Below are 144,179 nucleotides of genomic sequence, written 5' to 3' on the forward strand. Positions count from 1 at the left end.
AAATCCAACTCCTGATGGCTGCAGGCCAGTCATATTATGCTGGAGAAGCTGAACATGGCTCTGGGAGGAGGGTCTCTGGTCCTTGCTAACAGAAGGTGGCGGTAATGCACTATATTGGTTTACGAGCCGCCATAAAACAGGAGGAAGAAGAAGTAGAAGAAACTGCTCACGTCATCGGGTGACGTATTACGCAAGTGTCCGCAGCGCAAGGCCTGCCAGTGGACGGAAGCGCAGTGTGATCGCAGAGCAGATTGTGTCTTCAAGTGGAAAACAAGAAGACTTCTACGTACCGTTGTGCTTTGTGAGACGCAATCTCTCCCTTATTAAATCTGCCCTTGAATTGTCTTCATATCTTTTAAGAGGGTGAGTAAACATTCCCAGTTTGAGCGCTGATGTTTTAAGGTGGGTTGTTGTGGGGGAGGGTAACGCTGATTTGATGGTGTAATACAGCACTGTAAATAGCGTTGACTAGCTGGTTTACGCTGGTTAACGCTGGTTAAAGTAAACGTATTAGGGCGAAAATGGTTACATTTGTTAAAGCCATGTGCAAAAGTGCAGCCTAGACGTTACGTTTGGTATTAGTATGGCACATGGGGTGATACTGTGATGGTACCTTGTATAGTGATGTTAATATTATGGAACACTGATATATACCACTGGATGATTAACATTCATATACCGTGGTATTAACATGGCACAAATAATATCATGTTATTACCATGAGTTATATCTAAAAATACGGTATTGTCATGGTACTTTTTTTGATAGTGGTTATTTTCTGTGACATGTGTCAGGTTGAGACACTGACATTGGTTATGTCCCAACCTTGACAGTATTTTACAATGTGCCTGTGATGTCCAAAATGCTCACTGAGTTTTGAGATCCAGCCATTTTGTCAATGCATAACTCTCATTATTCTCTGATCTTATCATGGTTTGGTTTAATAAGCAGGTTTTATTTGTTGTATTTGAAGCTACAGTGGAGGTGTGAGGAATCTGATCAGAGAAACTGAGGTCAGTGGATATGGATGGTGGTGTGAGATGTTAAATTCAGATCATAACTTTCAGTGCTTTCAGAGGCATGACAGTGGCTGCTGGCATTTGTTCGGGTGCGGTTCACTCTCCATATTATTTTAGGATATGATTGACATTTTCCATTCATGTTGAAGTACACAAATGCAGTGTTTAATGCAGTGTGTCTGAATTAATTACAAAGGATTGATCCTTTAAAGTAACATTCCGGGTTCAATTCAAGTTAGGCAAAATCAACAGCATTTGTGGCATAATATTGATTTGATTACCACAAAAATTTATTTTGACTTGCCCCTAATTTTCTTTAAAAAAAAAAAAAAAAAAGCTAAAATCTGGGTTCCAGTGAGGCACTTACAATGGAAGTCAATGGGGCCAGTCCGTAAACGTTAAAATACTCACCGTTTCAAAAGGATAGTCACGAGACGTAAACAATATGCATGTTAATATGATTTTAATATGACAAAATCGCTTGTTAATCTTTTCTGTGTAAAGGTATTGCCAGTTTTACAACTTTGTTGTGAAGACGATATAATGTCAACAAAACCTAAAACCCTAAAAGTAGAAATGATGAACTTTACAGCTCAAATAACACGTGAGTTTTTAACAGAAGAATTAATATAAGTGCTTTTATAAAATTATAAGCATCACATTTCTGCCTTTAAACCCTCCAACAATTGGCCCCATTCACTTCCATTGTAAGTGCCTCACTGTAACCTCAATTTTTGCTTTTTTTAAGAAACGGATGATTTGAAAGAATTTTTTGTTTTATTCAACATTATGCCTCAAATGTTGTGGATTGAGCTTAACTTGTATTGAATCTGGAATATTCCTTTAACTATTAATGTACAATTAAAAGGTTTGCTTAGATGGTGTGTTTATGAATTTACAATTTGGTTCAACTCTTGCAACTGTGAAATGAATCTTTAACTTTAAACTGCGTACAAAAGGTTTTACCAGCATACTTGCAGCATGCAGATTTTGTGATGTTTTTCTGTGCAGTTTACACTGATATCTAAATTACACAGACATTATTCAGGTAATTGTGACCAAATCGTGTTTTTATTTTCATTCATTCAAATAAAATGGCTGTTTTTTTTGTTTGTTTTTTTTTTGTGTTTTTTTTCCTGTTCACATCAATAAGGGGCATTGTACCCTATTTCAGACATATGTATAACATTTAGTCCACCAAAACTGCTATGTAGGCCTGTAATATGCTTAATGTCATTGTCTCTATAATGTTTTAATCAGTGCTTTTATTTAAAAGAAAATCTTAGTTCTTACCATGTTCATGAGAATGAGTGGTGACTGTTCATGGTCCTTTGACTTTGAGCTCCAAGTTTTTGACATGACATTTTAGTGAAAAAAGAAAGAAAGAAAGGAACATCTCAAACCAAAATCAAATATAATTGGAGAGAGGGAAGAGGTGTCTTGATGTAGACGTCCTCAGCATAATGTGCTAAATTTGAGTAATGACTGTCAACTGCATTGGATGAAAACAGCCTGTCATTTTTACAGTTCCTTTTTCCTATTACAGCACCTATTTTAATATGTATGTATTTCTGCTTTAATTCACAATAATGCTGATGATACATTGAGTTGAGACTGTGTCAAATTCAAATGTGTCATCCACTTTTCAAAGAGTTTTAGAATTTCCATGGACTTGGCAGGGCTGCCATTAGCACTTGGTGACATAACTTAAAAAAAAAAAAATATCTCTACATTTGAGCATTTTTACAATATTCAGTAAATATCTTGAGTTATATATTTGTACACATTAGACAAGTAGATTCAAAATATTTAAAGCAAGAGTTACAATACAGTAAAAATCTTTAAAAAATAGTCAAGGCATGCTTTCCATATTGTTTTTCACTAAATGAACACAAGTAGGAATCATTATATCCTTTACACCAATTTAATAATATACATTGTAATAAACAGCAATAATTACCAACATATATTTTAAAACTGTAAACATTTATGTCTGTGAAGATTTTTTGATTGACACGAACAACAATTATATTGAAACAGACAGTTTTAGAAATAGAAGGAAGCTTTGAAGCGTCCCACTTTGGTTGCATTATTGTGTTTTATTCCCAGAAGTCACCAAGAAATGTGATTCAAAATGAGATAACTTCAACAAACTATGCTTTTCTTTTGAGAAAAATAACACAATTAACAGTATGCATTCATAATAATAATAATAATGATAATAATAATAATAATAGTAATAAAAAGATCTAAAAATAACAGTAAAAAACATTTGCACTCACCCGGAACTTACATGGAAACCAGTACTGACGACATTTCGGTAATGCATATAGAGTATATTAAGGCTTGAGTATACATAAAGTCTATCACATTTTCAGCATTTCACATATACTTATTCAGAAAAACAAGCAGTGAAAATTTTTATAAAATGTGCTCTGCCTATGTTCAGAGATTTAATGCACATAAACGCATACTGGTCTGATAAGCTTCCGAGTTTCTTGTACCGCTTTGCAGTTTCTTTCCACCATAAAAGCAGATTCTACTCCGTTGGTTTGCATGACTCCAAAAAGAACAGACTACTAATAGAGTAGAATTCAATAAGAATCAAAATACTACAAGTATTGCTAAACTTGGCTTCGCTTGAAAGCGCAGACACCATTATATCTCCTCCTCTCTCATCCAACACCGTGACGACACACATCCACAGCGCCCCCCAGTGGACTCTGTTTTAACTGCAAGATCTGGTGAGAGATTGAGAGGGAAAGTACATTATAATTCAGTCAGATATGCAAAGGAAAGTCAGTTTGTGATATTCAAGTAGTGTTTATAATACTCTTCTAGCTGGTACAGAATGAGTACTCAAGTAATCGATTACTCATGCTCGATTGTTGGTTGATGAGTGTTGCCTGTACAGCTGGTGGCCTGACTGCCCTCTACTGCCATATCAAGGTGGCAAAATCAAGCTTGAATTGCTCTAATGGTAAAAACATTCCTTAATAAGGAATTTACAGATGGAACAGGGCAATGATTAATTGCAGTAAAAAAAAAAAAAAAAAAAAATTATGTATTATTTTTCATATAAGGTATTTAAAAATGAAGTATGTAACTTTTTCAGTGTTAAAATACTTCTATCCCAGCTAAATATGCAGACAAAAATAAGCCATTCATAGGTTAATTTTCTCAAAAACTGTAAACTTTGTGTCTCCTGTGTTTGTTTTGAGAGACCTGTTTAGACCCGCTATTTGTTATTCTGATCAAAGGCAGATGAGGGGTGTATTCAGAGAGCTGTTTTGAATTTTTTTTTGGAGGTGCTAGTGTTGCAGAAATTACATCATCTTTATTCACAGTAAATTAATGCTTTAAATTGACAGCCCTAGTTAGGACAAATAAAAAATGCATTAAAACCATTGTTATATTCATGATGACTTTTAATTTTTTAGTACTAGAAAGTAATTATAAATATATTTTGAAAGTATATGAATAAATTGCCCAGTCTTAGTTTATTTAAAAAGGTAGAGCATGTTAGAGGAATGTTAGTGTAATGAACTTTGATTTTGCAATACTTTTAACCCAGAAATTACCTGGAAGCTTAAGTGTCTTACCTGATCTTGAAGGTCAAGTTGCATTGAAGTGTGTTTTTATGAACAAACACAATGTTTCTCAACTATTTGCTCTGCCTTTTCAATGCCAAACCCAAAACCACTTTCTGTTGTCACTTGTCAGGAAAGGATGTAGGTAAGTCTACTCCCTCACAAATGTCTACTTTTTGTTTCTTTTCAGATTTTTGAAGGTGAAGTTCTTGAATGCCCAAGACAAAGACAACACCGTTTTCACCATGAACAGGAATAAACGTGAGAAAGAATATTACAGCATAGATGTAGGAGATTCAACTTTCACTGTTTTGAAACGGTATCAGAATTTAAGACCCATTGGATCTGGAGCACAAGGCATCGTTTGGTAAATTCGGTTTAAATCTCTACAATATCAACCTGTAAAATCTAAAAGAAACTATCTAAGAAAACAGAAAAGATGATCAATATCAAGACTTGTATATGTAAGAAAATGACAAGCTTGTATTTTGTTTGTTTTTTTAGCTCCGCTTATGACCACGTCCTTGAACGAAATGTTGCAATTAAAAAACTCAGCCGACCCTTTCAGAACCAAACCCATGCCAAACGGGCTTACAGAGAACTGGTTCTTATGAAATGTGTCAACCACAAAAATGTAAGTGTTGTTCAATGTATTTTTTTGTCTGTGTCAAGCCCCTTTCACACATACAGCCTTTTCCAGAAAATGTACTGCGTTTTTCATGTTAGAGGTCTTGTGCTGTGAACACGATCTTTTTGAAAATACTGTTAAATTTTGCTCTGGCAATTTCCCTTAATGAGAAGTTGTATCATAAATTTCCATATTGATGGTATGTGTAAACCGCACATGTAGTATATTTACCAGTAAAGGCAACACAACAATTTTCCTGTAATTTACTTGGTTGCATGTGTGAAAGGGGCTATTGTGTGTGTGTGTGTGTGTGTGTGTGTGTGTGTGTGTGTGTGTGTGTGTATCCGTCTTTTTTTATTTTTTTTTTAATTAACATTATATATCTGGAATTGAAAGAACTTTGACTTTTGGGGTAGATTCCTTCATATCATTTTAGACAAATACAGGAGAACAATATTGCATTATGTTTTCTGTTTTAATTTTACAGATAATTGGCTTACTAAATGTGTTCACACCACAGAAGACACTTGAAGAATTCCAGGATGTGTAAGTTATTTTAGCTGTGATTTAATTAAAATAGGATGGAAGTGAAATGTTCTTTGGCTCATAAAATATATGATGCACATTGCATAAAATAAATTTGGTCTTGGTTGAAGGCAAATGTCATGTGCTGCATTAAATGAATAGTTCATCCAAAAAGGAAAATTCTCTCATTATTTACTCACCCTCATGCCATCCCAGCTCTGTATGTCCATTTAATGCAAGTGAATGGTGAACAGAACTTTGAAGCTCCAAAAGGACAATATTTTCATTTTTGGGTGAACTATTCATTTAAAGGTATAACAAGGAAATGTATGGGTATTTGCACACTGTAGAAGCAAATATGAATAATATTTACAATCTAGATACTATTGAAGTCTGCCTTTGTATAAATTATGCTTCAATATGTGTGCCTTTTTGCTCCTATTTGGCAGAGCTCACATACATACCTCATATTTTTGTTTGTGTGTGTGTGTGTGTGTCCATATACATAAGCCTTTGGGCATTTACACTTAAACCTGAACCTCCTCTCTGCAGTTATCTTGTGATGGAGTTGATGGATGCTAACCTGTGCCAGGTGATTCAAATGGAGCTGGACCATGAGAGACTCTCCTACCTGCTTTATCAGATGCTCTGCGGCATCAAACACCTACATGCTGCCGGAATCATACACAGGGTACGCTTCTTCAAAAATACAGAAGGGCAACAACTCAATGAGTGGTCACTCACACACTACACAAACAGCGCTTCTCATCAGATGTGCAAAGCCAAAATGCAGTTACTACACATATTTGTCAAAATTGAGTTCTTACTGAAATTGTGTCTCCTAGACTTATGAGCTGTCCTGTGACACAGGTAAGGCTCAACTAGGCCCAGTTTTAGGGAAAACAGAGTGACACACATTTGGCTAAATAATCACAACACTTTGAGACCATTTTTCTCACTTTCATTGCTGGCGTAGTTACTACATTTTTGGCTTTCTTGGGTAGCATAGATGGACTAGTAAAGTCAACTTTTTGAGGAAATACTACACTGTCTGCTTTCTGTCTTGGATTAAGTTCCATTTGACATCTGATCATAGAATAATTTTACCTTTCTGCTGACCTCTGACCTCCTCTCTTCACAGGATCTGAAGCCCAGCAACATAGTAGTAAAATCTGACTGTACGCTGAAGATTCTTGACTTCGGTCTGGCCCGGACGGCTGCTACCGGCCTCCTCATGACCCCTTACGTAGTGACACGCTACTATCGTGCACCTGAGGTCATACTCGGCATGGGTTACCAAGCCAACGGTGAGTGCTAACCTGATGCCATGCCAACGTTTGCAGCATGCCCACTGAAAGGGTCCCACATGACCTGATGAGCACCCCCACACAATTCTGCAGAAATGATACGCATTACTTTTTGGGATCGCTCCAGTGTACTTTGGTCACACCAAACGGCTTTTGTGCTTTAACGTTAAAGGGATAGTTCACCCAAACATTCTGTCATCTTTTACTCACCTTGTCATGTTTTTCCAACCCATATGATTTTTTGTCTTCCATGGAACACAAAAAATAATTGTATTGGTCATTTTTTTGCATGTATTCTCACAATGGGGACTGAGGCTTTCAAGCTTCAAAAAAGGATGCAAAAGCACAAAACAAGCATCATAAAAGTGGTCAATTCACACTTTATTTTAAGTCTTTTAAAGTCATGCTATTGGTTGTATGAGGAAAAGATCAAAATGAAATTCTCATCATTTACTCACCCATATGCCATCCCAGATGTGTATGACTTTCTTCTGCAGAATACAAACAAAGAGTTTTAGAAGAATATCTCAGCTCTGTAGGTACGTACAATGCAAATTCTTGGATCCAAAAAGCCTATAAAGGCAGCCTAAAAGTAATCCATAAGAATCCAATGGTTAAATCCATATCTTCAGAAGCGATATGATAAGTGTGGGAGAGAAACAGATAATTAAGTCCCTTTTTACTTTAAATTCTCCTCCCAGCACACTAGGTGGTGATATGCATGAAGAATGTGAATCACCAAAAAGAGTGGAAGAAGAATGTGAACGTGAAAGTGGAGATTTATAGTTAAAAAAGACTTAAATGTTGATCTCAAAGTTGTGGCCACCATTCGCTCTTCTAAAAACCTTTGTGTTCAGCAGAAGAAAGAAAGTCATACACATCTGGGATGGCATGAGGGTGAGTAAATGAGAGATTTTTCATTTTTGGGTGAACTATCCTTGTAACTGCTGTGACTGGATCATTGAGTCAGTGAGTTGAACTCGAGAATCAGATCAGTCCAATTCATAAACAAATCATTAAGACTGGTTCTATGAACTGGATCAACCGATTAATTTAAAAATCTGAATCAAAATCACAATTTGCTCACAAATCAGACATCACTACTTCTCTCATTAATGTGTCAACGTAATACCAATAAGTATTTTCAGTGAATAATTAGTTAAATTGTGTTCCTCACAAAAAGTTATAGTATGGTATCAGAAGGCTTGAAATGTTGCACCTGAGTGAAATGGACTACTTTTCTGATACGTTTTTGGTGCTTTTGCATCTGTTTTGATGCTTGAAAGCCTCAGTCCCTATGCATTGTACATGCATGGAAAAACAACCAGTAAACTTCTTAAAGAGTCATGGATTTGGAACAACATGAAGGTGAGTAAATTATGACAGAATACTCAGTTTTAGATGAGCTATTCTTTTAAAGTGCTTTGAGGGATTCTTTTGTTCAGATAAACTAGTTTTAGTTGCATTTTTTTCTGCATGACCAAGCACACTGGATATGTTTGCCTGTAGCACAGAGCATTTCCCCACTATAGATACAAGCAGCACTAGTCATTCAGCACCAGTCTTACTTGCGTATACCACGTTGGGAAATGAAGTTGATTCGCTGCAGTGAGAAAATATTTAAAGCAAAATTTGCTGACGTTTAGTTCTGAACTGTAGCACTGAGTGAAATTGGCAATGGGTCAAACTCGGCAAAAACTCAACCAATCGCATTGCCCCGTTTGCTTTGCTTATGTCCTCTCTTCTTCCTCTATGCTACGCTCGTGTAGTGGATATTTGGGCTGTTGGCTGCATTATGGCAGAGATGGTGCGGCATAAAATCCTTTTTCCAGGGAGGGACTGTATCCTTGTTCAGCCTCTAATTCTTTTGCATTGATTTTTTTGAGTAGCTGGACCAGGGTGCCTCTTATTTTTTTATTTCAGTGGGTCTCCTTCAATAATAATTGCATTCAAGTGTTCTTCTATGCATAAACATTGTGTTGATTCACAACAGGTGCATAAGCACATTTGTTCTTACCCTTGTTCTCATGTGGATTATTCTAAATGAGGAAATGTGTGCCCACATGGTAATTAGCAAAATTAGCCCAAACCATGTCCATATAAGGTTTTTCCACACAACCTCACCTGCGCAGGTGCAAACTCTCTAAAGATTTTCTCTGAAATGAGAGCACACACAGTAAGATCTTCAAGTATAGCCAAGTGTGCCATTCTAAAAAGCAGTTAAAACACAATAAATACCTTTTATTTTGGTGACTACACATGATTGTGTTTTGATATCTCTACATCAGCTGTGCAAATGTCTATACAGGCAGAACCAATCCCAGACTGAGCTGTAACGCAAAAAAATTGTTACTCTGAAATAACTTTAATTGTATGGTTCTTAAAGAAATTGTCTTAACACATTGCAGGTCGAATTCAGAGAGTTGCGCCACTTCTATGCATTATATTTCAGTGTAAATACCTGAAATAGCTTGATACTTAAATTAGGCTAAGTCATTGTCATTCCTTTGTCATTATCACACAAACACGCCTCCTTTCTTTGTAAATGAGGCTCATTATAAGGGCTGAGCGATATGGCTAAAAAAAATTATACCTCCATATTTTTCAGCCTATTGACTATATTTGTTATATATCTCGATAATTATATATTTGCTCTGAAATGGCTCAATGATTTTAAAATCAGAGGAACCATAATTTTATCCAAATAGCCATTGTTCCGCTATACAAATAAAAATGACTTGACTTGATTGTTGCCAAGCAGACTGAATATTTAAAAGGCATTGAATAAAAATCTATTTAAAAATAATGAAGACATGTTTCCCACAGTTTTTCACTAAATGAACACAAGGGAGAATGAGATTAAATTATTTTCATTGAGATGCACTTTTATATTTATATTTTATATACATTGATACATACAGGTAGTACCTTAATAAAAAGTATTATTTACCTACATATATTTTTCATATATTCAAATTTTTTTTGTGAATGAACAAGATGTGCAAAAACTACTAAACTTATTTTTTGGAACCCAGTTGAATATTGTGTAATACTAAATTATTACTGTGAACCCTGTCGAGTTTATTTTTACAATATAAAACTAAATTATTGTGATTTTGGAGATTTGTATAATATCTTGTAGGGTTAATTTTGCGAATGCTTGAACTTGCAATACTTTTCTTTCACAATGCATGTGAACTGCTCTAAAAGCACAACAGCATGTCACTCGCTTATACTGAAGCACACACTGACCATGTTTATCTGTATTTAATTGCAGCCTTTGGCAGTCAAATAATCTCATATGACCATATCGCCATTTTGATTAATTGTGCAGCCCTGATGGATCGTGAAATTAGTCTATTGATGCTCTTTATAAAATTAAATGGCCAAAAAAAGCACATTAAAATCATAGCGATATTCATGATGATGCTTAATTTTATATCGTCAAGCAAAATCATCGCAATTATATAGTGCATATTCGATATATCGCCCAGCCCTACTCATTTTAGATTGTGCTTTATTCAAAAAACTCTTTGCTATTTGCCAGGCACAGTAAACATTGCGCTTTTACCGCCCGAGGGAAGCAAGCGGTAAACAGAATTTTATTTAAGAGTTTGTTTAGTGTTTACAACCAGTCGTGGCAGTAGTAAATCAGTAACCGGCCACAGAGATCAGAAGTGATCTGTGCAAATTTTGTTTAGCAAGTTTTTTGTGGTCATGTTTGAGCCTAATCTGCATGATTCATTTAGTAAATCGGGTGCTAAACCAGCACAGACAGCACATGTAAATAAACAATGCTGTCAGCGGGTGCAATTCATTCTTGGTAAATTCTTGCTGATTTTTGTGTACATGTGGTTTGAGTTGGTTTTAAATTTTATCCAAAGTTTTGAAAAAATTGTAATAAATGCATGAAAGCGTGGAAATCAAACAGATACTGGTTTTACGCACAAATACGGTCATGCAAAGTTAGTGAATGAGACCCAGTGTCACTGTTCCTCTAAAAGTGAATTTGCCATGTACGTTTTATTGTATGTTTTGGTCCAGTAATGCCAGTGACCAGCAGTACTTGCTTGCGAACCTGCCTGACACCAATGACTGCACACTGACCTGTTTGCATGTTACTTTTTAGCTGTGTTGCATCCACATCAATGCACCCTGTTGTTTATTTGTCCTAATATATATATATATATATATATATATATATATATATATATATATATATATATATATATATACACACACACACACTCACTCACTGAGCACTTTATTAGAAACACTAAGGTTCTAATAAAGTGCTAAACATGGTCTTCTGCTGTTGTAGCCCATCCACCTCAAGGTTTGATGTGTTGTGCATTCTGAGATGCTATTCTGCTCACTACAATTGTACAGAGCTGTTATCTGAGTTACCGTAGCCTTTCTGTCAGCTCGAACCAGTCTGGCCACTCTCCGTTGACCTCTCTCATCAACAAGGCATTTCTGTCCGCAGAACTGCTGCTCACTGGATGTTTTTTGTTTTTGGCACCATTCTGAATAAAATCTAGAGACTGTTGTGTGTGAAAATCTCAGGAGATCAGCAGTTACAGAAATACTCAAACCAGCCCATCTGGCACCAACAATCATGACACGGTCGAAATCACTGAGATCACACTTTCTCCCCATTCTGATGGTTAATGTGAATATTAACTGAAGCTCTTGACTCATATCTGCATGATTTTATGCATTGCACTGCTGCCACATGGTTGGCTGATTAGATGATCGCATAAATAAGTAGGTTTACAGGTGTTCCTAATAAAGTGCTCGGTGAGTCTATATATATATATATATATATATATATATATGTGTGTGTGTGTGTGTGTGTGTGTGTGTGTTTTGTTTTCCTTTTTTATTGGCATTAGGCATACCATTTCATTTGTAGCATTTTAATTTGGTTCTCATTTCATTTTTCAGTTGATGTCTGGTCTATTGGCTGCATCATGGCTGAAATGGTCAGAGGTAGTGTGTTGTTTCCTGGCACAGACCGTATCCTTACCTGGTTGTCTTTACTGTCCCATTGTAAATGTCTGCGTTTGATTGTTTGGTTGTTTTTGTTATTATTATTTTTTTTCCCTCGATCTGTAGTTTACTATTGATGGGCAAGATTTTGAAATTGAATGAAAAATTGGCTTACAACTCACTCTCTTTTTAGTAATTTAAATCAGAAGTAATTTTTTCTTTGTTAATATACTTTCTCAAATCCCAGATTAATATGCAGATAGTTACAACTCTAAGTAAGGCATTTGTGGGTTTATTCCCCACAAAAATGTAAACACTATGTCTATGGCACTCTCAAAACATTGCTCTGTTTGTTTGTGTGTCCTGACAAGCCTGAAACTGCAACATTGACTAATAATGCATAGAATAATTTATTATATATAAATGACTTGGAAAGAAAAACAAATCTGACATCTAAAAAAGTTAAGAGAGACATTTGAGGCACCAGTCAGCAGTTTTCCTTAGCATGTGATCTGAAGATATTGACCAGTGGAATAAGGTAATCGAGCAGCTGGGCACACCATCTCAGGAGTTTATGATGAAACTGAACCAGTCTGTGAGGACTTACGTGGAAAACAGGCCCCGCTATGCTGGCTACAGCTTTGAGAAGCTCTTCCCAGACGTGCTGTTCCCTGCAGACTCTGAACACAACAAACTAAAAGGTGAGAGAGTTGATTTGTTCATTATCTTGTTCAATATTTAGGTAGTGCTCTGTTGCCCTGCAATTTTTTTTTTTTTTGGTTCGATAAATACCTGGTACTTCAACTTTACTATTAGGAGTGAACTGATATGTTAAAGGAATAGAACAGATAATTCTCTCATCATTTACTCACCCTATCTATGGCATCTCAAACTCGCATGACTTTCTTCTGTCGAACACAGAGATTTTTTTAAAGGATATATGATGTGTTTTTGTCCATACAATGCATGGTCCAAATTTTCAAGGTCCAAAAAGGACATAAAGGCAGCATAAAGGTAATCCATACAACTCGAGTAGTTTAATCCATGTCTTCTGAAGTGATACGATCGGTTTTGGGATCTTGGAATTGTCAGAAGCTCGTTCATACTTCCTTGCTCTTGACTGCGCCATGAATGTGCCATTCACGTTGAGCCTAACAACATCACTGCAACAGAATGTTCACCCAAAAATAAAACTTTTGTCATTTACTCACACACATGTTGTTCCAAACCCTATGACTTTCTTTAGACTGTAGGTGGACGATTAGCGCCATTAGGGATGAAACAGGGCTGAAAAGCTTAAATCAAAATTTTCACTTAAATATTACCAAAATTAGAATTATATTCTAATTTTAAATATATTATTTCAGGTAGGGGAAAAAAATCTACAAGACATCTGATTCAGTGTTGTCTCGTACATCCACAAAAGGGGGCAACAAATTAACGTAAACCAATTGGCATCATGTTATAGTGATTGTCTATTGCAGATAACATATCTGGCTAACAAATATGCGTAAAAGGATAGTGAAGAATGATATGAAGTCAAAAGATTCAACCAGTTCATATTCTTAAATATTAAGTAAAAAAAAAAGAAGAGGTCGACTGATGTATCAGAGTTACTGATTAATCGGGCCGATAGTTGTGTTTTTTAATTATCGGCTATCGGAAAAAAAATCAACTCTGATTGTTTCCGATAGTTATTTTTGGTTTCATTTCTCAGTGAAGAAGGTACCAGTGTGGGAGGAATTTATTAAAGTATCACCATTGAAAGTGATACTAAAGTTCAGCACTATTTTACATTGGGCAAAAAGTTTTCATTCATATTATGAATTTTTTTAAATTATTGGCCGATTAATCGACCATCAGACTGTTTTCCCACCTTAGTTATCAAATCGGCAAAACCTACTATCGGTCGACCTCTATAAAAAAGTAAAATGAGAAAAGGAATACTTCAAAAGATGGTTCTATGTTAACTCGGTGATGCACAGTAGCCTCTACCGGTGCCATAGTACTTAAACGAACTCCGGTGGTACCACTTTTTTAAATTTTTTTAAAATTTTTTTTTTTTTTTTTTTTTTTTTTTTTTTTTATATAAATACAGAGACGCTGTTAAGAGAGCAAGGCATAGTCAATACACAACCGCCAAAGACCTCCACCTAAGGGGCCGTTCATTACGAATGCTTACATCGTTTTCTATGCAAGCATGCACTAGACGGACGTCTTTGAAGCATTTTTTTTAGGTGCTGAGTCAATTTAAAAGGAAATTCAACCTTTAAAATGTGTACACACATTCTGGTTTATTCATTGTACTGTATCTGTTTAAGCCCCAGAGTGTAAGTCATCATCAGTGCTTGACAAACATCCCAAATTCGAATTCTTATTTTAGCATTCGAATGTGCATTTTTAATCTTAAATTTGACAATTATTTGAATTGTAATTTGACAGCCTTAAGCACTACAGAAATTCATTGGTCTTATTCGAAAGCTTGTTTGCAATGAACACTCAGAACTGGTGTGAATAGTCCTTTACATATCCTTTGTGTTCCACAAAAAAAAGAGCAAGTCATATGGTTTTTGAACAACATGAGGGTGAATAATGCATGACTGAATTAAAATTTTTGAGAGAACTTATTCCTTTAATTAAAGATAACCTTTTTCACAAATGCCTTGCAGAATTTTGTTCTTGTTTATTTTCCTTATTTAAACACAGATCAAATTTCAGTCCCCCAAACCAATCCAAGATTAGCATGATTGTCCATGTTGAATTTCCACTCAATTCACTTTCTGATTTAAATGCAATTACCTTGCAGCGAGCCAGGCGCGAGACTTGTTATCCAAAATGCTGGTAATAGATGCATCGAAACGAATCTCAGTGGATGAGGCCCTCCAGCACCCCTACATCAACGTGTGGTACGATCCATCAGAAGTTGAAGCGGTAAGTGGTTTGGTGTTAATTATTTCTGCCCCGGCGGTAGGGTGTCGTTGACTTCAGAGCCCAGATGGGAGCTCACTTTGCATGACACTTTGTGAACTCTCTGGAGAGCAGGACTAATGGAGTGCATGACGTCTTGTTTTCTTTCCTTTTATGATGAATCTGATTGACATTTATGTGCTTGGTTTCAGCCTCCACCGGCTATAACGGATAAACAGCTTGATGAGAGAGAACACACAGTTGAAGAGTGGAAAGGTGCAGTTTTTTTTTATTTTTTATAAAATATTGTTTTTATACTGTTGTTTTTCATAATATTTATTTATAATACTGAATGTCATCACAACTGTCTGTACTATAAATAACAATATAGGCCTAATTATTTTAGCTGGAAACGCACCAAAACATTCATTAATTAAATAGCGTAATACCTAAAATATGTGGTAATACCTATTTTTGAAAAATCCAGTCCAAATGCAAGGAAGTATCTTAATAAAAAATTCTGATTGGATGAGCCACATTTGAAGACATTTTTGCAGTCCTCCTTGTTTCTTTGTTACTCTCATGTGCAAATAATGTCAAGCAGTCCTGTTCACTGATCGTCATTCAAATATATCTACCATGCAGTGTCAGAATTTAAGTTTTACATTGAAGGGCAATATTTGCCCCCTGGATTTGATTTTCAGGGCATTTTACCTTTTATGAGGGCATATTTTTTTCTTCTGACCAATTAAATCATAAACTGTGTCTCAGCTGTTTGTAAAATATATGAATTAAATCAAAGTTAGAATAGTTTTTTCCTCTTACCCTAAAAGTTAAACCTTTATCAACTTTCCCATTTCAGCATTATACAGGTGTATTAGTTAACTATGTAAAGTTGAACTATTTTGGCTGACATTTTATGCTTTCGCCTTTGTAAGTTCATCCAAATGCACCTTAAACTAAATAAGATGTTTGAAGTTCTTGCAAGCTGCCCACATGCTATTGTGAGGGTGAATATTGCCTCGTAAAGAGTGGGCGATCTGTGAAAGTGTTTAGTATTCTGTGCTCAAGTGTCATTTCCTGACGTGATATCTCTGTGCTGTCTCATACTCCACTGTACCTGTTCCCTGATCAGAGCTCATATATAAAGAAGTGCTGGACTTGGAGGAGCGGACGAAAAACGGGGTGATCCGAGGACAGCCGGCCTCACTAGGTTAGTTTCCTCCTTGATTTATGAAACCAACAATCCAGAAGGCTTTTCACACAGGTTATTAATATAGCTTTATCTTTTATTTCCATTTTATTTTCAATTTGCCCTTTTAGTTAAGTTTTAATTCGTTTTCAGTCCGCCTCTTAGTTTTTAGTTTTTTCAGCATTTCTAGTTTCAGCTCCCAGATATGACATCCAACCTACGCAATAGATGCCATAGTTTATTTTTGATTAAAAAATAGCTCTTTAACTTAACTTGATTCAATCGTGGACAGTGGTTCAACGTGTTTGAAATGAGTTTTCTTAACTTAAAATTTCTATTAGTCCATTTCCACCGAAATGGCGATGATTCTCGCGCCGAGCCTGCACTTTGCTGGTTCACGGCCAGGGCAGTCTAGAGCCTATGGTAAACCGGCTGCGCTTTTCCACTGACTTGAGATCTGCATGAGAACCGAACTATGACGTAACGGGTCACGTTTGTTTGTAGGCTACCTATCCTGCCTACAAACAAACATGCTCAATATTTATAACATTGCTCAACAAGTTTGTCAGAGACGACATATACGCTCAAAACGACAGGTAGCGTAGTTACTTTATTGTGTATGAACTTTTTTAATCTGGCTTAATTTAAGTACTATAAACTGTAATAGAGGAATCGTGATCAACCTAGGTGTAGAAGCTGGTAATATTTTGGATTTTTGCCATAGCATATAATATTACGTTTATGTCTTGATAGAGAATCTCCATCAGTTTACTTAACAGATAGCAGCGATCTTCATAACAGAGTAGCTGGCCAAAAATTACTTAACAAAATAATGTCAAAAATCAGATGAGAACAGTGTAATGAAATCTAACAGCGTTGGCAAATTAAATAACTTCCCTAGATCAGCTAGAGAAGACACCAGCGATTCAGTGTTTATCTCAAGCGTAACTGACTGAATTTAATGTCCTCGTTAGAGCTGGCTGGTCGGTATCTGAGCACACCGTTGCTCTGTCCACTGACAAAAAAATGTACCTGGTGACGACACATGATCCCGCCCTCCACACCATAACATAATCGGTTCTTGCATGGAGACCAGCAAGCTTTTGGGAGCCCACCCCAAAACTATGTTGGTGAAAAAGGGCTATATTTAATCTCAACACAAAGTGTAGAAAGAACGTAGTTGAATTGGGTGAACCCAACAAAATCAGATGTGTCAATGTAACTCAAATAAATCTTATTTCTTTATTTACTTACTAGTAAAGGTGAATTTTAGCATGCTAAAAACATGCCTGTTAAAAGCACTACAGATTGTAGTTCAGTAACTATGCTGGCACAGCAATTGCTCAACGCAGGGACTAAAAACTGTTTAGAAAATGAAAACCGAAAACGAACGAAATTTTTTGCAGAATATAACTGAAAACTGGAACAAAGTGATTTTCAATTGTTCTGGAGTTGAATTGAAAAACTTTATTTTTAAATGCTGGAAACTGGTTAACTGGTTAATTTTGTTCCGATCATTTTTGCATGAAACTAAAGGCCAAAGGGTTTATCACAGTATATTTTTGGAGTTACACTACTTCATGTTGCCCAAAAAAATGAAAAGTGCTCTGAACCTGATGGAAACTGCTGCATCACACATTTCTTTGCCTAATATCTGTTGTGGATGTTGTATTCTGTGAATGAAGACCTTTTTAACAGCTATGTATAATTACTACATATGCATGCATGGCTAATTCAGATAAAAGGAAAACATTATTAGATGTAAAAAGTAATTTTTCTCAGTTGTTTCCAAGTCATCACTGAATTATTGTTAGATATGATGCATTAATGCAGATTTGATGCTGCCGGGTTTTGACTCAGAAGCAAATCTTTAATTAAAATTTGACTTAACTGTTAATTAACTGCATGCTTGTTACAATATATATTGTGATAAATCGCAAAATAAGTGGCTTATTTTGAGCTTGTTTTTCCAGACCAGATTGCTTGCTTCTCTTGAGAGATCTGGCAACACTGCAATTGATATTTCACCCACCCCTTAGAGCAGAGTACTGCCATTTTAAATAGAATGTTATTAAACGTTCTTTTATTTTGTTCTAACTGGTAAGGAACCTCCTTGGAAAGGAGGCTGCAGAACTTTTGAACTGGAACTAAAAAAATAAAGTTTGTGGTCAGAACGAACCGAAATTAAAAACATTTCATTTTTAATCCCTGGTGCAACGAAGCGAACAATCAAATTCATGTGACATTTTTCTGTCCTCAAAGTTAGCATAAGCTCCACTCTTCACCATAATGGTAACCCCCCAAACTCTAACATAACCGAAACTCTTGCAAATCTCAACATAACAAAATATTAAACACTAACAAGTATCCCGCTTTATATTCATCTTGCACAAAAACACATTCAATAAAACGCAATTTATTTTTATTTATTTATTTATTGGATAATAAATGGCCATTGATGACAGTCAATCCGCGCATCTTATCACGTGGCTTGTTGAGCGCGTTAACACGGAGACATAGCGTGTGTGGTGACTTCACGCTATTCTCCGTGGCATCCACGCACAACTCGCCACGCGCCCGACCGAGAGTGAGAACCACATTGTAGCAACCATGAGGAGATTAACCCAATGTGACTCTACCTTCCCTAGCAACCGGGCCAATTGGTTGTTTAGGAGTTGGTTGTTTAGGTGTGGTAGTCAGCGTATAAAACGTAATTTTAACATTTACTCTCCCTATCGAGTCCCGTGCAAAGCATGTTGGGTAATGGAAATCCCCTGCCCAGTTTCATCAATGCTACATTAACACCACAAAAATAATTAATGTAGTCCCTACTCTAATGGATTAAGTAAACCTCCATTTTACAAATTGAAATGGATAGAACGCAATGAAATCAAGTCATTTTAATTAAGTACATAGAACAAGCAGCAAAAATCCTTTTCTTTTTTTTTTTTTGTTGATTGACCTTTTTAAGAAACAGACAAGCAATCATAAACAAAAGAATTGATTGCCTCTTTGCATATTAATGTGCTTTGTACAGTCACAGAAACTTAAATCTCAAACAAAGACAACAAATTTGTTAACTAAAGTCATGAAGAGACATAATTATGTGTACAATTATTTCCACAGATGGTCAAGCATTTATTAAAATGGATCACATGCTTGTTGCAAGCTGTACTTGTCCAATCAATTTTATTAACTTTGTAAATATGCAAATAAGAATGAGAACCAAGGGTTAACAACAGTACAGTGTGAAATCTTGAAACCTGAATAGCAAGGATTAATTACAAACCCCAGGTAATATGGAACAATATAACCCAGGATAATGTTAACCAAGAGCAAAAATGGCAATTTCAAGTGTGAAAGCCCAAATATGTCCACCTTCACACTGCTTTCAGCAGTACCTGGCTGACTGAAGTCTGATCTGTTTCTCGTAGCACAGGTTCAGCAGTGAGCATTGACTCTCAGGAGCCCTCGACGTCGACCTCCTCCATAAATGAGGTCTTGTCCATGTCCACCGACCCCACCCTGGCCTCGGATACAGACAGCAGTCAGGAGACCTCCACAGGACCACTGGGCTGCTGCAGATGACTATCCTCGTTCCTCCAGTCCCTGCCTGTCTTCACTGGCACAGCGTTCACGCCAGTTTGGAAACATGTCCTCCTTTCTTTTTCAAACTGACAAATTCTTTTGAATTGACAAAAATACGAGGGGAGGTAAGAGTTTTTGAGGGCACCTTAAAAGCTTTTACACCAAACCAGCATTACCCTGATTACTTTAATTTTATTCTTAATTTGACATCAGATTGAAGCTACGTCATTTTGTCATTTGAATTTGGAATGGTTTGAGTTTATTTGTAAAGATAAAGGGTAATTATGTTTTTCAAGATTCAGGTTTTATTTTTTGGGTTTGCAGAGAGCCTATGTTAATCCTTAATTAGTGGAGGTTCAGTAAATGGAACATCCATTTCCTGGCTAAATGTCAGCAATGAGTATTTCCACATTGTTACTACTTTTTCGGAGTCAGTGGTGTATAAAATTAATCAGATCGCAGTTTGTTCAGCTGCAGTTTTAGCGACACTTTGTTTTGGTCTAAGAAGCAAAGATTGTTTTAATATGAACTTTACATAAAAACAATTAGTTCACTTTTAAAAAACAATAGTTTATTTGGTTGTCTTAAAAGAAAAAAATGTGCTTTTAGGGTCTACTCTTTTCTTTTTTTTATTTCTAATTTAAGTACACAAGATGTACTTCACATAGTATTCTCTATGTAAAAAAACACATTTTTTTCTATTATGTAATGTAGTCTGTACATATTTCAACCTATAACAAAGAAAACAGAAACTCAGAGCTTTCTTTTATGCTTTCATTCAGCGTATAGCCCAGTACAGGAATAAAACACAATTTATCTTCTTATAAAGCTCTTGTTTTGAACCATTCAGTATATGATATGAAACTGAAAATGGGTATTTGACTTGTAGCAACATGTGAAGCAACAGGGTCCATGCGTATAAATTTACAGTACTCGTGTTTGATTTGCAACCAGTAGCCCTGTATCTGTTAGCTCATGTTATGAGAAACAAAAACCGCTCCCAATGGTGATTTGATTAATGTGATTTAGTATACAGTGATCATGGTAAATGGATGGAGACATAGTCTGTGGGTTCACAATGGATCCCCAAGGAACCACTTCTTTTTAATAGACTAGTGTTTTATGAACATGGCTGTCTAGATTTCATAAAGTTGGCCCCTTCAATTTCCACTCTAATGTTTGGGGGGGAAATCACATATTTCAAATGTTATGCATTTGGCAAATGTAATGTTTGGAATGTAATTATGTTTACAATAATTAATGTAGTGCAAACGCTTCTACTACTGTACACTGTATGTAAAGAATACAAAAAAACCCTTCTGACCTAACATTTATGCTAAATTTAGAAATGGTTTAATACCTAGAAATGTTTATTTTGCTTGTAAAATGGATAAAGTGCCTGAGTCCAGCATTCATTCCTGAATTCGAAAGATGAAGAAATTTGGGTGAGGTTTTCCAAAGTAATACAGTTCATATCATGTGGAGTGTCTATTTTTCTATTGTAGTGGTATGTTGTAGATTGAAAGGTTAAGGCATGTTGAGAAGATGATATAACTTAATCATGACACATGTGATCTGTTCATTTGTAAAGGGAAGTTTCTTCAAGCAAGGTCTTTCATCAAAGTAATAGAAAATTGGAAATTGGCTATTTTCGGTATGTGTATATGGTTTGCAGCTTTATTTTGTTGACGGAAATATGCAAGATGTTGCGACAAATGCTGTCGGGGGACTACATTTCCCATGAGGCAATGCTATAGAATGTAAATGCATATGTGTGGTGATAGTTGGGGGATGTAGGAAAAGTGAAGGTTAATGTTTGCATAATGATTGGCCTACATATTCTGTATTTTATTTGAGTTGCATCACAGACATTGATTTTTTAACTTGACAAGTTTTTATTCTTTAAATTTTAAGTGCTCTTATTTTTCTTTGCTTTCTTTAGGGAAGTTAACGAATTTTAAGTTTAGGTTTTTTGTTGCATTTGCTTTTATCTCATCTCTCAAAAATGTTATAATTAAGATCAAAGTAGGCTTTGATGAACTACCTCACTCTAAATTTCTACCAATTTGTTTTCTTTTGCAATGTAGCTGCCCATACGATAGATGTTAATACAGATTTCATTATTTATTTATTTTGAAAGTGAACTATTGTCAATAGTAGGCAACAAATAATTTTGTACATTATGTATACTTCACCAAGAAGTAAAAGAACTGAAATGTAAATTGATCTTTTTGTTCATTTAATTTTCTTTGTATTAATTTTTTACAGTTCATGTGCAATACCCACTGCTGTCAAGCTAATTGTAATCGATAGATCTAGACATGTTAGTTTTATGCACCTAGAGGTAGAGGTATGTTTGGTACTGTCAGTTAAAATCCATGTTTTTTGTCTTTTTAAATCTGGATTTAAAAAAAAAAAAATTATGATAGTCATGATGTTACAAACCTGACTTACCAAAAACTAAAAATCAATGGCTGACAAAGGTCTTAGGAAGGTGTTGATAAATGGCCATTGGATTTTGATCAACCTGGTAAGGCCTATTCAAAAGCATCTGTAAAATATATTGAATTGTCAACTTGTTCATATTTGGTGCAGGTATGTAATATTTGCTAGCAATGCCAGCCCTACAGTTAGTTGTAAATTTCTAGCTCTGTGTGCACTGAACAGCATACAGATAATGAGAAGTGCACTACTACACTGAATGCATTGGGATCTTATGATACCAACGTGTATATGTACTGCAAATAAACACTTCAGTTTGAATCAGAACCTTTTCCCCAGCTGTCTCATTGCAAGAAGTTGTGTTAAGATGTAACAACATTAAAGTGCCATAGAATCAAGTCAGCTTAACAAAAGATACTTTCTTTAAAGTTTTACATTTAATTTAGATCTTTGTGTATAATTACATAGCACCACAATGACACTTAGTAACATTTCAGCACAGCACATAAGACTAGTTATTACGTATGACCGCAGTATAATAGTCTAATCATTATGATAGTGTATAACAACTTCACACATTCTAAATGGGCAGTAAATTCTTTATTAAAGCAGTTCTAGAAAGAAACCTAATATCCAAATGGACTGATAATTGAAACTTGTTGAGCAGCAAAAAAGTATTTGCAAGAGGGCACAATGGTGATTTCCAGTTTCTGGGTCTCTTCCTTTTAAGAATGAACCTGGAACCTTTGTATTTGCAGCCTGGAAAGTTAACCATTAGGCTAACACCAACATGCTATTACACAATATGAACTACTAGTATGCATTCAGAAAATAGTTGATCAGAGAATGAGCTGAGCCTACAAAATCTACAACAGTATTTGAGCACTTGCTTGGAAAAACATCCACAGAGTATTTTTAGACTTTCTGTACACTTGAATAGTGTAAAATAAATAAAATTAGACCAATTGACAGAAGTCACATTTCATTTTTTTTCTTTTTATATATATATATATATATATATCAAAGTGGCACTGTCACTTTGACAATCTCAAAATACCACACAATATGCAAGGAAATGTATTCAATGGTAAGATTTGGAGCTATTTTAGTGACTTAAGCAACATTACATTTTCCAAAATGAGATCTCAAAAAAAGGCACTGCCCCACTGTCCTTTTACAGGGATGCAAACTACTCCCCTTTCAGCTAGTCACATTTTCTGAAGCTAATTTGACCAAATTGTTTGTTAAAATTGTCCTTTCATTTACTCACGCTCATGCCATCCCAAACAAACAAAGATTTTTAGAAGAATATCTCAGCTCTGTAGGTCCATCCAATGCAACTGAATGGTGGCCAAAACTTTGAATTTCCAAAAACTATAAAAGTTAGCATGAAAGTAATCCATATGTCTCCAGTGGTTAAAACGATTTCTTCAGAAGCGATATGATAGGTGTGGGTGAGAAACAGATCAATGTTTATGTCCTTTATATCCATAAATCTCAACTTTCACATTTTTCTTCTTCTTTTTTTTTATTTTTTATTTTTATTTTATTTTATTTTATTTTTTTATTTATTTATTTTTTTGCAATTTGCATTCTTTGTGCATATTGCCACCTACTGGTCGAGCTGGTCAAAGGTGGATATTTATAGGGGAAAAAAAGGATTTAAATATGAATCTGTTGTCACTCACACCTATTATATCACTTCTGAAGATATTCATTTAACCACTGGAGTTTTATGGATTACTTTATGCTGCCTTTATGTGATTTTTGAATGTTCAAAGTTCTGGCCACCATTCACTTGCATTGTATGGACCTACAGAACTGAGATATTCTTCAATATTTGTTTGTCTTCTGAGGAAGAAAGAAAGTCATAAACTGAGAAGGCATGAGGGTGATTAAATGATGAGAGAATTTTCATTTTTGGGTGAACTATCCCTTTAATGTGCCAAAGCCAACAGATCTGCTCTACTTGTTCTTCATGGAGCCAGGCTGTGGTTGTAAATGGGCCTTGATCAGGTAAAAAGTACATAATTCCACTTGGAACAAATGTATTTACTGAAATCATACTGAATCCAGAAAATGCTTTAAAACAACAGATGGACAAGGTTTATAAGAAATGCTACATTGCTGGGATGGTGGGGATAGCTTTGTTCAATGTCCTCAAGAAATAAATTGGTAGTTTTTCAAATATCAGTGTGAAAGTGGCAGGCCTTAAAGGATGGGTTCACTAAAAAATTTAAATGTTGTCATCATTTACTCAGCCTCATGTTGTTCCAAACCTGTATGACTTTCTTCCATTGCACGCAAAAGTAGATGTTAGGCAGAAAGTTAGCCTCCGTAATCATTCACTTTCATTTCATTTTTTCCATACAATGCCAGTGAAAAGTGACTGTCAGTTCCTAACATTCTGCATAACTTCTAATTCTAATTTTGTGTCCAATGGAAGAAAGGAGTCATACTAGATTGGAACACGAGGGTGAGTAAATGATGACAGAATTGTTATTTTTGGAGAACTGTTTTTTAACCTTATAGGTATGTTAGGTCCGGGTTGCTAGGCATGTGGAATAACAGCCAAGTGTAGACCTTTTCCATGTAATTTATGGAGATGTCTGATGACCACTGAGACCTTCATAATAATTAACAGCTTGCATGGCTATGTACCATCGTGTCCTTATGACTCATTTTGGGTGTGTTTATTTTTTTTAGTTAAATGTCACTGGTACGGCTTCCAAGAGCCAGGTCCCCAAGTGTGGAGAAGAAATCTTCCATTTCTTTCTCAAGGAGGCGATTACGATTTTCTGCATCCTCACGAGCCCGTTCAGAGTTCCTAAGTTTGATCTCAAGCATTCGTTTTCTTTTTCTCTCCTGTTCCATCTCTTGCTCGAGTCTCTCCATCTGTGCACAAAGGGCTGCACTTGACTCTTCCAACCTGCAGAGGGCAGAAAAATCGATTTCAAATACCTTGAAAATAAACATTCTCTTCAGAAGAGCTGCACAATTAACGTTACACAGCAAAGTTACTTAAAGCTCAAGTATGTTTTTTCTGTGCCACTAGCATCACCAAACGGAATTGAAAAATACACTTTGTTTTTAAAACAGCTTTCTGAATAAGCCCCACGTCTGCCACTGGTCAAACAAAGTGATAGTCACACCCCCAAATCACGCCATTGGTTGAGTAGCGTTGTTAGGGCGGCTTTAAGCGGTCGCTCAAAACAAACAGAGCAATTTTCATAGCACCACAGAAACGCAGTGCTTGCAATTTTTGAGAAAATTAACCTATAAATGACATTTATAGTTGTCTCTGCATATTAAGCTGGAATAGGAGAAAGTATTTTAACGTAGAAAAAGTTACATACTTCAGCTCTAAGGCCAGTTCACACTGCTCCAACAAATGCCAATAGACAAAAACACTTCAAACATTCTAAAGGTGGCTGTTGTATATGTAATGTTGAGAAACATATCTGTCATGTTCACACTGATCCAACAAACACCAACAAACTTGCGTCTTTGCATGTTGTTGTTCGCCTTTGAAGAGGATGGCTGACAAGAAAGAGGCTGTGGATGAAGCCAAATATGCGTGATTTAATATGTATAAATACAGATGCTTAGTTGAATAAATATGTTTAGCATGTATTCAATGTGACATTAGGCTATAACTTGATTCAGAGAGTTCCATCGGAGAACAGCAATCCAGCAGCAAAAATATTTTAAACATGAGATTGTCCATAAAATGTGTGAAAAGTTTATATTTTTAATCAATGCAGATCTGCATTAAGTGTTTGCATTTTCTGTTTAATTTGACGTCATTTGAGAGATAAAGAATCTGTGTTTTTAATGCGGATGAGAGCGCTTCAGCACACATCTATCTCCGTCCGTGTCTTGATAAAGCCTATTTGTATGTATATTCTCTAAAGGGTGTCATCAACACAAACTGCTGAAACAAGCTAACCAACACTAATATATCATTTTGTTTTTATTTAGAAAGTAACAGAATGCTTTAACAGGTTCGCTACAAAAAATTTGATTAATCGGATTGACCGTGTTTCTCCAGAGACTACTTAGCAGAGACGGGTCACTTCTATTATAATGAATCAGATACATTGGAATGGTCAACAGATATAGAAAGGAAGTCCCGTCTTACAAATAAAAGAGCCAATAACTTTTCACCTGTCAATCAACTCGAGATCGTGCATGTGCATTAGCTATACAATCTGGAAAAAACAATTTTTTTGTAATCTGAGGTAAAGAAGCACAATTTACGATACCAGTGTTGTCAGATTTTACTGCTGATTTTAAAATGTTATTTGATCGTAATCTTGACCAACCATTTTGGAAATTTCGGTCTTTCCCCATTTAAGTAGGTAGCTGCACTTTCATGACTGAAAAAAACGCATAGCTTCCCGGAAGCATTCCAAAGATGGTTGCCAGTGGACTGACTTACTAGAAAGACTTTGGTTTCTCCTGCTTTACCAATGCAGTTGCACCTGTGCGCGTTCATTTTCTATGAGTTGACAGTACCTCATTGTCAGGGCAATGGTTCGCGATGAAGTTAGTTTGCGTCAGAGTTTGTTGGAAAATCATACCAGACTGCTCAAACATTCCAAGACCAGACAAAGGCCAATTAAACAAGATCAATCTGTGAAAACAGACGCCAAGGAACGGCAACAAGGTAAGCACACTGATCCAAATAGGTATAGCTGCAGACCGGAGATCTCCAAATGGGGGCGAAATCGCCAAAAGAGGGTGGGGTTATTCCAGAAGGGGGCAAGGTTACTTCAAAAGGGGGTTGCGCAAACTCCAAAAGAGGGAGTCACTTCCACATAAGGTTAGGTTTAGGTCCCTATCCACCTTATTTTTCAGCAAAACTAGGGCGCTGCTATTATCAACCTTGAATGTGGACCACTTCCGGTATCAGCCACTTCCAGCTATTTTAGCGATACAAAAATTCTACATTATGTAAGGAATAATTGACGACGGACCACTGAATTATTGAAAAATAATGCACACTCAATGTGCCGGAGTAAATTATTCCGCTTATACCACAGTTACCACACCTTAAGACATTGTCAGGGTTTTATCTCAAGACATTTTCTGGTTTTCATCCCTAAAACACTCTTGTGAGTGGAACTACTTTCTTCCACCATGGATTCAGCATCTTGCTTTGATGCAGCTCATGCCTTCGCTGCTAGTTCGAAAACGTCACGTTAGAACTAGCAATGGAGGATGCGCTGTTTTTTCGGCATTGTAGTAACAAGGTAGTGTGTGTGTAAGTGAAAGCGAGGGGGAGGGGTAGCGCCGTGATTTCCATTGTAGCTATGTGAGGCTGATTAGGCAAAATACATTGAAACAAAAAGTTTCACATATTAAAAGTTATTTTGGATAATAGAAACTGTTGTATTGACCAAGTCGCGGGGGGTGCGGATCTATTTGTTCGTCATGAAATGAGTCTCAGTGTGTGTGTGTGTGTGTTTGAGTGTGTGTGTGTGAGTGCGGGGGAGACGAGGGAGCTTTTCAACCAAAATTGAAATAAATGTAGGATATTATAGACATTGTTTGATGTTCTTAACTGATTTACTTTAACTAATGTCTTTGTTTATGGTTATTTTGCTGTGGTAGCATATATACGGTGTGTCTGTGTGTGTGAGAGAGAGAGAGAGAGAGAAAGAGATAGCCCAAGGACGCTTTTCAATCGAAATTAAAATAAATTTAGGATATTATAAACATAGTTTGTCATTCTTATCTGATGTACTTAGCCAGTGTCTTTGTTTTAATTGGTTATTTTGTTGTGGTAGCCTGTAGGGCTCTTTAAAATAACTGAAATAATTTGGCAAAGTGATATGGAACCATTATGCAGTCAAGACCTGGAACTACTTCATAGCTGTGCGTTTACTTGAAAAATAATTGCATGCCTTAGAATGTCCATCAACCAATCAGAATCAAGCATTCAACAGCCCTGTGGTATAATTTTCAATAATTCAGGTCCATCGTCAACATATATAGTTTTACTGTATATCGCATTTTGCCATCGCTTTATCACACTGTTGCACAGGCAGAATGAATGAGAGATCAGTCGCTGACAGAACAGTCCTCCGCGCCATCTGACATGCCTCCACAAACTTCACACCGGGTTCACACATCCTCTGTGAGCGAGGCATGAGCAGCGCGTTTTCGTTTCGGTGCCCATATTAACAGATGACACCATTTACACAGCAAGCGTGAGTCCTGAGGTGAAGCGTCCCAGAAGTGTCTCAGACGCAGCAGTGAGTGGATAGTTTCGGCGTTGAGCCTATTTTTGCCGCATGGCTCACGTTGAGCTCAGTGGCTCTGGGTACAGTACAACACTAAAATAATCAGGAGGTTATTGAAAAGATACAAAAGTAAATCAAAATTATTCAGACCGAACCTATAGTACACTACAATTTATATGTCTGCATGCAAGCAAACTCAATAAAATAAATAAAGAATTAATAAACTGCCGGACCTTTTGCCATTCTGTGTATATAAGTGTACAGTTTAGACACAACATTAACCAATCACAACCAATTGTGACTGCCCGCTGTTGTCCTTGAAGCAGCAATAACCTTAGCTTATTATGACCTTATTAAAGAAAACATTTGGCATAGGACCCCATAGATAACTTTATTTCCTGTGCAGAGGCACTGCTGTTTCTCGCGGAAGAGACGCGGCCAATGTGAACGTCCAACGTGTCCACCCCACCCACGCACCGCTCACGCCACGCTCACGCCACGCTCACGGAGGATGTGTGAACCCGGCGTAACACAACAAGCAGAGAGCAGAAAACCGCTGGGCAAATGCTGCTTTAACTTTCTTTGCACCAAAACTGCATCTTGTTTCATCTTAGCAAATTAGCGGTCAATAACAGGGGTACTTTTACACATTCAGCGGAAATGCAGCCGCTGCTTACTTCCGCATTGCAAAATAAGGTGAATATCTTTGCTGGCGGTTTGGTGCTCCCACCGTTTTTTGAAGCTCTGCCTACAGCTACTGTATATCCTTCTCCACTGATCTGACAAAACCCAACAACTGTGGGATGTTGGTGTTTGTTGGCAGTGTGAACTGGCCTTTACATAACCAGCTGAATAGTGCTTAAATATTGCTATTTGTTTTTAAACATAAATAACTTAAAGGAGAAGTGTGTGATATCTGTGGCACAACTGCACCAAACAGAATTACATTCGTGGTTGTGCGTGACATAACAACATTTGCTGAACCAAATGCCACGAGTTTGAGGTGGGGCTCAATGTTTGTCTCAACAATGGCGAATGGAGGGAGTGTTTGAAACTCTTTGTAGTGCCGCTGGTGGTGAAAAAAATGACACATTTCACCTTTAAATTTTAAGTTATTATAATGGTAAAAATGTATATTGTAGAGATTTTAAGAAAACTAAATATAGTTTTAAGGAGTAATCATTATTTACCTAATGTCGCTCCAAACCTGTATGACTTTCTTCAGTGGAACACAAAAAATGAATAAAAAAAAGTCTTAAAAGGGTTTATTTGTCTTATAATGAAAGTAAATTGTGACTCCAGTCTGTCAAGTTAAAAAAAAAAAAAAAACACCATTAAACAACCGTAAAAACAATTGATATGACTCATGCACTATATTCCAAGTCTTCTGAAGCCATACCATCACTTCATGTGATGAACAGAATAACATTTAAGTCATGAATTTTCACTCTCAAATCAAATCATCAATAAATACAAAATACTTTTACTATGGTTTTATGGTGTTTTTTTGTCCATTTTCGAGCTTGACAGACCAGAGTAACTATTCACTTTCGTTATACTGCAAATAAACCCTGTGATGACTTTTTGAAAATTAACCTTTTGTGTTCCACTGAAGAAAGTAAGTAATACAGGGTTGGAACGACATTAGTGTGAGTATTTGACAGAATTTTAATTTATGAATAAACTATTCCTTTAATGAGTTAAACTGTCCTTGTCATTTGAGAAACAGTAGCCTTACTTCTTAATTCTAGATTCATAAGCTTGTTTCTGCTTCCTCAGTTCTTCTTTCAGCTCCACCACTTCACTGGCCAAGGACGAGGGAATTTCATCAGTGTCTTCATCCACAACTGTAATGACTGGTGTCACGTTCCCATAGTCACTGCAGAGCAGACTGCTTGCGCAGTTCTCCACAGAAATGCTACTGTCCTCTTGTTCATTGGGCTTCACTTCCCCCTCAGTCAGTGCTGTTTCCTGAGTATTTGCCTCTGGCTGTGACCTGTCCTCAGTCTTGGAGTCTGTCCCTAATGGGTCACTTCCTGAGTCTGGGACAGAGATATCACAAGATGAGGTGGACCATGGTGTGCTGTCTGCACTCAGCACACTGCCCAGACTTGACGAAGATGTGACATTGTCATATGTAGACAGTCTCTGAGATGACCCCGATTCCCTAGAGCGTTCTCCAGAGGAGGTGCGTCGTTGTCCCCGCAGTGAGGACAGCCCATTCATAAGCCAATTCCCACTGGAGGCAGTGGATATATCTGCTGTGGAGCCACCGACTTTGGCAGACTGTGGGCGAGGAGAGGAGCCTTTGAAAGAGTACTTCCACCCAGGCAGCGTCTTGGCCTGCTTACTAGGGCTGACAGCTGTCTCTCCCTTTCCCTGAGGCACTGACTTAGAGGTGTAAGGTACCTGGGAGGCATCCAGAGATGAGGCATTACTACTGGTAGGGTTGTCATTGGGACAAGCATTCTTCCTTGTGGGTGAGCAAGTATGGAGGTCCTCCTCAGAGATCCAGTCAACCAGGCTGGACTGCTGATGTTGCTGGCCTTGGACCCTTACCTCCATCTCAGTCTGAGATGTTTCTGAGTCTGTTTCAATATACAGGCGATCATGCTTGCTTATAAGCAAAGTCATGAGATGCTGAACAAGGGAAGTCCCTGTAAAATACATACAAATGTTTTATCAGGCTCATCTGGCTCATCTTATTGCTGTCTGTTTAATGCATTTATTTAGTGTGATTAATTAGATAAAAAATGCATTAAACCAATTAACGTAATTAATCATGCTCCTGACCCGTACGTAAAATTCGTAACAAGGAATGGTCCTTCCATCGAAACAATTCAAGCTTGATTTATCACCTTGACGTTTTTGCCAATCTGTGGCAGTATGGGGCAGTCAGCACGACTCCAGCTGTACAGTCAACGTGCCTTGTCAAACCAACGAGAGTAGGCAGCAAAGCCTTCCGATAACACGCTGTTGCACTCAAAGACAGCTGGACCGAGCAGGGTTTTTGAGACAGGTTTTTCAACATTTTTAAATGACGTTTAACTTGAAACAGCATCCTAAAAAACAGCGCTTATGACTACAGAGTTGCTGAAAACTAGTGAGACGTGGCGCAACCAAAGTGATACTCCAAAAGCGTCCATCTGACACATGAGTACATGTGACTGTGGAGGCAAGGGCGAGGTCGAGCGTTCGTCTGGAAAGAGAGTAAATGGTAAGAGTTCTCACCTGAGATAAATTGTTGGTAATTGCTTGTTTCTGTGTTCGCAGTGAGAGACGGGGGACATAAAAGGGGCCAGACCTCAGAGTGTGTGAGAGAGAGAGAGAGAGAGAGAGAGAGAGAGCCAGACACACAGAGCTGTTTGTGTGTTAGCCGCTGTCGGCTTAGTTAAATTGAAGCTTCACCGTTATGCTTGAGGCAAACGTGTTTTATTTTGTGTTTCAATAAAAAGTGACATTCCTGAGCTGGAATCGCCATCTCCCGCTTCCTCATTGCTTTGAACCAGTTACAGTGACCAACAATGATATGTAAATAAAAGAAACAATATTTTGATTTTAAAGCCACTTTTTGTACTGTCTAAATGCTTTACTTGTCCGCTGCCACAACATTATGTATTATGTAATATTACTTTACATAATGTGGAGGCCTTTCTCAAAAAATATTGATAAATGCAATTAATTTGATTTATTAATCGGCACATAATGTAATTAATTTGATTTAAAAAAACAAAATCGATTGATAGCCCTACTTGTTTTACAAAGCAATGGGTTTGAAAGTACATACCTTCCATAATAGCTACTGGGTCCTCCATTTTAGGACGAAGGATATTTGGTCCAAACACAGTGGCCAAGTTCTGCACGCCCATTTTGTTCTCATTTGAGTGAGACTGCACCTCATCCAGAAATCTAAAAGGTGGAGTTCATTTTGAGCACTGAACCATGAAAACAACTGACAAAAAATTGTCCAAAATTATTATGTTGGACTTACTTGCATATATATTTCAGAAGGTTGAAATTAGCAGCTGGAAGGGTCTTCACTAGCTTGCCTAATTCTTGTATTCCCTGAGTAAACATATGAAATCACTCAAGCAACCACAGAGTCTCCTGGTTAAAAATGAAGTGAAAATATTGATGGTTTTCCTTTTTCATATTTCAGAATGAGAATGACTCAAAGTGTCAGCCTTTCAGAACTTGAAGAGCCTGACTATGTGTGTAATGCAATCTGTAAAATTTCCCCTTTTAGGCTTCAGCTTCACACATAGTCTGCATTTAAGATGTCTTAGAGAGATAGTTCACCAAAAAATAAAAAATCATCATTAACTCACCCAAAATGAAGATTTTTAGAAGAATATTTCAGCTCTGTAGGTCCATAAAATGCAAGCGAATGGTGACCAGACCTTTCAAGCTCCAAAAAGCACATACAGGCAGCATAAAAGTAACCCATAAGACTCCAGTGGTTAAATCTATGTGTTCATAAGTGATGGGAAAAGGTGTGGGAGAGAAACGGATCAATATTTAAGTCCCTTTTAACTATACATTTTTTTACATACTTTGTGAAAGTGGAGATTTATAGTAAAAAAAAAAAAAGGATTGAAATATTGATCTGTTTCTCATCCAAAGGATTTGCATCACTTTAGAAATCATATTAAACCACTGAAATTTTATGAATTACTTTTATGCTGCCTATATGTGATTTTTGGAGCTTCAAAATGCTGGTCACCATTCACTTGCATTGTATGGACCAACAGAGCTGAAATATGCTTCTAATAAATCTTCATTGGTGTTCAGCAGAGGAAAGAAAGTCATACACATCTGGGATGGCATGAGGGTGAGTAAATGATGAGAGAATTTTTGGGTGAACTATCCCTTTAATAGCAGCTGTAAAATATGCAGGAGAAATATTGGCTCATTCTGTATATAACCACTTTCAGCTTTCAGTTTTATGAGCAGGGCTGGTACTAGGATGACATGTTTATGAGCAAACAAACACACATTTTGAGAACATTACCGCTACAATATTTTGTCGTAATACCATCAAACAATTCAATAAAATAAAAATAAAAACAATTGTATCAGTAACTAAGATAGGATATATACATGCAGAGACACACTATGTGGTGGGTCCCACTTAGCAGCTGCGTTCTTTTGATTACATTTAATGATACTAAATGGTTTTCCAAAACTACAAATGTTCACAAGTCCAGCTATTCACCCAAAAGTGTCAGCAGCAAGTGCTCCTTTTTTTTTTTAGCATTTTAAAGTAAAACTACATTGAAAACAAATATAATAACATTATAATTTATTTTATTTTTTTTCTAAAATGTTTCTTTCCACACTGCCTGTATGTTCAGCTGTTTTCTTAATAAAAACCAAATAGTACAGTTCAGTCACTAACCTCCTCCTCATCTTTGGCCAGGAGCTGAGCACAAGTGAGGAAGTCATCATACTTGCAGAAGGGGATGACAGGCTCAGGCAGCTCTCTGAGGTACAGCTTCAGCAGGGAAGCCACAGTGTGGACATCAGTGTTACTATAAATGGTTACTATAGGGTTAGTCTATGAACAGTTTTAGAGACAGTTTATTGGTTCCATGCCAGTGCTTTGAATAGTTTGTACCTGTCAAACTGAGGCTTATCTCCGCAGTCAAAGGCTTCCTGAAGGTCCTTCACGAGGTTGGCTTGCCCTGGCATCCGGAACAGGCCTTCTTCATCAAGTCCCTGTTCCCTGATGAAATCCACACACTGCTCAACCAAGAGAGGGGCGAGGCGAGGACCAAACTTCCTTTCAAACTGGATGGTGTCATCTAAATGCTGCCCAAATATGCCTGTAGAGATGAAGCAATTCATTTGTAATAACTGCAGATTCTTATAAGTTAGCACTAAAATTACGTACTATTGGTATTCCAAAAAAAAAAAAAAAAAAAAAAAAAGATTTTTAGCTGAAAATGTAAGCTAAAATTAAACAATGTTACACAAATTTGATTTAAATTCACTAAACAAATTTGAAAATATAAACTGTACATTATCCACTGATGATGTCGGTAGATTCTGAACTGAAACAAGTGTGTGATAATGCCAATAATTACAAAATGGCCAAATGGTCAATCACTAATAGTTTTACCATGGTGCCATTTTATAATTACAGTGTAGAATAAAAAGTACTGTGTTTTATTATTTTTTTATATTTTTTTAATGCAATTCATAAATAATTAATAAATAGTGATAGTAAATATAACCTTCTTGTTATCATTGCATACCGTCCCACTCATACTACACCTGCAAGTGTCTGACTGGCAGCTAATATACTCCAAACTTCAACGGCAGCGGGTCCATTTGAGTTTACGATAAGGATTCAGTGTGCAGGAATCAGTCTCATCCTTATCCTCAGTATCCTGTCTCTCTAATACTGCTTGTTTACCTCTGATAAAAGTGAACTATTACGCACTATACATTTCACTAACAGCAAAAAAAGACCATAAAGAAAAAAAGTTTCCATGTCATTAAAGTCCTTAACTTGTAAAAAGTCTTTATGTTGATGAAGAAAACCAAATTTAAAATCCAGCTCCTTGACGTCAGAGACATTTTCAATGGTCTCGTCAACGATATGACGGTAAGAAAAACAGGCCTATTTCTTTCACGCCGCTTGAAATATATAATATGTCCTCGTTAAGCTGTTGTTCAGCCTGTTACTGGTCTTTCTTCTATTACAAGTACAAATGGAGACACGTTGCCACATTCATTGAAAGATGAGACATGTTTGACAAGACTTGCTTTATATTTCATGAACTTTCTATAATTATTAACATGTTTGCAATTTAATCTCTGCATAGTGTGCCATCCCTAAACCTTTTATGCTCAGTAATATTTTTGTGAGCTAAGAACATGTTTAGGATTGGTGACAGCATGTTGGAAAAGGCATGGAGTGTCCATGGGTAGAGAAAAGTAATCATAAGGCTTTTTAATTTAGCTTTGGTATAGGGAATTTACATTTTTTACAAGTTTAGTTAACCGGGCATACTGTGGCACATTATTGCAGTTTTAATGTGATAACAGTGCTTGATTCCATCTGGTTTTTACCTCCTCCGAACGGAGCCCATATGACCCGTCTGATGGCCTTCACCCAGTCGTCTATGTCACTTTGGGAGTTGGCCATGAGCAGAAAAGACTCATGACTTATTCCAGCTTTGTCTTTCTCACCAGCTTAAAGAGAAAAGGAAAGAGTGAACGGTCAAGTGATGGTATTTCTTGTGCTAAGAAACTACATTTATATACTACTTAACATGGAGTGGCAGAACATTGTTTATTTGACACAGATTCTCAATATCCCTCTCAATTAATCTTTCTTGAGTGTTTTCATAATTCATACAATTAGCTTTCTCAGTGCATCAAGCATATGGAAAAAATGCTGAAAGGTTACTAGCCTATATAAGGTAACCAGCGGCGGCTGGTCAAAGGAGGTAAGGGTGGCTGAGCCTCCTCAAAAATGTATTCAAAATGTACATTGTTTTAATCAGTTTACCTACTAACATACACAACTCAGATGCCTTTAATGGAAAGATACGTTTTTCTATTTATTTATTGTTTCATGCGTGGAAGACAGGTGAGTTTAAATTACTGTATGAATCGGTATGAATGCCAGAGGAGGCTGCTAATGGCATAAAGTCTCCTCTAATTAGTAAACTGACCAATCAAAATGGATATTCAAATGGAGCAACGTCATATGCTTCCATTCAAAAAGCCTCCAAAAAATGCCAAGCGGAAAATGAAAATTTGCCTCCTGTGTTCATAACCAATCATTAGCAGAGTTAACCATTCAAGCCAATCAGCTTTCAGTATCATGTGTATGCTTCATCATGCCTGCTTGTGGATAACGCGAAGAGAAACTCTCAAAATATCAATGGAATAAAAGTTATTGGAAGATCTAAAAAACATGTGAAAGACTGAACGACTTGATCATATATATATTTGATGCAAAAAAGTGATGTACACGAATGACTGCACTGTTGTACACGAATGACTGCACTGCAAAGGACCCCGCTGTCAAGCTCCTGAAGTTTGCAGACAACACCACGGTCATCGGCCTCATCTGCGACAGTGACAAGTCTGCATACAGACCAGACAAGTCAACCCCCCCCCCCCCCCCCCCACCCCCCCACCCACCACCATCCTGAACAGCACTGTTGCAGCAGTGGAGTCATTCAGGTTCCTGGGCTCTGTCATCTCTCAGGACCTGAAGTGGGATACCCACATAAACTCCATTGTGAAGAAGGCTCAGCAGAGGTTGTACTTCCTTCGCCAGCTGAGGAAGTTCAACCTGCCACAGGAGCTGCTGACACAGTTCTACTCAGCCGTCACTGAGTCTGTCCTGTGTACATCTATAACTGTCTGGTTTGGTTCAGCCACCAAATAAGACAGAAGGAAACTACAACGGACAGTCAGCACTGCTGAGAGGATTATTTGTGCCCCCCTGCCCACCCCACTGGGCTCCCAATATCTTTGCTGGCGGTTTGGAGCTCCCACCCCTTTTTGGAGCTCTCCCTGCAGCTATATTCTTCACATGTATATGAACAATGGAGTGCACATGCAGAATTGTGAATTTCTGTGAGGTGCATTAATTACCATTAGATAGTGCTGCTGTAAAGACACTTTCACACATGCACAATTTATGAATCCAGGGTTTTTAGCATCAAACTGTGTTTCACTACTTTTGCCATCCTTCTGCCCTTCATTGTCTGAGCAGTTGAACACCTCACAAATAAACACCTCACAGAAACTTCAAATAACCATGCACAACCTTTTCTAAACAGTTTTTATAACTGGTGGACAGTTTGTAACATGAAAGGGAAACAAATCACAATTACTTCAGTTCTTAGCCTTACAATGATAAAGGAATGACTAAAAGGAATAACACATGAGGAGATAAGTGTTCACAGCAGTCTCGCTTGAACTGACAAAATGAAGTACTGATGCAATTAAGATAAATAAGACAATTAGACACAGTAAGACATCCAAAGCTAACGCTCTCCCACAGAGTGGAAGCTGAGTCTAAAACAAAATGAGCACCCCTTCACACCATGGCATGGCATTCTGTTTAAGGCTGTCAAATTAAAAATCTAAATTCGAATTTGTCAAATTTAAGAAAAGAAAAAGAAAAAAGCACATCGAATGCTAGAACTGTGCATTCGAATTTTGGATGTGTACCAAGCACTGACGATGACTTCAGACCAATCGCATTCTTGCTTGAAAAAAGGCCAGATGCAGCGCAACAAATACAGTTTAACAGAACACTGGAGTCTTAATTGTAGAAATTAGAATTTAGTTTCTCAGCCCTCTTGACAGCCCTAATTTTGTTAGCATTCACGTCTCTCTAGGAAGTGTCAGAATGTGCTGACCTTGTAGGAAGGAAAAAGATAAATAAACCTGAGTAACCGCTATCTGATGAATTATGAGATTTTTATTTTTTTAAAATAACATAGCATGTTTATTTAAGCATGGAATGCAGGCTCAATTGAGCAAAGGCACGTATTTTATACACAAACACATGCACCTATGTATACACATTTTGTATTGTGTATTGATTATGCACCATGTAGCCTAATTATGTACAGGACTGGAAAAGATTATCTTCAGTTGACCTTTGGAGACATATCAGGAGCAGAAGTGATTATGCTCCTAAATAACCTCAACTGACAGACTTCACATAGCAGGCAATCACAACATAAAAAATATAGCTGCAAGCCGCAATTACGGGGCCAGGCACACAAATGGCAAACATTTAGATTGAATATAGAATTCTGGTGATAATTTTAAGCAGAGTGGTGAAAAAAGACATTTGTTTTATTACTTAGTGTTGTACAAATGCTTATAACTTTTGACCAATAGGTGGCGCTGTCACCAAATTGATATGGTATTGAAAGGGCTCGGTCATAAAAAAAAAAAAGTTTCATGTCAACACACCAAAAGGTTCCAGAGATACAGCCTCAGATCCTTATTGGCATTTTGCCATTAAATTCTTTTATGCGTAAAACGATAACGGTTTGGTCTATCAGAAAGATTTTCTTAACTTTTTGTCATGATTTCAAAATTTGACTTACGTTCTTGGAGGAGTTCGAAAAAGTAGGTTACATATTAAATTAAAAATGGTGGACAGAAAGTATGCCCAACCATGGCAAATTTGGTACTGACGTACTTGGCAAGACCATGGAAGCTAACAACACAAGTCTCATGACAATAGGCCAAATTAATCACAAGTTATAAGCATTTATTTGTATCTTTTGACCTAGTGTTTCCCATTAATTACCTAGACTGTGGCGGCCCGCCGTCTAATTTGTCCCGTCACAGTTTCATAATGAACCGAATATATTTTTACACTTCTCATAATAACGTAAAAGATCTCTAACGTTGTGTTTTGAGCCATTGCTTTGGCAAAGCATCTCTCACTCCCAGTCAGTCAGCACCCCTCCCAGCCCCACCAACTCCTGCTGTACGCGCATCTGCTCACACACACACTAGAACCACCTGCAGGGCTCAAGATTAACGCTTGTCCGGAGCGTTATACATTATACAAGCAGCCTGATATGTCAGTAATGGAAAAAATAGCATTATTTGCAATATAGCCTAAGCCTGTGTCACTTATTACAAACTGGGCATGAAATTCGGCGGGGGATTGCGCACAATGTTTCCCGCTTTCTATCGGAATATTAGTAACAGCACGACTGATCAGTGCTACTGCTTCTCTCACAGCATTCCGTAGCTCATTGCATGTGTTGAGTTTAGAGTGGGCACGCAATGAGCAGCGCGCTGTCGCATTTTTGCTGAACTTCAACCTGTTAATTCGACATGCAAATATCTTTACACCTATATAAAAAGAGTGATCTCAATAAACAAGTGACACAATTAAGCTTTCGCTTCTGTTTATGAACAACGAAGAAGACTATAGTGCTACACGTGACACTGGAGTGATCTGATTTTGCCTCAACACATCGTGTGGCTCATATTACAGCACCTATCACACCATATCATGGGAAAGGAAGAAATAGCAAAAAATGCTTTGTGAACCACTGAACCACTGCTGGGTAAAGAGAAATGCTTAAAACATACAACTTCACCCTTAAACACCTGTTACATCTCTCATCTCCATCTCTCTAGAGCTCCATCTGACAATACAGGTATTTTTTCTGCCAACTGAATTATGTAAGTAGGACTATGTACTTTTGGTGTATTATGTCAACTTTAGTCTGAGCAGTGAGCACTGACTTGAACTCTTAAAGGGATAGTTGACCCAAAAATTTAAATATTGTCATAACTTACCTAATATATCACAAACCCATATGACATTCATTCTTTCATCCATGGACCACAAAAGGAGATGTTAGGCAGAATGTTAGTCTCAGTCACCATTCACTTTCATTGTATGGAAAAAGATGAATGAAAGTGAATGGTGACTGGGGCGAATATTCTACCTTTAAATTTCTCACTTCTGTGGGCTTGGAACAACATGAGGTCAAGTAATCATGACAATTTTAATAACCTGTTATTTGATTTGCCAAGAACAAGTTGGTACATGATTATATCACGTCTTGCTGAGAAACAAGTGACTGAATATGAATATTGATGAGAAAACTGCTTCTGAAAACAAATATATTTATAGCACAGTTGAAAAAAATGCCCTTTTTTCTCTCCAGACAAGTTAACATTTTTACTCGGACAAGTGAATTGTCCAATTTACTTGTCCGAAGGACAAGCACATGACGATCCTTAATGTCAAGCCCTGCACCTGGCTGCATCCAAGACACCAAGGTATTTTGAGGACACAACATAATTTGAGGTAAGTAACGTTAACTAATGTTACAGTATCCACTGCAGTTATCCACTAACACAATTTTATCATTATCAATGTATGACAGCAAACAGATAAAGTTACTGTTAAACTGATAAAGTTATCATTTGATAATTAACATTAATCTAACGTTAGCTAAGTTAGGTAATGTTAACGTTAGGTAAGGTTAACGTTAGCTAACGACATTAGCCGTCAGTCTCCTCACTCATGTTGACTGACATACTGTATCTGGCTGCTTGTCTTGATAAACAATGTATAACATATGTAATGTTATATCTAGCTAACTAACGTTAGCTAATTATCTAATGTTAACTTTATTAACAGCAGCTCTAACAACATAATGTCATGGTTACTTGTGTAACCTCTGTTCCCTGATGGAGGGAACGAGACGGTGTGTCGATGTAGTGACACTAGGGGTCACTCTTGGGAGCCCGAGACACCTCTGGTCTTTGGTAAAAGGTCAATGAAAATTGGCGAGTGGCATTTGCATGCCACTCCCCCGGACATACGGATATAAAAGGAGCTGGTATGCAACCACTCATTCAGGTTTTATGCTGAGGAGCCGATATAAGGTCCGGCCATTTCAGCGGGTAGTTCAGCGTTGTGGCAGGAGGGACACAACATCTTGTTCCCTCCATCAGGGAACGGAGGTTACACAAGTAACCATGACGTTCCCTATCTGTCACTCACTCAACTTTGTGTCGATGTAGTGACACTAGGGGTCCCTATAAGAAACGCCACAATTGGCTGAACTGTGTTATGTGAGCTGGCGGTGTGTGGTGGGCAGACTACTGTGTGCCTCATAGCCAGCACACCAGGTCGACACGTAACCTCCCTTAACATAGTTATGAGTGTCGAATGGCCCTTTGGGGACAAGTCAACTACCCAAAAGATAGAGACAGGCTTAACCCAGTCGTGGCCTCTTTTTCCACTCCCTAAAAAAGAAGGGGGATTATCCGACTGGGCTGCCAGGGGGGTGTCTCTCCCAAGGGGAAGACACTGCGGAGACCACAACTCGCCCAAAGAGAGGGGTCACATGGTCTTTCCAACCGTGTGGAGAGTCTTCAAGGTAGATCCTACCCAACGTGGGAGGAGTTACTACAAATATGGAGACTGGGGCAGAGGGGCTCTGCCCTAGGAAGACGCAGTTTGCCAACAGGGAAAAGAACTAGCGGAAGATATATATCGCATGGGGTTAGCCTTACAGGGAACCGCCACATGCAGAGCACCTACCCCAGAACAGAACTCTTAGTTAGCACGTGTACTGGGCCGGCAGTGAGTCTCTCTGAAAATTCGACTGCCACAGAGCTCGGAGGAAGTCAACCAGGGAACAAAGTTTGTGAACAGTACTGGGAATTAATGGCACATGTCTTCAGCTCCAAGGGAGGTGGAAGGCGCTATGTGCAAGCGATACACCCGGCCAGCTATCCCGGGCTTATCCGCTTGTGTTGTGTGCCACTACCTGGGATGAAACCGGTTCTACCTGGAGGTTGTAGAACCTTGCAAAGGTCTGTTAGAGAGGCACCTCTGGCCAGGGCCCAGGAAGCCACTACACCTCTGGTAGAATGGGCTCGTAGCCCTACTGGGGGCAGCATGTCCTGGGCAAGATATGTCATAGTTATGGCATCAGTGAGCCAGTGGGCGATCCTCTGCTTGGAGACAGAGCTTCCTTTCTGCTGTGCACCAAAGCAGACAAAGAGCTGCTCAGAGATTCTAAAGCTCTGCGTGCGATCCAAATAAATGCGTAAAGCGTGCACCGGACACAGCAACGACAGGGCTGGGTCTGCCTCCTCCTGGGGCAGCGCTTGCAGGTTCACCACCTGGTCCCTAAAAGGGGTGGTGGGAACCTTGGGCACATAGCCCGGTCGGGGTCTAAGGATCACGTGAGAGTGTCCCAGACCGAACTCCAGGCACGTTTCGCTGACAGAGAACGCTTGCAGGTCACCTACCCTCTTGATGGAAGTAAGCGCAGTTAGGAGGGCAGTCTTTAAGGAGAATGCCTTAAGCTTGCCTGACTGCAAAGGCTCAAAGGGGGCTCTCTGTAGACCCTGAAGAACTACAGAGAGGTCCCATGAGGGAACGAGGCACAGTCTGGAGGGATTCAGCCTCCTGGTGCCTCTTAGGAACCTGATGATCAGGTCGTGCTTCCCTAAGGACTTACCGTTGACTGCGTCATGGTGTGCTGCTATGGCAGCAACGTACACCTTCAAGGTGGAAGGGGACAGCCTCCCTTCCAGCCTCTCCTGCAGGAAGGAAAGCACTGATCTGACTACGCATCTCTGGGGGTCTTCGCGTCGGGAAGAACACCACTTAGCGAACAGACGCCACTTAAAGGCATACATGCACCTCGTAGAGGGGGCCCTAGCCTGAGTGATCGTGTCTACCACCGCGGGTGGTAGACCGCTTAGGTCTTCCGCGTCCCGTTCAGGGGCCAGACATGGATATTCCAGAGGTCTGGGCGCGGGTGCCAGAGGGTGCCCTGTCCCTGAGAGAGAAGGTCCTTCCTCAGGGGAATTCACCAGGGGGGAGCTGTTGCGAAGAGCGTGAGGTCCGAGAACCACGTCTGGGTGGGCCAGTAGGGTGCTACCAGGATGATCTGCTCCTCATCCTCCCTGACCTTGCACAGGGTCTGTGCAAGCAGGCTCACAGGGGGAAACACATATTTGTGTAGGCCAGGGGGCCAGCTGTGTGCCAGCACGTCTATGCTGAAGGGAGCCTCGGTGAGGGCGTACCAGAGCGGGCAATGGGAGGATTCTTGGGAGGTGAACAGGTCCACCTGTGCCCGTCCGAATCGACTCCAAATCAGCTGGACCACCTGAGGGTGGAGTCTCCACTCTCCCCTGAGGGTAAACTGCCGTGACAGCGCGTCCGCTGTAGTGTTGAGGTTGCCCGGGATGTGGCTCACAGCGACTTGAAGTGCTGCTGACTCCAGAGGAGGACACAGTGGGCGAGTTGTGACATACAACGAGAGCGCAGACCGCCTTGGCTGTTGACATATGCTACCGTTGCCGTGTTGTCTGTCCGAACTAACACGTGCTTGCCCTGGATCAACAGCCGAAACCTCCACAGGGCGAGCAGAATTGTCAACAACTCGAGGCAGTTGATGTGCCAATGCAGTCGCGGGCCCGTCCAGAGGCTGGTGGCTTCATGCCCTTTGCAAACAGCGCCCCAGCCCGTTTTGGAGGCATCTGTTGTGACCACGACTCACCTGGAGACCAGTTCTAAAGGAACACCTGCTCGTAGAAATGAGAGGTCGGTCCAAGGGCTGAAAAGACGGCGACAGACCGGCGTGATGGCCACGCGATGTGTCTCGTGGCGCCATGCCCATCTTGGGACTCGAGTCTGGAGCCGGTGCTGAAGCGGCCTCATATGCATCAACCTGAGCGGGGTGGCCACCGCCGAGGGCGCCATATGCCCCAGGAGCCTCTGAAAAAGTTTCAGTGGAACCACTGTTTTCTGTTTGAACACCTTCAAACAGGTCAGCACCGACTGGGTGCGCTCGTTCGTAAGGTGCGCCGTCAAGGAGACTGAGTCCAACTCCAATCTGAGAAAAGAGATGCTCTGAACCGGGAGGAGCTTGCTCTTTTCCCAGATGACCCGTAGCCCTAGTCGGCTGAGGTGTGAGAGCACCAAGTCCCTGTGTGCGCACAACATGTCTCGAGAGTGAGCTAGGATTAGCCAGTTGTCGAGATAGTTGAGAATGCGAATGCCCACCTCCCTTAACGGGGCAAGGGCAGCCTCTGCAATCTTCATAAAGATGCGAGGAGACAGGGACAGGCCGAAAGGGAGGACTTTGTACTGATACGCCTGACCCTCGAATGTGAACTGCAGGAAGGGTCTGTGTCGAGGAAGGATCGAGACGTGGAAGTACGCATCCTTCAGGTCTACCGCCACGAACAAATCTTGATGCCGGACGCTCGCCAGAATGTGTTTTTGCATCAGCATCTTGAACGGGAGTCTGTGTAAAGACCGGTTCAGTACTCGCAGGTCCAAGATTGGCCGCAACCCACTGCCTTTTTTCGGTACGATGAAGTAGGGGCTGTAAAACCCTTTCTTCATCTCGGCTGGAGGGACAGGTTCTATGGCGTCCTTCCGTAGGAGGGTAGCAATCTCTCCACATGCAGGGTGGCAGCGTTTCCGCCCTTGACCAAGGTGAAGTGAATACCGCTGAACCTGGGTGGGCGCCTGGTGAACTGAATCGTGTAGCTGAGTCGGACGGTCCGGATCAGCCATCGCGACAGATTGGAAAGCGCAAGCCACGTGTCCAAGTTCCGCGTGAGGGGGACCAAGGGGACAATGTTGTCGGACGTACCGGCAGGTGGGGCCTCGCGGCAGGGCGGAGCACGAGGTGCCACACCACGTCGTGGCCGTGCTGAGTCTAGGGACATCGAAGCACTTACCTGGCTCCTTGTGACCACCCCCGGAACAGCCTGGGATGGAGGAGGAAGAGGCCTGTCCTCATAACCCATGGAGACTGCCACATCGGGGCAGCTGTGTGCCACAGCTGGGCGCTCAGGGGCGGAAAGGCCACCGCTGGAATGCCAATCCTGCAAGAAAAAGCCCGTGGACAGTAGTCATGGTGACGACCATACACACCGGGTATGTGACCCAGGGAGGAAGGAAGCCACTCTTTTGCTGAACTGCTGGGTACCGCAGCCACTTGGGCAAGCGGCAAAATCAAACAAAAAGGCAACAAAAGATTTTCCACAAGGCTCTCCACTGGGGGATGGAGTGGTGTTCTTACCAGCTCCACGTGAGTGGGTTCCCTCATCCCTGGGTCGCCCGTCTCAGGCGCCGGCTGATAGATGGGTGGCGTTGGCTTCCTGCGGTGGGCTCCACGCCGGGGCCGGGCCGAAGAGGCGGGCTGCGGCGGAGCAGGTGCAGTCACCGCAGGGGGACACCCTTGGCGACGAGCAGATGGGGTGCGGGATCTTGAGCTGCGCCGGGGCAGGATGTGCCGGATTGCCTCCGTCTGCTGCTTCACCACCGAGAACTGCTGGGCAAAGTCCTCGAGGGTGTTGCCGAATGGGCCCACCTGGGAAATGGGGACAGCAAGGAACCGTGTCTTGTCGGCCTCGCCCATCTTGTGTGGCCATTGTCCACCCGAGAGACTGTGCCGTGACCTTCGTTGCTTGGAGAGCGAGGTCGGTCGCCGAGCGCAGTTCCTGCATCAAATCTGGGGCGGAACTACCCTCGTGCAGTTCTTTCAGCGCCTTGGCTTGGTGGACCTGCAGGAGAGCCATGGCTCTGCAGGGCAGAGGCGGCTTGTCCAGCAGCACTGTAAGCTTTAGCCGTCAGGGACGACGTGAGCCTACAGAGCTTAGGGTGTCCGTGCCAGTTGGCGGCATTCTGCGGGCATAGGTGCACTGTGAGTGCCTTATCCACCGGGGGAATCGCTGTATAGCCCCTGGCCGCCCCGCCATCGAGGGTAGTGAGAGCGGGGGAACTGTGGAATCGGGGCCGGGCAGTAAAAGGTGCCTCCCATGACTTCGTCAGCTCCTCATGCACTTCCGGGAAGAAAGGCACTGGAGCGGGGCATGGCTGCTTTCTCAGGGGAGAGCGGAGGGTTCCACTCTAACCCGATGCTTGCGGCTGCCCGGGAAAGCATGTCCGTCATTTCAGCATCGGCCTGTGACTGGGCAATCGTCCCTGAAGGGGGAAGCCCAGCTGAGGCTTCTGCGTCCGACTGGACAAGCCCGTTCTCCGATTCTGCGCTCGAGAGCTCATCATCTTCGCGGGCTCCGAACAAGAAGCCAGACTCACTGTGAGACGAGCCGGCGAACTCATCCGGAAGCTCGATTGTGGCAGATGAGCGTTCTGGGGAATGGGAGGTCTGCGGGGGGATACCCAGCGGAGACGATCCCATTGGGGTCCCCAAATCACCCCCAGTGCTAGCCGCGCTGGCCTCATACCCGTAGGTAGAAGGACTGAGGCGGGGAGCCGCTGGGGTGGTTTGCTTTCTTATGAAAGCAAGCCGCGACTGCAACGTTGCCATGGTCATGTACTCGCAGTGAGAATATGAACCATTCATAAACGCTGCCTCCGTGTGGGTCGCGCCCAGACACGAAAGACAGCGATCATGACCATCTGAAGTTGAGAGATAACGACCACAACCAGGAATAACACACAATCAGAAAGGCATCTTTAAAAAGACGCGTCTTTAAAAAGATGTTCCGTGTGTGTACTCTTTTAGAGAAATATATACTCTTTTAGAGGGAAAAAGCTCTTTCAGAAAATATACTCTCTAGTTTTTCTGCCGAAGTGCCCAGGGGCGTTCTCTGCATGGCACCAGTGCAGAGGAGGGAGAAGCCGCTGAAATGCGCCGTCAGATCCAGCAGAGGTGAATGAACAGTAGTATTCAGCTCAATAAGCATGACTGTTCGGCTCCGAAGAGAAAATCTGAATGAGTGGTTGCATACCAGCTCCTTTTATACCCGTATGTCCAGGGGAGTGGCCAATTTTCATTGGCCTTTTATCAAAGACCAGAGGTGTCTCGGGCTCCCAAGAGTGACCCTAGTGTCACTACATCGACACAACGTCGAGTGAGTGACAGATAGGGAACTATTTTCAGCATCTGAGGAGAAAGTTCAACAGGTAACCACTTTTGTGTCATTTCTTTGATGGCTCAAATGTATGCTCTAGTCAATTTTGTGTTTTGACCATTTGTGAACTGCGTTAAACTCCGTCTCGTTTATGATTTGTGGGTGTGACTTTTTTGCCGTGTCATCACCATTCATATCTATACAGCCAATGTTTATGATTAAATTACGACTAGAGCATAAAATTGTTTACAAGAGCACAAAGCTCTTCATAGATCTAGCCTCTTAATTTAGCTCTCAAAGCGCACCAGAATGATGCATTAAACTTTAAAATGTACACAATTTTCTTCCGGAAGACCGTGCCCCCGGACCCCCCTAGAGTAGGGTGACCATATTCTGGTTTTCCAAAAAGAGGACACATTTTTTTTCTGGCGAAATTTTGAAATGCCGGCCGAAAAAGAGGACATGTCCGGGAAAAAGAGGATGTATGGTCACCCTACTCTAGAGGGTCCGAGGTCCACCCACCACAGTCTCACAAAATCCTGTGGGAAACACTGTTTGAACACTAGGTGGCACTGTCACCAAACTTTTTGAGTACCACATACCAAATTTCCTAATGATGCCAACATGTTTGTAATGTACAGTCATTAAAGACAAAAATGTAAAATGGCCAATGCCCAATATGGCCGACATAGGAAAATTGGGTATCATATGTCTCAGTATGCCCCAAGGTATCTAAAGAGACCAGTCTCATAAGTTTAGGCAAAACTATACAGAGACTTTTTTGTCTCAGTGTTTACAGTTTTCTTTTGACATAACTGACTGGTCTATTAATACCATGCCAAGGCAGGCATTTTTAAGTGTTTTTGACCATCATGCAGGCATGTATCTGCATTACCGTGAGCGCTCTTATAGCACACAGAAGGAAGCTACCTAACAGACAGTGCATGGAGGGCGAATTTCCAAAATGTAGGATGGCAGGGGGAGAGTCATTTATATTCATGAGGAAAGCAATACCTGATTAGACGATTTGTAATATTCATCAGGAAAGTGCTACCTGATTGATTGGAGAAACTATAACCAAACCCTAACCCTACTCCTACCCTTAAACCTACTGTAACTCTTACCAATTAGTTAGAGCCACAGTTTTCACGGTTTTTATAATACTATTAAATGTCGAGAAGGAATGCACATCAAGCTAGAGCGCATCCATGTACTGGTTGCACTCCCACAAATCTCTCTGCTCCCACACGGATTTCATCCATTCTCGCACAAAACTGAATGCACGCCCTGAAATATACGCTGCCCTATGAAATCTCCCTGTTTTCGCTCATAGAGTGCATGTGCTTGCTCAAAACGTGTCCAGTGCACTCGCAAATCTATTATTAAAGCCGTATAGCTCTGCCACTGTTCATTCATCACAACGTGTCCTTTGTTACGAGTTCAACATGATATCGGGTCGATGTGTCTTTATGTGAGTTTGTGACAAGTGCAGTTTCACATAGAGATGGACACTGGCTGATGTGATGCGAGTTTATCACAAATATAGGCTAAAAAACAGTTAAGTAATTCTATTGTCATAAGGGCAAACATGTATTTTTTATTAAAATAATGCAGAATACAGTTTTATATTATTAATATACATATGTATAGCCGTTAACCAGTGTATGACATATTACCGAATGAGTCTGTCAGACTGAATTTAAGGTTATTGATCATCATTGGTGTATTGCTCCAATGCCTGAAATATAATGTGTTTTCATAATATATCACTAGTGGAAAATACCTTGATAAAACTTCAAATAAGTGGCCAGAATGTACTGCTGTTTTTAGTGGAAGAAATATATATTTTTTTTACATATTATGTATTATTTATTTGGCTATTTTATAGGCCTATATATGACATTATCTTAAGTATATATATATATATATATATATATATATATATATATATATATATATATGTAAAACATGGGGGCATGGTCTTGTACATTTTGTCAGAGGAGGGGGCTTACTGTTTAAGACTTTGAAAACTCATGAATTAGAGCTTTCCTCATAAATATAATGCCATCCTTCGTTTTTTAAATCCAAAAGTGGGGGAGCAGAAATTAGGAAATAAAAAGTCATATTTAAGAGTCTTGTTATTTGTGTAGTTTCTCCCTCTACGCCCTTTCCCTTTTGACCTGTTAACACGATCGACCAGTGGTTTTTTCTTGTGATCGACTGGTCGATTGCTATCGACGTAATGAGCACCCCTGGTCTAGATCGCTTTGAACTCTTTTTAAAACAACAGTTAAAAGGGTATAGATTTATAATTTCAGATATGATATTTACAACATTATGCGGATTTCATATTGGTATCATATTGGATATCGGTCCTAATAAAAATAATATTCAGCATCCATATCGGTGCATCCCTAATGCATTGTTGAACAAACTTTGATCAAATTCTGAATGCATATAACCAAACAACATTCATAACCAAACAGCAAAGAACTGCTAGCCAATTATATATTATTTTATTGATACTACACCAGCAATGTCATATTACTTTTACAGAAAATAATTTTCAATCATCTTCAGCACTTCAATTTTCACATTTAAATGCATGAACAGAGGGTATTACCTTGCGGTAGTGGTCGTTTGTGTCTCCCTGACTTACAGCAGCTCTGCCCCATGATGTATTTGAGGGATTAAGCTGGCAGAGTGCTAACGTTGTGCCATGTTCCTTAATCCAACAGGAAGGCCGTGAACCCAAACACAGCACAGGTAGTTCTCACACCACCCACACTTCATAATGCTATAGAGGTCTTTGTTCCAAACCAGAAACTTGAAAAACAAGTCTTCCCCTTCTTTGAAACATTCTCATTTACATCTCAGACTTTTCCCTGAGACTACAGGAAAAAAAAACAACAACAAAAAAACAAAAAAACAATGTAAAATCATGCCAGTCCATACATCCTGGAAAACTATTGCTTAAAAAGTGCTTTCAATGTCTTGAGTTTACCTCAAGCACCAGCACTTCACTTCTGTTTCTCTCATTCCCTCTGACTTCTCACGGTAGACTGACAGAAGGAGACAGCCTGCTCTGTTAGTCCTTTCCAAACACCTCAGTGCACTTAAACAAACAGCACACCAGATGCATCAGTCTCAGAGGACCTGATACTTGGGGATATCATCACGACCGAATATCTCACCAAGTTTCTGTATGCTGCTTTAATGAAGAACTGTATGAAGGCCATATGAAGAAGGCATGAGTTAGCAGATCCAGAGGCTGCCAACAATGGGGTTACAGTCATGCACCACTCATTTTAAGCCTGTACTGTAACTAACAAACGTAGATGCGTGAAAATCTTCCAAAGCAATGCCAGCCGGCCAGCAAGCTTTTCCTACTGACTTTAAATCTGCACAACTGTGGCTTGTCATTTCTGTGGTAGCACATTTAAAGCAAAACCGAAAGCCTTTTTCAACGCAGTGTGTTAAATATAGTTTGGACTTGAACTCCAAACCATGTTTCTGAATAATTTTCAACCTGGTCTCTTAGAATAACATTACTATATCTACATTTTTGCGCAATTATTTTAACGTGGCTCGTTGTTCATATTGCTACAGTTACCTGGTGAAATTAACACTTAGAGGCGCTAAAACAAAAATGACTTTTATTCACATTCTCAAAAATCACGAGTAAAACGGCAAATTATCAGTGTTCCTCACACAATGCTATGTTATGACATCAATAATCTTACTATAATGTAGGGCTGGGCGATATGGCCAAAAAATTGTTCAATATCTATATTTATCACAATATACTGTACATTTCATCCCATTAATGGGGACAGATAATTGCATTCCACAGAGCTTTGTTAGACCTCAAGAATGAATTAAACATAACTAGTTTGTTTACAAGTAAACTCCAGAGGGTAAGCTAACTTTAAAGTACACTCAGTTTAGGATTTAATCCTACACAAGGTGTGTGATCTCTTTTTGATGAAATTTCGTCAATTTCATCATTTTCCGCTGATGTTTGACTCCACTGAAAGACTTTTTGATGCTCCACACTCCAGCTCAGTAGGTAGCGATAATGCAAAATAAGAAGGATTACCAACCGCAAATAAACATCACAAGAAAAAGATACACTTTCTTGCCTGTGACAGCAATATGGTTCGTGAAAAAAATGATTAAGTTAACTAAATAGTACATACTAAATGTAATAATAGTACATAAATAAACAGCAATGGTGTTTGTGTTTGAGTTGTTGTTGTATTGTATTGTCAGTGCTGTCTTGTTCGGTACACAACAATGTTAAATTTGCTGGATAGCTAGCTGCTAGATAAATATCGATATTGTTTTATCGCTCAGTCCTACTATAATGCATGTCCTGGCGATACATTTGGATGTTTGCATGCTTGTTCAAGAGTGATCAAATTGTGTGGAAACTAAAAGACCGTTGCACTTGTGATGCAAAAGACTGGGGTCCTGAAGACCCAGTGGAATGTCCTGAAGAGCATGTGAGTCAACAAGTGAGCCAAAAGTGTTATAAAAGCACCACAAAACTATGCTGTACTCAAGCAATTGCGTATTTTTATGTTACATTTGCTTTTTATGACACTATCAGTTAGGTTTAGGGAAGGGAGGTAGGTTTTGTTGATTTAAAACTTGACAGAGCATTAACCTATAAAAACCTCATCTGTTTGGGAGAAAATGTAACTCACTTTTAGCACCACTCACCTCGCAACTGCCGATATACACGTGAGGAACCACGTAACATCATTTTGCAAATATATTGCTATCGTCACATAATTTTTATGAGATCAGGCTAATGATTTGAGTCTTTCCTTGAGTCAGTTTTGTTGAGCCTGTGCTGTTTGTCTTTCAATTTCTCCATTGTTTGTGTAGAGCCTATTCATTTTCAGAGTCACAGTCAACAAGAGGCAAGGCATTTCTTGACAACCCCACTCAGACAGTTTAAAGTTGGGCAGCTTAAGGGTGTTCTAGAGAGTTGCTTTGTGTTGTGTATGAACAAAGAGACATGGCCAATGAGATTGTTTGACAGAATGGAGCTGATGCATGCTGGCCGGGCAGAGACTGTGGTTAAGGGGTCTTCTCTGGGGAGAAGATGCTGTGTTGACTGATCTGTCATAAGAAAGTGGTGTTGGGGGCAGGGTAACTGGTGCTAATGTTTCCATGCTGTGTGTGAAAGGGTGTATATAGTGTGTGTGTGTGTGTGTGTGGGGGCGGGTCTGGGTGGTTTACGAGGACATTTTTTTTAGGTTACAAACTGGTAATTACAAGAGTATTATGCTATAAATGTGGTTTATGAGGACATTTCTAGTGTCCCCATAATTCAAATTGATTAAAAAACCATACAAAACAATGTTTTTTTAAATGTAAAAATGCAGAAACTTTGTAGTGAGGGTTAGGTTTAGGGGTAGGGTTAGGGTTAGGGGATAGAACCTATAGTTCGTACAGTATAAAAAATCATTATGTCTATGGAGGGTCCTCATAAGGATAGCCGCACCAACATAATGTAATGCAGCAATGTACTGGCCAATCACCAGTATCAACCAATAAAAGCAATTACCTCAATGTTTAAAAAAGCCAATGGTGATCAGTGCTGATTATTTCCTGTCAATCAAAAGGGGGTGGTGTGTGTGTGAAAGATTATGTCTCTTGTGTGGAATTACATTGTGACAATAACAGTAGAGTTGCAATTTGTAAGCTTTGCAATGCTAGAATTTCACAAGGTGGAACTTCCGTTAAAACTTTTAAACACAACTAATGTGATTACTTGCTTTAAAGCTTGGTTCAGCAAGAAGCATGAATCACAAGCTTATTTGCATGTGAAAATAATGAGTGGCAAATTTGTGGCAAGTTTGCCAGAACTTTAGGTTTTTTGTAAGGGTTATCATTCAGAATTCAGTTAATGTGAGTTAAGAACAGTCAAAAAATTAAGAAATCACCAATTTAATATGAGCCTAACAAGATGCTTTTCAAAATTCAGTTAATGTGAGTTAAGAATGTGCTTTTTGTTTCAATGTTTCAATTATAACTGAGACCAGTTACTCTGAAAAATGGCAAGCATGAAGAGACGGAGAATCAATTTTAAATTTCTTTATATAATTGATTATCAGTGAATTGACAAAAAGGTAGCATAAAAAAGCAGAACCACAACAATACACTGTTTAACCAAGAAGGATTTGATCATTTGTAATCCACACTCAAAAAAAGTAAATAAATAAATACACAATTCAAAGATTACACAATTCAATTTGATGGAAATTTGTCATGAAATTTAAATGTGTAAATGTTATTAATTGGCTTAAATATGCAAAGTGCACAGGATCATTTTTAGTTTATTAGAAATATCAGTCAAAAGTTTCTTTAAATGAATAGTGCACCCAAAAATGAAAATTCTGTCTTTGACTGCTCACCCTCACATCGTTCAAAATCCATATGACATTGTTTCTAACTTTGGAAAACATTGGAGATATTTGCAGAATGTCTAAGCTTCTTTGTCCCTGGTCACCTTTTATTCATTGTCATTCTTTTACAATCAAAAGTTAATGCTGAAAAGGGACAAGGTAGCTTAGACATTCGGCTAAATGACTCTTTTTGTCTTCCACACAAGAAAGAAAGTCATCTGGTTTGGAATGACATCACTTTAAGATTATCAATACTCTCAAACACAGACCATCTGAATGGGTCATTTTGGTTTAGGATGGCACAGTGATGATTTGAAGACCTACTCACCTGGCACAATCTCAAAAAGGTGTCGACCAGGCTCTTCTGGGTTGGCTGTCAACTCATTCACTTGGCTGCCCCTCAGTGGGATGCAGCCCTGCACAGATAAATAGTTGGAAAGTGCAGAATTGCATCACTTAACATTTATTGACCTACAAAATCAATTAAACCTGAATACCGTGTACACTTGTATGTAATTCTGTATTCATCATAAAATTGCTTAGTCTTATTGAAATTTGTAGTCACAAAACACTTTGTGATCTTAAGCCTATTGTATTATCAAATACTTGGCGTGTTAGTTTGCCATATTAATTGCAATTTTGTTTTGAGTGCCCCCTCATAAGATAAACTACCAATTGAATGAAATGTAGAGATTATTTACCAGGACAACAAATTGAATGGAGATTTAGGGTCAGGCTCTTTAAACACTCTGGCATTATTCAAGACATGTTTCATGAATTTGAAAATCCCCCAAATTGTCTACGCAACACACTGTTCCATATAGGTAAGTCTCCAATGTTTCCTTTTATCTCAGTGTGTGATTTGCTATGAGATTTGCCTACAAAGCCATTCTGCTTTGAATCCTATTGATTAAAGGCAGGAAAAGTGGGTGGGAGCGACATTTTCTCAAACATCCTGGCCAGCGCAGCATGGGCACAGATTATAGGAGCTTGGATGCGTATTGACAATCCACTGAGGGACATTGCAGTCTGACTGACGAGCTTACTAAGGCTGGATGGTATTGATTACCTAATATGAGATGGTCTTAAACCTGTTAAAAGCAATGCGTAAACATGGATTGTGGTGGAAATGCGAGACTGTTGAGCAGAAATGGAAGAGCTTGCACTTACTGTCTTATAGCACTTGGCCAATTATCCTCTACCATACAGTGCCATCTCTTACATTCAAGAAGCAGGACTATGTAGCAGCAATAGGATAAGAATCTCATCATAGTACAGTGGTGCAAATTTTAAGTATTTTAACCCCTAATTGCTTATAGGTTTTTTATGGTTTTGGTATGGTGTGAAGAAGTCTTCTTTTGGGCTAGTTCTGGAGAGAAATGCATGTACTGCACGTCTCCGAATGTACCTGTGGTTTGGTCTCCTCCTCGTCCTTGTAGAAGTATAGATGGTCAGCCCGTAGCACAAACCAGCGCAGCTGCCAATTCTTCATGATGCTCCTCTGCTTCTTCAGCCAGCCAGCCTTTACTGCCCCCTCTTGGAGGCCCGGTGAGGTGGGCCGACATGAGCCACGGGATGCCTCACCCATCACCATGCTCTTTGACCTGGCTGTAGGTAAGGAGAATAGACATACATGTAAGTGATCAAAGATATCATGATTATATCAGCCTTCGAAGAAGAATGACAAACCCTTCTAGAAGCAGGGTATTTTTGTGGTTTTTAGTCCACAATGGTTAGCTTTGTGGTAATCTGTATACTAGTGTACCCCTAAAAGTTGAAAAAATTCAAATTTACAGTCTTTCTCTTCTGTAAAATAAGATTAAAAATATTTATGATTTCTCTTGCTTTTTGGGGAGTATAATAATTTTTGTCCAATAAAATGCTCTCTAGAATGAGAATGTCTGACTGACATACTATAGCTTATAACAATAACATGTAGCAAATCATTGTTTATGGCTGTAATGTAAACTAGAGCCTACTCAATGTTTTAAAACAAGCTCTTCTGTATGTCTCACCCAAACTTCTTGTGTCAGTATGAAATAGGTAAACATGGGATAGAAAAAGCTATTTCTATATATATATAAAAAATAAAACTTTTCCATTAGTTCCCACTTTTATCTCCAGGACAAAATGGTTGATATTTCGAACCTTTGAGGTCCTTCTTTGCTCACACATTTTACAGTGGAATAGAATACAAAGGATCATCATGTTTGTTCTGTGCTCTAGGGCTGTCAATAGTGAATTCAAAATTTTCACTGAAAAATTACCATAATGCAAATTATATTTGAATTTTAAAGACATTATTTCAGGTAGGAGGAAAAATCTACAAGAGTTATGATTTTGAAATCGATGTTGTCATAGTACTACTATGGACTCAAGCTTCATAATACCGGCGGTACCACATTGTTTTTCATTAAATACAGTTGTATGTACATACCTAATGCTTACACAGTGAGATGCTCATAAGAGAGCAAGGCATAGTCAGTATATAACCGCCAAAGACCTCCACCTAATAGGCCGTTTGCTCCGAACATGTCCGTATTTTTCTATGTAAGCATGCACTAGACCAGGGGTGTCAAACTCAGTTCCTGGAGGGCCGCATCCCTGCAGAGTTTAGTTCCAGCCCTGCTCCAAAATGCCTCTTTGTAATCTTCAAGCACTCCTGAAGACCTTGATTAGCTGCTTCAGGTGTGTTTAATTAGGGTTGGAGCTAAACTCTGCTGGACTGTGGCCCTCCAGGAACCGAGTTTGACACCCATGCACTAGACAGACTTACTGTGCCCATTATCCTCAGCTAAATTTTTCTGCAATCCTTTTCTTCTGTATCACTTGCTTTTTTGCTATGCCCAGAGATGGGGGGGTGGGGGGTGGGGGGTGTGTGTGGGGGGGGGGAGTTCTCCTAATAGGATCTCCAGAGAGTAATTTAGTCAGAGGTGCACTTGATATAGAAACATCTAGTTTGGGATTTCATATAGTTTAGACAGTGCTAAACACTGCTGCACAGTTATAATACTTATTTCCTATTTTTTTGTTAAATGTAAACATCTACCAAAGTATCTATGCTGTAATGGAAGCGAATATGAAGCCTTGAGGAAAATATGAAGATTTTGACTGTATTTAGCTGTTTTGGTGTACTTGGGTACACAAGCTGTAATGCCTCTCCAGGCTGAAGACTGGACTATGGTCAAATCTCATAATGGATAATTTATAGGAATCAGTCCAGCACACACACAAAGTCATCTTATGCCTCTGGGCTGCATACTGACAATCAATGTCTGTGTGGCTTTCAGAGAGAGAAAAGAAATCAATGTGTTTTTTCTTCTTCTTTTTTTTCCTTTATATTATTTGTCACGCCCAATCCATGGGTGAGCTGTACAACTGACTCATCAATATTTAATTCTTATGTTCATGCTTGTTACACAGCATTTTGAAATACTTGATTCTGTGATCAAATATGTTTGTATATTCACTGTTAACCTTTATAACTGACAGTTTTCCAGGCAACCAATTTCCTACATAAATAGCTGTATCAATGTTCAATGTCCCATTCCATTGTCTCTTTCTTGTCACATAATAAAATAATTTCAACTCCATTCAATATTTTATGTCCATTTATTTATTTGATAAGTAGCCATGTAATTTGCCGAATTATGCAGTCAGACCATCATTATCACATCATTCAAGGCCTCTCCTTATTTCCCTGTCAGGGTATTTTTTTGCATTATTCCTTCCTATTTGCCTCTTCTAACGTTTTATTTTAAATTTTTTTATTTTTTTTTTCAATGCCTTCTCAAGTTTCAAAAAAGGTATTTGCTATGCAATGATACATTTCTCACAATAATACCAAAATAAAAATGCAACCCACGTTTTCCTTTGTGGACTTATGCTTCGCAGTTTCAACTACAATGAAATTATGCTACAGAGTTTAAGTTACAGCCTCTTAAGGAGACAGATGTGTGATGGCTGCCTGGTCTGTCTCAATGGCCTTTACCACAATGTCTCCTCATCAGAGCTGCAGGCTTGATTACATTAAGCATGTCTTGGGGTGTGGTGGATTCAGTAGCCCTGCTCTGCTGATGGAGGGCAGAGGAAGAGAGTGGTAGAGCAAGGGGCATCTGAGCTTCCTCAATATGTTTATGATATACACAGGATTTTCTTATTTAGAATTTCATTGCTAAATGAAGTGGGTTTAACTAGAAAATGTAATCTGTTATCATACCTAATGTTCATATAGTAAGCCAATTTATTTCATCATAATGGAGTGCAACAGTCTGGTTCCAGAAGTAAAAATTGCATTAATTTTTCTGTCCATAGGGGAACTGATTATTAACGATAACTTATAAACCTTAAAAGACAGACCTAACGTGAGCTCTGACATTGTTAATCGATGGTACATGCTTCTGTTGAAGCCATCAGTCCATGTTAATTTAACATAATTTAAAAAGAAATCATGTTTAATAGCAGAATTCCTGGTGAAGAACTACACTACTCATGATCCTAAAGGGGAAAATCCACCAATCAGAGAATAGCGGCAAACAAACTGCTGTAAAAGAGAAATGCAACGACCAACCACTCCTATGATAAAACCAAGTAGGTCTCCCTACACTCTCAAACTACTTATATATTTGCACACATCTGAATATTTAGCAATAAACAAACTATTTTGTTTCTATATATATCATCAATGAATTTTCAGAAGTTGAATATTTCAATTACAATTCGCAATGCTTCATTGAATTGTAGTTAATTCCCTAATTAAAAAGCTTCAAATCAATGTTTCTACTTTTGAGTCTACTTGTTTGTGATCAGGATCATCAGTTGAGATAGTTCTGGGCAGGCCCATATGGGATCTGCACCCTCAAAACTCTGTTAAAGCTATGCAGAATTAGAAAACATGTCATTCACAAATTCTACACATTCTGCATTATTATTAAATGTTTTGGATAGTTTTATTACTGTATGCTTTCAGCTAACAAGAGCAGTGTAGTATTATGCTCTGTTTAACCCCAATTTTGCAGAATTCCACAGATTTCCCCCTTAAATCGGTGCAGAAAATGCAAAATTAGTCTGCATATTCTGTCTGGACCTGGTTATAGGCAGCTGAGAGCATCTAAGTCATGCTAAAGTCATTGCAGTTTTATTCCACCACAGGTGAACACCACATAAATGAGCAGTTTTGCTTTCGCTTGGATAAGCAATTCATTCGATTTTTGTGAATGTTTCATCATTGTCAAACCAGATGCAGAATTGGAAACTTTCAGCTGTGATATGATTAACAGAAACCCAAACATTCATGTTGTCTTTGTATTTTAAAATGTTCACCTAAAGCTGTAAATTTGTGAAAGGTTTTTTGAAAGGTTTGAGCAATTATTAAAACCAGAGTCAAAGTCAAATTGAACCGAGTGCAGAGACCCAGTTTGCAAATCTTTCTACACAATGATTCATACTTTCCCACTTTGTCATGGGCGTTTCTAGTGTGTGGTCACCAAAACTGCCGGTTTTGATCCGAAGGGATCAACTCTGAAAATAGTTGGCTCTTAAGCTGCAATTAAAATATGATGGAAAGAGTGTTATCATGTTTTGCAAAATGATCATAAATGTCGGTGTCCATCCTCAGTTACTAGTTTTACTTTTGTGGCATTTAAATTTGACAATTTAGACCTCTACCTTAGTTTAAAATTCAGATTTTTAAAAAAGAAATACTAGAAATGACAAAATAGAAGATGCTAATTTTAGGTCCATAGGCAAATAAGTAAGGGATATTGTACAGTCATCTGGTCAAAATAAACCCTGTCAGGGTTGTCAGGACCCCCAACATGAAATGAAGGGGTCTATTTTGCGATAATGACCGGCTGACTTTACATTATCCCACTTATTACATGGCTACTCATCAAATAAATAAACAGACATTACTGTAAATATTGATTTAATTTGAGTGGTACAAGAGACATGAAACTAGCATAGCTATGTAGAAATCTGGTTGTTTTGAACAGCGATCAATTATACATTTTAGCAGCCATTTTACAAAAATATCTGACTGCCAAATGCTGCAATTGACCAATCAGAATAAAATATTCCAGACAACTGTGTAATTAAGTTACAGGTAAAACCTGAATTGTAACAGCTGAATAGATAATACTGGATTTTGTCGATATTCATGCTTCATGCCTTCTCCCAGCAGATACCTTGATGTTCAGCAAGTAGCATAAAGCAGTGGGGGATGGGCAGGAAGCTACAACCATGTATGAGATAACAGTAAAGGGATAAATTACTCAGCTCCTTTATACCATTGAGCTTTGGTTATTAATGCAGCATCATCCATCAAGTTGATGTATGATGAATGAAGCCTTGTGCTTCAGATCTTTCCCTGCCTGTACATTTCACATCTCACCCAAGACTGTGGTGTGGGCTTTTGATGAATGATGATCAGCCATCGTGTGTGTGTGTGTAGAAGCTCTCTGCGCATTATAGTGGAATGTGTGCCTTGATGTTCAGCAGTTGTGAGGTCTAACGTGCATCGCTGGATGGTCGTGGTTTGTCATACGCTCTGCCACAACACAGTGAGAGCAAAGCAAGATGGCCTTATTTGAGACTCACTTTGGGTTTCTTGAGATGTAGAGTGTAATTGAAGACTTATTTGTCTCACAGCTTATAGTAGAATTATCATTTGCAAAGTTTTTGGGGTGATTTTGGATGTATAGTTATTCATGATGTACACGTTCAAAATTTTTACTTTTTTAAAATGGTTAGTTTGCTCATCTGTTGTGTTTCTATAACAGAGAATTCTGCTTCTCCATAAAATTGATTTGATCAAAATGATTTTATTTTAGAAATTAAATGTGAAAATTTGCACACAAAAAAAGATGCTGATTTTGTATATCATGTTCAGATTTATCATCTATATTTGTATAATATTGATCAGCTCAAATAACTGATTATTGATAATCAAAATGATTCTGTTTTAGAAATCAGAAATGAACATTTTCTTTAAAAAAAAAAAATGAATGTGTACAAAATGTACAGGAATTTATCCACTGTATTTTCATATGTATATAATATTGATCAAATTAGTGGAATGATCATCAAAATGACTCAGATTCACGAATCAGAAATTAAAAATTTCGACCAAAAGAAGGTGTACATCATGTAAACAGTAGGTATTTGTAACCAATATTTTCAAATGCATATAATATTGATCAACTTAGTGGAATGATCAGAATGATTGTGTTTTAGAATAACTTGTGTACATCATGTTATAGATAGTTATCGCCTATTTTTTCATATGTAAAAAATACTGATTAACCTAGTGGAATAATCATCAAAATGTGTCCATTTCACACACACACACACACACACACACACACACACACACACACACAAACTTGATTGTGTACATCATGTACAGATATTTGTCATCTATATTTTCATATGTATATATTATTCAAACCAGTGGAATGATAATCAAAATGACTCTGATTCACTAATCAGAAATGAAAAATAAAATCATATACATCATATATACAGTAGGTATTTATTGCCAATATTTTCATATATATATAATATTGATCAACTTAGTTGAATGATTATCAAAATTACTCTGATTCACTTATCAGAAATGAAAAATTTAGACCAAAAAATATGTACATCATATGTATAGTAGGTTTTCATCACCTATATTTTCATATGTATATAATATTGATCAACTTAGTGGAATGATCATCAAAATAAGTTCATTTCACAAATAAAAAAATTAAAAAATTAAAATATTTAATGATAGTGGAATGATCATAATGATTCTGTTTTAGAATCATGACTATCAAACTATCATACCATCATTTTTTAGGCATTTATCACCTGTATTTTCATATGTACTTGTATATAATATTGATCAACTTTAAAATGATTATGTTTTAGAAATCAAAAATTAGAAATTTTGAGAAAACGCTGACTGTGTACATCATGTACAGATATTTATCGTCTGTTTTCATATCTATATTATATTAAGTGGAATCAAAAAATTACTCCATTTCAGAAAAATTTAGAAAATAAAACTGTTGATTGTGTACATTATGTACAGATATTTACCATCTTTAGTTTCATATGTACATATATAACGATAATGATGGTCTGACTGATATAAAATGATCAGTTTAGTGGAATGGCATAATCCCAGAATATCAGTGGTAGAGATGGTCCAATGTGATGAATGAACCAGAATGGTGATGCAAGCAGCTGTAGCAGAGATGCTGAGAGATGACAGCACGTACAGTATGTGACGTGCCCCCTGACAGGAGCCAGTGACAGATGAAATACAAACACAGTGTACTGTACCTCTCCTGGTCTGCCTGATCTTAGGACTCAGCATGGCTGCCATTGATGGTCAACCTTTCCTCTGCTCGGCATATTCCTTTTCCTCTTCTCTTCTGTCAGTGCATTCCCTTTCCTGCTCCTCTCCTCGGTGGCTGCCTCTTCCTCTCCTCCTTGCTCTCTCTGCTCTTTCCCGCTAGCTCGCTGACCTCATGTTGCAGGCACCGGCTGGTTGGGGGCTGGAGGGGAGGGATCCCTCACACACATTGGTGTGTGCACATGCTTGCCGGTTCCTACTCATAGACACACATGCGAGAGCTTACACGCTGATACACACACGCTGGTCCACACCCACCAGGCATTGCATTATTCATTATCTGCTGCTCTACGTTGAACGGTCAGTGTGTGTATGATTACACCAAGCTGCCCAGAAGACCAAAGCCGCCCGCCTCCTAATTGGCCACAGGCATGTGTACTCGCGCTCGCTCGATCTCTCCATCTCAAGGGAATTTTTATCCTGCCTGCCTTTTTCTTTCGCACATACACACACATCTTCATTTAAAGGAATAGTTCAACCAAAAATGGAAATTCTGTCATCATTACTCACCTTCAAGTCGTTTCAAAGCTGTATGATTTCCTTCCTTCTTTGGAACACAAAAGGAGGCAGAATGTTAGCTTCTGTCACCATTCAATTTCACTGAATGGAAAAAGATACAACAAAAGTGAATGGTGACTGTGGCATACTGCCTAACATCATCTTTTCTGTTCCGTATACGAAAGTCAGTCAAATGGGTTTGTTGCTACATGACGTTGAATAAATGGCAGGTTTTTCTAATTTTTGAGTGAACTATCCCTTTAACATTATCCTTCTCCTCCACCTGCCCTTTTCTTCCCTTTCTTCCCCATTTTTTCCTAAGAACATGCCCTGAGAACACCACCCCCAGTATGGCAGTTAATGACTACAGCTCTACCAATGCAATTGAAAAAGCTCAGCCCTGTGTACAACAGCTGGTCTTCTCTGAGAAAGGGTGGGGGCAGGAGGGAGGCCTAAAAGAGACAGCAATAAAAACCTCATTCACTGCCTCTACTGCTAGCAGGGATGCTGGGAGCTGTTGCTGCTCCAGGCAGAGGGTAGCCTCAGCCAGCACGCCCGCAGTCTGTGTACTAACCATCTGAGGCTTATAGCACACAAATTGGAAACACTTTCTCAGTTCTACAGGATTTCCGATTTACAGCTTAGTTTGTGCTGGTCCAGCTGGAAGCACAAGTCGAGTTCACAAGGTTCCGTGTTGATACAATGAGCGCTTTTGATGACTAAATAATCACAGAATTTGCCCAAGTTTGCCAGGTTAGTCAAATCAACTCTTTTAAAGATATTCAGCATTTGGTTTGAGGCACTTAGCAGAAAGTAAAGTGGATATCCATGAGCAGAGCTGTATATTCTGCTTTGTTTACTTGGTTATGTCTACAAAATACTCTATAATGAGGTTCTGTGTTGTACTTGCACTCGCTACACATTTTCCACTATTTACCCATGTGTTTTCTGTGCAATCGCTCGCGGAGACTCACACGACATTATACCAATTATTTATTTTCCCATGCCGGTATTTTATTATGGTATCAGCCACCTCCGATAACCTCGCCCCTGAACATCATGCAATGACAAACCCGGCTGTGACTGGTCGTTTTACTAGTCAGTTAGATGGCTTTTCCTGCCTAAGTGGGCAGTTCTTTGCCAATGTTAGCTGTGATAGACCCCAGACCTTTGCTGTTTAAGTCAAAGGTCTGGCTACGCGAGACTAGGCAGAGAGTAACCACCACTGACCTGCCAATTCCCGAATATACTCCACCATCTCAAATAAAGCACTCTGTTCTTTCCCAGCACAAGCTTGTCAAATTGTGCCCTTTTAGGCTCTATATAGAAAAATACAGTACATTACAGATTATATGGAATGCTGACTCTGTATATTAAAGTCTGCCCAGAAAATACCCATTTGGGTAGACTTTTTATATTAACGTATAATGGAAAGTACATAGCTTAGTTTGTAACTGGTAACAATTTCTTTTGAATTTTTTGCCACTTTTAAACACTTTTTACCTTCAGCAGTCCATTTTACATGGTCCCGCAGTGTGAATTTTTTACATTACATTAGTTTTTATTACAATTAAAATAAAAATAAATTTTTAAAGTACAAATAATCCATGTCTCTCAATTAACCCTAGAAATGACAAGAACATAAATATTCCTCAGAACAGGGCTGAGTATTGATACAAAATTCCCAGTTCGATTTGATTCCGATTCACGAGCTCTTAAAGGAATTTTCCGGGTTCAATACAAGTTAAGCTCAATCAACAACACTTTTGGCATAATATTGATTACCACAACAAATTATTTCAACTCATTCCACCTTTTCTTTAAAAAAAGCAAAATCAGCTTGCTGTTGGCTGACAGAAGTGGAACCCGACGTGGTCTTCTGCTGTTGTAGCCCATATGCCTTAATGTTCAAAGTGTTGTGCATTGAGATACTATTCTGCTCAATACAATTGTACAGAGTGGTTATCTGAGTTACCGTAGCCTTTCTGTCAGCTCGAACCAGTCTGACCTCTCTCATCAACAAGGCATTTCTGTCCGCAGAACTGCCACTCACTTGATGTTTTTTGTTTTTGGCCCCATTCTAGTAAATTCTAGAGACTGTTGTGTTTGAAAATCCCAGGAGATCAACAGTAACAGAAATACTCAAACCAGCCTGTATGGCACCAAAAATCATGCCACGGTCGAAATCACTGAGATCACATTTTTTCCCCATTCTAATGGATGATGTGAACATTAACTAAAGCTCCTGACTGTATATGCATGCTTTTATGCATTGCACTGCTGTCACATGATTTGCTGATTAGATAGTTGCATGAATATGTAGGTGTACAGGTGTACATAATTAAGTGGTCGGTGAGTGTGTTTGTATATACTGATGAGCCAAAACATTATGACCACTCAAAGGTTGATCATCTCTTAACAAGGCCACATGTCAAGGTCTAGGTAGATTAGATGGGAGGCGAACAATCAGTTCTCATAGTCAACGTGTTGAATGCAGGAGAAAAGGGCAGGAGTAAAGACCTGAGTGACTGTGACAAGGACCAAATTGTTATGGCCAGAAGACTGGGTCAGAGCATCACTGAAATGGCAAGGCTTGGTTGGTGCTCCCAGTCACAGTGGTGAGTACCTACTGACAATGGTCCAAGAAGGGACAAACCACAAACCGGCAACAGGGTGTTGGACGCCCAAGGCTCATTGTTGCGGGAGGGCAGCGAAGACTATCCCATCTTGTCTGAACCGATAGAAGGTCTACTGTGGACGGAACCGCTGTAGTTGTCGTTTATGGAGGAACGGATGGAACCGCTGGAGGAGGAGGCTCTGGAGGAGCGGGCAGATTCGTGGAAGACTCTGAGTTGCCATAGTCAGGAGTGCTGGCAGTGACTGGGAAATTGCCTCCATAGTCATGGGCACTGGCAGTGATAGGGGAATGACCTCCATGGTCGAGAACACTGGCAATGATATGGGAACGAACTCTGTGGTCGTGAGCATGGGCAGTGATAGAGGAACGGCCTTTGTGGCCATGAACACTGACATTGACTGGGGAGTAGAAGCTCTTCTTCACCTCCTCCACTTCCGGACAACCATGAGCACAGCTGTGGGAGACTCAGAAGGCAGAGCCAGGGGAGGCTCGAGGGGCGGAGCCATGGGAGGCTTGAGGAAGGAAGTCTCCAGGACCACCAAGGCTGGGGAGAAAGTGGCCTCCGCTGAAGGGAGCTCGGAGACCACTGGAGCCATATTCCCCCCCCCCAAAAAAAAAAAAAATTCCTCTAGGGCTGAAGCGGGCATGAAAGATGGCTCTGGGATGGACGAGGCTTTAAGAACTAGCTCGTTGGCCGTAGCAGGCGTGGGCATTGGCTTGTTGGCCATGGCAGGCGTGGGCGATGGCTCATTGGCCGTGGCAGGCGTGGGTGACAGCTCGTTGGCCGTGGCAGGCGTGGGCGTTGGCTTGTTGGTTGTGGCAGGCGTGGGCGTTGGCTCATTGGCTGTGGCAGGCATGGGTGTGGAAGGCCTGGAGGGCGAGACCGTGGAAGGCCTGGAGGAAGGAGCTGAGAGCAGAAGGTCTGTCCTTACGATTTCTGAGATAAAATCTTGAAGAGACAGACCAAGGGACCAGTCTTCTCACCCAGTCATTCAGTCCCAACCAGAATATAGTTCTGAGGGATCTCTCACACCAGTTCAATAGCGTGGCCAGACTCCAGAATTTAAGGCAGTATTCAGATGCAGAAGTGGACCCTTGGGATGATCTCTCAATTAATTCTGCTGGATCCATAATGAGGTTGGTTCTTCTGTTACGCTGCTAGGAAGGACGAGACAAGAGAATGGGGATCCAAATGCAGAATATTTATTAAGGAACTCAGAAGATGAAGAAGAAGGAACAATGATGAACATAAAACACTGGAGCAAAAGGGAAATCAAACATAGCAGTATGCTGGCAAAGAACACTACATGCTAACATACAAAAACTGACAAGAACCGACAATGAGTGAAAGAAACAAGAGGGTATTTATACACAAATGAATAATGAGGGAACAGGGAACAGCTGTGGAAGATGGTGGGCAGGTGAGTGAAATCAAACAGGTGCATACTGGGAAATGAAGTCAAGGGGAAAACTAAACAGTCACTGAAACAGAACTGAAGGTGAGGGAAAAACACAAGGCAGTTCGTGACAGTTCCTTAACACCTGTTTGCCACTATGCATTGCACAATTTTCCTGATCCAGGATCTATTGTTTAATATTTTATTTTTTAATTTAGCAAATTTATGTTGAAAAGGCATCTTGCTGTCTCAAAATAATTTTTATAACTATTGCCCCTATATCTGCACGATATCACTTTAAACCCCCTATGGGCCTTTTACCCCAAGTGTGGGGTAAAATGCTTCCTTGCCACCCTTTTTTAAAAACTGAATTATTATTATTATTATTATTATTATTATTATTAACTTCTGTTATTATTTCTTTTAACACAAATTATGTTGCTCCATCAATATTCAGTAATAAAAAATAAAAAATAAAAATAAATTATTTCAATCTTGATACATTTTGTGACCAGAAAAAAGCACATTTTCTTTAGCCCCATTGGACCCTTTATATTGTGACATGTTTATTGTTTACATGCATCATTTGTACTATTTCCAAGTTTTTACATTGATTTGTAGAACAAGTGCTCAAATGGTACTGTCATTGTCTACAGTGACAGTTCAATGAGCGTCTCAGAAGTGTTTTGGTTGAGCACACATTATTGAGAGTATACACATCCGTGCTCTGTGTGATTTGAATTAACAGTTTATATTTTGTTGTTTTTGATCAACAACTGACTGTAAAGGTTATACAAAAAGACATTTTTCAATGACAGATGGACTGCCTGGATTTCATCTATAGACACTCATTACATGGAACGAATCAAACCAAACCGAATCATAAGGATCTCTATGATTAACTTCTTCGCCACTATACAACTCGATCACTAGTGAAACCTCTGGTGAAATCTGAACATTTACCAGCCTGTGCTAATCACAGACATTTTTAGTCCCATAGTGCAAAATTAAATGATTTACTCGCATTTTAAATGGTTGATGCATAGAGCAAAATCTTGAGATCTTGAGATTTAAGAATCGACATCAAGATAGTTCAAATGAAGATTGTGATGCATCTGAGAATCAATATCTTTACCCAGCACTACCTCAGAATTTTTATTTTTACTTTTTAATACATTAGGGCCCATATAATACTTTTCTATGTTTTCCTTCAAAATCTTGCTGTTTTTTTTTTTTTTCAATTTTACAGCTTGTAGAAATAATATAACTTTGAAAAGATAGGAACATGTGCCTTGAGTTCAGCTGCCTTCTCAAAAAATTACGCCATGTTGCATTTAGGTAAAGACTGCAAGCTGATGCAAGATTTTAAATATAAAGTCACATGGTCTCAGTATTTGCAGGGACCCACTTTTCAAAATGTTTCTCAATTTATTTATTTTTTTAAACTCACCCATTGCTCCTCCCCCCTTAAATGTCTGTATCCTACTGGATACAAAAACCTTTTAGGGGGTTAAAATGAGTCAATAGCTTCAATAAGCTTTGGGCATAATGTTAAAGAATTAGCAAAATACTGTTTTAGATGTTGTACAGCATGTCACACTGCAGTACAACTTATGAAAAATATTGTGTCAGCTACCCATAAGCATTTTCACAAAATGATTTATTATTTCCCATAAACATCCTTTTCGGCACATTAGATGCTTTTATGTATTTTAGAAATGTACATATCCCAGTCGACTTAGATGGGATGCTCTTGACCATCTGTTCATTCTATACCCAGACAAGAAATTTTGTTGATAGCTGTGTCTTCAAAATGCTTTTGGTCTGTTTTGAAATAGCATTATGAGTAGTCTGTATGTTTAGTCTCCCAGGGACATATTTTTCTAAACCGATAATCAAAGTTATTCTGCTGGATTCTTTGATGTTGAGATGTTTTTTTTTTAAAGGAATAGTTTTCCATAAAAATTCTCTCATCATTTACTAACCCTCATGCCAGCCCAGATGTGTAGGACTTTCTTTCTTCTGCTGAACACAAGCAAAGATTTTTAAAATAATTTTTTAGCTCTGTAGGTTCATACAATGCAAGTGAATGGTGGCCAGAACTTTGAAGGTCCAAAAATCACATAAAAGGCAGCATAAAAGTAATCCCTAAGACTCCAGTTGTTAAATCTTCAGAAGTGATATGATGGGTGAGAAACAGATCAACATTTAAGTAATGTTTTGTTTTGTTTTGTTTTTGACTATTCACATTCTTCATGCACATCGTCACCTACTGGCAGGGAGGAGAATTTATAGTGAAAAGGACTTAAATATTGATCAGTTTCTCACCCACACCTATTATATCACTGCTGAAGATTTCGATTTAACCACTGGATTTGTATGGATTACTTTTATGCTGCCTTTATATGCTTTTTGATGTTGTTCTTGCTACAAGATAAAATCACTGAAGTTGTATTATTAAAAATGACAGTTGTCAATCATATTTTAGAAAAAAAAAAGATGTTTTTAAATGTTATTTAATGAAAAATCCTCATTCTGTTTATGACTTTTGGGGGCCAAGTCTCTAATAAAGAGTTGATTGTTGAGGTGAATTCTGATAAATAATGATGTTGCTCTGTTGACTTGCAATGTCACATGACTTATTGATTATGCAAAGCATTAATTATTCAGAGGTACACGTCCAAAAATGGCACAGCGATGGAGCATCAAGAGATGTTTATGCTAGATTTTTTAAATGATAATGCAGTTGTCCTTTGGTCAGACCACCAAAGACCAGACCATTTCCAGGGAAAGTTGCTATTCTTCTATATAAATTTCAGCTTTTTCTTTGATCCAGTTTAGCCCAAAAGCAGTGGTGAGATTTGTTTACTTTGACTTCTCGTGGGAGTAATCAGATTACAGACCTCTATCCTCATTCAAAATGAGCAATTTCAAGATTATGTTATAGAAGAACAATTCTCAAAACTTCATGCACTCCTGTTATTTGTGTAGTTTGGAACAACCACAATTTGGTTTGCTAGTTCAGTTTACTATTTCAAATGACAATGCGAGGTATCTCATACTAGATGAAAACAAATGTCACTTGATCTGCACACATTTCTCATATCTCTTACAGATGAATGTTGCTGTATATGTTGTTATCATTTTTATATACTGTGTTGAATTGTTTTATCTTTTCACTTGTGATGGCTTAGAGTGATGTCACTGGACTGAGTACAGATCTGCAAAACAGTGCAAATGTGGGGGAATCAATATAATTGAGCCAGGCGTTAATTAAGAAACTCTTCCTCAAGAGAGAGAGAGAGAGAGAGAGAAAAAAACAATAATAAAAAAAAAAAAAAATAAATAAAAATCAATATAGACATAATTGCAGTTACTAACACCTGTTCCCTATCTGTCACTCACTCGACGTTGTGTCGATGTAGTGACACTAGGGGTCACTCTTGGGAGCTCGAAACACCTCTGGTCTTTGATAAAAGGCCAATGAAAATTGGCGAGTGGTATTTGCATGCCACTCCCCCGGACATACGGGTATAAAAGGAGCTGGTATGCAACCACTCATTTAGATTTTCTCTTCAGAGCCGAACGGTCATGCTCATTGAGCTGAATTCTCACGACTGTTCATTCACCTCTGCTGGATCTGATGGCGCATTTCAGCGGCTTCTCCCTCCTCTGCACTGGTGCATGGCAGAGAACACCCCTGGATGCTTCGGCAGAAAAAAGAGAGTATATTTTTCTGAAAGAGTATATTTCTCTAAAAGAGCGGTACACACGGAACATCTTTTTAAAGACGCGTCTTTTTAAAGATGCCTTTCCGATTGTGTGTTATTCCTGGTTGCGGTCGTTACCTCTCAACTTCAGATGGTCACGATCACTGTCTTTCGTGTCTGGGCACGACCCACACGGAGGCAGCATATGTGGATGATTCATGTTCTCACTGCGAGAACATGACCATGGCAACGTTGCGGTCGCGGCTATCGTAAGAAAGCAAGCCACCCCAGCGGCTCCCCGCCTCGGTCCTTCTACCTACGGGTTTGAGGCCAGCGCGGCTAGCACTGGGGGCGATTTGGGGACTCCAATGGGATCCCATTCCCCAGCACGCTCATCTGCCCCAATCGGGCTTCCGGATGAGTCTGCCGGCTCGTCTCACGGCGAGTTCGACTTCTTGTTTGGAGCCCGCGAAGCTGATGAGCTCCTGAGTGCAGCATCAGAGAGTGGGCTTGTCCAGTCGGACACAGAAGCCTCAGCTGGGCTCAACCCTTCGGGGTCGATTGCCCAGTCACGGGCTGATGCAGAGATGACAGACATGCTTTCCTGGGCGGCCGCGAGCGTTGGGCTAGAGTGGAACCCTCTGCTCTCCCCTGAACCCTACCGGCTCGATAATTGGTTTCTGGGCTCGCAGCGCCGCTCAAAGCAGCCACGTCCCGCTCCAGTGCCTTTCTTCTCGGAAGTGCACGAGGAGCTGACAAAATTGTGGGAGGCACCTTTTACTGCCCGGTCCCAATTTCTCAGTTCCCCCGTCCTCACTACGCTCGATGGCGGGGCAGCCAGGGGCTATACGGCAATTCCCCCGGTGGATAAGGTGCTCGCGGAGCACCTATGCCCGCAGAGCGCCGCCACCTGGCGTGGACGCCCAAAGCTCCCGTCCAAGCCCTGTAGATTCACATCGTCCCTGACGGCTAAAGCCTACAGCACTTTCACGGCCGGCCGCTAAGAACCCACGAAGGTCATCAAAGCGCCCCTGAGACGGGTGACCCAGGGTCGATGAAACCCACTGCACTGGAGCTGGTAGTAAGACCACTCCATCCCACAGTGGAGGGCTGGTTGGAGAATCATTTGTTGCCTTTTTATTTGATTTCACCGCATGCCCAAGTGGCTGTGGTACCCAACAGTTCAGCGAAAGAGCGGTTTCTCCTTCCCTGGGTCACATACCCAGTGTGCATGGTTGTCATCACGGGTTTTTCCCTGCAGGATTGGCGCTCCAGCGGAGGTCTCCCTGCTCCTGCGTGCCCAGCTGTGGCACACATCCGCCCCCCATGTGACAGTCTCCACGGGTTGCGAGGACAGCCTCTTCCTCCCCCATCCCAGGATGTTCTGGGGGTGGTTACAAGGAGCCAGGTAAGTGCTTTGATGTCCCTAGACTCAGCACGGCCACGACATGGTGTGGCACCTTGAGCTCCACCCGCCGCGAGGCCCCACCTGCTGGTACGTCCGACGATGTTGTCCCTTTGGTCCCCCTTGCACGGAACTTGGATGCATGGCTTGCGCTTTCCAATCCATCGCGATGGCTGGTCCGGACCATCTGACTCGGCTATGCAATTCAGTGCGCCAGGTGTCCGCCCAGGTTCAACGGTATCTACTTCACCATGGTGAAGGACGAAAACGCTGCTACCTTGCACGCGGAGATCCTCCTACGGAAGGGTGCAGTAGAACCTGTCCCTCCGGCCGAGATGAAGAAGGGGTTTTACAGCCCCTAGTTGATCGTACCGAAAAAAGGCGGTGGGTTGCGGCCAATCTTGGACCTGTGAGTACTGAACCGGGCTTTACACAGACTAATCCTAGCTCACTCTTGGGACATGTTGTGTGCACACAGGGACTTGGTGCTCTCGCACCTCAGCCGATTAGGGCTTCGGGTCAACTGGGAAAAGAGCAAGCTCCTCCCGGTTCAGAGCATCTCTTTTCTCAGTTTGGAGTGGGACTCTCTTCGACAGTGCACCTCATGAACAAGTGCACACAGTCGGTGCTGGCCTGTTTGAAAGCGTTCAAACAGAAAACAGCGGTTCCACTGAAACTCTTTCAGAGGCTCCTTGGGCATATGGCGTCCTCAGCAGTGGCCACCCCGCTTGGGTTGATGCATATGAGACCGCTTCAGCACTGGCTTCAGACTCGAGTCGCGAGATGGGCATGGCGCCATGGGACACATTGCGTGGTCATCACGGCGGTCTGTCACCGTCTCTTCAGCCCTTGGACCGACCTCTCATTTCTACGGGCAGGTGTTCCCCTAGAGCAGGTCTCCAGGTGTGTCGTGGTCATGACAGATGCCTCCAAAACGGGCTGGGGCACTGTTTGCAATGGGCACGCAGCCGCTGGCTTATGGAAGGGCCCGCGGCTGTGTTGGCACATCAGCTGCTCGAGTTGTTGGCAATTCTTCTCACCCTGCAGAGGTTCTGGCCGTTGGTCTAGGGCAAGCACGTGTTAGTTTGGACAGACAACACGACAACGGTAGCATATGTCAACTGCCAAGGTGGTCTGCGCTCTCGTTGTATGTCACAACTCGCCCGCCGTCTCCTCCTCTGGAGTTGGCAGCACTTCAAGTTGCTGCGAGCCACTCACATCCCGGGCAACCTTAACACTACAGCGGATGCGCTGTCATGGCAGGTTACACTCAGGGGAGAGTAGAGACTCCACCCTCAGGTGGTCCAGCTGATTTGGAGTCGATTCGGACAGGCACAGGTAGACCTGTTCGCCTCCCAAGAATCCTCCCACTGCCCACTCTGGTATGCCCTGACCAAGGCACCCCTCAGCATAGACGCGCTGGCACACAGCTGATCTCCTGGCCTACGCAAATATGTGTTTCCCCCAGTGAGCCTACTTGCACAGACTCTGTGCAAGGTCAGGGAGGACGAGGAGCAGGTCATCCTGGTAGCACCCTACTGGCCCACCCAGATGTGGTTCTCGGACCTCACGCTCCTCGCGACGCCCCCCCCCCTGGCGAATTCCCCTGAGGAAGGACCTTCTTTCTCAGGGACGGGAAACCATCTGGCACCTGTGAGCAGACCTCTGGAATCTCCGTGTCTGGCCCCTGGACGGGACTCAGAAGACATAAGTGGTGGGCTCCCTATATGAGGCGCCTGTATGCCTTTAAGTGGCATCTGTTCACTAAGTGGTGTATTTCACGAAGGGAAGACCCCCAGAGATGCACAGTCGGATCGGTGCTTTCCTTTCTGCAGGAGAGGTTGGAAGGGCGGCTGTCCCCTTCCACCTTGAAGGTGTACATTGCTGCTATAGCAGCACACCATGACACAGTGGACGGTAAGTCCTTAGGGAAGCACGACCTGATCATCAGGTTCCTGAGAGGGGCCAGGAGGCTGATCCCCCCCAGACCATGCCTTGTTCCCTCATGGGACCTCTCTGTAATTCTTAAGGGTCTACAGAGAGCCCCCTTTGAGCCTTTGTCCGGTGCGTGCTTTACGCATCTATTTGGATCGCACACAGAGCTTTAGGATCTCTGAGCAGCTCTTTGTCTGCTTTGGTGCACAGCGGAAAGGAAGCACTGTCTCCAAGCAGAGGATCGCCCACTGGCTCATTACGCCATAGCTATGGCATATCACGGCCAGGACGTGCCGCCCCGGTAGGGCTACGAGCCCATTCTACCAAAGGTGTAGCGGCCTCCTGGGCCCTGGCCAGGGGTGCCTCTCTAACAGACATTTACAGAGCAGCGGGCTGGGCAACACCCAACACCTTTGCCAGGTTCTACAACCTCCGGGTGGAACCGGTTTCATCCCAGGTAGTGGCACACAGTACAAGCGGATAAGCCCGGGATAGCCGGCCGGGTGTATTGCTTGCACATAGCACCTTTCACCTCCTCTGAGCTGAAGACGTGCACCATTAATTCCCAGTAGTGTTCACAAACTATGTTCCCTGGTTGACTTCCTCTGAGCCCTGTGGCAGTCGAGTTTCCGGAGAGACTCACTGCCGGCCCAGTACACGTGCTAACTAAGAGCCCTGTTCTGGGGTAGGTGCTCTGCATGTGGTGGTTCCCTGTAAGGTAACCCCATGAGATGTATATCTTCCGCTAATTCGTTTCCCTGTTGGCAAACTGCATCTTCCTTGGGCAGAGCCTCCTCTGCCACAGTCTCCATGTTTGTAGTAACTCCTCCCCCGTTGGGTAGGATCTACCATGAGACTCTCCACGTATTTTTCCACTTAAATATCCCCCCCTCTCTTTGGGTGAGGTGTGGTCTCCGCGGTGTCTTCCCCTTGAGAGGGACACCCCCCCGACTAGACCTGGCGGCCCAGTCGGATAATCCCCTTGTTTTTTAGGGAGTGGAAAAAAAAGAAGGGGAAAAGAGGCCATGACTGGGTTAGCCTGTCTCTATCTTTTGGGTAGTTGACTAGTCCCCAAAGGGCCGTTCGACACTAATAACTATGTTGGGGGAGGTTACATGTTGGCTTGGTGTGCTGGCTACGAGGCACGCAGTCTTCTGTCCATCACACACCGCCAGTTCACGTAACACAGTTCAGCCAGTTGCGGCGTTTTGTATAGGGACCCCTAGTGTCACTACATCGACACAACGTCGATTGAGTGACAGATAGGGAACGTCCTGGTTACTTGCACAACCTCCGTACCCTGATGAGTGAACGAGATGTTGTGTCCCTCCTGCCACAACGCTGAACTACCCACTGAAATGGCTGGACCTTGTCTCGGCTCCTCAGCATAAAACCTGAATGAGTGATTGCATACCAGCTCCTTTTATACCCGTATGTCCAGGGGAGTGGCATGCAAATACCACTCGCCAATTTTCATTGGCCTTTTATCAAAGACCAGAGGTGTTTCGGGCTCCCAAGAGTGCAGATGGCCTCTTAGTTGGGGTCCCGTTTGGTTCACTCCCATCTGAGGACGGTCTCTTGTGAGCATTCAAAGTGCTCCTTGATGTCACCGTCTGTGTTACTGGGCTGCCACCGGCTGAAGATGGCGACCCTCTCTTTGATTTAATTGGAGTTGTGTTCACCTGAATTGGATTAGAACAGAATCAATTAAGATGTCAAAAATACATTAAGATACAAGTCAGATATGTTATAAACAGTGAAATATTAAACATATTACAAACAGTAAATAGCAGAAATGCATTCTCACCAGGATAAGAGAATCTGCTAGTTTTGCCTGAAACTGTCTCCTTTTCAGCATCCCTTTTGGAAAAATCTTGAGCGCTTTGCAGTCTCGCTTGTAGAGGAGCCAGGCCTTGATCACAGCGAGAATAATGGTGTGCCAGAAGATGTACAGGTACCACCGTTTCAATTTTATGCGGAACTTATTTTTGGCAGCAAATGAATCCAATAAATCCACACCTCCCATTAATTTGTTGTAGGTTCCCACAATGTAAGGCCTCTCAATTTCAATGTAGGTTTTGGTGGCTTTGTCCCAGCGTGTAATTTTTTGCACAGGTTCTGGAACAGCAAAGGATGACACAAGTGTCACGCCTTGTTGTCAAACCATTTGACAGCACAGATGTTGTGGTTCCCCTCGACTCTGAAGTCAAAGCTTCCTCTCCCACTCTTCTTCAAGCTCTTCTCCTATGCAAGGTTACAGTTGGGTAGGCGTACCTGTCTGGCTGTTCCCACGTAATGAATTCCACGACGAAGGAGCTGAACTACCAGTGGGATGCAGGTGAAATAGTTGTCTGCATAGATTTTGTAGTTCTGCCCTTCTGGAAGCGTGGAAGCAAGCTTCATCACAACATCCCCTGACAATCCAAGTTCAGATTTGGCCTGTTTCTGCCCAACTGTTTCTGACTAACAAACAAAGCCCAGGGCCAGTTCAATGTATTTTTGTTACTGACAAGATACAATTTCAAATACTGCAACCAGAAATTATTTACTGACTGATTCAATTCTGGCCTAAACTCAAAATTTTAACAAAGAAAACACACATTCTCTCAAGCCCCGGACTTATGCTACAACTATCCTCTAAAACATTCAAAAACATCCAGAACCTGTTTCTGCCCAACTGTTTCTGACTAACAAACAAAGCCCAGGGCTAGTTCAATGTAATTTTTTTACAACTAGAATGTAGTAATTTATTCAATTCAGGTCTAAATTCAAAATGTTAACAAAGAAAACACATTTAGAACTTAGTTATAGTGAATAATCAAAGACATTATATCTCTATTAGTATTAGTTTTCCATATGGGCACATGTGAGAAGTGCAATGTGCCCCCCACCCCACCCATGAAAAAATGCTACCTGACTCAACCAGTGTTGTAAAATAGCTACACAAATATAATAAGATCAAAATTTTTATTTCACAGTAGCTAAATATCTACATGTTGTACACATTGTAATAATCACTAAAAAAAATATTTAAGGCATTTTACTTACTTGAATCTTGAGCTATTTAATCTAATAAAAACCGGTTATGTTGCTCCGAGAAAGTTCGCAGGTTGAGTGAGCTTTTGGTCAGATGGTCCGGAACCTTTATACATTTTAATGGCCAATAGGATTCAGAGGCTGACCAACATGACCCATTGATTATTTAAATGAGGTCTGAAAAATATCGTAAAGATGTTTTTTTTTTGTTTGTTTTTTTTTTAGGATAGCTCAAAATAATTGTTGTAATATTACAACCATGACCCTCACAGGGCTAAACAGAAAATTATTAGGCTGCTTTGTTTACCCTTTAAAATTAGTAAGTATAAGCCACATATAAAACCACAAAATTAACCATAGATATTGTTATATGATTACTATTACTAAAACCAAGTTACCATATGGATACTACAGTAATGCTGTAGCAAAACCATGGTTAATTGTATCAAAACCTTGGTTACTGCCAAAAAAATAAAAAAATAAATAAACATGGTTACTACAGTAATGGTTACTAGTCATGGTTAATACAATATTACTACAGTAAATCCATGGGTAGTTTTCATGAGGTATATCATTTATTAATGAGGATTACAGATTATCAATGTTTTAACAACTCTGAATTTAAATAAACCTGTAAAAATAGTCAAACAAGCCCATTATAATACATGTCATGTCTAGGTTTGTCATTACTTAGTGTGAATAACTCCAGATGCTGTTTTTCTGTCATTACCTCAGGAAAGCACTGCTCCCTATTTGAACGAGCACTATGACTGAAAGGGTGAGTGCTGTCTGTGACTGATGGTGTATTTCAGCATTTCTGCGTGTCAAGATGAGCGGAAAAAAAAAAATAGTTCCAGTGCCATGCAACAGTTCGCTAATATAATTATTTTTTTCCATTTCAAAGTTTATGAGATGCAATAATACTCATGTAATCTAAATAATAAGATCACTAGTTAAAAAAAAAAACCTTCAGAATCCATATTTTTATGTGAGGATTGATATTCTTGATACCACATCAGTATCGGAAGTATCGATACTTTAGTTTCAATCTGCCCATCCCTAGTAAAAACATACCTCAGACAACTGCACAGATACACTACATGGCCAAAAGTGGACCTCCAAACACTACACCCATATTGCTTGTTGGAACATTTAATTTCAAAACCATAGTCATTAATGGGGAGTTGTTCCTACTTATGCTGTTATAACAGCTTTCACTCTTCTGAGAAAGATTTCCACTTGATGTTGGAGCATGGGGATTTGCTCCATTTGTGCAGGCCAGTGAGGTTCTACCACACCAGACTCAGTGTTAATGGATTTCCACCTGTGCACAGGCCACAGGTGTGAGTTATTGAATACATCTATAGAGCGTGCACCAGTATGTCTTGCACCGTTTTTCACCCGTTCTGTTGTGATGACGAGCTCGCTGCACCGCACACAACAACAAACCCAGTGCGAGAGAGTCATGAACAAATGACTCTTTTGAACAGGTTCTTTTTCATGAATCACCTGAAAAGAACTGAGGGTTTGAACTCAGGAGCTCAGGTTAGCAGTTTGAATCAGATTCACTTTCTCAGCGAATCAGCCGTCAGTGTCCTCACATGGGTGTGCAGACATTTCCAAGTAAGAGTCCCATGCGTATTTGGGGCTTCTTGATAATTAAAAGTCCCGTATTATGTATCACTCTTTTTTCTCCTTCTGTTAATTAGTGATTGTGATTGAAGTAGCACAATAAACTGCATCTGGAATTTCTTTCAGTTTGCACTCTTGTAGTCTCTGTGTCTGGGCCATCTGGTATCCGTAAAGAAAGACTAAGGCAATATAAAAAAACTAAAAAAATATAAAATTTATGTATTCATATTATATCATTTTTAAATTTATATATATATATATATATATATATATATATATATATATATATATATATATATATATATATATATTTACAGTACTGTGCAAAAAAGTTTCAGGCACTTGTAAAACATTTGCATAATGAGGATATCTTCAAAAATAATCCCATAAACAGTTTTCTTTTATCAATTAATGTCATAAAAAGTTCAGTCAACATAAAAAAGTGCTAAATCAATATTTGGTGTGACAACCTTTGCCTTTAATAAAGCACCAGTTCTCCTGGGTACACCTGGACACAGTTTTTCTTGGTTGTTAGCAGATAGGATGTTCCAAGCTTCTTGGAGAATTCACCACAGTTCTTCTATCTATTTGGCTGTCTCTTCATGTAATCCCAGACTGACTCAATGATGTTGAGATCCGGGCACTGTGGGGGCCATAACAACTGTTGTAAGACTTCTTGTTCTTCAATTCAGTTCTATTTGCAAACGCAATGTTGAAATCTAAAATTTATATTTCCTACTGATAAAGATCAAGCTTTTGACACTTAGGACAATTGAAGGACTTGTACACAACTATTACACAATGTGCAAACATTCATTGATGCTCAAGAAGACAACAAACTACTATATGCATACTATAATTTATGTAATTATCTGTAAAGTAGATTCTGAAAGGCAGTACTACATTTTTTTTTTTTATCTCTTATATTTTTAATTCTCATGATAAATTACGAAAAGGGTGTGAACATTTGAGACAAAAGGGAATGCAAACTTATCTTCTCAACAATATATTCTGTTTATTAATCCTCAGATTAATGGGTTATCAGCTGTCTTCCTTTTCTTCGGCTTTCTATCTTGTTTCTGAACAGCAATCTAAATCAAGCAATTCTGTGATTTGGCCACTAAAAACAGCTATTTGGCTCCTTAATGTTTCAGTTTAGGAGCCAATGGCTCCTACGTCATTTTTTTAGTCTGGAGCCCTGTATTAGCATAAACTTTTTATGAAGGTATCCGTCAATGCTTTCACTACTTATAGAGAAAACACCAACTAAAGGATGGCTTTTCTGATGATTCAGTCTCATGTAGTATTGTAAACTGCAACTTAACAGGTCGGTAGAAAAAGGGACACAAGACATTGAAATAGTGTATTATGAAAACCCATGACATTTATGATATTGCTTCCTTAGACCCAGACCTAGAAACTTGTCAGTGTTTGCAGACTGTTTGCATTCTGTCAACTAAGAGTCATTTATCTTACAGACACGTTATCATCTCATACATTGTTAATAGTCTATGAGTGTCCATAGAGTCCATGAGATGTTCCTCATTTGTGCTGGGAGAGTCTGCGGGAGACTAATGGTTATGGTATAGAACATGAACACATTCATTGTACAACATTTTATGAACACATAATTGTACTCAAATGAATGCAACCTGTTTTAGATTCAGGTATTTGTTTGGTTTATTGTGATTGCATCAAATGAAAATGATCTACTGCTGATATTAATACACACTGTTCAATGCAATTATTATTTTGTTATATAAAGCGTTATGAATTAGATACCCACTTTCCTACACACATATACCTTTCAGACAGGATAGATTTGGAATCTTCACATGTTCATACAGCACTTCAAACCTTTGCATTTCACCTCCATAGTGCCTGATTCTCTAGCACTACAGAGTTTGGCGTAATGAGCCCAGCAAAGATTAACTTCTTTTTTGTAGAAGCTGCACTTATTCGACTGTCTAATCTCTCTCTTTCTTTCTTACACCTTTTCAAACAGTCAACACACAGACAGTCCTCCCTCACAAGGTAAAGAAAATCCACTCTCTGGATGCGGTCCACCCCTCGAGGGTCATCTGTAAGGATGGGGTTAGACTTCATGTTCAACTTTTGCAGTTTTGGGAGGCTCTGGAGGCACTTGGGCAGATGTGTCAAGAGGTTGTTGAAGAGCCCCAATTCTCTAAGCTCTTTGAGAGCAGCAATGGATGGAGGTAGGGTCTCGATGTGGTTCATTCCCAGATTAAGGATTCGTAGGTTCCTCAGGAGACCCAGCTCATGCGGCAGGCCCGAGGTGGTCAGATGGTTGTTGCACAGGTTGAGGTTGCAGAGGTTATGCAGACGTCCTAAAGCTGCAGGTACCTGCTCCAAATGGTTGCTATGCAGGTCAAGCCACCGGAGGTTGACAAACCTGTCAATTGTGTCTGGGATCTTCTTGAGCAGGTTGCGGCTGAGGTCCAGTTCGTCTACATCACAGAGCTTCAAGATGCACTTTGGGAAGGTGGCAATGTCCATGTTGCTGAGATCCAGGCGACATTTGCCATCTATAGTTACCTTCAGAGCATTCTTTGCCATCTTGAGTGTGATTTTTCGACCTGTAGGATCATTTGATTTCTTCTTCCCCTTCACCATAGTGTCTATGAACAAGAACATTGTGTAAATGAACAATACAAACGCAAACTGAAATGTCTCAAATATTTTCTTAAGAACACCTTCATTTTTTTTTCTTCTTAAGAATAAAATGACAGGCTTTGACATTGTCTTATGATACTAGCCTGCTCATGAGGTGGCCTTGTGTAATACAACAAATTCAATACTTCAACACAATAACTTGATCCATCTATTAACCCTTTTTTTTACGTAGCAAGCATCACAATAATTTTTTTGAATTGAATGTGCGTGAGATGTGGTAGTTTAACGACATTAACCCTCATAGGTGAATTTACTTGCTGGTAACCATTTGACAACTTTTAATTTGGCATAGAGTAATAAAACTTCAGCAGACAAGAGCTGGAGGTTCTTGTTGAGGAAATTACTGCAAGGAAAAAGTTCTTCTAGGGAAGCTTGATAATTACAGTTGCAATCAAAATTATTCAACCCCCCTGACCCCCCAATACGTTCTGGTGATGTGAATTAAAACACATCAACTAAAACCTCAGTAAACAGTCAAAGTTTTTCTCCACAAATGTCATGTCAAAAATATTCAACCCCCAAAGTCAATCATTTGTGGAGCATCCTTTATCCTTAATAACAGCTAATAAATGTTTCAGGTAAGTGTTCTCAGGCTTCGGACACCTCTCTATTAGAATTTTTCATGAGCAAAAGCTTCCAGCCATTGACATTCTTTGGTTTCTGTGCTGCCACAGCTTCAGTGGAATCCCAACAAATATTTTCAATGGGATTTTAATGATGGACTGTAAGGGCCATTCAATGACATTTCACGACCCATCCCTGAACCAGATTTTGGACAACTTGGATGTATCCTTGTTGTTATTGTCTTACTGGAATGTCCAGTGATCACCGAGCTCCAATTTACACACTGAAGGCATCACATTTTTGCCAAAATGGCCTGATACCTGAAAGAATCCATGGCGTCAGTCACATAGTCAGGATAGCCATTTCCTACAGCTGCAAAACACCCCCATAACAGGACTGACCCACCTCCATGCTTGACTGTGGGGATGATGTCGTTCTTTTCATCACCACTTTCTTACTCCAGATGTACTGCTGAAACTAATTTTCAGTTTAGTGTCATACATCTATAAAACCTTCTTCCAGGACTCTACAGGTCTTTCCAAATTCCTTCTTGAATATTCACGTCAACATTTCCCTTGGTGACATTTTGTTTTCTTCCACACCCAAGAAGGTTGCTGTTGTACCATATTTTAAAAATGTATGAATGGTGCTGCCAACTTTGTCTATTGGAAATTGAAGTGCCTTGGAAATGTACTTTTAGCAATAGCCTTAGTCTTGTGTAATGAAATAATCTCCTCTATTAACTTTTGTGACAGCTTATTTTTAATTGCATGTTTTGCATAGAAATACATTTTTGCTTACGACATTAAACTTAAATGCCATTGTGGAGTGATGGCTTAATTTTGTTTTAAAACAATTACTCGTGTAGCCTTACATATTTAAGAAACAGCTACATGCAGTAGGGGTTGAATAATTATGACATGGATGTATTTAAAAAAAATCCTGCTATTTAGAAATATTAGGTTATATATTCACACTATGACTTTAAATATGTCACTAAACTAATATGTAATCATTCAAAATTCTGGGTCATCAGAAGGGGGGTGGGGGGGGGGGGTCTGAATAATTTTTATTGCAATTGTGTATCACGTCGTCAGAAAGTAAGAGTCGGGCATAGTAAATGGTGGCTGAGGACAATCTTAGCTTTCTAATGATTATTATGTTTCTAAAAAAACGTGGAGAGATTGCTCTATGCGGCACATCCATTTGAATTGACTAGCATGATTGCTCTCCACATTAAAAAGCTTCAAATCAACATTTATTGTTTGAATTTCGTGATAATATTTACAAAAACATGTTTTCATATAAAATCACAGAAACAGCCCATTGCAACTTCCGACATAATAGAACATGCCACATTTAATAACAACCCAGACAATTCATTAACCATCATACCTTTTGGTATTTAAGACAACTGTGTGGTTATCTTAAAGGAATGTTCCAGGTTCACTACAAGTTAAGCTCAATCAAAAGCATTTGTGGCATAATGTTGATTACCACAAAAATTACTTTCGACTCTTTCGATTTTTCCTTAAAAAAAGCAAAAATCGAGGTTTCAGTGAGACATTTACAATGGAAGTGAATGTAGCCAATTTTTTTAATGTTAAAATACTCACTTTTTCAAAAGTATAACCACAAGACATAAAGGATATGTGTGTAAACATGATTTTAGCGTGATAAAATCACTTACAAACCTTTTCTGTGTAAAGTTATAGCCAATTTCACAACATCATTACTATGACGATGTAATATCAACAAACCCTAAAACCCTACAACAACTGTAATGACACTTTAAACAACTTTACAGCTCAAATAATACATAAGTTTTAACAGAAGATCATAAGCTTCACATTTCTGTGATTAAACCCTCCAAAAATTGGCCACATTCACTTCCACTGTAAGTGCCTCACTGTAACCTCAATTATTGCTTTTTTTTAAAGAAAAGGAGTCAAAATAAATTTTTGTTGTAATCAACATTATGCCACAAATGCTATCGATTTAGCTTAACTTTTATTGAACCCGGAATATTCCTTTAATTTTAAGATCAATCATAAGAAAAAAAAGAAAAAAGAACTTTCTTAAGAAGTTTTTTTCAGAATACAAAATATTCTTAACTTTCTTCTTAAGTTAGAAATTAAGAAGAAATGGTAGTTAAGAAAAATGTTTCATGAATCAGGCCCCAGGTTCCTAAAGTCATTTTCAAGCGAAAACGTATTAGTGTGTACGTCGCCTAAGACCTTCCTTGTTTTGGCCAAACTCGAAGGATAGTATTGCAAGTATCCTTCATGGAGAAGACAATCCTACAATGCATTTGCCGCATTTCAACTATCAGGCCAAATGAGGGCTTGCTAGTGCATGCCAGGGCCAGATGCATTCCCACTGTCACTTCCGGGGCTTCATCGTGCCTCCTCTGGGCTTTTTCAAGGCCAACGGCCAATGGCATTTGGCCCGCCAATTACCCTTGGGCCAGACAAGGCCAACTGGGATTGAGGCGGGGCCAATATCAAAGGCGGAGTTTCGCCAAACTTGACAGGTTGTGTATCCAGCGCACAACGATTCAGGAAAAGTAAAAAAAAATTGCGGACACAGTACAAATCCATTAAAATGCACAATGGAACTTTCCATGGATCAAGATCATCTGTTAGTAGAGATACCACTTGGGACACCATGGCAGTGAGTTGTCAATGCTAACTTATTTTGCTAGCTAGCTAATGTTTACAAATGATATGATCTCGATATTCTAGATCAGGGTTTCCCAAACGGAGGTTCGTGAACCCCTGGTGTCCGTGAGAGAGTGTAGAGATTGCATCCGAAAATATGTCCGTCATATAAGGATTTTTAAAAACGGATGATTCCAAATGTTGTCCGCCATTTAACAAATAAAAAATAAAAAATACAAGAACACAACTTAAACCAAACTTGTGTCTATGGCTTCAATGCAATTTTCATACCTCAATTATATAAGTGCGCGCGCTCTCTCTCTCTCTCTCTCTCTCTCTCTCTCTCTCTATTTCTTTCACCTTGTATGCGCTGCATATTTGTGTGTCTGTAAATTTTACTACTGGGAATGTAGTGCAATCTCTGATCTTCTATCTTCTATCTTTAGGATATAAATAATGGTGAATTAAATGAAATGAAATATATAAATATTAAAAGAAAAGAACAATAGCTGTAATATAGGTTCATTAAAATATAACAATAATATAAAAAATAAAGTGCAAAGATGTAACATGAATTATATTTTGAAAGGTTACAATTATTTAAAATATCAGGGGGTACTTCAAATAAATCATTTAGGTCAAAGGGGTTTGGCAAAAAGGTTTGGGAACCACTGTTTTACATAACTAGTTAACACGATACCTCAGCTTGAGTTTCCCCCTTGCATGTGAAATGTATGGTGTGTGTTACGTTGGCACCAGGGCAGCGCATTAAGGGCAGGTTTTAGGGCAACGCTGCGGGGCTATTGGCCTGATGGTGGGAATGCAGATCGATTTTGGTCTTACAGCTCAAGGTCCGAGGCTATTATCTCCGGCTGGCCAGTTGATAGCCCTGGCTCGCACTGGCCCGATAGTGGAAAAGTGGCTATTGTGCCGGCTCGGGGCTTTGTCAGGGCCAAATGCCAATGGCCTTTGGCCCGCCAATTACCCTTGGGCCAAACAAGGCCAATTGGGGATTGAGGTGGGGTCAATGTCAAAGGTGGAGTTTCACTGAGTCAGGTCAGAGGTTTCAGCACCAAGATTGGCGAAGTTACAGGTTGTGCATCCAGTGCTTAAAGTAAAAAATCCATTCAAAGATCATGGACGGACTGCTGGGACATCATCCTGCTGTTAGTGGAGAGACCACTTGGGACCCCATGGCAATTACAGTCGGTGAGTTCTCAATGCTAACTTATCTTGCTATATAGCTAATATTTACATTAGATAAAAAACTTGATATTCTAGATAACTTGATAACATGATACCTCAGCTTGAGCTTCCCTCTTGCTTTTGAAATGGTCGGGGTGTGTGACGATGGCACCAGGGTGATTAAGGGCTGGCTTTAGGGCAACGTTGCGGGGCTGTTGGCCCGATGGTGGGAATGCAGATTGATTTTGGTATCGCTGCTCAAGGTCCAAGGCTATTGGCCCTGGCTGGCCAGTTGATATCTCTGGCTCGCACTGGCCCGATGGTGGAAAAGTGGCTATTGCTGCAAGCCTAGTAAAAAAAAACAAAAAAAAACAATTAAAAATCAGCAAAGATTGCAGCCGAAGTGAGAGAAATGTCAGTAACAAATACATTACATTTATTACCGAAAATTATTGATAAACTTAGTTCAAAGTAATAAAAAATATGTGTTTTACCTAATATTTGTGTGTTTATACTTTTTTTGCTTTTTAGAGCTTTGTTATCTTAGCAACATGCAAATGTCAAACTACTGAAATCAATTTTGTACGAGTCTCCTGGACACTTTGCATGAGGAGCTATATTTCTTTGATTCACAGAGTTGCTTCCTGTGTAGACAATTTCATAACGATCACTAATGAGTTTCCATTTCTTTTAGGATGCTGCCTTAAGGGGGTTGCACAATGAACATGTCAGGTGGATGAAATAATATGCCCTAAAATTCAAAACCATTGTTTTTTTATGAATGTACGCACACTGGCGCTATCATTCCACGACAGTCAACGGTACCCAGCTACAACTTTGGGTGCTTCTCAAAATTATTTTGCACCACTGAGTGCACTCACAGTTTTAAATTAAATTTGACCCAAATTGTTATCACAGGACATATGTTATTGACTTTAGCCTTAGATAGAAGATACATTGTGTATAGGCAATTTACCAGTAACAAGTTTGTTTTTTTGTGCTTTGGCAGCTTGAATAAAGCCTAGGCAATTTATTGAGAAACTGCATAATATCGTCGCCCTTTTAATCTTTCAATTTGTGCAGATGCACTTTTTTTTATATATACCAACCTGCAAACTTATCCCATAACCTTTGTATGAAATATTTGTCTGTATGGTGATTAGATTCACTGTTATGTACTGCCAACAATGTGTTATATGTGCAATACCTGTGTGTTGTCCTACCTTTTTGTCCAGTGTGTGGTATGTTAGGTTTTGGAACAGAGCCATTATAGTCATACCTTCACTGTATGTTGAAGGTCTACGAAAATACATACACAAACTGTCCTTTTCACACCAAGGAGAATGATGATTAGGAATGTAATCCCTTGAGACACATTACACACTGTATTGGGACAAAGTGTATGAGAGTGTGGCTGATAGAGGTGACTGTCATGCTTCAGTGCTGTTGTTGAAGGACACACAGAACAGGTGACACTAATGAGTGCTTTGGTTTAATGAAATGAAAGATGGCTGAAACTACTGGCCCTCAAAAGTGCAATGTTTTTCCTGTTACACAAAATTATTCCAACACACAACTCACCATGCAATCTTAAACATGCAATGCAGGAAAGAAAAGGGTGTGCTTTTAAAAGCTGATTACAGGCATTGTTGTATCCAGGACTGGAAATGGGGGGGATTGCGGGGTAATGGCGTTCCCGTTCAGACTGGCTACATTTGTTAGCGTAATAAAGAGTATTTCTATCTTTTCTCCAATAAATAGCATAAGAAAGCTTTGTGGGTTCTGCCCATAAATGCATGGGATCTTTTGAGTCTGTGGTTGCGCAGTGCTGACCATCGTTAGAGGCCAGAACACATACATGCAAGAGATCGACAAATGCACACGGGAATCCATGGGCAACCGATCCACACATGCATGCAACAGATCCACACGCACTCAATTTAGAACTCCACACACCAGAACAATGCACAAATATATGGTTTTCTTTGCTCACAATACAATCCAGAAATACATATGTGTATGTGTAATTTAATGCACAAATATTTGCTGAGCCATTTGTATTTTTATTCTTCTTTGAGTCTGTTCTTCGGTCTTGACATACACTCACGCACAATGCTGGGGCCATGGTTTAGCATAGCTCAGTGGTTCTCAACCTTTTTGACTCCAAGGCCCCTCATTGTCTGAGAAAATATTCGAAGGCCTCCCCATATAGGCTATTAGATATTTATATTATAAGATATATCTATTATAAGCTATTTCTTCAAAAATTGTGATTCCAGAAATGTCTAGAACTTGCATAAAAAGCAAGCTGTTAAAGGGAGTTGTTACTTTTTTTTTTTTTACTTTTTTTTTTTTTTTTTTTGGCATTTTCAGTGACTTGAATTATAATAATTATTTGAAAATTATAATAATATATCATATTTTAAATACTTTTAAGATATCTTGAGGCACCCGTGGAAGTGTGCTGAGGCCCCCTAATGGGTCCTGACCCCCTGGTTGAGAACCACTGGCAAATGCCCATTCATTAAAATGAAGGGAAATATTTGGCTACTTTTTCTTCTTCTTCTTCTTCTTTTTTTTTTTAAGAAAATAATCATTTTAATTTCCCTAGTGTTATGGTTATAGATTACAGAGACATAATCTCTATAATCTGAAATAAGTGTTTTATGTTTTTATTTATACTTAAATTCCATTCCAAAGCCCCATTTTCAGCTGTCATTACTCCAGTCTACTAAGAAAATAATGTGTCACATAAACCTTAAGATATAATTTAATATGTTAACTTAGTACTAAACATTTCTTTTTGTTAAGAATGGTTAAAATGGTTGTTGTTATTTCAAGTTTACGCTTAATTTTTTTTTCAATTTAGAAAGTATTTAATCTTTTCTGCTATATTTACTTCAACACAAAATGTTTTTTTTTTTTTTTTCCAGTTTAGTTACAGCAAGCAGACTCTGAAATATGTGCTGCACAATATGAATATTCCACCACAGCTCAATATATCAGAGCATTCACACCAGTATCCGAAATAAAGGAGGGCTAAGGGCAAAAATGCCACAAAAAGTGACAAAAATGCCCCTGATTAAAAAAAAAAGAAAAAAAAAGAAGAAGATATATATATATATATATATATATATATATATATATATTATTCATAGTTTATTTCTAATATAGTTCTTAATATTTTAGTCTAAGCCTAGTTACTCTATACACATTATCACATAAAAATGTTAAATTAATTTTATGGGCAGAAGGTAATATATTGTGAATGTAAATATTCAGATTAATTAACTGATTAAATTAAAGTATTCGAATAAAAGGATGACACAGTAAATTTTTACATATTTAATATGTGCTGAAAAAAGAAAAAAAGCCCCCATAAACGTTAAAAATGCCCCTAAAAATCTAATCCAGGGGACAATTTTTACCCATTTAAAAGTTAACTTCTGACACTGATTCACACTGACCACAAGGCCACCACTCCAATATAGTTGGATCTCTTAAACAGTGATAAGCAGCTTACTATTACTGGAACAGTGGAAATGAACTTTAATGTTACAGTGTGAAATATTTGTATGAAATCAGATGAATCCCAACTCCATTCAAAACGACAAGCTTAAAGCAAGCATTAATACAGCAATGTTTGCCTTATTTAGAGAGGAAATTTTGCTTTCTTACCTGCTGTGATTGGATCTCTATCTCTCAGAGTAGCTTAGAGATCACGTCTTTAAGTCTCAGAGACTACTGTGTGCTCATTATTACAGGCTGCCTTTGTTAAGGATCATGTGAATAATGTACAAACATCTCTCGGAAACCCTGTAAATAAAAACCAGCAGGGTAAACCCGACTTACTTAATTTCCTCTGAGTGTAGAACACGCTTTGTTGCTGCCCTTATGGGATTGTTGTAACAGTTGTGACCACGGTGAGGACAGCTTTGTTTTCTTCTGTCTCCAGGCAACAGAAATGTGCAGTTCTGCCTGGTAGTTTAATGGCCTTGTTGCAGGCTTGCTGAGTTTACAATGGCTTTTAACATTTATTTTAATCAATATCAAGATTTTAGGTATTAATTTATAAAATAAAATCACCTTATGTTATTCACTAGTTTATTTTAATTGGTCTTGCTGTGTCACAAATTAAAAAATGCAAATATTCCATGTAGTGTTTTAATTAATATGGCCATTAAAACTGCATAACAATAAAATGATCAAAATGCTGTTTAAAATACTTTTAGATGGTGTTTTGGATGTGAAATGGATTTAATGTTTCAACTACCCACACAAATGGCAGTATGTGTGCTGCTGTAACAATAAGTCTAGTTAGAAATGGACGGTCTGGCAGAGTCTAACTATTCAGGTCAGACTCAACTTTTTGTATGCAGTTTAAATTAATTTACACTAAGTGTCTTATTCATTAATTGCTATTTTGTAAGTTTGTAAGTTTAACCATATAACCATGTCTATGCAGATGAAATATAATCTGAAACTCACCTGTCATGGCCCAGATCTTACAGTAAGTGAAGAAAACAGTTTCACTGTTAGATAAGTATGACATGGTATCATCATACATGGAATGATTTGTCTTCCAGTTGTTAATCACTACTAGCTTTATGTTTAACCTGTTAAGTATTACATTTCACTTACTGTCAAACAATCACTACATTGCATTTTACCACCAAGAGAGGGCAGTAAATTGCCGTGATGAGTTTGAAGTAAGAAGGATGTGTTTACTTAACTGATAGATGATGGAAAGAAGTTTGGAACCATGCAACTATTTGCATTATTTTATCATTAATAGAAAGGTTAGCTTTTAACTTAGAATAATGGAATAAATACACAAAAATGAATGCATTATCTTGTAAATCACAAGTTTCTGTAATAAAATGCAAAGGAAATATGAATGTAAAACAAGAGGACATACAGTCCTTTATCTTTCAGTATCTCATCATTTTTATAATCATAGCGGCTGGCTTACTCAGACTTCTAGGTGAGTAATAACTAACTCAGTGTCTGAACCAGACAAAACAATCCATTCACTGATCAAAATACAGGCAGTGACTTAAATGGCAAGGCGTTGCACCTCAAGTCACCTGCAAGTCTAATTAAATCTACTGTAGGTCATTTGGAAAGCACGAAGGCGGATCTGAGTTATGCATTATGATATCATATCGCCCTACACGGTGATTGAGAATTTTGCCAAGTAGGGCATGTTCCTGGATTAACATCCTTGTTGGTCCTGGAACACCATTTCCAATGAAGTGATTAGACTTTAGGGTTAGGTTTGTGTTTATGGTTAAGGTAAAGACTATGCTTGTTTTATAGGAATGTTGTTCCAAGATCAGCAAAAGAACCAGAAATGCATTCTATACTTGGCAAAATCATGGTCACCCACCTTGAAAGCTGTTATTATCTAATAGGTGGTCTTTTTGCCACAGGAAGGCCTATAAATATCCTTTGTTCCACGTTATTTTGGCTTGCTTCGTTCTAGGTTTTTGTTCTAGGTTAGTGTTTTTAATGTTCATGTTTTTCAATAATAATAATAATAATAATAAATAGGGTTAGGGTTAAAATAGAAGGATTTAGATAGCCCATTTGTTTCAGTGTTTATGACTACCATATATTAAAATAAACTTTTTTGAATCTTTTAGACACTCGTTGTAGCCTATAATGTCCTAATTTTCTGTATTTGAAGCTACAGGTGTGTATCTGTGTCACTATTAAACATTGATATCCTACCCAAAGGCTATTGTCAAATTGCTTGTGCGGGAAAGGTGATCTAAGTGCTCCTTGGAGAGCACATTTCAGAGCTTACTCACTGCAACTCACAAACTGCTGCTTGACAGACATGCAAGGATCTGGTTTCTGGTTCTGTGAAGCCCAACACAAGAGCCTCTTGTTTTCTCCAGCTCATTCTGTCACATCTCGAGTTAGAAACAGATTGGATGGAAAGAGTGATGAAGGGAGAGGTCAAGGAGGTCAGGTTTGTGATGACCGAGGCATCTTGCATGCTGGCAGTCAAAGAACTGAAAAGAGAAACTAGATTTTTAGTTGAGCTTGCCAGTGCAAAACCTTTTTTTGTGTGTGTGGTTTTTAGCCCATTGCTACTGTATGCAGTTGCTAGGCTGTTCTGGGTGGTTGCTCACTGGCCCAATTCAAAAGACCTCACCCCCAAGTCTCTATGATATTCTGGTCCTAATATGTCCCTTCTTCAGTGTAGGTCTTTGAGATTTTTCCACCTGTTTTATCACCTGCCAAGCAGAACAAACCAAGTAGGTAAAGCTGCAGGCCAGAGACCTCCAAATGGAGGTGGAATCTCCAAAAGAGCACTGCCTGCAGCTATATCCTTTTCGAACAAACCCCTAAACTGAAAAAAAAAAAAAAAAAAAAAAACATTAAGTGAGGTTTACTTTAAAAACCTAGGACAAAAATTGCCACGCAGAAATTGCTAGTATATTCAACAGATCATATTTTCAAATAAAGGCTACACACAATTTTTGGTGGCTTTAATTTGAACTTCTCAAGTAAATGTTTCAACTAAATTTTATTCACTTTTGGTTCGTACATTTTACTCATGCAATGTAGCACTGAATTAGGCCAAGCTTTAAAAGTGTACTGGCATTTTGATGCTTTTATTAATGCACTTAATATTTTTTTTTTTTCACACAACACATGGAAGCCTTCCACAAGGAAGCTTAATAAATGCTTTGAAGTCTATTATACAATATCCCCTTGCTTTAATGGTGAAAGAAACAGGATCCAGAGCTGCACACACAGATCTGAACACTTGATGCATAAAAGACGATGACAGTAAAAATCAACAGGTAATTGTAAGTAGAAAATGAACTTCAGACTTGACAAAACAAGAAGTTACCAAAATGCAACAACAAAATCAACAATAAAACTGGTGTAAATCAACTTGCAATCAGAGAAACTATGCAAGCTCATTAATTATTCAAGCTTGGTGCATGCTGGAAACACCAGCTTCAAAAAGTTAATTAAAATGTACTTAATTTATTTACCTGTGAAATTTACTCAAATGAGCATATACATATGACAAGGGTTTCTCCGGATTCATACATGATGACGTATTGTAAACATAACAAACAATTATAATGAATTAGGGCTGTCAATCGATGACATTTTTTAGTTGAATTATTTCCATGGTGTGCCTATCGTGTTTAATAGCAGAATTAATGCAATAGAATTTAAATATATTGATCCTATACTTATAATATACTTTAAATCAATAGTTTTATATATTTTCATCATTATATTTGATTACATCATTTGCAATGCTTCATGGGACTGTATAGTAGTTAATTCCCTCATTAAATATGTACACACACCGTCTTGCACCTTTGTCTTTTTGATTTTCAAGTCAAATCAAAGTTTGTAATCTTGTGATTCACCTCGAAGCTGGTTGGTTTGGTTCATGGCTTAGAACTCTTCTGTGAAGGATTTTATGAAATCCCATATGGGAGAAAAAAAAAAAAAACCTTTCGGAACAAAGACTGCTGAAAAAGTGGCTGGACACTGATGCACTCTATTATTTGTTTTGATTTGCTGAATCACTGTGGAGAGGGTCTGCAGATTGTGCTGAATACATTCTGACCACACGCTCAGTGTTACATCTGTCTGTCTCCTGTTACTACACATAAGATCTTCATCTTCATCCAAGAGCCTTTGCTATTTGATGCTGTTTTACAGTGTCAGTTACAGGATTGTCCTCACCTTTCACTGTTGTAAAACAAGCTTCATAATGTACATGACTTCAGAATTGATTAATTCTTCATTCTTAGATTAGTAAATTGTTTGTATCTCTTGTTTCGTAATGAATTTGGTTATGTTTGTATTATCCCTTTAAATCTTTAAAAAATGAAAATATGTGAAATGGAATTATATGTTTTGAGACGTTCTCTGGAAAACTGGCAAATGGAAGTCAGCTTGTTTAAGAGTCAAGGATGTGGTTTTTGCTCAGTTTTTTTTTTTTTTTTTTTTTTGTGTATGTCGTAGGCGGGGCACATGCAAGCCTCAGTTGACCTACTTCATAAATGTTTACCTGGATGTTGTTCAAAGAATCTCATCTGAGACTCATCCGATGGTTAAAAAATGGAAACCTTTCATTTATGAGCTAATCCAAACCCATATGTCTACTTTTAGTGTACTCTTTCACTGGATCTTGGCGTGTCTCTTCATGCTTAAACCTAATTAAGGCTGATTTAGGGCATTTTGAAGCAATAGAAGCAAAGTTTTTCTTCTTCATTTGATTAAAATAATAAAAAAGAGGAGCCAAAAATATATTTTGTATGGTCATCATCTTTTTATTTGCTGGACACACAAGTTTTTCAGATTGCAACAAACTGGTGTAAGTCACCAGTTGCGAACAAATAAGTTATGCAGTTCAAACCGGTTTACCAAAATGTGTCAGATGAAAAACACTGTTTGCATACAGCATATGACTATGATTATAATTGTAGCTTGGCTTGTACAGAACATGACTGATTTTTTTTTTGCAAGGTACAATATTTTAAGCCTACGAAAGCTGTTACGAACAGTTACTGAGTCATAGGATCCAGGGGCGTAGCAGTCATTTTAAATGTGTGTGTGTGTGTGTGTGTGTGTGTGTGTGTGGGGGGGGGGGGGGGGGGTAGTCAGTAGGTGGCTCGCACAAACCAACACTTACAGTGCAGTATTAATATTACAGTATGTATTAATATATAAGTATGATATAAGTATTAAATTGATATATAAGTATTATATACTTGTATTTATAGTATTTTAATATTCAAATATTGCAAATTAATTGCACAATTTTGCTAAATTAGCTGCAAAAATAAAGGGCATCCTGAGCACAAGCTGGTCCTAAATACATTATTTAATCAGTTACAATAATGACAATTGTGCATGGGCACAATTAGATTTTTTTACTCTGTGCTTGTGCATTGTTGGATTTAAATTTATCCAAGTGGCTCAATAGTTTTGACTACGTTCACCAAAATTCGTTCAGATCAATTTCATGATTCGTTCAGTGCCCATTTTTAGTGATGCCAGAAGGTGCTGACAAATGAGTGTCTTATGTGAAATGTGTTTGTCACTGAATCAACAATAAAAAGAAAATTTTAATCCTTTAAAATTTGTATGTCTACAGATCTACAAAGAGACTTTAGTAGAGGTTTTAAGCGTTATAAGAACAAAGCAAATCTATTATTTCCTTACAGTTTATGAGCAGCTGACATGATTTTATCAAAAACAGTAAGTCAGTAATAATAAAATTAATAGTCTTATAATAATTATGAGTTTCAATAACATCCGTACGTTTTCATGTATAAAAAAAGCATATCTACATGTCTATTGGCTTCAGTAAAATGCATAAGTGTTCTAAGATCACGGCAGATCTGTCTTTTTTCCTACAATTTGTCGACTGCACACCAACATAGAGGTAAAAAAAGAGTTGATATTAAACATAGCTTTACATATTTAACACAGATCTAGTAATCTGCTTAAATTGGCAAAATGAACCAATCAAACTATTACCTCACAAACATAATGTAAAAAGCATAACTTAATGAAGACTCATGCGCTGATATAAACTCCACTTACAATGTGTGCTTAAAAGAAGGATTGTCCTTTGTTTTTGTTTTCTGCAGTGCATTTCACATAATGCTGCCAATAAAGAATGATATGCCGATAAATAACTCTCATTTGTGTTCCTCATCTATAGATAATTAATTTAGATCAACATCAATGCCGATAAAAAACATGGATAAATGAGCATTGTTGAAAGAAACTGTGTAGAAATGAACGGAGCCGCGTTGATTAGACTGTCTGACTGACGGCCTATTATGCAAGGGTTGTTTTGGCTCATGAAACTCACCAGTGATTGGCTGGATGGTCGCTCAATCAGCCCAAAGTAACAGAACACAAAGAATATTGTATACAAATCCACCATTTGGACTCTGTATGGGTTTAGTTTGAAATAGTGCGGGGGACGTGTCCCCCACGTCCTCCGCGGCTGCTACGTCCTTGATAGGATCAAACCGAGGTTATAAAAACATGGATGTACTATTAGCTGCCCAACCATGTACACAACCAGTCAAAAGTTTGGACAGGCTTGACTGAATTTATCTGTCAAGATCATTTGTTCTAAAACCTTATGCTTAAATGCTTGAAACTGTTGAAGACAAATATAATGGATGAATTTGGTTTTTGAGATAGATGTTGAACCGGATAGTGAAAAGTAGCCAATAAGTGTCCAGCACTTATGGGAACTCCATCACTGTTTAACAAGTGCTTCAGGTGGCACCTCATGCAATAGGGTGAGAAAATGCTCTATATAAAATATTAGATAGACTGACTCTACTCATTTGATTGAGTAAACTCGTTCCCTCAACTGAATTGAAAATTAATGTAATCAAGTTCATTTAACTTGGTGTCCATATAGACATTTTTAGGATGCAAGTATTTATGCAAGTAGACTTATCTCAGATTTACTATTTAAATATTGTTGTTTCTACTCTTGTTAATAATTTTAATTCAATTTTAGATCAAACAATGGCACAGATCAAATAAAGATCATAACTGATTCTGTCAGTCATTAAATAGACATAATTCTCCAAAGAAATGCATATATACCTGCACTTTAACTGCACATGCACAAAGAGAATTAAGGCCTGTTCACACAAAACCCATTTTTTTGGTACGAATGTTAGTTCTGAACGAGCTTTTGTATGGTAATGATACAAATCGTCCTCCGTATATCCAAAGGTTATTATACTGGAGAGTGTTCCAATTTGTTTTCTTTGGACTGCGATGAAAACTGACTGACCAATAAGATAAGAGATTTTGTCAGTTGTTGCAGCTGCTCAGTCCAGTGTGTTTGTGGCACTTATCAACTGGCAAACACATACTGTGTCCGAAATCGTTCACTCATTCACTATTTCCTATATAGTGAATGGCAGTGAGTGCACTATATATCAGCAGTGAGTGAATGAAATGAGTGAGTGAATTTGGACGCTGACGTATACACCGAGCATCGGAGCTCTGAGGCTGTCGCAGAAACAACGTCACATATGAACTTTTAAAATACTTGTTAGTCTCCTGAGATAAAATAATATCACCTCAGTGAATTATTTAGAAAACAAAGAATTCTTCAATTTAATAGCAAAATTCTGTATAAATATAAATAAAGAGTACATTTTAAAATGTATCTGTATGTTTTACCTCACTATATTTTATTATGTTATTTTAATAAAGTAATGATTTGTCAAAAAGTAATTTAATACATTCAGCATGAAATAAAACATTGCAGGATTGAATGAAGTGGTAAACTCCCAACTCGTACATCTTCCCCACGTGGATTATAGGCAATTAACCGTTATGGAATGTACATCGAATGTACACTCGAAATTAGAGTGCATTGTGGGTAAGAATGAGTGAACCAAAGTAGGGAACGAGTAGCTCACTCAGAATTCATACACTCCTACAAAATGACGGTGTAGGGGGGGTTCAGTGGGAAAGGAGGAGGCGAGAACCGGCTTGACGACTTAAATAATAATTTAATGAACAACTTAACCAAAAACACACAACCATAAACACACACACACACAGCGCAGCTGCCTGTAATTCTCTCTCTCTCGAACTGTCGTCCCTGGCTGCCTTTATCCCTCGTGTGCCCCATCAGGCTGATTGGGGACCGGGCGTGCGTCATTCCAGCCCGGCCCCGCCCTCCTCGGCTCTACACTCCTACCGCCATTGCCTCAGGCCGGGGAGCCCCCGGCATGACATACATCCCCCCTTCCTCTCCGGGGGGCGTGCCTTGCGCCCTGACTGCCAGCGGGTCATCCCCGCCTTCCTCGACCTGGGAGGAGACAGGAGGGGAAAACAACAACAAAACAAAATAGGCGAGGGAAAGGCCAATACGGATCGACAGAGAGAGAGAGAGGAGAGAGAGAAAAAGAAACTCACCGGTTCTCTGATGCGCTGTCGCGTGGTCCTCGATCACTCCTCCACCCTCTCAGGCGGACGGCAGCCGCTCCTCCCCAGGTGGAACGGAGTCAGACCTCCGACCCCCAGCGGACAGAATGCCCCTCCGTGTTCCCGGCGTCCCGTGGGGACACTCCTCCGCCCCTGGCAGCGGCCCTACCACTCCAGGTGGTCAGGGAGTCGCTTCCCTCCTCCCCCCGCGGACGGTGGTCTTCTCTCGACCCCTCCGCATTCCCAGGGGACGGCAGGGCACTCCTCCGCCCCCGGCAGCAGCTCCCTCGCTCCAGGCGGTTGGGGAGTCCAGTCCCCACTCGCCTCGCGGTCGGCGGCCATTACCCGCGTCCGGGTGGTCGGGCAACTCGGGCTACTCCGTCCCCCGTCGGATGGCAGCGGCGCTCCCCTGGGTGGACGGCAGTGTCGAGGACTCTGCGACAGGAATCCCTCCTCCCTTCCAGGTTTCGGCACCAGTGTAAGGGGGGTTCAGTGGGAAAGGAGGAGGCAAGAACCGGCTTGATGACTTAAATAATAATTTAATGAACAACTTAACCAAAAACACACAACCATAAGCACACACACACAGCGCAGCTGCCTGTAATTCTCTCTCTCTCGAACTGTCGTCCCCGGCCGCCTTTATCCCTCGCGCGCCCCATCAGGCTGATTGGGGACCGGGTGTGCGTCATTCCAGCCCGGCCCCGCCCTCCTCAACTCTACAGACGGACACCTGAAATAGTGCACTCTATAGTGGATAGGGCATTGGATGTGCAGCTGATACACATCCAAAAATTATATACTTAAAAATAAATAGTTGCAGTTCATGAATCCTTGGTACTGCAAACATAAAACCATTCTGTTTTTGAAAGTCTGCTAATGGTGTTTTGTCTTAATATGCATTATTTAATATGTATTTCACTGTGCCTGTTATATTCTCATGGCATTAAAAATAGCAGCGAGGTTCAGCAATTCGTTTGCTTGAAGCTCGCAGTAAAATCCCATAAAAAGATTTGTTACATGCAATGTAATTGCAGAACCACACTGCTATTTTTATTGCAAGGATGATATAACAAAGTACTGCAATAATTTAAATAAAGAAAAGGCAGTGAGCCAGTATTTTAATTTATATTATTTTTAATATATGCATCCTATTTTATACTAAATTGTTATTCTTAATGTACATTATTCTACGTGTATTTATATCAATGTACCTTGTTTTATTGAAGTTGGGTTCTTGAGTCTGCTTGGAAGAGACTCGGAGTTGCACTCCGTTGCACGGCGGAAATTTGTGCAGCCTCCAGAGTCGAAGGTGGGTGCCGCCGACAGAGGCCGAGCAGTGGCGGCGGTGTGCGTACATTCATAGAAAACAATTGCTTCGAATTTTAGAACGCTCCATGTCGTCCGCCAGATGTGCCTGGTGTGCGATCCCCTTAAGTAGGCGAGTCCAAACTTTTGACCAGAAGTGTACATGACATACTGTGATAACTACAATTAAATTGCATTTAGTGTCTGAGTTGTGTTTGCTAGAATGATGAAATGTCATGGATTGAGCATAAAGGACAACTTCTCATCATTCTGATTCACCAACTAGAATTTTAATGTGACTAGACTGCAAATAAGTTTATCTATTTCACTCTCAAGGGTTTTATGTACAAGGAAGACATCCCACCTCTGGCCACAGTACCCCTTTCATTTCCAAAGCATTGACTTCAGAGCAAGACCTCCCATTTAAATACAACATGGGAAACTTTGCTTTGTATAATCCTACAAATCACAATTTGAATCTCCACCATCACACACACACACACACACACACACACACACACACACACACACACACACACACACACACGCACACACGCATGCACTCACACACACACACACACCAAACAACCAAAGAAATTGGACAAGTTATTGAATGTGAATATTGCATTGCACATACACAGAAAGAGCAGCCAGAGTTTCAGTCATGCACTTTCACATTCACTACCGGTCAAAAGTTTTGAAACACTTGACCGAAATGTTTCCCATGATCTTAAAAATCTTTTGATCTGAAGGCGTATGCTTAAATATTTGAAATTAGTTTTGTAGACAAAAATATAATTGTGCCACCATATTAATTTATTTCATTATAAATCTAAAATTTAATAAAAAAAATACATAAAAGAAACATAGAAAAGCAGCCAATAAGTGCCCAGCATATAGATGGGAACTCCTTCAATACTGTTTAAAAAGCATCCCAGGGTGATACCTCAAGAAGTTGGTTGAGAAAATGTCAGGAGTACATTTCTGAAAATTCTAGGCAAAGGGTGACTACTTTGAAGATGTTAAAATATAACACAGTTTTGAATTATTTTGGAATTTGTCCAGTCACAACATAATTCCCATAGTTCCATTTATGTTATTCCATAGTTTTAATGACTTTACTATTATTCTAAAATGTGAAAAAAAAAAATTATAATAAAGAATGAGTAAGTGTTTCAAAACTTTTGACTGGTAGTGTATATATATATATATATATATATATATATATATATATATATATATATATATTTCTTTTTAATGTACAGTACATATACAAAACAGAGTGACATAGAAGAGAAATACTTGGAAGTAGATAGTGATGTTATACATGTGTTGAGCATAGGGTTTCTGTACTGAATTCACAGATGGTTCTTGTTAGTGGTGAAGGCAGCAGGCTCTCATTGCGCTCAATGCGGTTAGAAGAACCCTTTTAATTTCACAGTTAAATAACTTTTTTGCACATTGAAAGTTTGTGAGAATGTCACAGCCACTCTCAGTGTGATGGAGTGATGCCCCTCTGTTAGAATGTGTGTATTATTGATTCTTAAAGACTGACACTGAAGGGGTCATCAAATCAGTGGTGCCTCTATGTCTATTCAAGAAATGGTTACGTTTCATTAGCTTTTCCATTATTAAATCCAAGAAGCAAACAGGCCTAAGTGAATCCTACAAATTTAAAGTTATGTTTAAAAGTTACATATGTATAAAGTTACATTTTTACTAAATAATATGTTAGATTTCGGTTTATTTCACTCCAAACCTTAACATATGCTTTCATAACAATCATGAGTCACATGGAATAAATTATTAGACTTCTGAATTATATTTTTTGTCCTTTTGAAGCTTGAAGAGGTGGTCACTATAAGCTGCCATTGTATGACATCACTGAGATCAACATTATTTCACAATTTCTCCCTTTGAGTTAAGAAAAAGAAAGAAAGAAAGTCATAGTAACAGGGTTTATAATGGGCAAGGAGGAGGCGGGAACCGGCTGAACAGTCAAAATAATGTTTAATGAAAACTTAAAAAGACACAAACATAAACACACACGGCAGCTGCGTGTGGCTCTCTCTCTCCCAAACTGCTGAATCCGGCTCAGCCTTATCCCACTCCTCGGCTGATTAGCCCGACTGGGGGCCAGCCGTGCGCACTCACGGCCCGGCCCCACCCCGCCCTCATCGTCACACTCCTTTGCCTCAGGCCGGGGGCAAACACCCCCCCCCCCACTTTCCGAGGGGCCTTTCGAGACCTGGGAGGGAGACAAGGGGAGAGAAAAGAGGAGAGGGAAAGGGCAAGGCAGAGTGACAGTGAGAGAGAGAGAGGAGAGAGAGGAAAAAAAAATTTGCTCGCCGGTACCCAGACATGCTGTCGCCTGATCCTCGACCACTCCTGAGTCCTCTGACCCCTGGCAGATGGAACGCCCATCCGCGTTCTGGCAGCCAGCTGCGAGCCCCTCCTCCCCTCGCGGACGGTGCCCATTCCTCCGACCCCACCACGTTCTGGAAGCCAGAAGCGAGCCCCTCCGCCCCTGGCAGAACCTCCCCTCGCGGCCAGCGGCCGGCAGCAAGCCTCCCCTCGCGGACGGCGGCCGTTCCTCTGTGTCCAGGTGGCCGGCAGCGACTCCTCCGTCTCCTGGCGGACGGCCGTGGCTGCTCATTTCGGCGGACGGCAGTGGCAAGGACTCCACGACAACTCATCCCTCCTCCTTCCCGGGTTCCAGCACCAATGTAACAGGGTTTAAAATGGGCAAGGAGGAGGTAGGAACCCGAACAGTCAAAATAATGTTTAATGAAAACTTAAAAAGATACAAACATAAACACACACTGCAGCTGCGTGTGACTCTCTCTCTCCCGAACAGCCGCATCCAGCTCGGCCTTATCCCTCTCCTTGGCTAATTAGCCCGATTGGGGGCTGGCTGTGCACACTTACGGCCCCGCCCCACCTTCCTCGTCACAGTCATATGGGGTTATAACAACACAGGGGTGAGTAAACAATGACTGAATGTTCATTTTTGGGTGAACTAATCCTTTAACCAATCTGGACACATTTGGAATAGGGAATTAATTCAGGGAGTTAATACACAGATTAAAAGGCGTGTTTGATAACAGGAGTGTTTTTTTTTGTTGTTGTTGTTTTTTCTCTTTTTCTGAGACTGGTTGGTCACTCGGTTATTAACCATTTTCAGAGACTTATCAGACTAGAATTAGCTGTCTGTTGTGGATTTGCTTAGTGTCCCGTTTTACATATACATTACATGTAAATATGAAACAATTTGGAGAGTCACAGATACAAAGTTAGTACAGATAGAAAATTATATAGATATACAATATGTACAATGTAAGTTGTTGCATGTAAAAAACGTGCTATTAGAAAAACAGTGACGACTTATTATAAATAATAGTTTTTACCAAGAAAATGGTACAATGCTAGACTGGCTTATCTTCAAATAGTATTTGAGCATATACAGTTCCTGTCTTTGCAGTTTTGGCATCGGGCAGTGGCTTTATCAGTTCAAGTTCAGCATATGTTAGGCTCTCCTCAGCAATTTTGGGCTGTTGGTTCAGGAACAGGAACAATAGGAAACAGATAAATGAAGAGTTCAAATACAGTAAATATTAAAGTAAAAATGGAATCAAAATTCAACCTATTTACTTTCTTAATGCACATTTCTTGTTTTATTGAGCATGCGTCATGCATTCTATTCCAAATAAAAAAAATGTTTTGCCTTCTTTTATCAAAACTTGCTTTGCCTCTGAATTACTTCCCTTTTTAGCTGGTCACCAATCCCTCACTTTTTTTTCAAGCCCTCCCCTCCAACCACCTATCATAAAAACACTTTTAATGATTTAGTTAATTCCAGATGGAAAAAATGAAGTCTTGCCCTACATTTTCTTGTTGAATAACCTGTTACACTCTGAATTATGTCACATTACTGAAGGAAAACTTGTTGTGAATACTGTTTCATTTTGACTAAAATGAATGAATACATGAATTGGCAGTTCTTTAATATAAATAGTGAACATACAAGTAACTTACCAAAACGACTTTCCTGGGTTGAGGTTTTAAAAGCTTTGGCTTTCGGATTTTGTCTGCAATAGGGGCTAAAATGGAATATTTCAGTTATTACATGCTGATTTAGCTAGCTATTTGTCTTACTGTAATGTCTGTATAGTGTAACAATCAAACTTTAAACCTTTAAAATTAGTTTAAACTTTCAGAAAAGACTTTGTCAAGCCAACATCAAAGTTTGTCCTGACAACTTTACCTATCTAGTTTATATTTGCCATATAAATAAGATAATGCATACACTGTAAATAGTGTCAACCTGCAATGGTAAGCTTAATGAGCTTTTGCTACATAATCTAACCCAAAAAATGTTTTTTGTTGGTGTAACCTAATGTATTCAGGTTGATTCTGTGATGTCAAATGATATTTCTGACTTAAATCAAACCAGTTAATTTAGGTGTTACCACATGAAGCACATTTCTTGAGTCAAATATTTTTTTTTTTCCAGTGGATGTTGTATGTTGTGTTTATGATCACTAAATATGTATAGTGTTACATACATTCATAACACTGATAACAGCCAACCATTTTGCACACTGCCTCAGAGTTTGTGAGCTATTTATAAGGATTGCTTTGGGAATGTTACCTTTAGCCGGTATCTCTGGTGGTACGTCTGGCTGCTCCGTGATTTTCTTTTTCTTGTACTTTCTCTCTTTTTTGGGAATAGCTGGGGACAGACTCACTACACTAGTGACTGTCTCCCCTGAGCTGAACACAAATAGACACAATTCTACTTTGTGAGGACGGTTGAACTTCTGCCCTGAAATTACAATTCGTTCCAATTTTGTCCATGCATCTCACCTGTTCTGTGGGCTCTTGACCAAATGATAGTTTTCTAACAAAAAAAGAGCAAATACAAATTATTTAAGATGTCACATTAGATGGTCATTAGAAGTTGTAACAGGAGCATTGAAAACAGTCCAACCCCCATATCTTGTCAAATGTATACATGTACCAACATGCATGTTAATTGCACTCCATAACTTATTCAGAAATGATTTATCAGACTACATTAAGTCAGTAACAGCAAGATGTAGTTTCATACCTTTTAAACGTCTCTTCCTCTGCAGATATTGACAGCTCACAGCCACAGTGAACATGCACATGCACAAGAGCCCAACACAACAAACCAGCACTGCACATAGATACACATCTGAAACAAACAAGGAAAAAGACACCTCATGCAGATCTACACCAATGGACACAAGTGAATGTTCAACAGGTAAATGTGACACCACTCTCACTGCACAGAAAATATACAAACATGACAGCAAAGTCTATATAAACTCATCGTTTTGTATCAGTTCATCCATATCATGGAAATGAAGAGAAACGATTCATAAAAATAAATGCAGTTAATGAAATAGTTGCACATTATTGTCAACTAAAATGACTGAAGTTCAGCTATGTATCTCTGTGTGCCGCAAGCTGATAGATTCTTTGAACTTGTTATCTGTTAGCCAATCAGCTCACTCACATGCGACATGTTAAGCTAACCGGCTTGCATGGTGTAATCTGATTGGTCCTTTGACATGTAATCGGGTAGCCAATTAACTTGCGTATTCTCTCTTTGCCTAACATTTGCAGAAAATCCAGTTTCATTGCAGCACGCTGCGATAGTTTTTCTGTGAATATGTTATTTGCTCAGGTGGTTACTGGGGATTTTCTTCTAACAACTTGCACAGTAAGGTATGCTTTTGGCCACGACACATAGAAGCGTGTCTTTAACAAGGTAAGCCTTAGCCAAATCTGGCTGGTACACAGAGTTATATTAGGTCAATAATTTAAATAAATCTACACATAGCCAGGCTAAGTCACAAGTTAAATAAGCTCTGGGCTTTCAAGGTCCAGGTACACATTATGAATCAGGTCACCTAGCCATTTGAGCCATTGCAGGCACAGACACACATAGAAATTTATTTAATTAGTGTTAAGCCATTCGGCCAGTGGACAAGGTACACCTAGCTAGCATAGACTCAGTGCACATGGCTCTTTGTGGCAGCAGCAGTACACAAGTCTTGGTGATAGATATGCTGAGTCGGGGGGTTGTGTTTTGTGTTTGTGTTATGTGTTTGTGCAGCATCCCTGCTTTGTTAGGGCATTGTATGTATGTTTATATGTGCAGCAGCATGTCATACATGCTCGATGCAGCATGTCTTGCATTTTGTCTAATTGTGCAGCAGCATGTCCACATGATAACTCAGTATGTCTGTGTATGTTCTAGCAGTAGCAAGACTCTGTAGCAATATCACTTTCATGATATTTGTATGGTGCTTTTGTCATTATGGAGTTTGACAGCCCTAGTCCCCATTCATTTTATATACTGATTATATGGAAAAGACCAACTATAATATTCTTTAAAAATTCACCTTTTGTGTTCCACAGAAGAAAGCAAGTCATACGGGTTTGGAATGATACAAGGTTAGTAAATAATGACAGAATTTTAATTTGTGGGTAAACTGTTCCTTTAGGAAAAGCTGTATGTCATTCCATTTCTACAGACTAATCACTAAATTGGAATATCATGTTCAGCATGTTTCTTTTTAATTCAAGACAATATGGGTGAACACAGTACTGTGGCTTACCTTCAAACAGACTCCAGAGTTCTTCCTTTGGTCTTGCAGCAGGGAGAACATGGACTGTGAGAGGAAGAAGAGAGAATTGCACACTCATCACTGTGGCTCCAAACCCTTGTAATAACACAGCACATACAGTTAAATCAAGTTAATTGCAGAGAAATTGAGTGTGGGATGACGGCAGTGAGGCTATCCCTCTCTGGATATGTCACTGTTCTGTCCATAGTTCGTGGTGGCTAACACCCACTGAGATGCCCTGAAATGTTTTTGTGTCAAAACATATATGCTATCATGTATGACTAGCTTATTTAAGTTGTATTTAAAGTCCTGATGAATTGGCTTGATCAGTGCTTTCTTTCCTGTGTTAACTTATTTCCTTCCCAATTTAGTTGGGAGTGACATATTAAAGGTCTCAACCCTTTTTTCAAACAGCCAATTGCCTTTAATTCATGTCACAGCCATTAACATGATATGCTGCTCGCTATTGCTAGGCAGGTGGTATTAGCAGGAGTAACTTTCTCATTCTAGAGAGCATTTGATTGGACAAAATGAATGAGTGCAGTGTGAATCATCAGTATGTTTTGGTCTGTTTTCCCGGAAAAGAGAGTCTGTATGTTTTAAATGTGTATAAAGGGGATTTTGTCAAAATTTTAGGAGTACACTAGCATATAGATGGCTTCAAAGCTAACGGACATGAATTAATAGCCACAAAACCTGGATTTTTTGTTCCATGGGATCTTTAACTAAAGTTTTTTTTTTTTTTTTTTTTTTTTTTGGTTCTATAGAGTATCTAGTACATAGCCTTCAAGACAGATTTAGAATTAAGAACATGTATGGCATTTCCAGTTGGCTATGCACACTTATTAACCATACTTGAAATGTTTTCTGCATATAGCTTTTTCTGCTTGCACATTGACTGCTATTTATTTCTCCATTCGTGGCTCCTGCAGTAATGTGCTTATTTTTGGAGCTCTTGTTCATGCATGACAGAACTTGGGAGGGACAGAAGCTCTTTTGAGTCATAGGGCTAAAATCTGAACAAAAAGTGCAAGATGCAAAATCCTGGTTTAGAGAAAGCTTGTGTTGCTGTACATGATGCCTCTGCCAAAAGTCTTTTTTTTTTTTTTTTTTTTTTTTTTTTGTGAAAAAGGCCTAAAGAAACCTCAGTATATGCATGAATAGATGCATGTTTCAATAGAACAGCTGCATAAATTGACATATAGTATTAATGATGGCACTTCACGGCAACAGCACATTCAGTTATGAAAAGAAGAAGAGAATGTATAAAAGATTATAACAAAAGTTGTGAAAGTAAATGTGAACAAAATATTTCTCTGTATTTTCAGTCTGAATGATCACATTCTATAACCCTCACAAAGACTTAATGGTTGAATGCCTTTTTATTTAACATGACAAGTTACTGTGCCTCTAGTGTTGCCAAACAGAATTGTACGGATAATGATCAAACTAGTTTCCTGGACACTCCCTGTATCTTCCATTGGCCGGCCACATCAAACTCACACCATTGGTTAAGCCAATGTTGCCGTGTTGGGCTGTTAAAATAAAGAAAGCAATGTTCTACATAGCCACAGGTAGCGTTGGAAACTGAGAACAGTTTCTTTTTCAAAACTGAAAAAAACTGAAACAGAACCATTTTCATGACTTTCCGTTCCAATAACTGTTCTCAAATATGTGTTTTACGCTACACCATACTAAAATAATTTGACAGTGTTTCTTGCAATACTTTTAAGCGGCACTGTAACACCGCTTCTAAATCAGCAGTGCAAAAAATCCAGCGCAACCAGTGTAGTCAGATTCCTGAACTAATTACTCTTATGAGTGGATTCTTTTGAATCTACAGCCCGAAACATACAGTATCACCAGGGTAGTGCGATTCCTGAATGAATTACTCTCATGAGTGGGTTCTTTTGAATCTACAGTGCAAAACATACAGCTTGACCAAGGCCTCATGATTGATAATGACTGATCTTAGCAGTTGAGAGTGTTTTCTAAGAGCTATTTTAAGAATTATTTTATTTTTTTATTTTTTTACGTTTCCCAAAGCTGCATTTAAAATGAACAGGTGAGGATGCACTTTAAATGCTGCTTAAGAGAGTCGCTGTACACTAGAGGCCTGAACTCCCGGTGCAATAGAGTACGGCGCGGAACAATTTTTGATTGCTGAGTGCGGGTGTAGGCGCGGGTGCAGAGGTGAAAACACTGATGTGCGCACGGGAAGCGGGAGAAAGAAATTTGCGGGACTATAAATATCTAAAAACAAAATAAAAGTTACTTAAATGTTTTTTTTTTTTTTCTTTTTTTTTTTGGGATGTTTTTAAGGTACAGAATGTTATACGTCTATAACGCAAAAACAAACAAAAAATAAATAAAAAAATAAACGATTTACAGGTGCAGGTTTGGTGGCTAATTCATTCAAATTCTTCCTCATGCTCCATGCGGTGGAAAGAACCACTCTGACGCAAAATGTCTGAGCATGAAGGTGGATCCTTAGTGCTAGTTGGAAAATGTGAAAAAAAATAAAAATTAGCCAATGACACTGGAGCAGGTAGGAGGGTTTTTCGGGCAGGAGCTGTACAAAATGTGAAATTTTGCAGGCGGGAGAGCGACAAACTATGACATATTTTTGCGGGATTACTCCAGAGCACTTGTAGATCTACAACGATTTTCAAGTACTACTTAGGCTTATGATGCTTTTGGGACACGAGGCCCAGGGTAGTCAGAGTCTCTTATGAGCCAGTTCTTTTGAATCTACAGTGTGAAACATACAGCTTGACCCGATTCACAAACAAATTACTCTAATGAGCCGGTTCTTTTGAATCTAAAGACCAAAACATACAGTGTGACCAGCGTAGTCTGATTCCTGAACAAATGACTCTTAGGAGCCAGTTTTTTTGAATCTACAATGCAAAACATACAGCTGACCAGGGTCGTCTGATTCACGAATGAATTACTCTTATGAGCCGGTTCTTATGAATCTACAGGCTGAAACATACAGCTTGACCAAGGTAGTCCAATTCCATACAAATTACTCTTATGAGCCAGTTCTTTTAAATGTACACTGCAAAACATACAGCTATACCTCTCAAACAAATGACTCTTATCAGGCATTTCTTTATATTGAATGAAAAGCTTACTAAACTGCAAGTCATTTATTTTGTCATAGGACTCAAAATGAACCAGTAACTATTACTGTGTTATGTACTTAAATTTGTGAGAGTTCAATCAGAGTAATTACTGAATGGTTGTTTATATGACAATGTAGTTAAAGAAACACATTATGAGTTTTGTTTATAATTAGTGGTATTTAAAAAAAAATGATGAATTAAGAAAATATTTTAATTAAAAAGTCTGTGTAAACAACTTTTGCAAGAATTTATTCCTCAAAAGTACTAAAATAAATTTTAAAGGCACCGTTAAGCAACCACAATAGTTAAGAGGAATGGGAATTGAACCTTACAATTCCCATCCTTAGCCACAGTGTTTACACTTTTGGAAAAATCAACCTACAAATGGCTTACTTATAGTTGTCTCTGCATAGTAATCCGGGATAGGAGAAAGTATTCTGAAAAATTAAAAATAAATAAAATAAATACTTTTCAGCTTTAACTCAAATCTATGCTTTTTTTCCCCACAAAGACAGATGGAGAATTCACCAGTTCACTCAATGAAGGCTTTATTTATGTCTTTCACTGCATAATCTGAAAAGAGAGGCTCAAAACATCTCCCTACAGCATCTTAGAACCCACAAACAGGGTCAGTGTTCCCTCCTCTCTCTCTTTGCTACTGTGTATTTAAATCTTCACCACATCCTCCCGTACATGACAGATGCTCTTCAGATCAGTGGTTCTTCTTGAAAATACTCTCAGTGGAAAATGTGATCATTTTCTAGGGAACAGAGAGTTTGGGCTTAGTGGTATGGCCTGGTTTTAGCACTACTTCACTTACTGTATTTGGTTCGATGAGCTAAAATGAAATGTTTATGTTGTTTAGAACAGTGTTTCCCAAACTTTTTGTCTTATGTACCTGACAGCCCCATCAGAAGGGATCAAGTACCCCTTAACTCAAGTACCAAACCAGATGTTATACTGGATGGCATCATACATTTTATTAAAGTGGCATTGGATGACATCACACCAGATGCTGACTGATTGCCATCTATTTCAGTGTTTCAGCCTTTTTTAAAGTGACCCCCATTTTAAAGTGAACATGAAATCAAAATTTATCCTACTTTCCTTATAGGATGTGAAATTGCAGTGAAGAAGATTTTAGTTCCTTTTTGAAAATAGAAATCTAGAAGAAATTTTTTACACATCTAAAATTAAAGACCTCAAATGACTTGAAATTGCTTGATAAGTGCAGTTCCCTTACGATTCAGTTCACTCGACATTGTGTCATGCTGACTCATGTGGAAAATCCTTTTTCCGACGACCTAGTTGAAACCCTTCTACAATAACCAGTAGAGGTTTTAGCAACCACGCAAACCATGCAAAAAAACGTAGGGCCCCGGACGTCGAGAGGGCCCCCACCCCGGTAGGAAAGCTCAGCAAAAACCGCTTGAAGTGACAAGTTGTTCTGGGTAAACGCGCGATCACACCGTTGTCAACACTCTCAGAGTGGTTCACGTTAGAAGCTACCAGGTTCAGGTCAGTAGGACTATGGGTTTGTAATTTATGAAAAAATATATAGGCCTTCCGAACTTGTTTCACTCACACGCTCAGATACACGCGAACATCTATAATTCTTTTTGGTAAAACTAAAGCTAAAATTTTATAATTGTTATTTAAGAGGGTAATTGGTCTTCTAGACATTCTTTATCTTTATTGGGTTTGGGTATCAAGGTAATGACTCCTTGCATTAAACTTGGTGGAAGTGCTTCCAATTCAACACTTTCCTCGAACACTTTTAGTAAGAAAGGGGATAAGTTATCGGCAAACATCTTGTATAACTCAGAGGTTAAACCATCACAGCTGGGACTTTTATTATTTTTTAAACTTTTAATAGCCTGTCGAATTTCTGATTATTTCTTCTATTGAAATAATTTTATTTTGAATACTAGATTCAAAAAAAGAGTTGGCTGAACTCTCACAATATCTTGAGGTATACAAGTCATATAAAAATTGGAGCAAAAAGAAGCTATTTCTCTGGGATTATCAAGAACTCTACCTTTTGCACGGAGACGATCAATAGAGACATTCAAAGCATTGGATCTTTCCATGCTGAAAAAAAGGCTGAATTTTGCTCTCCTTCTTCCGGCCATTTTTTCCTGGATCTGAGATTGCGCAATGCACATGAGCGGCCAACACAAAATGAATGAATCACTCTCTGAGAATACTCGTTCTTCTGAGTCACATAAAAGATTCGTTCAAAATGAACGAATCATTCATGAATGACCCATCACTATACAGGAGTCAGCGGGTGGGATCTTCACGGCAAGAAGACTCTCCGCTCCCCTGCAGTGTTCCGGCGAACATTTACTCCACCTCGCCGCTTGACGCTTCACTGGTGAAAGGAATGCTTCAGCATCCTGACTCACCTCAGCGCTTCGGCAGGAGTTTTGTATCCTTACAAGCTTATTGTTGATATTGTGTGTATATACAATATATATCACAAAAGAGCCGCTTGCTTGTATGTGTCTTTTTAAAGACGTCATTCTGCAAGTGTTCCAAGCGGCACATCCAGTTGTCAGACTGTCATGAGTGCTGTATTCGTTGCTTGGGTTGCGGCCACTTCAAAGCAGCTTCTATGGAGAAATATTGCCCTCACTGTGAGAGCATGAGTCTCAAGACGCTTCGCTCTCAGATCGACCTCGTTCTGAGGGACGATTCCTCCTCACGTACTCTCCCATTTGCCCCTTCTGTGACTCTCGAGCGATCACACGAGCTGAGCTAGATGAATCAGAGTTGGATCTCGTGCTGGCGCAAGCCCTGCGAGCCCCTTGATCTTCTCTTGAAGCAGCTTCGCCTATATAAGCGTGACGAGCTCCTGTCCTCTGTTGGAGCGCGGGACCTCATTACGTTTGGTGGTTCTGATGATGAAGATGATGGCATGTCCCTCGCAGCATCAGAGACTGTGAATGGTCCAGTGTTGTCAAGTGATTCCCTCCTAAATTGATAAGTACTGTGCACAACGCTTCCCGGTGGCGAGTGGTGCTCAGTCTCATCTAGCGAGCGAGCCGACGTGACCGTTATCCCACTCCATGGATGTGTGGCGGGACTACACGATTCAGTTTGTATGCCGTCCACCTCGCTCCCAGTTTGAAATTAATCTTCCCTCCTTAATTCACTAGGTGGGGAAATTCATCATAATTAAGCACACTTGAGTTGTGTATTAATAAATATTGTGCACAACCGCTTCCCGGTGGCGAGCAGCACTCAGTCTCATCTAGCGAGTGAGCCGACATGCCCGTTATCCCGCTCCAAGGATGTGTGGCGAGTCCACACGACTATATGATTCAGTTCGTACGTTGGCCATCTCCCTCTCAGTTTGAAATGAATCTTCCCTCCCAAATTCACTAGGTGGGGAAATTAATCATTACAAATCACACTTAAGGTGTGTATATTGAATGCTGTCACCACCATGTGTGGTCTGTAACATCCTGATTATTTCCTTCCTCATTACTAATCACACCTTGAGGCATGTACTGTGCTCAACTGCTTTCCAGTGGTGAGCGGTGCTCAGTCTTATTTAGCGAGCAACCGAGCCGACACACCGTTTTCCCGCTCTACGGATGAGGGGCAGCCCTCACAGCTGTGTCCAACTGGGTTTTAAAGATGGTCAAACATGGCTGCATGATTCAGTTTGTATGCTAGCCAACTTGCTCCCAGTATGATGTTAATCTTCCCTCCCGAATTCAGTAAGTAGGGAAATTAATCATTACTTATCACACTTGAGGTGTGTATTGGATGCTATCACCGCCCTGTGTGATCTGTGACATCCTAATTTTGCATGAGTTGCACACACATTCTTCTACCAGGGGTCGGCAACCTATGGCACACCTGCCAGCATTATTAGACTATTTTATGTATATAAATTCTGCACCTGCATTCCAATCTACATCTCGATGTAATTCTTCCTCATGATTAGGCAGCGTGTTTTCGTCAGCTGAATGGGAGGCTAAACACTATTAAAGTGTGACGAGACTCGAGCTGCGCGTGCAAGCCATTCACGCATCACGAGCCGGCAGCGCTTTGCACGAGTAAACGTGCCCGCTTTGCTTCGGTCAGGCTGTGCGGATGACAGCCTACATTCCATGTTTCATTTGTTTCTTTTTGCTTTCAGAACTACACGTGATGTAATGAAGAAAACACCACTATTAATCCTCGAGATTTCCAACCCAGCATACAGGTACACCTGCCTTAAACTATGGTCACACTCAAAATTACATTAAATGATTATAAACCCACATCGTTTGGCTCAAAAATCTGAGTCTATTCAAAATATAAATTTAACCTGGAAATAAAGTTTTAGGATTTTCCAGATGTGATTCACAGAAAAGGGCTAAATAGTTGATCGGCTTGTGATGCGCGAATGGCTTGTGATGCGTGAATGGCTTGCACGTGCAGCGTGAGTCTCGTCACACTTTAATACTGTTTAGCCTCCCATTCAGCTGATTAAAAAAAAAAACACGCTGTGTGATCATGAGGAAGGATTACATCAAGATTTAGATTGGAATGCAGGTGCGAAAAACTTCATATAAATAAAATAGACTGCTTCTATCTCGCTGTTGCTTGCGTGCTAGTGATTACCCAGCTCTGCGTGATTTTGAAAAATGTATGACATAATATAAGAAATATTTAAGATTCCACACAATTTTGTGATCAGTAATCAAATAAGCAAATTTGTGACATTAACTGTGTTAACTCATTTTGCACAAAAGGACAGGTTTTCTTTCATTAATGCACTTTCACAAGATGCGTTGTGAAAATTCACTGCGTTCACTTTCATTAATGCACTTCACAAGATGCGTTGCGAAAAGATCGTGATTATATAATAATCAACGTGTTTTACACAAATTTTTCACTTAAACTGTTATGCTGATAATATAACTTGTAAAGAAAAATAAATAATTAAAATCAGAAAAATTGATTCAAACTTTGTAAAATCACATACATGTGCATGTGTTTTTTTTTGGTGGGGGGGTGGGGGGGGTTGAGTGAAAGGGGGCACTGGCACAGTCATTGACCAGGAAAATAAAAAATGGCACTCCATGTCAAAAAGGTTGCCAACCCTGTGCTACACACTTTAATATGGAACACCAAAAGGGTCATATTTCATCAATGGTGTCCTGTCATCCACAGTCCCATTAAAAAATGGGGTGTGATGGTGCAGTGTGCAGAAAATTCACAATCTCCTCGCAGAAAGCACAATAGGGATTGTTTAGAACTGCAATGCTACACGCTCTAATATGGAATGCCAAAAGGATCATATTTCACCAATGATGTCCTGTCATCCACAGTCCCATCATAATGGGGTGTGATGTTGCGTTGTGCAGAAAATTCACAATCTCCTCACAGAAAACGTGGTAGAGATTGTTTAGAACTGTAATACCCTATGGTCTATTCCTAGCTCCTCGCATGTTCACAAAGTGCAACAATGTGGCACTCGCCCCTCTGAAACTGAACGGCATGTGCATTTTTAACTACCTCGATGATTGGCTAATACTGGCACAATCAGAGGCTCTGTTATGACAGCACAGGGACTTATTGCTGCAACATCTGAACAGCCTGGGCCTCAATGTCAACTGCCAACAAATATCCTGTCTCGACATCTCACAAGTGAGCGTGTTCAGGCCATTTTCCAGTGTCTGTCTCAGTACAAGCTGGGGAGAACACTTCCACTGAAGCTGTTTCAAAAAGCATTGGGGCTTATGGCGGCAGCATCTGCCATCATTCCATTAGGTCTTTTACACGTGAGACCTCTTCAGTGCTGGCTCAAACACCACGGCATGCCTGGCGCCAAGGACGCATGCGCATTGCTTTATCTCACCACTGTCTAGCTGCTATAGCACCTTGGACAGCTCCTGCTTTCTACCAGGCTGGGGCAGGTTTTCAGGTGGAAAGTGGTGAATACGGATGCTTCCAACACAGGTTGGGGTGCATTGTGTAACGGATGCCTGGCCTTCGGTACCTGGACAGGTGCGAGGAGGGTGTGGCACATCAACGGCCTGGAGCTGTCAGCTGTTTTCCTAGCCTTGAAGGGTTTTCAATACGAAATAATGAATTATCATGTTCTGATTCGCTTGGACAACACAACAGTTGTGGCATACATACCTGTAAACTGCCAATGTAAATTGCAAATTCATTCCCTGCCAATGTTGAGACTGACACGTCGCCTCCTCCTGTGGAGCGAGTGCCATCTCCTCTTCCCGCGGGCGACATATGTCCCAGGCCGTCTGAAATACGGTGCGGACCTGCCAAGGAGTGAAGCCAAACGAATGGAGACTTCATCCTCAGACTGTCCTAAGGATTTGGCTGGTACTCCAAGTCCCAAGCTCCATGTGGTCCCTGGACGGAGTGCACTAAACATCCCAGAACTGACCCAGTCAGCTATAAACACCATTTTACAGGCTAGAGCACCATCTACGAGATGCCTTTACATGCTGAAATGGAATGTGTTCACTAATTGTTGCTTTTCAAGTGACAAAGTCCCAGTGAACTGCCCCATACCTGAAATTCTTACATTTCTTCAAGAGCGATTGGACGCAGGACTCACTCCGTCAACACACAAAGTTTATGTAGTGACTATCTCTGTGTATCACGCACCTGAAACCAGCACCTCAATAGGCAAACATGATTTAATCATAAAGCACCCAAGACTTTCACCCACTGTTTCACTTGTGTATATGGTTGAGTGACAATAAAGTGAATTGATTTTAAGTTCCTTAGGGGTGCGAGGTGGCTAAATCCCCCTCACCAAAGCTACAATCCTGATTTGGGACCTAACTTTGGTCCTAAAAGCGCTCGCGGGGGCCCCCCTTCAAGCCTTTGGACTCTGTTGAATTGTGTGTGCTTTCTCTTAAGACCGCATTCCTGCTGCCTCTGGCCTCAGTAAAATGGGTCTGTGATTTTCAAGCACTGTAGGTTGACAATTCATGTCTGGAGTTTGGTCCGGGTCTTTCAAAAGCCACGTCAAACCCAGAAAGGGCTGTGTGCCTATGGTTTTATCCACACTTTTCAAAGCTCAGGTGGTTCACCTTCAAGCATTTTTCCCTCCTCCATTTAATTCGGATGAGGAACGGTCCTTTGTTATGCCCTGTGCGAGCGCTGCACACATACGTTGAGCGCACCTGCCAGTTCAGACTATCTGACCAGCTCTTTGTGTGCTATGAAGGATGCACAAAAGGAATGTCCATCTCCAAGCAAAAACTTTCTCACTGGATTGTTGATGCGATTGCCCTGGCTTATGAGTCGTAGGGTGCGAATTGCCCAATTGGTGTTAAAGCACACTACGTCTCGGTTACGTATGTAACCTCGGTTCCCTGAGATGAAGGGAACAAGGCCAGCGTAAGCTGGCTGCACTACAGACTCAGATTTTTTTGAGGTGCGAGCGATGTGCTATTTGTCCCTCACAATTCTGAGGAATGGTGTTTGCGCACCCACTTATATACCGGACAGCTTCACGCCTAAAAGGGCGGGGCTTAAACACCATAGCCAATTTTAGGATTGGTGTTATTGTTGGAGGGTTTCAACTAGGTTGTCGGAAAAGGATTTCACATATGCGTCAGCATGACGCATGTCTTGTTCCCTTCATCTTAGGGAACCGAGGTTACACACGTAACTGAGACGTTTTCTTTCCTGTGTTGACATATTTCCTAATGGAGGAGGAACTTGGGGCTGTACATTCTGTATTGAAGGTCTTGTCATTTTTAAATAGCCATCTGCTACTTGCTATTGTTAATTTGTGATTGGTGGTATTAGTGGGAGGAGACATTGTCTTTCATTGTCATTTTTGGTGATTTACTGGAGGACACTAGCATATAACTGGCCTCAGAGCTAATAGAAATGGACTTAAAGCCACAAAAGTCCAACTTTGATTTCATGGGGTAGGCCAGGTGACGCTCAACCACAGCGATCTCTGGTGCCCCTTTTGGGGGTCAGACTCCTCATTTAGGAAAACACTGATCTAGTTGATCTGTAGTCAAGTTGCTCTCTTCCTTTGCCTTTTCTGACTTTGTCTCCATCACTCTCTTGCTGTTTAGCCATGAACCCCTTCATACACACATTCAAAAACGTTGTCTGGGCTTATTTTGTCTAGGATCCAGGGAATCACAGTCTGTCAGACCTCTTTGTCTGTGCGCATGTCTGTCTGTACAGTAAGTTAGTGGAGGAAAACTTAATTCTGCCACCAGTGTCAATACTGACACTATGCCAGTGTTCACTTTGTTGTCCCCCTGCGACATAGTCAAACTCAACAGTAACTGCCAAAAGACAGATCCATAACACATAAATATTAGATCACATTTCCCACATGTTTTTAATGGAAAATCTAGCACATACAATGCTGAAGGAGTTTCTGTGGAGTTTTTTGTCAGATTCCTCAACACTTGGGACACTTTAAGTGTCGAGATGAAAGAAACGCTCAAGAAAAAGCACTCATAACAGCATATGCTGCTGAAAAGACAATTCAAGCAGATCAAGGCTGGTTGATTCTGTTTTGATACTGGTCTAGCTGGTCAACCAGCATTATAGTAAAAATATAAAGATTCTCGATGCACTATTTGGGGTAAAGTTTGACCAAAATGTTTTTTGTTTAATTTTATTTATGAACAGTTCCGATATCCAGAGAGCAGGGTGGCCAAAAGGCCAATATAATTCCAAAATACAATTTTATAAAAAAGTAAATGACATATACATACTTAAATAGGCAAAAAAAAAAAAAAAAAAAAAACGAAAAAAAAAAAAACAATTATGAACTTGTATTTATCATTATACTGTATTTACTCAAAATTTCACACAAAACCATGATAGATAGTGGTAGATGGCAGTTTCTCCTGGCTTTTATTTAGTCTTCCCATTTTAGTTTTTTAGTATTTTATTGTATTTGCACAACAAGAGACAAAAGAAAACTAATCAAAACCAAAATATTATAACATTGTGCAGGAGAGGTTTGAAGCCAAAATGGCTTATAAGATACCTCCCCTATAAAAACACAATAAACGTACAAAAAAATAAAAACAGATATGTGCATCTTCAAAGTTTCAAGTATAAGCAGCAACACAAAGATGATAGAAGTACCATTTACACAAAAGTTTCAGTTTGAGATCTAAACAGAAATACAACATTAATAGAAATGTAAAAAATTACATTGAGTATTTCTCCAAAACTGAAATACATAACAATGAAATCCATAAAAATGTTATGAAACCTTGTTAATTAGAGTCCTTTTCAGATTTTTAAAAAAAAAATAAAGATAATGTAGATGCAGACTGTAAAGGTGAGGGCAGATTGTTCCAAAGAGAAGGTCCTCTGTATTTCAGTGAATACTGATTTAGGGAAGTCCAACAGTACGGAAGATGTTAGTCCTTAGAGTGTCTTGTGAAATAACAGTGAACGTCAAAGGAGAACTTAAATATAGTTTGAAAAACACTAGGCAAATCATGAGGTGGTTTTTACATACTTATACATAAAAACACAAATTTGGTATAAATTCACATTAAAAATTGATAGTAGTTTATATTTTCTGAATAGAGGCGTAGATGAGTCGCATCTTTTGGCAAAACTAATCATTCTCAAAAATGTATTTTGGATTAGGAAAATCTTATTAAGGTAAGTAGGACATGTAGCTGCCCAAACAATATTACAATAGATAATATAAGGATAAATTAAACTGTAATAAAAATTAAAATGCAAGAATGATTAATCGATGAATGAACTCTACTTAGAATACCAATTGACTTCATAGTCTTTTTACAAATCAGATCAATATATTTCCATGTTAATTTATCATCTACTATCACTCCTAAGAATTTTATATAAGGAATTGTTTACACATAAAGAAATTGTAATACATTATGGAGACGGTAATAACAACAAAGAAGTCCAGCGACCACAGACGCTGGACTTGCGTATTAGCAATTGCATTTTCTTTCAAAAAGACAGAGTCAAACTAATTGTACATACAGTACATACAATGCACAGTGAATATGACAATTACTTATAGGGCACGTGAAGTGCTTTTACTTTGAAGTTGCTCTATCGCTCTTGTGTGGATTCAGCGAGCACAGCAATCTACCGACCGCTTCCAGGAGTGTCACGGACTAACAGTCATGCAACCTTTGTGAGTCAGAAAAACACAGTTTTGACCCAGGCTATTATAATACACACTTCAGAGGAAGATATATGAGTGCTTCACAGGAAGAAAATGCTGGATTTGCACAAGTTTTGTGAGGTTTGTGAATTAAATCTTTTAAAACTAGATATCCAGGTAATTTGGACACATTACAAATAATTCCATCTACACATTATGAGTCAAGTCACTAGCAGTTTAAGCCATTTGGCCAAGCAGGCCCAGGCACAGATAGAGATTTAACTTGTGTACGCTCTCTTTGCCTTACATTAAAATTTGCTCAGTTTGAAAGTACAGTATTTTCCAGTATTTTTCATCATCTGAGAGGTCCTGCGACTTATAGTCCGAAGCGATTTATTTACATAATTTATACATAATTTATGTCAGCCGGTCAAACAAACTGCACACTAAAACTGATATGCTCATAGAGATGGTAGAAGCCTTTGTACAGTATACAGCCAGTTTAAATATTCTGTCCATAAAAACATTATTATTCTGACAAACTCTAAACCTCTGTCAAACGCAACTCCTCAAGTGCCCACAAAATGACGTATCATCACACTCGTAGTAAAACATTCAGTCAGTGAACCGGATAATCAGTGAAGAGAAAAGAGGGTTGCAAATGTCAGAAATAACAATAGATAGACAATCGCTTACATTAATGAATGAATAGAAAACAACAGGCATACTGTTTTACTCACAGACTAAAAGCTGTTTATTTGTATACAACAGAGTTCAATATGTTATAAACAGATGTGGCTTATTTGTAGCTTTATTTTCATGAAACATAAACAGAATATGAAAAACTGTTACACACGATTACTTAAAGCAAATGCTCCTGATTAAAACAAGGCCAAATACTGAGTGATACGATGTAGATTCTAAAGTAATCTTCATGGAGCATGTTTTGACATGCGGCTGAAGGAAAGTCGGGTGACTGCTCCCGGGTTCTAGTGCCTGCTTCATGCAACCTTTGTCAGTGTGACTTATACAAAGATGCAACTTATCTGTGTGTTTTTTTTTTTTTTTTTTCTCAACAACAGGATTTTGGAAAGGTGTGACTTATATTCAGGTGCAACTTTATTTCCAGAAAATACAGTAAGCCGGTTCTTCTCCTCCCCAGCTCCACATGTCTAGATCTGCTACAATACATGGGAATTTTATTTATGTCTAATTGTGCAGGAGCATACTTGGATACACACTTGATACAAGCATGAATTGTGTTCTTCTAACCACATGCTAAGTATGTCTGTGTATGTTTTACAAGTAGCAAGCCTCCGTACTTGCTCTGCAGCAGCAGCATAGCAGATCTATTCCACCAAGAGCGATATCCTATCAATATGTTTACATTAACATGCTAAATCTTTCCAAAAGTTCACATGACTGAACTTAATTTTAATATAGAATAATTAACAAAGGAAAAAGCATGTGATACAGTTACCTCGGCTGTTGGTGCAGACGGTAAATTAACATATATTTTGTCCTTTGTGTGTGTCCTTTTTGTAAGCAAAGTACTTAACACTTAACAGTTTTGGCTGGTGTTTGAACACAGAGATATCTATATGCAATGGTGGTACATAATTACTTATTTCTGACTATATTATTAAGAGTGATGGTCCAAACTGAGTGATCCAAACATCCTTTGTTGTGAAAAACAACATTCAGGCTCATCATCCTCCCCCTACCAATTCCACTGAATGATGACGTTTGAAATAAGCAGAACTTATTGTGTTGATGTCACTACATAAAATAATTCTACAAGACTAGATTAGGTTACTCCAGCATGATCTTAATGAGATTTCATCACGATCACGTTTGTAATACTTAACACTTATGGCGTGATGGTGCAGAAGCCCCTTCTCTCTTAGTTCCTACAAGAACTCTAAACACTGCCAGCGGTTCCTTCAGTAACTCCAAGATAAGGACAATTTTTTGAGTTCTTTAAGTACATAAATAGGACATTTAAGACTCCTTTAAAGGGTGCCAAGAGGTTCCCCAGGGGATTTCCTGCATGGTCTTTCTGGTAAAGAAAGAGGATCGGAGGATCATCAGATACTCCAGCCACCCGAGCCATGGGCTGTTCTCACTGCTACCATGAGGCAGGCGGTATCACAGCATCAGGACCCGCACCAGCCGACTCCATGACAGCTTCTTCCCCCAAGCAATCAGACTTCTGAACTCTTGATCTCCCACGATCAAAATACATCAGCACTGCACTTTATTACCCTTACTCTTATATCTCACACCGGACTGTCATAAATTATATTATATTCTCTCTTAACAACTGACTACCAACCGACAGCCTGAATGTCAATACAGTACAATACTGTACATTCTATATTTACTACTATATATACTTTTTTATTTATTTTTTATTTTTATTGAATAATGTGTATCTATATAGTGCATATTGTATACTGTACATTGTGTGTTATTATTTGTATATTGTTTTGTGTAATTATGTGTATATCAGATGTTTAAATTGTGCTGTGTTAATTTGATGTTATTGTAAATTGGTATATGTCTCATCACTGTCACGACTGCTATGATGATCGGAACTGCACCCAAGAATTTCACACACAATTGCACTTGTGTAAATGGCTGTGTGACAAAGTGATTTGATTTTTTTTTTAAGTTGGTGAACCAAAGAAGTCTTGCTTGTTAAGCTAGATAAGAAGCCTGGTTGGGGCGACCAGCACACCAGCATCCAATGCCAGAGACCAACATATATGGTGACCAGCAATGCTTGGCTTTTCAACAAGATATAGAATAGTAAGTTAGAGAAATCTCTCACCTCCTAGCTGTGTGGAGGCTGAGCTGTTGGTTGAAGCTTTCCAACGTTCCTGATGCTTTTTAAACTCCTGGACCTTGCAGCTGTAAAGACCCCTGTCCTGTTCTGTGACGTTCAAGATGAGGAGGTTAAATATCTTGCCCTGTTTCACCACTGTCAGCTTCATTTTGGGCTTGCTGAAGCTCTTGGTATAGTTTCCGTAGAACTTTGCTCTCCGCATGTTAACCCTGGCCACCAGTAGCTCCTCTTCTCCCCACTCAGGCAGGAACATCCAGCGCACAACAGGCAGACTCTCCGATCTACGCCGCTGGGTCACCTTACAGGACAAGGTGACGTTATTCCCCTCTGCCACCAATGTGAATGGAGAGGGAGTGACTGTGACATTGATAGCGGAGCACACATCTGGAATCAAAAATGACAAATCAGCAAAATAATTTCTTCAGAAAGCAATGCAGAATTTAAAGGTGAAGTGTGTAGTGACTCTAGACGGAATTGCAATCTGTTTGTTTGAGTGGCTGGACTGGGCCGGACATAACAACACTGGCTCCACCAGTGGCATGAGTTTGGGACAGAACTACTTTTTGAAAACTTCTTCTTCTACTTCTTTTTTTTTTTGCAATTCTATTTGGTGATTTTACTGGCACAGAAATGACACACTTTCCATTTAGAATCAAGTCTTACAAGTGATAAGAACACTTTTCTGTGCTAAATGTTAACTGAATACAGCATATTTAGAAATGACCCAATTTCTTGTTCAGTGGCTGTGTCAGAAACTTAAGGCAGCTGCCTTGCTGTCTCGCTACCCAGTCAGTCAATGACTTCTTGTTGCCTTCCTACCTTCGAAACTGCCTGCAAGGACAGCATTTTTAAGCTTTTAGATACAGCAATTGTCTCAGTCACGGCTTGTGTATGTCAGACATTCGCCTTCAAACATTGCATCACAAAATGTGAAGCAATGCCTTTCTGTGAAATTAAAAGTGAGAGTATTTCCAGATTTTGCTGCGTCTGCTTAATGAGCTCTCTTTGGCAGCCCATCTGGGGAACATTATTTGGGTGGATACAGGCACAAGTCCCCAGAAATAATGGAAAGGAGAAAAACAATGTGTTTCTGTTAATGTAAAAGATTAGTCTCTGTTTTCTAACACATTGCTTGTTTTTAGGTTTTTTTTTTTTTACTTTTGTGAATTACTCAAAATCTGTCAGCCTGATTTCATGAAAATAATGTGACTGTGGCAACATATTTGCAAGTTAAATTTTTTTCCCAAAGAGATGAGGTTTTTAAAAGGATAGTTCACCCCAAAATGGAAATGCTCATCATTTACTCACCTCATGCCATCCCAGATTTGTAGGACTTTCTTTCCTCTGAAGAACACAAATGAAGATTTTTAGAAGAATATTTCAGCTCTGCAGGTCCATACAATGCAAGTGAATGGTGACCAGACCTTTGAATCTTCAAAAATCACATAAAGGCAGAATAAAAGTAATCCATAAGTCTCCAGTGGTTTAATACATGTCTTCTGGAGTGATATGATATGTGTGGGTGAGAAACAGATCAATATTTAAGTCCTTGTTTTCTACAAATCTCCACCTTTAACCAGCCCTGACCAATAGGTGGCGATATGCACATATAATGTAAATTGCCAAAAAAAAAAAAAAAAAAAAAAAAAAAAAAGAAGAAGAACGTGAATGAGGAGATTTATGTTATAAAGGGACTTAAATATGAATCTGTTTCTCACCCACACCTATCAAAATATATGGATTTAACCATTGGAGTCTTATGAATTACTTTTATGCTGCCTAAAGGTGATTTTTGGAGCTTGAAAGGTCTGGTCATCATTCTTTTGCATTGTATGGACCTGCAGAGCTAAAATATTCTTCTAAAAATCTTAATTTGTATTCTTCAGAGGAAAGAAATTCCTATAAATCTGGGACAGCATGAGGTGAGTAAATGAGAGAATTTTCATTTTTGGGTGAACTATCCTTTTATGGTTGATGCTCTTTTGAGTTGTAAATGAACAAAACCGACCTCCCTACCCTAAACCTTAAACTTAAACCTAACCAATAGTGTCATAAAAGGCAAATGTGACATGAAAAACACAGTTGCTAAAGCAACTATGTAACTTTGTGGAGCAAGTGTTTATGAATCAGCTGTTTTACTTGTGATTTGTAAGGGAATAAAAGTCATTGTTGTTGTAGCGCCTATAGTGTTTACCAAGAAAATGCCGCCATATGTACAAGGAACCATGTGAAAATCATTGCAAACATGTAGGTATAGTAATGGGATTCTATGTGTCCAGGTTAAAATTTTCACAATTGCAACTTTTCACAGGCAGTAAGCATGTTTTAAAAGAAGGAAACAACCTCATCTGGTGTGTCACTTCTTTCAGTGAGGATGCAATGCTAGTTATAGACTCAAAGTGACCACATTTATATAAATACACATGCAAACACACACACACACACACACACACACACACACACACACACACACACAGAGCCAATTTTCACCAAATTGCAGAAATTGAGGATGTTCCCTTTATACTTGAAGGAAGAGTCAGAAACCACAACATATTCTTAGGAAAAAGTGATTTGGCAAAAAAATAAATACAATTAAATGTAAAATGTAATTTTATGCTAAACAAACAGTATTTTGTACATACAGTAAGGTCCAAAAGTCTTTGACCACTGGTAAAAATAGTTCAGAATTGTAAATATTTTGTGTTTATTTTATGCAATTACATTTCTGATTTTTTCTTTTATTATTATTATTATTATTTTTCTGTTTATTTCAAAGTTTAAATGTAAAAGAATCCTAGATTTTCAATGTGGTCTTAGACATTTGGACCCCACTGTGTGCCATCTTGACTGATTTGGACATTGCACAGGTTATCTAGTCTATCCCCTGTATGACTGTCTGCATTGTTTCAAACTCTCAACTATTAAATTGTCCATCACCTTTTCTTAAAATAATAATAAAAAATCTAAAAAAGAAACATGCATTAAATAAATCAGTTTGCAGCCATTGACATACAATACATAGGCTGAGATTTTTTTAGCTATATTAAACATAAGTTTTAGTTCCAGATTCAAACAGATTGCACTTACTTTCGAAGAGGACGCTAGTCAGGAGAGCTGTTACTACTGCAGAGATCTTCATTTTCCAGTCTGATGTGCTCCATGCAACTAGAGTTAAATGTCTTTACAAAAAAGCACCCGTGAATTCCTCAACTCCATCCCCCCCACCCCCCCTTTTCCTATGTGTAACCCGATACAGGCCACACACTCTGTTTTTACTTAGTGTACACCCCTCTCTGCTTGCTTTATGTATAGATCAACACACTATACTCAATAAAAGAGATGCAATTTCCTGTGAAGAAGGGCGAAATCTAGTTTTCACAGAGTCCAAAATGAGAAAATCTGTTATAAAGTTTGCCAATGAAATAATTTATAGTGTGACTTCTGTTTATGTGCAGTGGTATATTTAATTCAATACTATGAAAATGTGATGATTTGGACAACACAAAAACTACATCTAGTCTCTTAATAAGATGATTGTCTCTGTGCTGAACTAGCTTTATTTTTTTAAACTCTCAACTTTACATTTTGTCAAAAACGTACATTTTCCCTATTAAATTCAGTCATTTTTAACATTTACCCATCAAGATGTTTTTTTAAACTATTGTAAATGGCTGTGATGTGTAATGTAGTTCTCAGATATGTCTTGACAGATCAGAGTGGATCTGGCTGCAGGCCCTGCAAAAGTAACTGCATTTGTGTTCAAGGTCACTGTTGTTCTTGAGACAGATGGGTGACTGTTTTCCAGCTGATAGTGGAAACATGTGCAAAAGCAGGTAAGAACTGACTGCCCTCCTCTGGATAAAGTGTGATATTGCATGCTTCTTAAAGGGGCAGTTCACCCCCCCCAAAATTAAACCTTGTCTTCATATAAGGGCTGAAACGGTTACTCGACAATAAACAATTGTGTGTTGAATAGTCATTCGATCTCATTTAATGTAACACGCGATCACATTAAACTCTAATGATGATGTGCGAGAGTAGCACCGCAATTCGCGCCTGACTGAGGAGAGGAAGAATTACACAGCTCACAGTCCAGATGCACTCTAAACTTTCCACACAGCTTCAGGTGATGTAGATCGCAAAATATGAGGGAATTACAATGCAAAAATACCAAATAAGGAAATACAGAAGCACTCTTGTTGTGGAATAAGTGGAGCTGGAGCTGCTGCTCCACTGAAGCAAAACTTGCGTGTTGAGCATCTTTAAAGAAACAGCGTTACATCTTAAATGCAGTTATATTTAATGCTTTATTAAAGTTCAAATAATACGGAAGCAGATCATGTAAATAACTACAAACTCCGAAACTGGCATATCTCTGTGCAGTCAGAGCCTCTTCTATGAGTTGTACAAATGTCCTGATCTAAGGGTGAGAGACTGAAACTGCACCTGGCTGAGGCACACTTTGTCGCAGGCACGCTTGCTGCAGCTAGATTATAACGTGATGGCTCGTGACTTATTGAATCATAATATATGTCACTGTGCATTTTTTATCATGAAGAAAATTGGCAATACGCAGCTTTATTAATAAGAGATAGTTTGTTTTTTCATGAGTTAAAGATGGATTGAAGTGAACAGAAAGGTGAGAGAGGGTAGTCTTCGCCCCGTTATACACTGAAACAAAATACTTTTTGATTTGTTTTTGTTTTGGCTTGTTTTCCAATATAAATATCTAAAACTCCTTTAAAACAACGTACATTTACTTTAGCAGCTATACTGCAGAAGAAAATATTGTAATCTGAGAATGTTGAATATACAGGTGCATCTCAATAAATTAGAATGTCGTGGAAAAGTTCATTTATTTCAGTAATTCAACTCAAATTGTGAAACTCGTGTATTAAATAAATTCAATGCACACAGACTGAAGTAGTTTAAGTCTTTGGTTCTTTTAATTGTGATGATTTTGGCTCACATTTAACAAAAACCCACCAATTCACTATCTCAAAAAATTAGAATACATCATAAGACCAATAAAAAAAACATTTTTAGTGAATTGTTGGCCTTCTGGAAAGTATGTTCATTTACTGTCTATGTACTCAATACTTGGTAGGGGCTCCTTTTGCTTTAATTACTGCCTCAATTTGGCGTGGCATAGAGGTGATCAGTTTGTGGCACTGCTGAGGTGGTATGGAAGCCCAGGTTTCTTTGACAGTGGCCTTCAGCTCATCTGCATTTTTTGGTCTCTTGTTTCTCATTTTCCTCTTGACAATACCCCATAGATTCTCTATGGGGTTCAGGTCTGGTGAGTTTGCTGGCCAGTCAAGCACACCAACACCATGGTCATTTAACCAACTTTTGGTGCTTTTGGCAGTGTGGGCAGGTGCCAAATCCTGCTGGAAATGAAATCAGCATCTTTAAAAAGCTGGTCAGCAGAAGTTTCTTGGTAAACGGGTGCAGTGACTTTGGTTTTCAAAAAACACAATGGACCAACACCAGCAGATGACATTGCACACCAAATCATCACAGACTGTGGAAACTTAACACTGGACTTCAAGCAACTTGGGCTATGAGCTTCTCCACCCTTCCTCCAGACTCTAGGACCTTGGTTTCCAAATGAAATACAAAACTTGCTCTCATCTGAAAAGAGGACTTTGGACCACTGGGCAACAGTCCAGTTCTTCTTCTCCTTAGCCCAGGTAAGACGCCTCTGACGTTGTCTGTGGTTCAGGAGTGGCTTAACAAGAGGAATACGACAACTGTAGCCAAATTCCTTGACATATCTGTGTGTGGTGGCTCTTGATGCCTTGACCCCAGCCTCAGTCCATTCCTTGTGAAGTTCACCCAAATTCTTGAATCGATTTTGCTTGACAATCCTCATAAGGCTGCGGTTCTCTCGGTTGGTTGTGCATCTTTTTCTTCCACACTTTTTCCTTCCACTCAACTTTCTGTTAACATGCTTGGATACAGCACTCTGTGAACAGCCAGCTTCTTTGGCAATGAATGTTTGTGGCTTACCCTCCTTGTGAAGGGTGTCAATGATTGTCTTCTGGACAACTGTCAGATCAGCAGTCTTCCCCATGATTGTGTAGCCTAGTGAACCAAACTGAGAGACCATTTTGAAGGCTCAGGAAACCTTTGCAGGTGTTTTGAGTTGATTAGCTGATTGGCATGTCACCATATTCTAATTTTTTGAGATAGTGAATTGGTGGGTTTTTGTTAAATGTGAGCCAAAATCATCACAATTAAAAGAACCAAAGACTTAAACTACTTCAGTCTGTGTGCATTGAATTTATTTAATACACGAGTTTCACAATTTGAGTTGAATTTCTGAAATAAATGAACTTTTCCACGACATTCTAATTTATTGAGATGCACCTGTAGGGCAGTGAATTTTTTTTACTGAATTAAACTTAATAAAAAGTATTTTTTCACTTTAATTCAGTGAATGTCTTTAAGGTATTTTTAAAAGATGATTTTGTCCTCTTTATTGTTAGTAAGCACGTTTAATACAACCTATTAAGTCGGGGCACAAGCTGAATTATCAGTTAAGAGCTAATGATTAATCATTGCAATAATCACCAAATAGTCAAATAATCATTCTAATAATCGTTAGATTGATCGATTATCAAAATAATCGTTAGTTGCAGCCCTATTTCATATACTAACAAAAAATACCATAAAGAGGTCCATACGGCCATATGAGTATTCTTAACCCATATGATAGTTCAAGTGTTTGGAATACACTGCTTATATTAACAGTGAATCTACCTTGAGTGAAGGATTTCATTGACCCCTGACCTTGATATTTTAAAGGGATCATTCATCCAAAACTGAAAATTCTCTCATCATTTACTCACCCTCATGCCATCCCAGATGTGAATGACTTACATTCTTCTGCTGAACACAAATAGAGATTTTTAGTAGAGTATCTCAGCACTGTATGTCCATACATTGCAAGTGAATGGTGACCAGAGCTTTGAAGGTCCAAAAAGCATACAAAGGCAGCATACAATTAATCTATATGACTCCAGTGGTTAAAAACTATATCTGCAGAAGCTAAATGATAGTTGTGGTTGTGAAACAGATCAATAATTAAGTCCTTTTTTTACTATAAATTTTCCTCCATGCTCAGTAGGTGGAGATCAAAGAATGCAAATCGCCAAAAACAAAAGAAGAATGTGAAAGTGGAAGATTTATAGTACAAAAGGACTTAAATATCGATCTGTTTCACACCCACACCTATCATATCGCTTCTGAAGATGTAATTTTTAAACAATTGTGTCTTATTAATTACTTTTATACTGCATTTACAGTACTGTGCAAATGTCTTAGGCACATAAGATGTTTCAGAAAAGCATTTGTCTTAAGATGGTTAATTTTATCTTCAGCTTTAGTGTGTCAATAGGAAATATAAATGTTAGACCCCCAAACATTACTTTTGCAAATAGAAAAGATTAGAACAGAAGAACAGGGAGCCCTGCAACAGATGTCAGGGCCCCCACAGAGCCCCCCACTGAACATCATGTCAGTCTGAGATTACATAAAGAGACAGAAGCAATTGAGACAGCCTTCTTGAGAAGAACTGTGGTGAATTCTCCAAGAAGCTTGGAAAATCCTATCTGCCAACAACCAAGAAAAACTGTGTCCAGGTGTACCAAGGAGAATTGGTGCTGTTTTAAAAGCAAAAGTGTTCACACCGAATATTGATTTAGCTTTTTATTGTTTACTGGACTTTGTATGACATTAAGTGATAAATGAAAACTATTTATGTCATAATTTTTTTTAAGACACCTCACTATGCAACATTTTTCACAAGTACCTAAAACTTTTGCACAGTACTGTATATGATTTTTGGACCTTCAAAGTTCTGGTCACCATTCACTTGCATTGTATGGACCTACAGAGCTGAGATATTTTTTTTTTTTTTTTTTTAAATCTTCATTTGTGTTCAGCAGAAGAAGGAAAATTCATGCACATCTGGGATGGCATGAGGGCGAGTAAATGATAAGAGATTTTTCATTTTTTGGTGAACTGTCCCTTTAACGTCTGTTCCAGTAAATGATTTGTGATTGTGAAATTATGGCTCGGATCATGGCGTCTGGTCTCCCAAATGAAATTTAGAGAGACTGAGGAAGTGAATAGTGAATGAAAAGTATCGTCTTGTTTGTATATTTTAGATAGGCAAAGCAAAAACGAGTGTGTAGTCTATGGTTCTGAAAGAGAAGGAAGTTCCAGTGTCAGGGGTCCCTATCAGCCTTATGCATCTGTTCCTACATGAATTCAATCAAAACTAAGTCCTAATTCTCCAGTGGTGAATGTAATTCACACTTCATCATTTGACTAGGTATGGAAATATGTTAATTGTTTATTGGCTTAACAATTACACACATGCTATACTGAGTTTAATTATACATTAGAATGTAGATTTTATTGTTACACAAGAAAAGCTAAAAGGAAGAGGAGATAGAAATGTGATCAAAGGTCCCCATTCTTATTTAAATAGTGCTCATTAATTAATTAATTATATTTATTTATCACACATGTACATTTGCACATATATAGTGAAATTCTTTTTTTCACATATCCCCACTAAGCTGGGGTCAGAGTGCAGGGTCAGCCATGATATGGCACCCCTGGAGCAGATAGGGTCAAGGGCCTTGCTCAAGGGCCCAACAGTGGTGTCTTGGTGGTGCTGGGGCTTGAACCCCCAACCTTCTGATCAGTAACCCAAAGCCTTAACCACTGAACCACCACTGCATTGGCAGACACTTTTATCCAAAGTGACTTATAGTGCATTTAAGGTATGCATTATATCAGTACGTGTGTACCCCGGGAACACACATACTGATAAATGGATCCTGATGCAGGCTTATGTATATAAAATTACTTAATTTAAATATATTTTACTTACGTTAAAGTATTTTACTCTCAACATGTGAAATATATATATATATATATATATATATATATATATTTTAAAGGCCCCAATTTCATTTGTTAATAAATAAATCTGCAAAAAAAAAAAAAATAATAATAATAATAATAATAATAAAAAAAAAAAAAAAAAAAATATGTTGCCTTGTAAGCTTTATAATCAGTTTGATATCTTGACATTTGTTTGTCTTCAGAAGTTGTTAGTCTCTCCTGCTCTCCACATCAGAGACCCTATAAATTAAACAACATAATTTTATGGCATGCACTTTTAGACTAACACTTTTTTTTTTTTTTTTTTTTTTTTTTAACTATGTAGTACCAACCATGCATGTGGGAAAGTAACAGCATAGTTTTATAACCTGCATATAAAATGTTCTTACCGTACAGATGGCCTTCTTAGTGATCCCTCTAAAAAAAATTAAATATATGTATATTCATATTACATAATAAGATATTGATATTGATTAAAGCTAATATGATTTTTTATGTTTTAATTAGATTTAGAGCAGTTCTTACCTGATGGCTCATTCTCAAGCACTTGTTTTTTGATCATGCAGATCTTTATTGCAAGAAAAATGATGGCAAAGACAAGGCCAATCATGGCTCCTATGGCAGCATATTTTACATCTAATTCTCAGTGGAAAAAAAAGAAGAAAAAGACCTAATTAGAACAGCTAAATATGTTTTGAATTGTTTCATCTCATAGTAGACCCTGTGTTTGTAGTCTCTTACCTGGTTCATTACTGGAGGAGTTTTGTCCCTGTACTCGAGTCACCAACAAACAATCTGTAAAATATCAATCAATTATCTTTATTCAACATGGTTAACTAACTTCATCTTCAGATTGTTGACTTAAATTAATATTAAGCACTTTTTTCCACAGGCGAGAGTCATGATTTTTACGTCATGCTTTATTTACTGTAGCCACAAAACTAATACTGAAATGTGTAGTTTCTGTAATCAGCCATATAGGCCTACTTATGCGTCTCTAGTTTTAGGTTGTTTCATAATGACCTATTTAAGTAATGCTCTATTTGTTTGAGGTCAGCCTGCAGGAAATTGTTACAATTTAGACCTGCATGGAGGAAGTGAGATTATATCTCCATGAGAGTAGATACATCAGATCACTACACACTGTAACTATACATATAGACAAACACAATGTGTTTAAGCTAACACACAAACAAATATAATTTTTCATGTCTTTATTGAACACATCCCATTAAACATTCACAGTGCTGTGGAAAAAGTGAACCCTTGGGTTTATTAACTGATCAATCCTCATTTGACAGCAATAACCTCAACCAAGCATTTCCAAGAGCTGCGGATTAGACCTGCTCAATGTTCAGAAGGAATTTTGGACCATTGTTCCTTACAGAACTACTTCAGCTCACCCATATTCTTATTATGTCTGGTGTGAATGGCTCTCTTGAGGTCACTCCACAGCATCTTTAGTTGGTTAAGGTCTGGACCCTGTCTGGGCCACTCCAAAAGGTTGATTTTCTTTTTTTGAAGCCATTCAGTAATGGATTTACTTACATGTTTAGGTGTTAACCAGCTCCAATGATTCCTTCAAGTCTCTAGCTGTCACTCTAGGGTTCTTTTTTTTACCACGTTGAGCATTCTGCGGTGTGCCCTTTGAGTCATCTTGGCTGGATGGCCACTTCTAGTGAGAGTAGCCATAGTCCTTAATCTCCAATTACAGAAAATTTGTCTAACTTGTGATAGATGAATATCTAAGCTCTTCAAGAGAACTTTGTATCCTTTTCCAGCTTTAGGGAAAAAAAACAATTCTTGATCATAGGTCTTATGAGGTCTCTTTTTTTGTGAAGCATTGTCCACATCAGCAGATGCTTCTTGTGAAAAGCAAACTCAAAATTTTTGAGTGCTTTTTATAAGTCAAAGTAGCTCTAACCCACACCTACAATCTAATTTCATTAACTGGATGCCAGGTTTACAAACTCCTGACTCTAATTATCTTTTGTAACATCATTAGCCTAGGGGTTCACATACTTTTTCCAACCTACTCAGTGAATGTTTGAATGATGTATTCAATATGTACAAGAACAATACAATAATGTGTGTGTTATTAGTTAAAACAGATTGTGTTTGTTCATTATTGTAACTTAGATGAAGATCAAACCAAATTTTAAGACAATTAAGCAATTCCAAAGGTCTCACATACTTTTTTTTGCCACTGTATGACTACGGCATAGGTCTGAGCTCTATAGCAGCTTCAATTGGCCAAAAACCTCCCATTTAGACAGGAAAAGCCATCTAACTGACATGTAAAGCGACCAATAACAGTCGGTGTTGTCATTATGGTGTGTTTAGGGGTGGGGTTATTGGAGATGTATCATGCCATAATAATAGACTGACATGGGGAAAACTAATTTATATATTGGTGCGCGAGTCTCCACGAGTGATTTCACAGAAAACAGACGGGAGAGTAGCGGAAAATGTGTAGAGAGTCTAAGTACAGCACAGAAAACCTCATCACATAGAATTCCACAGACATAACTATGTTAACAAATGCAGCTCTGCATGTGGATATTCACTTTATTTCTGCTATGTGCCTCCAATGAAACTCTGAATATCTTTTCAAGATTTGATGTCATTAACCTGGCAAACATCTGTGATTATTTTGTCCTCAAAAGCACTCTATCAGTGCAAAACTGTGTGAACACAATTTGGCTTCCAGACGGACTGATAAAACGTCCTGTCTTCTCGCGGAAGTTCCATCAAATCAACCAATCAGATTTGCGCTGAGTTGATCAAGAAAGCATTTTCCAGATTTGTGTGCTATAGATGATTAGTGAACGGACTGTGGGTGGTCCATGGGTGTACCATCTGAGGCTGAGACTAGTTGCAAACTGACATGTGAAGCGATCCATCACAGTTTGTATTGTGCTTTTATTTATTTTATTTAATAATAGCATGACAGTAAACCCTTGCTTGTGGATATCTACACTCCTGGGCAAAAAATAAAATAAAATAAAAATAAAAATAGATAGAGTAACTTAGTATGGGATAGTTTTCCCCTTTGATTTCTTTAAATGTTTAAGCCTTGTGGGTAGACTTGCGGACAGCTTTTTACAGAAAGAAGAGTCAATGTTGATGGCTTCAAACAGTTGATAAGTAGTTGAAAAAAGTTTCCCATTCAAATCTGGACTCTGACCAGGCCAAAACATGCACCTGATGGACTTCAAATCAAATCAAATCAAATCACTTTATTGTCACACAGCCATTTACACAAGTGCACTGGTGTGTGAAATTCTTGGGTGCAGTTCCGATCAACATAGCAGTCATGACAGGGATGAGACAGTACCAATTTACAATAACATCAAATTAACACAGCACAATTTAAACATCTGATATACACATAATTACACTCAACAATATACAAATAATAACATACACTGTACAGTATACAATACACACTATATAGATACACATTATTCAAAAAAATGAAAAATAAAAATATATAAAAAAGTATATATAGTAGTAAATATAGAATGTACGGTATTGTAGTGTATTGACATTTCGGTTGGTAGTCAGTTGTTAAGAGAGAATATAATATAATTTATGACAGTCCGGTGTGAGATATAAGAGTAAGGGTAATAAAGTGCAGTGCTGATGTATTTTGATCGTGGAAGATCAAGAGTTCAGAAGTCTGATTGCTTGGGGGAAGAAGCTGTCATGGAGTCGGCTGGTGCGGGTCCTAATGCTGTGATACCGCCTGCCTGATGGTAGCAGTGAGAACAGCCCATGGCTCGGGTGGTTGGAGTCTCTGATGATCCTCCGAGCTTTTTTCACACACCGCCTTGTATATATTTCCTGGAGGGAGGGAAGCTCACCTCTGATGATGTGTCTGGCAGTTTGCACCACCCTTTGCAGTGCTTTGCGGTTGTGGGTGGTGCTATTGCCGTACCAGGCAGAGATGCAGCCAGTCAGGATGCTCTCTACAGTGCAGGTGTAGAACCGTGTGAGGATGTGGCGGTTCATTCCAAACTTCCTCAGCCGTCTCAGGAAGAAGAGGCGCTGATGAGCCTTCTTCACAACGTGATGGACCATGTGAGTTCCTCAGTGATGTGGACACCCAGGAACTTGAAGCTGCTGACTCTCTCCACTGGTGCTCCATTGATGGTGATGGGACTGTGTTCTCTGTCTTTTCTTCTGAAGTCCACCACAAGCTCCTTTGTCTTACTGACGTTGAGGGAGAGGTTGTGCTCCTGACACCAGTGTGTCAGAGTGTGCACCTCCTCTCTGTAGGCTGTTTCATCATTGTCAGTGATCAGACCTACCACCGTCGTGTCATCAGCAAACTTAATGATGGCATTGGAGCTATGTGTTGTCAAACAGTCAAGTGTGTACAGGGAATACAAGAGTGGGCTGAGAAAACAGCCCTGCGGGGCTCCAGTGTTGAGGGTCAGTGATGAGGAGATGTTGCTGCCCATTCTAACCACCTGGCGTCTGCTTGACAGGAAGTTCAGGATCCAGCTGCACAGTGAGCTGTTTAAGACCAGATCCCGGAGTATCTCATCTAGCTTGGAGGGCACTATGGTGTTGAATGCTGAGCTGTAGTCTACAAACAGCATTCTCACATAAGTGTTCTTTTTTCCAGGTGGGAGAGAGAGTGTGTTTTGTAGATGCAATGGCATCATCAGTGGAGCAGTTGTTGCGGTAAGCAAACTGCAACGGGTCGAGAGAGAGGCAGCACAGAGCAGATGTAATCTCTGATTGGTCTCTCAAAGCATTTGCTGATGATGGGGGTCAGAGCAACAGGACGCCAGTCATTTAAGCAAGTTATTTTTGATTGCTTTGGAACAGGCACTATGGTGGATGTTTTAAAGCATGTGGGGACTACAGACAAAGAGAGGGAAAGGTTGAAAATGTCCGTAAAAACACCAGCCAGATGGTTCGCGCACGCTCCGATGACGCAGCCCGGAATGCCGTTTGGGCCCGCGGCTTTGCGGATATTCACCCATCGGAAGGATCGGGTTACATCCACTACAGAGATGGAGAGTGAACTAACCTCTGTAGCTTTGGCCGCGAGAGCTCTCTCCGCGAGGGCGGTGTTATTTTTATTCCCTTTAAAGTCCGTGATGATAATTCCCTGCCACATGCTTCTAGAGTTGGTGGTGTTAAACTGTCCTTCAATCTTGCTCCTGTACTGGCATTTTGCGGTTCTGATTTGGATCTGCTGATGCGGTTTTTTGGAGGGCATAACTGGCTTGTTTATGCTCCTCTGCATTCCCGGAATTAAAAGCGGAGGTCCACACATTAAGTGCCGCGCGAACATCGCTATTTATCCATGGTTTCTGATTCGGATAGATCCGTATTATTCTGGTCGGAAACACGTCCTCTACGCACTTTTTGTTGAAACACATTATGCTATCAGCGTAAAGCTCGATGTTGGAACATCTCCCAGTCCGTGTGATCAAAACAGTCTTGTAGCGTAGAGTCTGATTGGTCCGACCAGCACTGGATCGTTCCGAGGGTGGGTGCTTCCTGTTTCAGTTTCTGTCTGTAAGCGGGCAGAAGCAGAATGGAAGAGTGGTCCGATTTGCCAAATGGTGGGCGGGGGAGGGATTTGTAGCCATCCCGGAACGGAGAGTAGCAATGGTCCAAAACCCGGTCCCCTCGTGTGTTGAAACTAATGTGCTGGTGGTATTTTGGTGCGAATGATTTTAAACTGGCTTTATTAAATTCCCCGGTCACAATGAACGCAGCCTCAGGGTGCACAGTTTCCTGCTCACTTATACTCCCATACAGTTCCTTGAGTGCCCGGTCTGTGTCGGCTTGTGGGGGGGATGTACACAGCAGTGATAATGACCGCTGTGAATACCCTCGGTAGCCAGAATGGTCGACACAGAAGCATGAGAAATTCCAGATCAGGAGAGCAGAAAGACTTGATAGAATGTACGTTCCTCTGATCACACCAGGATTTGTTGATCATAAAACATACTCCACCACCTCTACTTTTACCTGAGAGGTCTTTCACTCTGTCCGCTCAGTGCACAGAGAACCCCGCAGGTTCAATGGCTGAGTCTGGAATCTCCGCAGACATCCAAGTTTCCGTAAGGCAGATAATGCAGCAGTCTCTCGTCTCTCGTTGGAAAGAGATCCGCGCTTTCAGCTCACAGAGATTGTTGTCCAGAAACTGAACATTTGCCAGTAGAATAGTGGGTAGCGGGGGTCGATTTGCGCGGCTCTGTTTCCCCTTTTCCTTTTGCGTTTCCACGGCCGGGCAGCCCAGACAAAGGGCTCCGCTTGTGTGTTTGTAAACAGCGGGTCGGCATTGAGGAATTTGAAGTCCGGTTTACGGTGTGAAATTGCTGAACCAATGTCCAAAAGTGTTTGTCTGTCGTAGACAATAAGGCAGACAACATCCAAGACAAAAAACATAAGAATTGTGAACAAAACGAACAAAACATAACTATGTTGTGTCGGAGCTCGCAACGCAGCAGCCATACTCGGCACCATCTTGAGTCCTTTACTCAAGCCATTTATTGGTGGTATTTGCAGTGTGGGCAGGGGCATTATCTTGTTGAGAAATAACATCTGATCGTTCCTCTTTAGGAAAGAACTTTTCAATTGTGGGAAGCAAGCCTTTCTGTAATATTCTCCTGGACACCAAAGCATTCATTGACTTTTCACATTGAAGCAGCTCACCAGTACCAGCAGCTGAAAAGGCTCCCCACACCATGGAACTTCTTTCTCCATGCTTCACTGTGGTAGAGATGTATTCACTATTGTATTTCTCACCAGATCTTTGAAGACACGTCTCTGGAGCATCACCATGCATCTCAAATCGTGATTCATCGCTCTACACAACTCTGCTGAACCACTCTGAATCAAACTTTCTATATTCTGCCAAAAACTTAATTTGGTCTTTGATGTTTTTCTGAGAAAGCAATGGCTTTTTAACACGTTCCAGATCAGGGGTATTAAATGAAAGTTCCAAGAGGTCTGGTCTCTAGATTTCCTTCCCAGCAAAGGTCCAGACAATAACTTACATGGTGTTAGTAGTCAGTATAGCTATGAAATGACATAAAGAATGCTCATTTTTTGAAATAGTAGGCCTAATTGTAAATTTCCATATTGTCAGTAGTAGTACTTTGTAAAAGAAGAAGAAGAGAAAAAAACATTAATGTCAAAACAGTCTCTTTATAACTGGGCAAGGATTAGGACATTGGGGCCCCAGAGACAAAGCCAAAATAGTGTGGTTTGGGGTATCTTCTACCAAAAGATTACAATATTTTAATGAGTTCATCAATCAAGAGCACTTTGTTATAAATACAGTATTAAAAGATAAAATCAACTGTTCATTTTGAAGCTGAATGACAACGGTCCAGTATTTGTGTTTGAATATTTTTAGATACTCAAGGGGCATAGGAGGTCTTGTGAACTATTAAGGAAATATATAGTTTGGGGGTTCAGGGGTATCCCCTGAGAGAAAATTTAGAAAATGTAAAAGTCTGAATGGACCATTTTAATATTTTCCTTAAAATCAAAATCTACCAAACAACAAACAATGTACAGCACAATAGTGAAGCTTACAAATACTGTTAACTAAAGTTAAGTAGGCCTATAAATGTTCAGACTATCAAAAAATGGAAATGTTCTCATGAGAACTCCACTGTGCTGCTAGTAAAATCAAATTTTTTGGTTGTTTTTCCTTGCCATTTATGCGAGAGATGATCTTTAATTAATTTTCTCAAAAATAATCTGTTTGTGAAACATGCCGATTAATAAAGCTCATTTTAAAACTTTATAGTTTAAAGGCGCTCTGTCACAAACCTGGTTTAGCTGAACGGCTGGATTAATTTCAGACACATGAAGTTGAATTCACTTCACTTCATTCTCGTTTTCTGCTGTGTGTTTTACGGAAGATGCCAGTATCGATCTACATTGCTGCTTACTGTATTTCTCCTCTATGGTCTATTGTCATTAAAATAACTGTGTATGCAACTCTGCGCGCAGCAGGTGAAAGGGTATAAATGAAGCGTGTTCTGTAAAAGAGAAAAGTATTCAAGGATACAGCGCTGAAAGATCACTGCTATCTGTGCCTGAGCACTTGCGCTGTACACAGCTCTGTTGTTTTGTCGCGCTGATCCCTTGATGTATAGAAACAGTGAGATGGGGCAGCAAATGTCAAGATGTCTCACAGTCCGGATGGAACCAAGCCGAGGTCCAGACCTGGACTGCGGTCCGTTATTTGGTGACCACTGTTCTAGAGACAATACCAGCATTAGATAACCTTCTGGTTATTAATCTTCTTGAAAGAGTCTTGTTTTCTGAGGTCTTGAATTCTGCTGACAGTTTTTGTAAGCTATTTTTCCTGTCTTTGAGAACTGTAAATTTCAGCAGGTGTTCATCCCTGCATGAAGAGGCTTTGGGCCTTCCAGATCCTTTCTTTCTGGCAACATCACCCATTGTTTCAAAGCTTTTGCCTATTCTCTTAATAGCTGATAGAGAAATAGGGATTTTCTCTGCCATTAGGGTCTTGTAAACTGCAGAATAAATACAAAAACTGTTGCCCTGAAGCAAACCAGCTATGCAGTTTCTGACAGCAACCTGCATTATATTTAGCTTTTTTTGGAGCAGATTTTCTCATTCCTTTACCCTGGGACTCTGCACCATTTTGTACACCCAGACAGGTGTTAGATTGAATTTTATATCAAACATTTGAATAATTATCATGATTTTACCTTTGCATACATGAAGACTATATAAGTGAATTTTTCTGTTTCCAGCTTTTTCCCCAAACAGTTCACTGCAGCAAAAGTTAATGAGCAAATGGTGGCACAAAAGTGCACCAGGAGTGCATTTGTTTATTTCTTGCTAATTTCTTGACCAATGGTTTGTGGTTAAGACCATTTTTGGCATCTTTGAGTGTAGTTCACTTGTTACTAGTTTACTTGCTACTACCTGAATATTTTTGGAATACCTGAAATCACTAAGTTGACAAACTTAGGCAAATTCAGTAATGATTTAATTCTCAAAAGCACTCGTTTCATAAACCCAGAACACGACAAACACAACTTTTGTTTCCAGGTGTACTGCCTATGTGCCCTTATTCGCAAAGTTGTGTCAAACCAGCCAATCAGATTAGAGGTCACTAGCTATAAAGTGTTTTCCATTATCAAGCAGTTTAATTGAACGGTGTCTGTATCCATAAAAAAAAAAAAAAAAAAAAAATACAAAATAAATGTAAAAAAAAAATCCCAATCCTTCAGACTATAATGATATTCTGGTCCCTTGATATTGCTTGGCCCCTACTACAGTATTATATATATATATATATATATATATATATATAAAATTTTGTCCCTGAAGAAAATGTTCAATTCCAGCTTCTAGAAAATATAATTACTTACCAACGGTAAAGATAAAGGAGATGGCTGAGCAGTATCTTGCATGGTCGTACATTTTTAAGTCTATTCATGTCTGTCTGTAACATTTGTTCTTTTGAGCTAATCACTTCCTGTGCGTTAACCCGTATGGTTTCCTGATAAGATGAGCAGATAATGAAAAGTGTGCAGCTCTTTAATGCTCTTTACATTAGGTAAAAATCAATGCTGAAAGGCAGTTATTCAGTGCATTTTATACCATAATGTTGACTTGAGGATATGCTAATTCTGAAGATCCTCACACTGATTCAAGCAACACTCTTCGATGCACTGTGTACAAAGAATTCATTGTACTATGAAAACATTCTGTACATTTCAGAATTTAGAACTTACTCTCTATTAAAAAAAAAAAGACAATTTCAATTCCAATCAACTCCAAAAGGGGGCGTTACAATGATGAAATGTTTTATTAATCCTACTGTAACCCCTAACCCAAAACCCCAACCCTAAACCAAACCATCAGTGGAGTAAAAATTTCATTTTAGAGCTAAAATGCAACCTACAAATTTGGCATATCATTGATTATGTGAACACGATTATTCCTTGTTTACATGGGACCAGATTCCTTGTCTTGGAGGTTGAATTGATGCAAAAATGACTAATGGGAAAATCTGCTTGTCTGTAATTCGATTTTCTGTATAACCATGTTGGTGATTTAATGTTGGGGCTGTTAAAACTATAATGGACAGCAAACCTGCAGCTCGCGAGTAAGTGCAGCAATGTACTGAACCTAAGTTACAGTCATTAAAATAACAAATTATGATTGTTTTTAAAGCAATACTATACTAAAATATAAATGTGTGATATGATGTTAAATGATTGGATATTATTTTAATGTTCACTTAAGTTTTACATGATGTCAGTCTATTATTTTCATTTTGAGCTAAATGTTTCATTATTTCTTAAATGCTCCACCCAGTCACTATTTTGAGAGGTAGCAGTCACACTGCATGCATGTGAGATCTATTGCACCAATTTGTTTTGAAACTAGAGCTTACTAACTGTGATACCTGATCTGAAATTTGTTTTGTGCTATTGCATGCACTGCTAGACCACTGAATCAAATGCACCCATATTCTACCACAACTCAGCTGTTTAAAATGTCAACATATAGATCAAAGTGTTGTTGTTATTTAAAATGATTGTTATAAATTTTTTATAGCCCTAAAGAAGCAGACCACTTTTTAAATTGTTTCTAAATGGATAATAAGTGGACAGAAGAGGATTAGGACTAAGACATCACTCTGATTTCCATCAACAGCTTTTTGTTACATTGTGTTTTACTGGAAAGAATGCAGATCCACTCTTCAGGGGGCGCTTCTAGGTGGCCAGCAGTGCATGCTTGCCCCAGACAAGTGCTAACAGGTTGGCATAACAAACATGAAAGCTTAATGAAGCATTCATAAACCCCAAAGTATTCCACCTCAGCTCAGTGCTAACAGTTAAGAGGTTTTGTTTAATTTTGTTTCAAAAAACTGCAAGCAGTTATCGACCTTTACCATAGTTACTTGGGCTTAGGGTCGCAGTTTTGGTCCTCCATTCTGCCAGCTGTTGGCCTCTTTGGATAGAGAAGTCAAGTTTTCTAAACTTTGTGTGGTCTTCATTTGGGCAGGTTCATTTTTACCCAGGAAAATGTAACTTTACTTCACTGGAGGCAACCAGGAGATCTCATTATTTTACGTTTATATGTAAATTCCTGTATGTTTGGATTGACACTGAAACATACAATATCAACATATTAAAAGCATCTACTGTAAAACGTAAGTGCTTTTTTAACGCATGAACAACTTTAGAGGCATACAAATTTTACGAAGTCTTTACAAGGATACCACAGCAGGAATGAGTTCAATACTTAGCGGGACTTTAATTTATCACTGAATGATGGAGAATCTTTGTCAGAGAGACCTTTTTAATGGCATATTTATGTGTACAGTAATGATCCACTTGGGATCAGTAATGATCACGATAATGATTTCAATTACACTTCCTAGTGCTTGACACATGTGCAGAGCATTAGATGGCGCTATACGAAGTGCAATCAAGCTTGAAATCATGATCGTGCTTAGAGACTGCAATGACAAGGCGTGCAGTGAAAAAAGAATTTTGGTCTGTTCTTCTCACCCAAAACCAACTGGATCGCTTCAGAATTCACTGATTAAACCACTGGAGACTTATGGATTACTTTTATGCTGACTTTATCTGCTTTTTAGAGTTCAAAGGCCTGATCACCATTCATTTGCATTGTATGGACCAACAGAGCTGAGATTTGTAAAAACCTTTTTGTTCAGCAGAAGAAATTCATACACATCTGGGATGGCATGAGGGGGAGTAAAATAGAGAATTTTTCATTTTTGAGTGAACTAACCCTTTAAGTGAAGTAGTGTAGAAATAATGTACTTAAACAGGCAATGTAACCTATGAAAGCACTCATCGTTTTAACATTAAATGGGGCTTAACACTGGTGTTAGCAGAGGATTATTATATAACTGCTATTTATAACAGTTCTGACCACTGAGATCTTTATGGCTTGATGGGTTTTTATAACCAGACATTCTGAGAGGGTCATACAAAGTGCCTTGCTATGTTTCATACTGCTTTTAAATGAGCAACACTTATTGCTATTTGTTGGCGCTTTATTAAAGAAGTCAACACAGCCATGTTCGATTTTTCTACCTGCAAACATTTCTGCCAGTAATGTCAGAGTAGATCTTACCACCTTTTCATTCCTTGTCAATGCCTCAGAGTAAATACCTCCACTAGACAACAAGACTCCTCTTCTAAGGGCTCAAATAATAAAGGGACTATTAACCAATTTACCGAACACAGAGCATCATGCTGAAATTCTCAAGCTCTAATTGGAGACCTGAAGTAATTACCCTCGAGTAGACAGTTGTATAAATGTGTTGAAATCACATTTAATAATCTATAAGCTTTGTTAAGTCCAAATCTGTTTGTCTATGTAGTTTGTTAAAATGTGAAAACTCTGCCAGTCAATATAACATGAACATGCCACTTCTTGTCTTGCCAAACGCAGCTGTGAATTTCCATAAATACTTACAGCCTGGTGTTGGTCCAGTAGCACATGCTGCATGCTTAGCATAATCTCTTAAAACATGACAACAAAGGTGTTTCCATTGTTCCTTTTATGTTATGTAGTTGTGTCTAAAGATAAAAAGTAGAAATGCTGAGGGTGTGAAGGATCTCTTGGAAATATAAAGTAACGTTTGTTTTAAGAGAAAGGAAACATCAATCTCTAAGCTTGTGAAACTCATAAAATCGCATTTAATCCAACCTGGTCTCATGAAAATTACGTGAGCATTGCAACATTTTTGTGAAATTGAAATTACATGCTTAATAACACGTTTGGCTGCACTTTAAATGAAATGTCCAGCAGGGGGCGCCAAAACTGAGCGAAATGAGATTGTAATCAGACGAGGTTTAAGGTGAATTTTAGATGGAGGTTTTAATAAAACATACCTCCCTAACCTAAAACTTTACCCTAAACTTAACCAATAGTGTCTGAAAAGAGAAATGAAAGTTTAATAAAACAGACATCCTTATGCTTAACCAACACCCAACCTTAAGCGATAGTGTTTTAAAATACAGAAGTGAAATTAAAAGCACATTTTCTGAAGCAACCATATTAATTGGTGTCTCTTCTATGTCTCTGTCATGTCAGCTTGAGTTCTTGTCTGGCTTTGAACCATGGTCATCCAAATCCAAAGTTCAGTGCTTTATGAGGTGAGCTACCGCGTAAGCTAAACATACTGGAATAAGTGTGTAAATGTAGGTGAGTCTGTAATACAAGCGTTAAAATGTAATTTTTCAAAAGATGTGTTAAAGTGTCCAATATCGTAATATAGCAGGGTCTGAGTAATAGAGAGAAAATAAGTGTTTATAAAGTCATAATCAGCCATTGAAGTAATGATTTGAGTTAAAGTGAATAAAAGACACAGTTGTTGTAGCACCTCTAGTGTTCATTTCACCTGGAAACTGCAGGTAATTGTACCTGGAGACACGTATATCAAGTTTTGCAAATATGTATATAGAGTCACTTTTTCACTATGAGGCTAGGTTGCATTAATCGCATATATCAAAGTTAACAAAGAAAGTCCCCCCAAATAAAGATAATTTGGTAAAATATAATTAAAATAATTATAAACATAATAAATATTATAATTCAGATAATTAAATTGATCATAACCCTGTTATTGGCCTACCTTTATCTGCACTATTTTTAATTGTTGGTCTATGTACTTATGAATCAGATGGACACTTTGAGCATTTCACTTTGGTCACCACACTAGTTTTCAGTGTCAATTGGTCATAAGTGCAGTGTTTTTAGGATGCTGTGTAAAGTTAAGTGTATTTTGAAACTTTGAGAAATGTGCCTCAAGACCCCTGAATTCTGTGCACTCTGTCCAACTGTTTTTGTAGCGCAAGAGCGCATCATTGGTAGACGGCTGTGCTACCTGCTCTCTCTGGTTTGATGAGGCCTGTTGCATGTACAGCAGGAAATGCGCAGACTGCCCCCTACTGACACTAATTTGCTAAAAAAAAATAAATAAAAATAAATAAAAATAAAAATAAAAGAGCTTGAATTGCTCCGATGTCAAGAATATTTCTTTTCACAGAATATACGTAGGGGCATGATTAATTTCCTTAATGTTTTGAGTTTATTAATTGCACTTAATTAACATCTTAAATTAACAGCACTTACTACTGTATGGTCTAGTTGACAATAGGGTAGACTACCTTACAAAGCCAAAAGAAGTATGCCAACAATGAAACAAAAATGAAAAATGG

The 144,179-nt window shown here is 39.2% G+C and overlaps 4 protein-coding genes across 11 annotated transcripts; 1 reads left to right on the plus strand and 3 right to left on the minus strand.

The window, feature by feature from the left end:
• Window positions 1-206: 206 nt before the first annotated feature.
• Window positions 207-22,517, plus strand: LOC127423091 (mitogen-activated protein kinase 8). Of its 4 annotated transcripts, none has more exons than XM_051667134.1 (13): window positions 217-363; window positions 974-1,013; window positions 4,800-4,976; window positions 5,114-5,243; window positions 5,725-5,783; window positions 6,315-6,453; window positions 6,904-7,069; window positions 12,017-12,088; window positions 12,580-12,762; window positions 14,868-14,992; window positions 15,181-15,244; window positions 16,104-16,181; window positions 19,595-22,517. In XM_051667134.1, exons 3-13 carry the CDS (start codon window positions 4,855-4,857, stop codon window positions 19,609-19,611), a joined length of 1,155 nt encoding a protein of 384 aa, XP_051523094.1. In that variant the 5' UTR covers window positions 217-363; window positions 974-1,013; window positions 4,800-4,854; the 3' UTR covers window positions 19,612-22,517. The 4 variants fall into 4 exon arrangements, with proteins under 4 accessions (XP_051523095.1, XP_051523094.1, XP_051523092.1 ...); XM_051667132.1 differs by having other exon boundaries at window positions 19,600-22,517; XM_051667133.1 differs by having other exon boundaries at window positions 219-363; window positions 980-1,013; window positions 19,600-22,517.
• A 126-nt stretch (window positions 22,518-22,643) lies between these two features.
• Window positions 22,644-61,833, minus strand: LOC127423092 (rho GTPase-activating protein 22-like). Of its 2 annotated transcripts, XM_051667136.1 has the most exons (10): window positions 61,570-61,833; window positions 54,647-54,846; window positions 53,567-53,654; window positions 35,516-35,638; window positions 34,056-34,263; window positions 33,837-33,969; window positions 32,430-32,503; window positions 32,226-32,347; window positions 30,177-31,095; window positions 22,644-25,119 (listed from the first exon to the last, which is right to left on the minus strand). In XM_051667136.1, exons 1-10 carry the CDS (start codon window positions 61,610-61,612, stop codon window positions 24,897-24,899), a joined length of 2,133 nt encoding a protein of 710 aa, XP_051523096.1. In that variant the 5' UTR covers window positions 61,613-61,833; the 3' UTR covers window positions 22,644-24,896. The 2 variants fall into 2 exon arrangements, with proteins under 2 accessions (XP_051523096.1, XP_051523097.1); XM_051667137.1 differs by lacking the exon at window positions 22,644-25,119 and adding an exon at window positions 42,065-42,070 and having other exon boundaries at window positions 30,963-32,503; window positions 34,056-34,294; window positions 35,490-35,638.
• Window positions 61,834-78,887: 17,054 nt separating this feature from the next.
• Window positions 78,888-88,885, minus strand: LOC127423194 (leucine-rich repeat-containing protein 18-like). 4 transcript variants are annotated; one of them, XM_051667337.1, is made up of 3 exons: window positions 88,849-88,885; window positions 85,113-85,344; window positions 78,888-80,532 (listed from the first exon to the last, which is right to left on the minus strand). In XM_051667337.1, exon 3 carries the CDS (start codon window positions 80,525-80,527, stop codon window positions 79,760-79,762), a length of 768 nt encoding a protein of 255 aa, XP_051523297.1. In that variant the 5' UTR covers window positions 80,528-80,532; window positions 85,113-85,344; window positions 88,849-88,885; the 3' UTR covers window positions 78,888-79,759. The 4 variants fall into 4 exon arrangements, with proteins under 4 accessions (XP_051523297.1, XP_051523296.1, XP_051523294.1 ...); XM_051667336.1 differs by lacking the exon at window positions 88,849-88,885 and adding an exon at window positions 88,675-88,806; XM_051667334.1 differs by lacking the exon at window positions 88,849-88,885 and adding an exon at window positions 88,675-88,755 and having other exon boundaries at window positions 85,113-86,439.
• Window positions 88,886-99,546: 10,661 nt separating this feature from the next.
• On the minus strand, window positions 99,547-124,232 carry LOC127423144 (V-set and transmembrane domain-containing protein 4-like). The gene is made up of 8 exons (XM_051667241.1): window positions 124,114-124,232; window positions 121,012-121,410; window positions 104,922-104,975; window positions 103,382-103,489; window positions 103,138-103,171; window positions 102,923-103,044; window positions 102,307-102,371; window positions 99,547-101,822 (listed from the first exon to the last, which is right to left on the minus strand). Exons 1-8 carry the CDS (start codon window positions 124,163-124,165, stop codon window positions 101,697-101,699), a joined length of 960 nt encoding a protein of 319 aa, XP_051523201.1. The 5' UTR covers window positions 124,166-124,232; the 3' UTR covers window positions 99,547-101,696.
• Window positions 124,233-144,179: the final 19,947 nt, after the last annotated feature.

The sequence above is a fragment of the Myxocyprinus asiaticus genome, chromosome 32, assembly GCF_019703515.2.
Source record: "Myxocyprinus asiaticus isolate MX2 ecotype Aquarium Trade chromosome 32, UBuf_Myxa_2, whole genome shotgun sequence".
Lineage (NCBI taxonomy): Eukaryota > Metazoa > Chordata > Actinopteri > Cypriniformes > Catostomidae > Myxocyprinus > Myxocyprinus asiaticus.

Excerpts from the sequence above, each read along its gene's own strand:
- LOC127423091 (XM_051667135.1), top strand. The coding sequence starts at position 4,855 with ATGAACAGGAATAAACGTGAGAAAGAATATTACAGCATAGATGTAGGA. Across the intron at positions 5,784-6,314 it reads CTTGAAGAATTCCAGGATGT|TTATCTTGTGATGGAGTTGA; the intron begins GTAAGTTATTTT and ends TCCTCTCTGCAG. Across the intron at positions 12,089-12,579 it reads GTTGTTTCCTGGCACAGACC|ATATTGACCAGTGGAATAAG; the intron begins GTATCCTTACCT and ends TGTGATCTGAAG.
- LOC127423092 (XM_051667136.1), bottom strand. The coding sequence starts at position 61,612 with ATGGCAGCCATGCTGAGTCCTAAGATCAGGCAGACCAGGAGAG. Across the intron at positions 33,970-34,055 it reads GATAAGCCTCAGTTTGACAG|TAACACTGATGTCCACACTG; the intron begins GTACAAACTATT and ends AACCATTTATAG. Across the intron at positions 31,096-32,225 it reads CCCAGTAGCTATTATGGAAG|GGACTTCCCTTGTTCAGCAT; the intron begins GTATGTACTTTC and ends TGTATTTTACAG.
- LOC127423194 (XM_051667337.1), bottom strand. The coding sequence starts at position 80,527 with ATGGTGAAGGGGAAGAAGAAATCAAATGATCCTACAGGTCGAAAAATC.
- LOC127423144 (XM_051667241.1), bottom strand. The coding sequence starts at position 124,165 with ATGAAGATCTCTGCAGTAGTAACAGCTCTCCTGACTAGCGTCCTCTTC. Across the intron at positions 103,490-104,921 it reads ACTCTGGAGTCTGTTTGAAG|ATGTGTATCTATGTGCAGTG; the intron begins GTAAGCCACAGT and ends TGTTTGTTTCAG. Across the intron at positions 101,823-102,306 it reads AACCCAGGAAAGTCGTTTTG|CCCAAAATTGCTGAGGAGAG; the intron begins GTAAGTTACTTG and ends CTGAACCAACAG.